This window comes from Rhipicephalus microplus, chromosome X (genome assembly GCF_043290135.1).
Source record: "Rhipicephalus microplus isolate Deutch F79 chromosome X, USDA_Rmic, whole genome shotgun sequence".
Lineage (NCBI taxonomy): Eukaryota > Metazoa > Arthropoda > Arachnida > Ixodida > Ixodidae > Rhipicephalus > Rhipicephalus microplus.
Genome location: NC_134710.1, coordinates 125,698,224 through 125,842,402, shown reverse-complemented (window position 1 = coordinate 125,842,402; position 144,179 = coordinate 125,698,224). Strand labels below are relative to the sequence as shown.

The window sequence follows — 144,179 nt, the reverse complement described above, 5'->3', positions numbered from 1 at the left end:
CTACCTTGTGTCTGCTCATGAGTTGTGCTTCCGCCTCTAAGCAACTTAGCTGAAAGGCGAAGCTGAAACTGCAGGCAACGTCCATATGTGTTCACTTTGACAATAGTGCTTTTAGGGTTTTCGATGCTATATTTCAACGAGGAAATACATTTATTTATTCGATATCATTTTTTCCTCAGGTACAGACATTCTAATGCCCTTGTATTTGTTCTTCGTCCACGCATGCAAACAGGGAGCAAACTGCTGATTACGTTACTTTTCGGAAGGGCCGCGTCTTGGTTAGAGAATTCCCGCCTCTCTACAATCATATCGAAGTTTATTTCTTGTCTCTTTGGCGTTTTTGAGAGTCACGAACGGAAATTCCTGATAAGTGCCGCGATCTATATATATATATATATATATATATATATATATATATATATATATATATATATATTGAATTGCTGCATAAGTGTCCAGGCAACACTCGTAAATACACACTCGCACACACAAGCACCCACGCCCGCAAATATTACACAAACATTTTCGACGCCATTGCTTATCGGCCATTTCGTTTTGCGAATTCTGATCCGTGGATTGATCGGTAGACTTCAACGTTCGCGCTTCCACCCGAGTAAGGTACGTGCACGTGACTGTACGAGTCGACGTGCGCGTCATCTTCGTATGGGCCATGCGTGTCATACAGATGCAAGTTCTCGGCACTGGAGGCTAGCTGGCTCTTGAGCTTTTTGAGCAGGCTGCAGTTCTTGAGCATCTTGATCTTGCGGAACTTGCGCTGTTTCTTGGACAGGTGCTCGATGACGTAAGTTGGCCGGATGACTTCTCTGATGACCTGCACCTGGCGGGCCGGCACGGGGAGAGGCGCGACTGCGGCAACCGGCTGCACGAGCGCAGTGGGCAACGGGGCAGCTGCGGGAAGCACGGCTGGTGCGGATGGTGGGGGTGGTGGTGGCGGCGGCGGAGGGGCCACTTGTACGAGTCTAGTGTGATGGTGCAAGATGTCTGACCTTGGGTGGCAGTTCTTCCGCCCTGGTCGGCTCCACGGCTTGGTGCACGAGCCGGGGCTGCAGCGGGACGGTGGTCACTGTTGGTTTCGGCTCCGGCACCACAAACAGTGGCTGCACGGCAGGTGGTGGAGGTGGAGGGGGTGGCGCGGCCACCGCTGGTAGGGCCGCGGGTGGCGGTGCATGCACTAACAGCGAACGCGGCGGCTGCGCTGCCACCAGGCCTGACACGAAGAAAGGATGGTGGTGGTGCGTGACCACGGCAGCCGGTGGAACTACTCTGGTGGGCACCAGCACTTGCTGCGGTGCCACCAAGCGCGGCTGAACCACCGGCTGCACCAGCACCGGTGAGGGTGGCGGCGGAGGTGGTGCTCTCGGCGCTGTTTGGATGACCACCGTCGAGTGGATGGGCGGGGGCAGGGGCCGCGGCTGCACCAGCACAGGCTGTACCAGAGGCCTCGGGGCCACCAAAGGCGCGGGCAGCACGAACGGCCTATGCGATATCGTGGTGTGCACGATTGCCGGCACAGCGTGCACCGTTGGCTGAAAATGATGCTTGAGGTCGAGTAGCTTGTGGCTGCTCGCCCTGGCCACCAGCAGGGCGACCACCAGGCACTCGATAACACCCTGCAAATATTATGGATGTGCGTGAGCGCGCTGAATGCCTGATTTGCCGGTGACAAGGTCCGAGGGAATCGCGAGGGCATTTAGGCGTGTCTCTTGTTTGGACGAATCTAAATTCCTGCTGCCCCATTCCATACAATCTACAAACGACTTTCTTTCTCTGCGCTTAACATAATTTTGGGTGACTGAACTAAAGGTTTGTTAAATCTTTTCCTTACGACCTCCCCGTCTCGAGGAGTTGCCGTAATGAGAGACCAGATGTGGCGAGGCATCACATCTTCCGTTGGTTCCACCTATTCGTGCCCACAGGTTTCATGAATACAAATTGCAAATCCTCTCCCCTAAGAGTCTTTCGCTAGAAGCAGCATCTACCCTTATCATTTCCCTTGAGCTATCTGCCTCCTCTTTTTCCTGTCTTAAGCCGCAAAGGTGTGTCCATATGTTCACATCGCTTTTCTCACTCTGCAGTTCCTCCTCATCTTCCGGCGTTCACATAATGTTAAAAACGTGAGATACCAAGTGCATTGCATTCGGAAAAAGGTCAAAACAGAAAGCTTTTTTGTATTTATCCTTTTTTTCTTGTTTACTGACATCTGTGATGAGAGTCGGGTGAAATCGCTTCACGTATTGTTACGTTGATCCAAATTTGGTGCAAGACCAATCTCCAAAAGCAGTGTAGTAGTGTAATGATTAGGGAAGATAATTTTTAAACTACAAAAAGGCATATGCGCTCGTTAAGTCTACGTGTTTCGTTTATCTTCAACAGTTGGACCAGCATATCCGCTGTGACTGAGAATGCATACTGAAACAGGGAGCTACGATTGAGTTCCTTAACGGCAAGCTTCTTTCTAAACTACTTTCGCTCTTAATTAGTGATGGTTATGTCCGAACTCTCACTTCTTCACTGATTTTTATGCATTTGACAATTGCTCCCAGTAAGGTTGGTAGATTTATTAGACCTGCATGTTGTAGGAAATATTCATGTAACAATTAAAATTACAAGTGTTGGCCAACGTGAACATTAAGACCGCCATATTTTGCTGTAGCATTCGCTTACTATGTTTCTTGCAATATATATATATATATATATATATATATATATATATATATATATATATATATATATATATATATATATATATATATATATATATATATAACGCCAGGGCCGTTTTTTTTTGCTTAGTAGCTAAGTCGTGGCTGAGCGCAGTATATTGAATTGAGGTTAAGAAGACAACGCTAACTTCTTCAACCCAAGCTTGATACAGTATCGTGGGTTGAAGAGGAATAAGGGCTGAAAGGCAGAGGAGGGAACAATGACCACTCTCAAGGGCCCACAATTGACAAGTGCCCACACTACCGCAGCTATGGTCGAATGAAAGAGCGCATGCCTCCTGTTCGGAGTGTACTGGGTTTGATTCGCTGGGTCAACCACCGGTTTTTTTTTTTTTGATGGAGGGAGGGGTGTCACGACCTGGCGCTCGGGGGTGCGGGTGCTCATCCAGGAGAAGGTGATTTTTCCTTTCGGCACTTTTTCATTACCCTTCCTTTTGCCCTATCGTGACATTTCGTCGTGCTTTCTTATAGGTTGCATAAAGAAGTGCCTTAACCTCATACCATCATCAATTGCTCGACCAAGAGTCAGGTCAGGGTACCCCTCTCCCCTTCTGAATACTGGTGGGGGCCCGGCGGCACCGCGAATCGGACCCTGCTCCTGCTTCATCAAAGGTGGATGCTGAACCACTTCTCCACCACACCAGTAAAGCATGGCTCACCTGCACCCCATGCTCACCATCCCTTTCCTTAAAGGGACACGAAAGTCAAATAACAGTTTACATCAAAGTGAAAGCTCAATGTATAATAGCAGCGGTGGCTGCATTTCCGATGGAGGCGGAAATGTTGTAGGCCCGTGTGCTCAGATTTGGGTGCACGTTAAAGAACCCCAGGTGGTCAAAATTTCCGGAGCCCTCCACTACGGCGTCTCTCATAATCATATGGGGGTTTTGGGACGTTAAACGCCACATATCAATCAATGTATGATAGCATTCAAAACGACAATGTTATCAACAACAGTGCCCAACTTACCGAGAAATTCAGGTAAATGCACAAGAATACAAGTGCCGCAGTAGGACATTTTCAAAATGGCCCTGATGACATCAGACGAACCGCCTACTATTAATCACTAGTAATTGATGTAACTGCACTAAATAAAGAACCTTCCGTACATTAAGAGACACGATAAAATGCTGGTTGTTCGTTTCTGTTTGATTCATGAAAAAAAAAAACCGCCGGACGTTACTATGGGATGACGAAAGTTATAGCGCGAGAACAAAACGACGGCACAGAGACAAGAAGGACACGAAAGACACTCTGTCTCTGTGTCGTCGTTTTGTTCTCGCGCTATAACTATCGTTATGCTATGCCAACTAGTCCAAGCTGCCACACTTCTAAGTTGCTATGGGGAATGGTGTGAGTGGTTCGAAAATTCTATTTTCGCGTGGTTACACTGCATAGGTGGTTCCGTCTAGCGGGGCGCAGTTGAAACAAAAGCGTCTGCAATCTCGAAGCCAATGGCGGGAAATTTATTAATGGCCCTTGTTGGTGCTATGGCTTCCGCTGCTTTCGGTCTGCTCCTATTGGTGCAGTAAAACCAGGCAACGTTGTGCATGGCAACAGTGACGTGAGACGGTCCCGTCGGTTCGCTTCTTGGAGCGGATAATTTGAAGTGCGCTAACCCAATTCGGAGCACTGAAACGTGATTCTATTTCGAAATAGGCCCTCCCTTGGCACAAAAGTAACACTACAAGGTTTCTGGAGCATCATTTCAACAATCAACGTGGACTTAATCGTTGACCTTAGTGTCCCTTTAACAGCGCCGCGTTCGCCTCCCTTCGTACGCTATGGCGCACCCACCTCCCATCTCTCCCCTTTTCCTGCGCGCGCTTCCGCTAACCCTCACTCTCTGATCATTTACCACAAATCCTACCGGCCCTACATGCCCCGCCCAACTCAGCACAGTTCTTCTCGTTCTAGATGCGTACCGCGTGCGGGCGTGACGACATCTTATTGCGCGTGGACTTCGTGCGGATCATCACAGCAACAGCGTGTCCATGCATGCTCTCGCAATAATAAGAACGACATCCCGTGCATACGGCGCGACAAGAACTCGTAGAGCACCGTAGTATTTAGTCTGATTTTACCTCGTGTACCTCGAAACGACTGCGCTAGTAATATAATGGTTATAACGCAATAATTCTCTGAGCACTGAATATTTCTGATATCGAAACAATGGCATGTGTCCTGAGTAACTGATCAACGTTGTTTATTACTCAATATTACATGTATGAATGACTGGCTAATCAGTGACCAGAAGTACACCTGCTACTCGCTGCCGTGGCTTTATCGTGGAAGAAAATAATGTTGTTGAGTCATTTGACCACAGTGAGCGACTCTGCTAATATTTCATGGCTAAACAATAAAATAACATTGTAGCACAATATTTCGAAGTAAAACGGTTCTTTTTCCTGGAAGCACATGGTATATTGAAAGTTCTGTCAATCACTCAACGCCACATAAAATTTTTTTCTGTACATTTAGCCATATTCATGCTAATCGAATGTAAGCTTTGATAACGGGAATGGCACTGTTTGTTGATTTTCTTTTTTTATTAGCGCCGAACACAAAGTTTTGGCCAAAAATCCTCTACGCAATGCTTCGTGCCTGTTTTATGTATTTATTTTTATCAGAATCATTGTTCACGAACTTAGCTGCAGATACCAATGTTCATTTCATGAGCAGTATGACAACTTTGATGGTGTTTGCCAGTTGTATTCGAGTTCTCTCACGTGCGCCATACAGCCATCGTAGGCTTGGGACATATTTTTTTCCTGAAACGTGCATTATCGGAGCCAGAATTAGTGGTACTTGTCAGCCGGCTCTCTCCCTGATTACCCTAATTTTTGCCTTTATAATAATAATAATAATAATAATAATAATAATAATAATAATAATAATAATAATAATAATAGGATCCTGAGCCCTAAAAATCATAGGGAAAATCATTGGAGCCACTGTTGAACTCTATTGAGGGCCCAGGATTCCTTAATTTTCAGTCCTGATACATCAAGAAATCTCACTGCTTTCGTTAATAAGTGTGCTCATGTACTGATTCATTCGTTTCGTATTAATCTGTTTTGCGGTAAGGGAACCCAAGCGCATCCAAAGGTGGTCTTTTCAGCCCAAACCGTGAACATTTGTTTCACCCGGAATATCGCAATATGCCATCCCCACCATGTCTTGTGCTTTGAAAAATAATGAAACATACAAGATACCACTTCAGTGGTCTATATAAAGATAAATATTCTACGTCAATTTGCCAGTTTCCACCAGTGCTTAGCATTACAATTACGTCGTTCCCATTATAAACATTCTCGACTGCTCGAAAAGTTTGTTCCAGGACACATACGGTACATTAGGCGGATTCAATTTTATTAACTCTCTTGCGAATATAACGAATCATTAATTACCTATACACAATCACGCTGAAGCTGGTAGGCACACAGCTGAAGTCAGTGACTGGTCCTACAAGCCTCATCACGATTTTAAGTTCGCACTCTTCACCGCGCTAAAGAGTGACAGATTGGGGGGAGGGGGGGGGAGAGAAAAACGAGCTCCTAAATTCCGTTCCTCGGCGGTTGGAAGCAGTTCAATCACGGGCTGTTGTTCTGAGCGAAAAAAGATAAAAGTACAGATTACACTAACGAGGGGCATAAACGCGTTAATTTCACTTTTTCATTATTTGCTCATGCTCACCTAAACGTTGCCAACATTCTATCAACTACTAATTTTCGTCAGCATAAAAAGAGCGAACTACGCACAAGCGGGTGCAGCGTGGTGAAGCCACGCTCCCGCTGCATGCGGCACCCACCTTGATCAGCATCCCTCAACCACCATGAAGCGCACACAAGCGACACTCTCCTAAGTGAGCGAGCTGCCTCGCCTTATGTAGACTGCGGCCTGGGCTGGGCGCAGCCTCAAAGTTTTTTCAGGGCAAATCGCTCGGCGGAAGAGATCGAAGTCACTCGCGCGATTGACCCATTCGCGACCTCGAAATTACCCCCCCCCCCCCCTCCCCAGAGACGTTTACCCACCATCTCTCTTTTTTCCTCTTTTAATCGTCGTTATTTTTCCATCTGTTATTTTCTTTCCCGCATCCTCGAGGCCGCGAATCGCGTGCGAGACCTTAGCGAAAGTAGCGGAGCATTCAAAACTGGCGTGGCGCGGGCGAAGGAGGACGAAGCGCTGTGTCGTCGAATACCGTGGCGCCAGCCGACTGTGTCGATGTCAATGACTCGCGGTGTGATGAAGGAGGATGCGTGCCTCTGACGGAGTATAACCCCCCACGACTCCGTCTTGCTGCGCTTTCAAGTGTCACGTTGTTCTCGCGTCGCGTTCGGAGCACCCGTTCGGAGTGACTTATACTCGCGGTAACCCGCACAGACAAGTGCGGAAAACGCCGAACCATCACTTGGCGCGGGAGAATGTCACCTTCCGCAAACTGCGTAACCGTCGGTTACCTCACGTAAACATGCACAGTCTCTCCTGTATATATGTATAACAGGCGAGAAGCGTACGAAAACGAAGTAAACGTGAGACGGGATGAACAGCGGTCTCCTGTCGGGCTGCTATCCTTCCTCTCCATGGCCTGTTGCTTGGCGCGGCCTTCACAAATGCCTACTGATTTCGGATTGTTATGGCCACCAAACCTGCATGCGATTGTCGTATCTGAGAAGAAACGATTTGCCATTTTCACTTTTAGTGTCCCCATTCCAGTGCGTCCAGAAAAGAGCTTTCTAGTGCGTTAGAGAGAAGTGAGAATAACCCTTTGTCGGAAGAAAAGGTCTCGAGACACTGGCTGAAATAATGCTCTGCGCACTAGGCGTTAAGAACGTTGTGGCGCTTTTTACGGACAAACAGTCTTGAAGACGAAAACTACGAAACTATAAGCATTGTCGTACTCTCGTTTTCTTTCTTTCCCCTTGCATTTTCTTTCTAGTTTACCCCAACGTTACTAGGTAATATAATCTAGTTGGTTTACCCGGCCTTTTCCACAGCGCAGGGTAGTTGGGTAGTTAGTCGGTCAAAGAACGAGGTCATTTTCCTGTCTTGTCATCTTTTTTTATATTCGCTCCTTCTCCTCCTCATAGACTTTATCTTGTGGAAGTGGCAAATCTTGTTTGCTTCTTTTTATTATTGTGGAAGCAATATTGAAGGCACAGCACAAACCATGTTGCGACTGGAGCTGTTCAGTTAACTCGCACTCATCAACACAATTGCGCGGACTCCAGTGGCATTACGTGAACGAAATTAGTAACAATGCTTGTGTTAGCTCTTCAAACTAATGCGCCCTCTCACTTTGTTTCGGTAACCTATACCGGTTAGCTTACATCGTATAAAGTGATTAAACGCATTTGGTTCTGGGTTTGAACTTCAAATCCGGAATCTAGACCAGCTTAATTGTAGGTTTGTTTTTGTTTTTTGCTTGGAAGTCCATGCATATTTCCTTTCTATGTTTGTGCTGAACACTCTAAAAAATAACAGAGTAAAATGTCTTTTCGTCTCACAACAATTATCATCATCCAGCTTGCCCGTGCTGCCTTTATTGAAAACTCGGCACTGGCCATTTTTCTATAAAGAATGCTATGTAACGCTGATAAGGTGCATGGTGATTCGGAACCGGAATGTGCCGGGCGCGCGGCGATAAATTAAGAAAAGGAACAGAATTTAGAGGACGATTATTGTTGTGGGACAAAAAGACGTGCTTTTTACTCGATGGAATGGAATGAAAAAATTTTATTTAATCTTAAAGTGAAATGCGTGGGAGATGGTTTAGATTTTTTTTTCTTTCATGCAGGTATCCATGAGCTGTACTATCGAGAGTAATATGAGCTCGATTGCGTGAGCGTGTAACAAATGGCCAGACACCCGAAATAACGCGATACGTGTATGGCGCTGCCGAAACAGAAGGGGGAAAGGAGGGCGTTCCTCCGCTGGCTGTTAGCACTCCCATTTAATTGTTGCTGTGAAACGGCAGCTGATCGCATGTCATTAGCCGCTAGCAATGATAACAGCAAAAAAAAAAAAGGTCACAGCTTCGCCGCGAAAGCGAAGCGTTGAACGCGGTAGCAACAAATCGGAAGGTCACACGCAGAATGGCAAGCAGATCGAAACGTGCCCCGGGTTTCTCACGCACAAATGACGCCCGAAACGTCCTCACAGGCGCAGATGAAAGCGAATAAGCGTCTCAGCTGTCAATTCACTGTGTCTGAAAAGCGTGCCCTGTTCGCAAACGAATGCTGCCCCCCCCCCCCCCCCCAACGCCAGCCAAGACGTATGATCCTCCTCACCAGGAGATAAGGGCGCGCGAGTGATTGTCCACTCTCATCCTCCTGCGGGACCAAGTACGCACGAGAGATGGGAGCCGCCACGTGCTCACTGCGCCATCTTCCTGATAATGCTGAAAACACGATAGTCCCCCCCTCCCTCATATTCCCGATAACAGCCGTGAGTGGTCGACATAAATAGCTCGCCGTTTGAATGTTCAAGGAGGTAACCTTTGGTGGTTCGATTCCTGAAGTGGGGTCCTTTTTTGGGTCATATTGCAGAGAACCTTGAAAAAAGAATTACCGTTATGTCCACACAGCATCCGTTTTCTTTCGGTTAAAAACGAGGCAGGCGCAACATAAGACCTAATCATGCTTCTGGGCCTGCAGAGTATATGGAAAACCCTATGGGCCCTTGAAAATGGGGATGTAGAAGTGTTATCTGTGCGCAAATAATTTTGCGAATCTGTGAGCCATTTTATTGAAGTGCTGAAGGGCGAAGACAATGTACCAGACTGGATTGTGCCCCTTGATCCATTCTTCAGAATGCCCAAATATTAATCAACAGTCAGCTAAGAGCTGATGGTACCTCAATGAATTCTGCGGGTGTATTTTGTCACGCATTTGTATTTTGACCAATACGTTTTTATGTGAAATGTGAACAGTGTTAGTATGCAAGGCAATGAAGGAAAAAGTATTGGTGGCTCAGTGGTTAACGCCTCGCATTCACGGCACGGAGGTTCCACGTTCGATTCCGCGCGCCCGAGTCTTTTTTTATTTTTTTCTCTCTTGCGTTTCCATGTACATAGATAGGTATACATATACGGTGAATGACATCGACGCCGACGCTAGCGGCGAAATTCAGCCGAGAGTGTCCATATAATTCCTATCACAGTAAAAATAAATGCCCCGAAAACAAAAGTAAAGCATGTGCATCAATGTTCAGCGAACACCACTTTGGGGCTCCCAACCTCGCCCAGGGGGCACAGCGCCACGCGCGTTTCGTGGCGCAGCGCCCCCTCGCTTTATGGCTAGGTGGCATGAACCACCACCTGATCTAAAGGGCACAGCCGGATACATGCATCCAACCTTCATTCGTAGTTCAGTTCAGACTGGCACGGTGGATGGACGTGTTTTTTGAGTGCTCCTGATCGACTGCGCAGATAAGCGGCTTTGCGTGTTTTGAGCTTGTTTTTATAATTAATAAGGCAGCAGTTTAAACCTTTGTAGCACTTATTACATCGCACGGCTTTTTCGGGGGTCAGTCACCAGGTTTTGTTTGTGTTTTGTTTGTTTGTTTTTTCTCTTGCCACCACGTGGGGAACGTGCGCGTACACCGAACACGCAAATTTTTGTAGTAGAGCTTACACTTTTTTTATTCGTAGGGGAGGGTTCGTCGTACGCCCTGTTTTGTAATTATCGAGGGGGACAATTCATAAGGACAATTGGTGTCAAAAAGACACGGTTAAAAAGACTGTAAAATGTTCAGAATGCGGAGTGGGTTTGAAAATGAACGCCACTACAAACGCGAATGGAGAGGAGTCTGACGCCGAGTGTAGGCAATGTGAGGTCGATGAAGAAATGAAGAAAATGACGGTTGCCCAGAGGGAAGTGCTGATGAGAACCACCGAGCTGGAGAGTGCGCTGGCGACAGAGCAAGAAAAAACGAGGGCTATGGGAGAAAGGCTGAGCTCCACCGAGGAGGCACTAGCGAAGGTGAACAAAGGAGCGGTCGATGGAGAGAACTGTAGGGCACCGGCAATCAGAACGGCGAAGAAAGAGCAAGCAAGTTCGGAAAAAAAACAGGTTCAGCTGGTTCAATGGTCACAAGAAACTTCAGCAAAGTAGTGGTGGGGTTCGGAGAGGACAAAGCAGCCGGCGTCACATGTGCAAGTAACCTCCAGGGGCAGGGCGCTCCAGCTGAAAAGTCACAGCACGTGAGTAACCACTGGGGACTAGAATTAAAATCGATGCGCCGAAGCAATGAAAGAGGGGGTCAGAGGTGACAAGAGGGTCGCAGTAAGGACGTTCCCAGGACGCAAGCTGGAAGCAGTCATGTGGCAAGCGAGCGCGAGCTCAAAACTACAGCTGATGGACGAAACTTCGTGATTATTGCAGGCGGCTTAAACGATGCCTTAAACGAAGATACGGCAAGACTAGTGACCACACTGGCGAAAGGGGCTGATGAAGTGCGCGCCATTTATTCTCAGGTACAGGTAGTGATATGCAGGATATTGGAGGCATCGATGCGTGACAGCAACCTGCAAAAAGCGGTTGTCAGCGCAAACCAAGAGATTTGGTGGATGAGTCTAGAGAAAGGCTTTGAGGTGGGGAATATAAACAGAGAGGTGCATAGGTGGGGTGGTTTTCAACGAGACAGAATTCACTTCGATGGGAGGTTAGGTCATGAGGTGGGTTGGTGACTTGCAGGACGCGCAGTAGCTTTTTTTTTTGGGGGGGGGGGGAGGCACGCAGCCCTTTCGGGGTGCAGTATAGCTAGCAACAAGAAAACAACCAGGGAGACTCTTTGACAAGTGGTATAGACAGATACAATGCTAAAGTGGCACCAATATCTAAGACACGTAGATTCCGGGGCGAAAATCGACGTAGCCACGAGGGCCGAGGCAATTCAGACGTAGGGTATATAACATGCAGGGTGGCAGGAATAGGCTGAAGTGGGAAGAGATAGAAAAACAGATAAGAGAGGAGAAGCCGATGGTATACGGTTCTGTAGAAACACATCTTAGCGACAGGGAACAGCCACCTAACAATCGGGACTACGCATGAGAATATTGTAATAGAACAGAAGGCAGCAGAAAGGGTGGTGGTATTGGGGCAATAATTCATAAAATTACAGACTGGCAAAGGGTCAAGCAGGAGCGCAAGGAACATTTATGGTTAAAAGGAAAAGTGGCAGGGCAAATGACGCTCCTGAGTTTTGTATACTTCTGGACAGGGGCAAAAGCCAGGGAGGAAAACCAACAAATGAAGTGCATAGAAAATGACATTGACGAACTAGGAGAAGAGTGTGAGGTAATTATATTAGAAGATATGAATGCACACATAGAAAATATAGATGGAAATACTGACCCAACCAGCAGAATGCTAAGGGTTATGGGTGAAAAGCATGATTAAATCATTTGCAACAGCACCGAGAAATGCAAAGGGCAGATAACATGGGAGGTGGGAAGGCTGGAGTCGACGATAGATTACGCAATAATGTCACAGAGGATGTATGATCGGCTAAGGGTGATGAACATAAATGAATATGGGTCCAGAAGCTTAGGTAGTGATCACAAACGTATCAAGCTGATTTTTGTAAAAGAAATGAAATTGGAAAGGTGGCATTGCGAACAACCACACGGTAATATTTATTCAGAATGGCAAATAGAAATAGCAAACAAAGAGTTTGAGAAAATAATCACCGAGGATACTAAAACAGAGGAGATGTACACAAATATAACTCGATTGTTTGAGTTAGAGCTCACTAAATTACGAGTCAAATCAACCGGAAAAGTCAGACACAAACCCAAAAGCTGGTAGAATGAGGAAGTTAGGAGAGCCATAGTAAGACGTCAGGAAGTCCCCAGGGAACACCGGTACGCTAAACAGAGAGGTGAACCGAAAGATGATGTCAAAAGAAAATGGGAAAACTTTTTGAGCTGCAGAAGGGAAGCGTCCGATTTGATCAGTGACAAGATTAGAAGAAAGGGGGCCCAATGGATGGCTCAAGTAAACAAAAAGGATAGAAAGGCAGCTGTGTGTTTCGGAACCAACTCAATTCTCTGAGTGATAAAACAAGCATGAAACAGAGATTTATAACCACAGTTCAAGGGGCCAGACTAGAAGGGCACTAGGCAATGGAATATATAAAAAGAATGATGGCAGACAAATTTAAACACCAAGAACACGCTGCATGCACCGTACCATATGAGGATGGACCAATTAGCTCAGTGGCTCCACAGAGACAACGAGAGTGGGAAAGGTCAGAGAAAAGGGCTAATCGCACATCAACAGGCCCTTATTGCATCCCAATCATGCTAATAAAGAAGCTAGGACCTAACTCTAAACAAACATTAAGAGAGGTAGCGAGCAAAGCCATAACATATGTTGAAGCTCACAATGGGTGGAAAGTAAGCAGGATGGGCATGACCTATAAAGGAAAGGGGGACAAAGCCGGTATAAACAACTACTCTACTATAACAGTGACATCAGTAGTTTACAGGCTGGTGATGCAGGTAGTAAAGAAAAGACTACAGACATGGGTGGAGAATGAGGGGGTGCTGGGAGAACTACAAAATGGGTTCCGTAAACGAAGGAGGTTGGAGGACAATCTGTTCTTATTGATGCAGTGTATTGAAATAGCGGAAAAGAACTAAGGCCTTTGTGGCTGGCATTTCTAAATATCAAGGGAGCTTACGATAGTGTAATTCAAAAAGACTTGTGGGGAATGCTGGACACACTAGATGTGGAAGATGGAATAACCAATCTTCTAAAGGATATCTATAAAAGTAACAAGGTAGTTATCAAATGAGAAGAACAGGTATCTGAACCTATAGAGATACAACGCGGGCTTCGACAGGCATGTCCCTTGTCACCTTTGTTATTTATGCTGTATCTCCAGGGACTAGAAGCTAAATTAGAGGGGAGCCGACTCGGCTTCAGCCTCTCTTTTGCCAAGCAAAAAAAACACATTGAACAGTCATTACCAGCATTGATGTATGCAGATATAGTATTGATAGCCGACAACAAGGAAGATCTACACGGATTGATAGACATCTGTGGTAATGAGGCCGATAGGTTTAATTTGAAGTTCAGCAGAGAAAATTCGGCCATCATGATTTGTAATGATAACAAAGGCAGTGAGCATAAGATACAGGAAGTCACGCTAGCAATAGTGAATAAATAGAGATACTTGGGCGTCTGGATAAATAACGGGGCTGATTATCTAAGGGAGCACGAAAAATGCGTAATGACTAAGGGCAGCAGGAATGCAGCTGTAATGAAAAATAGGGCACTGCGAAACTACAATATGTATGACGTTGTAAGAGGGATTTGAAAATGTGTCATGGTCCTGGGTTTGACGTTCAGCATTGCGGTCTTGTGCATGAAATCGGAAGTTCAAGTAAGATTGGAAGTTAAACTACGTGGCATAGGTAGACTTGCTTTGTGAGCACACGGGAATACCCCAGATCAGGGGGTAAAAGGTGACATGGGATGAACATCGTTTGAGTGCAGGGAAGCTATCAGCAAGATAGAATTTGAGGAGCGATTGTGAAAAATGAGAGAGAAGCGTTAGGCTAGGAAAGTTTTCAGCTACTTGTACATGAAGAATGTTGATACTAAATGGAAGAAAGGAACTCGAAAAGTGTCAAGCAAGTATTTAGACAACCGCAGAATACCAAGCCAAAAGGAAACATTGGTTAAGAAGAGGGTGAAGGGAACAGAGGGACATGTGGAAGATGGGAATGCTTACAAAATCATAACTTGAGACCTACCAAACTTTTAAGCAGGAAATGGCAAGGGAAAAGATCTACGATATTTTTCAGGGTAGTTTTGTGGTCTTCGAGATTAGAAAGGAAGTATTACGGAGCAAGACGTACCGAGAAAAATACGAAGGCACAGACACGGTATGTACTGCGTGTGGAGAGAACGGGGAAACGGCTGAACATTTGATATTGTTCTGTAAAGGGTTCCGCCCTATAGTCAAAGATAATGGCACCGAATTTTTTAAAGCATTGGGTTTTAGGGACAGTGAAGGCAAAATAGATTATAAATGGATAGAAATAACTAAGAGGTGGCTAACTGATTGGCGGCTACAATCGAGGCGTGAGTGAAATTTAATCCTTACACACAGTGATAGTACTTAACTTTGTGGCTAGGTGGCGTGAGCCACCACCCGATCTAAAGGGCACAGCCGGATCCGTCCGTCCGTCCGTCTGTCCATCCATCGTTCTGGTAAAAGCCGGTCACTTGGTACCCCGCTCCCGCCTTCAGCCTGCGCTATCTCAGCTCGTTCACTCGCTCCGCACGCTCTGTTATCTGGTCGCCCTGCACGTGCAGCGTCACCTGTGGCTTGCTCCGAAGGTTTAAAAAGATTATAAAAACGTTTTCAGGGTGTGAATCTTATCAGAACCTTAAGCGAATCATTAACAACTTTTGCGGGACCAAGAAACACGGATGTCTTTGAGCGAGGGCTATGTGTATGTCGGTGGTGAACAGCTGCCTTTCTATGGCATTAAAAGGTGCTGTTGGGACTCCGGGTCCTGCCGGTCTCGTTTTCGGTAGCTGGCCCCGTCGCAGGATCCATCGTCCAACAATTCAGCGAGAAGAAGCGCCCGAGCGAACGACAGAGATTTATTTACATGTGGAGAAGTGATCAACTGATCCAAAGAGAGAAGAGAGAGAGAGATACAAAACGTCTTCGGCATTTTATAGCGCCGCGTTGCCAACACTGGGCGCATTGTCCGCATCGTCAGCCAATACGGTGGCCCCGGCACCTCGGCCACGAGGGAGGGGGAAACACACCTCACAACACGTGGAGTGGCACAACCTAACACGATTTCCATATATGGTCACGGCGCCCTAAAAAATGCCCAAACATGGTCACGAACGCACAGCAGATTCCGGAATTCTCCCGGCGAGAGGGGGGAGCCTGAATGGGGAGGTGGGGGTCAACGACACAGTCGGTCAAGAACCGGTTCTCCCCACAACTCCTCTTGCTTGGTTCCCTAGGGCCGGTCGTAACAGTGCTCAGATTTCGGTGCACGTTAAAGAACCCCAGGTGGTAGAAATTTCCGGAGCCCTCCACTTGGACGTCTTTTATATACCTATGGTGGTTTTGGAACGTTAAAACCCACATACCAATCAATAAATCATTATGACATTAAAAGTGAAATGACGGCGTGAATTGTATATGTATATTACCGGTAAAACGCGCATTTTCTGCCACATCCGTGTCTGCTCGGAGCTGTCGGTAAACTACCACCACGCTTTCACGTACATTTGTATATAGCGCTCGGGTTTCTATTGCTTGAATGCCAAGTTTATCATGTGACTTTCAATTTATTAGGAGGTCAGTGTGAAGAGACTAAACTTACGTGTGCCCTCTTCAGTCCCTGGTACCATTTCAATGCACAGTGTTCAGTTTCATAATAGTTCCACTTTTGCTGAGGTTTTCATGGGATGTTAACAAGGTTGTATCGTAAGTTGAATGGCACCTTTGACTCTTTACAGCTCTTTTGAAAGTGTAATGAAGCACACAAAAAAGTATTTTATGTCCGCTTCGAGCATGAATGTTTTTTGCAGTGCATGTATCATTTTGGATAATATCCACGCTTTATAACGCAGCGTGTTCACTGACACGAATGTCGAATGTTGGTTATTTTAACAGCTATCTTGGTCGTCGTCATATCACACAATACACGCTAGAATCGAGCATGTTTTTACTTACGCCGAGATTTGCCTTTGATAAACACGTCCAATTTCGCGAAACCATCAAAATTTTTACACCTGTCTTGGTTCTTTTTCGAACTCGTTTCATAGCGGCAGCTGTATATCGCCCGCGGCTCGGGCGCATGCAAGAACATATTTTTCGTGCCAAAACCTTAATATCATTAGGAGGGTCGCCATAGTTTGAGACTCCACTGATTGATTCCGGCCACCTGAAGTTCATGTTTTTAACGTGCTCCTAAATCTATTTGAAGTGTATACGGTGTGACGACAACGGACAGAGCGTGGACACTCACCGATCGTCACTTTTGTACACACTGAGCGTCATACAAACGAATACCTGACATATGCAACACCAATACGCCCTGCCTATCATTCTTGCACCAAAATCTGAGCACACTGTTACTGCGTTTCGATCCTGTAGAAAGGCAGCTGGCGTATGCTGGAATCGAGCTCATGACTTCAAACCTAGCATTACAACACCTCATCATGCTAACTTACCGGTGCTTGCAAGACCTGTACGTATAAACGCTCAGCGCGAACCCGCAGCACAAATCTCTTTACACTGAGCGGCGACGAGAAGTCTACAGCCATCAGCTGAAGAAAGCACTTGCAGGGCTCACAATACGGTATTTTAAGTGTATTAAGCTAGCAAGCTCCACCGCTTTCGCTCTACCAATAGTTGTCTCGAAAAGCCAGAGCCCAATCACGAAATGCACAACAGTTGTCTATTTGCATTGCTGTTTTTTTTTTTCAGTTTACAAACACGCTTTTTTTTTGTTATGAGTACGGCTATCACGTTTCTTTCAGTTAATTAATAGTTTGTAGTACTGCGTGCGACAAAAAAGTTTTCAAAGTAATGAGAACACGGAGTATCGGTGAACTGCCATAATCCACTCTTGACGCCTTTGCTTCTCGCACTGCCTGAATAGGAAATGGTGAAATTGGCGGGCAGTTTTCAGGTCTTCGTCATGTTTAAAGTTTTGTAGCAGGTCACAATGCAGCAGTAGTGTATGCCTGCTTTCCAAAATTACGAAGGAGCGCTGCCCATGGCGTGCAAAATGTGAGATAAAGCGCTCCAAGCAACACGTTTTCCGTGCGCGCAATGGAAAAGCCAAGCAAGCGCGGCCCGTCTGAGCGACTGGAGCTTTACCCTCCCTCCGCTAGGGCGGTGAACGGCGCTTCGCAAACTTGAGCCTGTCTTCCCTTATTACGGCAGTACGTCACAGCTGATATCTTTGTAGCTGTATATCCTGATTGGTAGTGGCTGCACCATAGAGCTTCTTAATATACATTATATAGAGGGAGCTCTGGCGCTAGTGTCTACGGGAGCTGCAAGACACGGCGCTTCAGCGAGCATGAGAATAATGGGTAGTACACCTATTTGTCTAATTTTCGTACTTCTGGCCTGCTTCTGGCTCCGTGTGTATTCGTGTGGCTTGGAGCTGTTTTTTCACGAAAACATAAATTAGCATGTATTCACCGTTTGCACTTCACAACCTTATTCTTTTAGGCTTACTATTTCGAATCAAGTCACTAAGTTCAAAAAGGTTCATTCTTTCTTTCAAAACAAAAGCGTAACCAGCCATAAACGAAGCCGCAAGTACGATTTGCCACCCGCAAGTACAACGATTAGGCAAATGTGTGTACTACCCATCATTCTCATGGTCGCTGAACGATCGCAGCGCCAGAGTGCCCTCTAGTTAATTTTGGGAAACTCTATGGGCTACGCGCGTTGATGTGAGGTCATGCCCCGGCTAGCAGCCAGATACATGCTTCAAGCTGCATTTAGTAGCAACAATATCGAGGCGGTAGTGTCAACAGCAAGGGGAAGTGCGCCCCCTTGTCCACATTGTTTCTGAAAGCGGCCGCTGCGAATAAGCCGATGTATACGGTTAGAGGCTATTCGCCCCGCGCTCTCGTGTTCGAGCTCATATTACTCACGATAGTGCTTTATTCGCAAAGCGCGTGAAACTTACAATCAGGGGGTCTTATTCGTTGTCGACCGATATCGTGTTTCTTCCACTCTCCGTGTCATTTTTATGTTTCACCACATGCGAATGATCGCGGCGCTGGGTCACATGGCGCAATGCCGATGCTGTGACTTGAGTATACTGTAAGCCAGTATGGAGTTTCTAGAATAAATTAAATACGAATCACTTCTGATTGTGATGAGTACACAAATTTGCCATATTATTACTCGTGGTACAATGAAGCTGCCGAGTACTCTGTAAGCAGTTCGAAGTTTATTTATTTACTTATTTATTTATTTATTTATTTATTTATTTACTTATTTATTTATTTATTTATTTATTTACTTATTTATTTATCAGGTACCTGCATCGCCATTAGCAGGAATTACAGCAGGAATTTATATGAATCATAAGTGAATAGCCAGTTATATTAAGCACACAAAGCGCGATAACAGTCTTCATTGCATTTTATTTCTACAATATCTGACGGAAAAGCCTTCCATTCGCTCGTGGTCTTACAAAAGAACCTATAGCGAAAAGTGTCAAGTTTAAAAGGAAATTCGTGTGATTTCAAGGCATGGTCTTTTATATACGCGAAATATATGACGGCAGTTTTATGTATTTTTTCCTGTCTATGCCTGTTTTTGAATAATACGCGCTGTGAAAAAAATTGAGTCTCAGGGCCTTTTTAGTCATGTCAGTGAATAGCGCACTCACTTTCAATAATACCGAGGCTACTGTCGTAGATTCCCAAGACGAATTGGACAGCCCTATTCTGAATTAAGGTCTAGGCAGGTTGCCCCGTCGACAGGAGCGATGAATGTGCCTTTGATGGGGTAGAAAACTCAAGAGAAGTTCGTAGCTTGTCGAAAATAATTGGCGTAGAACTTTATGCCCACATTCTTCTCTGACAGGCAGGCACTTATTGTGAGACTGTCCAAGTCTCGTGATAGCGAGCGACAGGCGCAAGAGAGGCGGCATGGACGAAGTCGCCTCCTCAGACTGACGCCTCATGGGGTTGTTCGGATGAGGTTGGCTTGACCAGCGTACTATGAATGTGCAGTGTTTTTTATATTTCTATTTTTATTTTGTGATATTGACACTCATTCCTACTTAGGTCAATGTGCTACTTTTTTTTTCTCATTAACCTTCGCTATCTCTCTGTTTTGTAATGAATTTAACCAGTTTATATTCAACTATAGAAACAAAGACGGCAAATTTTCGCTCATTTTATAAATTTCACTCACCGCAAAGCGCTTCAAGGAAAACCGCCGATTGCAAATGGCTTGCTGTAGCTGTTTCAAGTGTGTTAGTTTGCGGCAAGAGACAAGCATTCGTATGCATATTAGAACGCGATGTTGTTCGCTTATATGAGTAGTCTCTTCAGACCAACAAGAAGTGGAAAATGGAAGCCTGCGATGAAAAATATCTGTAAATAGAGGGTGTGTGCGGGAGTTGACGTTTCGGCAGGTGGGTGTGTCTTCTTCAAGTCCGCTCATTCAAGTCCGCTTGACCAAACGGTGGCTCCATGGCGCACACCCTCTGTTTACGGGTTTTCCGATTCATAACGGAACAGTGCGAATATGACCGGTGCACTTTCGTTATGATTATCGCGCATGTTTGCTTCATATTTTAGCGTTGTGTTCTTGTTAATCTTATTTTCGTCATCTACTGCAGCCAGGCACGTCTGTTTCTCAGGCACTAATAAAGGCAACTCACATTCTGACACTACCGAAATGGTTTCTCTCACTCTCTCACTGTATACATGCGTGTGGTAATTAGGTCTGGAAAATCTAGGCCAACAACAAAAGCATCAACAGTAACAATAATAATATTAATGTTTATTTGCTGAGTTACTACAGGAGTTAATGGTGGAGCAAGATGATAATGAAAGCGACAATCCACTCAGGAGTAGCTACAGCTAGGCACTTAATGGAAATACAGTTCCGTGCAAATGTGCAATATTCTTGGTGTGCATTCAAACCAGCGTGAGAAAAATAAACACGGAGCATTACCATATGCTTCTGGATGAAGAAAAAAAAATGTATTCGTCTATATAGTATTTGCCTATACAAACATAAGTATACAGTCACATAAAAAAAATACACCTATATACATGATCATACATATAAATTAAGTCGTCCACCATGGTGGTAGCGGTGATAGTGCTCGGCTGCTAACTGAAGGTCGCGAATTCGATTCCCGGTCGCGGCGCTCGCATTTTGATGGAAACTAATTGGTAGGGGCCAGTGTACACTGTGCAATGTCAGTGCACGTTTAAAAACACCAGATGGTCAAATTTTCCGTAGCCCTCCCTTGAAGCGTCCCTCATATTCATATAGTTGTTTCGGGAGTTGAAACCCCAAATATAGTTATTGTAAATTCACTCATACTGTAAAGATAAAAATGGTAATGCTGTAGGAATATCTGAATGAGTAAGAGTCGTTATTCACATCTCCCGGAAAACAAATGTGCTTGTCGATTAGCTGATCTTGTAAGAATGGTAACTGGTAGTAGGAGCATAAGCTTTTCGTTGTTGGGGTGGGTAGCCAAGTCCAATGCGTTTTGTGACACCCTGGTAATGACGTTGAAATAAAGTTAACGAGGGAAGACTACATAGGCTGTAGTATGTTTGTTTTTAAACTCTAGTTTACACGTACGTAGTAGTTTGTAGTGGTGTAAGTTATATATGGTAAAAATGTCAAAATTAACGAAAAGGGTGCTTGTATGTCCGTAAGGTCATTCTCAAACTACCCTGAGTAGCCGTCTTTGTACGATAGGTATATATTGTAGATTTAACTTAGTGGTCGTGGTCCACGCAGAATGTACAGTGATATAGATAGGAAGAAAAGGAGAGTTGTATGGCGTAAATTTTACTTTTCTGGGCAGCTTTCTCTCGTTGACGTGTCCTCGTTAATGTGATTCTGCAGTGCGTAAGAGACGACGAGGAATAATTTGAAGAGTATATGATAGGCATTGTCATCCTTCTGCATATTATCTGAGAACTATATCCCAAATGATTCAGACGATGACAATATTCCAAGAGCACTTTATTGATATATTTTACAGAGACCATCACATAATTATTCCTTTCATGGAAAAGGATAGCTTTATACTTTCAGGTATTCGCACATTGACGAAAAACACGTTTGCACCAAGCCATTTCTTTTAGTTTTTCCATCATTTTCACTGGTATAGCGCACCACGACAAAGACACACACAAAGGAGAGATTCACACACACACTCCTTTGTGTGTGTCCTTTGTCGTGGTGCGCTATACCAGTGAAAATGATGAATCCCAACCAACTAGCCCGGCAACGTGCCTTAGCATAGTTTTTCCAGTAAGTTGTTTGCTTGAGTTCCTGCGATAATATAGGATCCTCATTTGAAAGAAATTTACTCGTGTCATACACATATATTTAGGAAACTAGTTTCCTAAAATTAACTAGAGGGGACTCTGGCGCTGCGATCGTTCAGCGACCATGGTAATGATGGGTAGTACACGGATAGTCTTCGTACTTTCAGGCGGCGAATCGCACTTGTGGCTTCGTTGATTGCTGTGTTTCGGTTTTGTTTTGAAGGAAGGAACGAACCTTTTTGAAATTTGTGACCTGATTTGAAAGGGTAAGCCTAAAAATTATGGTGGTGAAGCAGAACTGCTGAACATTTCCTGATTTTTGTTTCGTGACAAAAAAAGCCCCCATCCACGCGAACAGCGACGAAGCCTGCAGAAGTACGAAGATTAGACAAATGCGTGCACTACCCATCATTCCCGTGCTCTCTGAAGCGCCGTGAATTGCAGCTCCCATAGACAATATCACCAGAGTTCCCTCTAGTGTAAATTTAGGGAAATCCATGTTGTAAAACGGGTAACTTTATCAATTGTTACGATGCCAATAATGTAAATATTTAACAGTATGGTTCAAGAATATTTTCTTTGGGTACACCGCTGACAACTTGGTGTAAGGACGCTTTGCTGTGTGTTCACGCGAATAAATTCTTCAGAAGAAAGGTTACCCATTGCGACATTATGCTGTGCGTATAGTAATTGTGTTCGCAGCCAGGTGAATCACTGAAGTCTTCCTTAGCGAGCTTCAAGTTTCATATATATATATGTATATATATATATATATATAGTCTTCATGGAGCAACCTCCCCACACAATGATGTTTTGCATCATTCGTGCTGACGCCGAAGATGGTCACTTTTTGCGTTTGATGAGACATAAACAAAGGGTTTTTTTTTCATAGAGAAAAAAATTAAGGCAGCTTTGCAGTAGTACACGGTGCCCAGGAAGTGCGGGCTACCCCGAATATGCTACACACATGGAGCGTTTTGCCCCTAGCGGCGGCAACAGCGCACTGCAGCATACGACAGCCTGGCCTCCTAAAGTGCTCCACACTTGAAAAAGTGAACATCACCCTTCTGCTATTTGAGCCATTCTGAATTGCTCACAAGACTGCTGTGCGCGCGCGAGCGTCTTGCCGAACCAACGCAATACTCACGGAGCGTGCGATGCCATCAGGCGTGACAGGATAGACATGCTCCAATAGGCGAAGAGCGCATTCGAACGCGGACAGTGCGATGAAGAGAAACGCAGGAATGTCGTGCGCGGAAAGCCGGCCGTGCATGAAGATATTGATTCACGCTTCACACCAAGTTTTTGAGGAGGGAGAGAAGCATCGATGTCACTTGCGTTTTGGGCACGCTCTATGATGAAGCGAGTGGTGTAACCTCGCACGTTAAAGAACTCCAGGTGGTCAAAATTTCTGGAGTCCGCTACGACGTCTCTTATAATCATATGGGGGTTTTGAGACGGTAAACCCCACATATCAATCAGTGGTGTAACCTCGAATAAGGCGTTTTCTTTTTTTTTTCTTCTTCAAGTGCATAGAGATCCAGAGCAGTTCCCTTGCTATGTGCTAGCTCTATTGAAATAACAGCAGTATTCCCTTAGAATCATAATAAATAAATAAATAAATAAATAAATAAATAAATAAATAAATAAATAAATAAATAAATAAATAAATAAATAAATAAATATCACTGTACAGCCATACGCTTCAAAACAATGGGGGGCACTAAGATTGGTCTTAAGCAGGCTTGATACCCACGTTTTTCATGAAAGCCAATGTGAGCGAAGTGAAGGGGAATGAAAAAAAAAAGAAAATGGTTGATCCCTGCGTCATAGGAATCGGCATATGATAACACGATAGTGAACGGGGTCTTCAGAGGAGTATACTTGAATGTCTTTATAAATTGAGCTATATGAGAGCTTGCATAGTGTCTGCACATCTACACACCGACAAATAAAAGCAAAGATTATGACCAGATCTTTGCAGTAGCATAAATAGTTCACATACACCTGAACACAGCATATACGAAATACCGCGCAAATATATATCAGCAAGCATATAACACTGGCACTCGATATGGGCTCATTCAAAGTGTCGTCATTTGAAGAGAGCAAGGCCAACGCGTGCCCTAGTATACGAGAGTTGCAATGCAGGCGTCCTGGTGATGCATTTGAAAGAATGTAGCGGAAAAGAAAACACGAGAAGCGCTGCGTACTGTCCATATGTGCCTTCTCGTGTCCGTGTTTCGCTTCGCGCTGCATAAAATTCTTATAGAAAAGCCTACGCCTGTGCTCACGCATATACCACACTGTTAAAGTGCGCTAAAAATTAATTTGAAAACCGAATTGATTGAGATTGGTATAGCAATGACACCGAATAAAATACAAATACCAATAAAACACTATTCGAATAGTTTTTGAATAGTTGGGCCACCATTTTTAAGGCAGTCCTAGACTGGTAAGGCAATCAATGTCCAAGCATTCTAAGAATCTCAACACATTTCCTTTGAAACACATATTCACAAGTTTTAGCAAATGATCATTATGATTGGTTCTAACCCACAAAAAGACACCATCACAATTATTTACACTACGGCAAGCTCCGCATACAGCGTCAGTTATTGGCCACGAGACCAAGCAGAATCGCCACGTGGCGACAACTGGCCGAAACGACGAAGCGTGGATTGCTCCCGGCATAGTGTGCTAACTACGTCGTGTTTAGTTCGTCGTGCATGTTCACAAAGGGCGGTTTCTTCGGATATGTTGGCATAAGCTTAAAGGGGCCCTGCAACAATTTTTGAGCATGGTCAGAAAACACTGCCGATCGGTAGTATACAGAGGCTCCAGGGAACACGCGAGCCAAATGTTATAGCGCAGCACTTGGCCTGGAATTTACAAAAAAGTGATCAAAATCAGCTGAAAGTTGCTTTCTCTTTCCTCGACAAATGACTGAAGACGCTCGAAAATTACACGTAAAATGCCCATCTATCTGCCATTGGCTGATTTGAACATGGCGCGCTTGGTCCTTACAGAGATCGCAGACGGAGGCCGTCACTTGTCCGCGCGTGATCAGTGATCACACTAAAAAAAGCCGCGCATTCCAAGAAAAGAGAAGAAAAAAAAGTGCTGAAGGTCACGAAGCGCGTGTGACCTTTTTTGTTTGCCCCTTTCATCCCTCCCTGCTTAGCTTCCAGCGCTTTTGTCGGTACGAAAGAAGAGAGAGTGCGATTGCAACATGCGGAAAATCTTTGTAACTCCGCTCGTGCTGGACGGATTCTTAAAATTTTTGCGGCGTTGAATTTGTGAGGCAATAAGCTCTTCCACTGAGTTAATTCCAAAGTTGCCCAAAAAAGCGTTTCAGGGCCCTTTAAACCAGTTGTTAGTATGCCTGAAACGACGTATGAAAGCGTTTGGTTTGCTCGGCTGGCAATGCGGAGCGATGATCATCGATGTGCAAATTTCCAGAAAGTTGTGTATTGTCGTCGTACCCTCCATTTACCAGAATCATTTCAGTGTGAGGCCACTTTCTGCTTTAAACACATTTGAAATACACTCGGTATCGTCTCAAGCATGAAGGCTATTAAATGGTGAGTAAATGCAGCGTTTGAGCGACTTGGTTGTAAACACTAATAAGGCTGTGGGCCACGCACTTGCAACTTGTTGTCAGGTGTATGACTACGGCACTGTATATAGTTCATCGACTATGCCATGAGCTTTAGTTATGTTTATTTGGCCATGGTACTACGACCGAAGGACAATTCTATCAAGTAAAGTTTGACATCGTTTGGTGACCAAAGTCTTCGTAAAATGCAGTTCCCGAGTGCAATTTTTAACTGGGGGGGGGGGGGGATGTACGGAGCGACATTTACGCTGAAACACTCGTGAGCTTAGATTTAAAAATGCTTTGAAGAACCCAGACGTTCCAAATTAATTTAGACGACGTGCCTTATAGTATACTCTTGTATAATTTCACCGAATGTGTCATCTTTTTTTACACTGTCTTGAGCGTTTGTGTGGCATTTTTATTGACTGACGGAAGGCACCGGTCATTTTTCGATTGAAAAAAAAAAATATGTTCTTCCCATGAAATTAGCAGACATTTGTTTTTTCACTGTCATATGCTCGTAATCTTTCGATTAACGCCAAGCTCGTAATTGCTCGTAATATGCTCGTAATCTTTCGATTACGATGTAACGCCAAGTGCTGTCAGCCACGAAGCTTTCCTGGCTACATTTATCGACTGTCCCACATATTATGAGAAACAGAATGAGGCAAAAATAATACAGGTGCGTATTCGGTGCGAACAGTGGCACTGAACGCGTCACACTGACATGGGGGATATCTTTACTTCTCTTTCTATTATAGTATACAGATGAGCAAGTAGTTCAGCCGTGCAAGAAATTGCGTATAGTAAGCAGAAAATAAGTGAAATGCGTACAAACAACACAGCACAAGCGTGATTTAGTGCGAAAGCACGCAGCCAGCCAGCCAGGGCGAGCTTGACTCGCTAGTAATAGTAACGTTGTATGCGCTTCGGGCATCTATTCGGCAGAGAGGAGCGTAAATATTACCAGTAAACTGCAGTGAACACATTTCATTCACCGTCAATGAGCTCAAACCACACACAGCGAAGCGCCGCTGCCTGTATTTGTATACGCGCCGCCGACCACCTATCCACTCTTCCGTGGGGACGGTGCTGCCACCTAGAGCCCGTTCTCGTCGCGAATATATCTTCCGAAATAATTTACAACTAGTAGGTGTGGCTACAGATAGCAATGACAACAGCATTCAAGGTGTCGACCTTGACACCAAATCCGACACTGATACCGACGCCGACGCCAGAATTTCTGCAAAATGTGCTCTATATCGCGTTGAAATTACACTTTTTCTTATTTAGGCATCATCAAACAGAGGCTGTGTATTTTGCAGCTGTATGCGACGCAAAAGTACTCATATGCACATGTTTCGAAGCCCTTTGTGGTGCCTAGACATGCTATAGCTTTTCTCTGGCTGGCACTTGATACTATTTATATACACCACCGCTGTGGGCATTCAGTGCATGCTCCAAATTATTGTGAAATCTCTGCAAAGCAGGTAGCAAAGCATAAGCAAAGAATAATAAATCTCTTCAAGTTGCCACCTATGACTGGTTCCAAAGTTTTTTGTGATGTTTCCAAAAGAAGTTATTCCTTTTAAAGCGAAAGCTGTTATGAGATCAAGACTCGGGTCACGCGTTGCGCCGCATACTTGTCCGCCGCGGCTGCCACCACCACTGGTGTCCGTATCCACATCGCACAAAATTAGAAAAAAAAACTAGGACCAATGACACAGTGGGGCTTGAACACGAGTCCGCTGGGTGCCAGCTCAGTATTGTACCACTGATCCAGGCCAGAGCTTGGGACTTGTCGACATACTTGCCTTAGGCAGGCTTGATGTTGGGAAAGCAATCGCGTTAATGCAATTTATAAACCGTTTGAAAACAGCGAAAGAATAACCCGTACAAGCTAAAATATACGTACAAGCTTGAAAAGCTCTCGGATGCACTCTTGATAGGCAGAGCGGCACAAAATACCGCCACGACCGAAATGCCTGTCCTCGGTGATCTTTTGAAAGTAGGATGTGGCTTTCCGAAGCTCCATTTGGATTACCTTCAGATTCTTCATAGGTATCGCACCTCCATTGGTCGGTACCAAAGCCACGGGGACGTTGATAACCACACTGCATAGAAAAGAATAAATCGCCCAATCCTTGGCCGGTATAGAAGCTAGCCGAGGGGAAGGCCCTTGGCCAGATGAAGAAACCGACATCGAGATAGCCTGACTTGCTTGCACTCAGAAAATCAAACAGCACAAACCACAAACAACTGCCAAATAGCACTCAAAACCACAAACAAGCAAACGTTAAACTCAAGTGCCCCTCAAACGCAGCCATTCCAAATGTCTGCTTCTTCTAGGGACTTGTTGGCAAACTTGCCTTAGGCAGGCTTGATGTCGGAAACGTAATCGCGTTAATACGACCTATAAAGCGTTTTAAAACAGTAAAATTACAAGTATTCATCACATTATGCGAATAGTGTAATGATTGGGTCGTTCAATACTCCAACCCACTGCAAAAGCTTCTTTTTGTTCAGCTATTAACTGTGGCACATACACACTTCAGGCATAATTCATCATCGTCCTCAGCCACTGCATTTTTTTATGTGGGGTTTAACGTCCCAAAATCACTATATGATTATGAGAGACCCCGTAGTGGAGGGCTCCGGAAATTTAGACCACCTGGGGTTCTTTAACGTGCACCCAAATCTGAGCACACGGGCCTACAACATTTCCGCCTCCATCGGAAATGCAGCCGCTGCAGCCGGGATTCGAACCCGCGCCCTGCGGGTCAGCAGCCGAGTACCTTAGCCACTAGACCACCGCGGCGGGGCTCAGCCACTGCATTAACAATTGGCCCGAAATTCCTTGCAAGTGTTTAACAGATACCATGCTTCTCAGAAGAATGATGAAAAATAGCATAGTCAATGACGGCCTACTACCAAAAAAGTTTTATTATTAATGGCGTAGTGGGTATCAAGCAAGTGTGCTTGCCGCAGTTAGCCAATGAGTGCTTAGAAAAGCCGCTGTTCTAGCTTTCGCAGTGACTGTGCTACGCCTTCCACGCAGGTCTGGCCTTTTTTTTTTTTTTTTGTATCAGGCATGGTATGCATCGCGCTGAGGACCATAGGCGCGTGCAGTGTTTCAATTTAGAGGGTGAGGAGGGAAGCGAACGTTTGTCGCGGCGCCCCCTCTATAGTCGGTCAATGTATGGGCGAGACTTTGCTCCCTTCCTCTCAAGTGACTAGGAGAGGCGGCCGCTCCCTTGAAGCATGCACGTCTGCTCTCGAGAGCGCTAACATGGTCGGCATTGGTAGTGATCGAGAGTTCAGCTTGGATAGCGTGTGCGCTAGTTCCTTCGCTGACATGAGTTTCCCGTTAGCCAGAACTAGCCGATAGTAATGACATGACTCCATGGTGAATATAAGTGACGGGCCTTAATGTGGAAATCGTGACATGCATGACATATACTTCCTGACTACAACAGACCACGCGCTCATGGTGCACTCGTGATCATTCCGCTAGCTTCACATATACGATGTACCAAATTTGGTTTACGTGACGTGAATGGATGACGAAGGTATATGACTTGTGGAAACACGATAATCATGACGTGCGCGTCATGTAACATGACCACATGCCACGCTCATGATGCGCTTGCGGTCGTGTCGCTAGCTTCACATATACCAAATCTGGTATTTCGTGACGTGAATGGACGACTACATGTGTATTACACGCCCAAACATGATAATAATGATATGCATGTCATGTAAAACATGGCTACATGCTACGCTCATAGCGCGCTCGCGGCCGTTTCACTAGCTTCACATATACCAAATTTCGTATTACCGTGACGTGAATGGACGACGAACGCAAATGCGAGGCGCTGATTTGAAAATAATGTATCAACCTTCCTTATTTGTGCTTCGCATATCACCGATTCCCACTGCACGTGGGATCTACCAATTTTTTACGTTTGACATCAACAACCTGGAAGAAGGCGCCACAGAGGAGAAAGAAAAGCACAGAAATAACAAAACAAGCAAATTGCAGAAGTCACGGATGACATGTCAAGACGATATGTAACGCGCAGGACGCGAAAGCGGCTGGGAATAAGCGCAGCGCCACCTGTGTGCACTGCCGCAAATCGAGGAAGATATGTGCATGTCGTCGCATTTCCTTCGCATTTTTCTGTGTCGCGCTGCGTTGTATAGTATATTTGTTTCGTCACGCGCCTGCCGAAGTGCAGACACGCACACGTCTGTGTATGTGTGTGCACGTGTGTGTGTATGTATGTATGTATAAAGCGTGTGTATGTATTCGTGTGTGCGCGTGTGTATGCATGTGTGCGCTTGTACGTGCGTGTGTATGTATTCGTGTGTGTTCATGGGTGTGTATGCGTGTGTACGTGTGTATGCGTGTGTACGTGTGTGTGCGAGTGTGCGTATGCGTGAGTGTGCGCGCATGTGTGTATGCGTGTTTGGATGCGTGCACGTGTGCATGTGTGTGTGTTTAGACACACGAACTCGGAAAGAAAGGACGGCATTCAGGGGATTCAAGGTGCATGTGCTTCGCGTCCCATTCTATACTCGCACGACAAGCAAATATTTTGATACTATAGCAAAAAGTAACGAGTGGCACAATGCTACATCTTTTGCATATCACAGTCGCCGAGTAATCGTTGCACTCGCTAACTTTGTGCCCGCCGCTCACTCACTGACCAACATAATTTATTTTCAGTGAAATACTGATTTTAACCAACTTTTGTTCGTGCAGTTGCAGCACTTTGCACAAGGGCAACATATGCGCCTTCCTATAGCTATTATCTATAATACAGTTATAAGTACAAAGCTACGTTTGTAGGGCTCCTCCACATTTCATCTCAAGTTTACAGCATTTAATTATCAAAGTTAACATGACAAATTTCATGACACCTGCTCTCTCCTTATACAATGGGCCTTGCCCCGTTCATGCCTTTTCTGTGCATGCCTATACGAGTCGATATTGTTCCACTCGCATGCAATATCTGATTGTACAGACTTCAGTAATAATTCACGTGACCGCTTTCACGCATTTGATCGATTGAAAGAGCACTGATGCATGATGGCGCTTTTTCACGTACACGTACTCCATGCTTACGCTGAACAGTGGTGCCGGAATCGTTTCTGCTCATTTATCGAATGAGCTTCACTTCTTTCTGACTGATGACAGCTTGTGAAAAGTCTTCAAATAATTTACATGCATCGCCAGCACTGTCTATCTGAAAGATGCTTTAGAGGTGACTGCAACGGACTACCACGAGTAAATAAGACAGCAGCCGATTTGATGCAACACTGAGTAAATATTACAATAGCGCATCTTCGTGATACCGACCTTTATGTTAACTCCTTAAGACTTCAAGCATGTGTGAGTCAGGATTATGCCATAATCACTAATCGCAGCACGTTGCTGGGCAAGTTGATGATACATTCTTATTCAAAACATTATAGGCATTTACAGTATTTACAGCTCTCATTTTTTCATGTACTTCTCCATCTTGTCCTATAATCAAATATAGCCTTACAAGATTTTAAGTAACAAAGTCCCCAATCACATTTGAACAATTATGAAGTCATTAGCTTGCATTGAATGGATCACATCGGAGCCTGCTGACCCTTTAATTTGACACCAAACACATCTTATTTTTCCTTCTTGCCACCCTCCCCTATGTTTATTCCGGTGATTCACTTTTTCTATTCAGCCTGACCGAAGTCTCCGCATGCGGCACCGTGCACGCGTGTGCCTTCGTTAATGGAAACTTCACATGCTGTGGTCCTGAAGTCGGTCTTTCTTGATGGGGAGCTGGTGATAACACATAGACAAGGGATCTTTTTGTCCGATTCACTCTGTGGTAGTATATTATAGCCACGTGGCTTACCGCTGCCATGTGATAACATCCATTGGTACTGTGGGCTTAAAGGGTGTGTTCGCGCAAATGAAGATTAGGACATGTAAAGACCTAATATTTGGCGAGAAGAAAAAACAAACAAACAAAGAAGATGCATGTTAGTCATGCTGGGCAACTGACGTTTTTCGGTACGCCGATCCTATGTAAGGCTAAGCCTGAAATTCCACGTGTAAAGCGCGTCCAGCATGGTGCGGTGCAGCTGCTAACGCATATCGAAGCGATCGCCTGGCGTCTGAATCGTCTTGATTTTGAGACCGACCTAATGCGGTGGCAAGTCAGCGCTCATAGAAAGTGAGCCACATAGGCATGAACGCACCTAAGGCCGCAAATGAAGTGCAGTTATCTGCGCTCATGCGTCCTATGTATAAATAAACACCTATATATAATGCTTACTGATCTTGTACATCAATCGACAGAAAAGTCCAAACAAGTTTCTTTTGGCGTTCAAGTCTTCTCAACTGATTCAAGACAACTTTTTACTAACTACGCTTGCGAGAGGGCTGAGTGCAGCCATCATTTGTTCGCAAATCACACACTGACTGGTCTGGAGGAGCGCTGCCATGTGCGTTTCTCGCTGCTCACAGGTCGCTTCGTTAAATACAAAGTGCATTGCAAAATTCTTTCTGCCGCATGTAATATGCATAAATAACGGGCTCTATAGTCGCGTTAATTCAGTACTTGCTGAACCTTGAGATGTCGTTCCCGGACCCATGCAATCTTGGAACCCTTCTCGGGGTACTAAGACTGAGGGGAGGGGCTGGGTGTGCGAATGAATGGGGGGGGGGGGGGGTGTTCGACTGCACCACCCAGACATAAATATGTATTGACTTGTACTGATGGGCAAGCTGGTGAGCCATGACATGGCGAAGAAGCAGGGCACAGAAGGATACAAAACCGCTCACATAAAGGTCGCGAATACGAGCGCTGAACTGCAACTTTGTAGTATACAGCGCCTGTGTTTGCGTCCTTTATGTGTGCGTGTTTTTGTATCCTTCCGTACGCTGTTTCTTCAAAAGATATGTATGTAGCCGTTGCTGTGCTTCAGATTATCTTTATTTTTATTGCATTATTTTTTTGGTACATTGAAATGTGAGTTGTTCTCTATCACTGCGAGCTTCCCATTTAGAGACGCCAGTCACTCCGTTATTCGGCCATGTACATACTTTTTAAATTTTCACGCCCGGGAGGTAGAGGGGGGGGGGCATGTTACTCATGTTTAGGTAAAGTCCTGGCTAGAGCCTGTGTGCACTGAATATTCATTTGCTTAGACTGTTTTGTTTCTAAAATCGCTGTCCATAACCGATCCGTCACTGCTTGATCCGTCACTGCTTCTTTATTTCATGCAATGCCAGTGCAAACACGTGCTCTTCAACGGGAGACGTCGGTCTGTCTTATTTCAGAGTGGTCGTGATGTGACGCCACAGGAGGGTGCTTCTTGCATCACACGTGCCTCCAAGCGCTTTTTCACGTTTTTCACGCTTTTCCATATCATACGTTGTCGGATTTGTGCTTCTTCTTTGCGTCTATTTAAGCAAAGCCGCCGTCACCTCACAGAGCTAGTTACGCAGCGGCGTCACCGTGACACGTCCACATTGGTTGTACGCATACAGCGCCACGAACGGCTACACGCTATCTGAGAAGACTGTATCACTTACAGAGCCAGCGTGACCGCCATCATTGTGACAACGAGGAATGCAAGAACTGTACCACAGAACTGTACATAAATGAAACAAAAAATTCACTCGCGAAACGCTAGTTGGTCAGCAGTAAACATCGAACAATCCTTCGTCACAGAGGCCCACACCCAAGTTCACCTCGATGCTGTCGAAGATTAGATCGAGGACACGTACGAGTGGCCAGAAATATGGGAACTGAACATTGCCAATATCTCGTTGAGGCGATTGCATACACTGTAACAAATTTTACACCCTAAAAGGTGTAAAATTGGTGTACGCGTTGAAAGCACCAATAGAAACACCCTATTTACACTCCATTTTAAAATTTGAGATGTTCGTGAATAAAACACCCTAAAACACCCCATTTACACCCTTATATTTGGGGTGTTATGAACAAGGCTACAAATGATTGATTGATATGTGGGGTTTAACGTCCCAAAACCACCATATGATTATGAGAGACGCTGTAGTGGGGAGCTCCGGAAATTTCGACCACCTGGGGCTCTTTAACGTGCACCCAAATCTGAGCACAAGTGCCTACAATGCTACAAATGCACGTCATTTTCGGGCAGTTTTGCTTATACTGTTAGTGTTCATTATTTATCTTGATGCCAGCAAGCGTTTTAACTAGCTGCTTGCGGGTATGGTTATGAATCGAAGCAGAAAGTAATGTGACCGAAACGCAGTTTTCATCGATAAAGCACGCAAACTACTATAAGACGGAAGATTCAATAGGAGCGCGGCTTGTCCAATAGAGTAAGGGCCAATTCTCCTTTATCTGTTTCTTTCATCTGTGTCATTTGCGTGATTAGTCAACACTCACAAAGTGCACTGATTTGCCTGAACAAGGTAATGTTGCGCACATTGGTGTAGCCATCCATGGTACACTCCCCCCTCCCCCGTCCCCAATAAGATCGAAGCTTTTAAAGCTGTAGATAAAACGTCCGCCATCTGCAAAAAAAAAAAAAAAAAAAAAACAGCACAGTTGTTTGGCCATAACCACCACGTCAGCAGGCCATCAGGCCCTTAAAAACGAACATTGACGTCATATATTTTTAGCAGGCACGTTTTATTTATTACTGTAGCGTATGTTCCTATTCATGCGCCCTTAAAAGTGCCTCATGGAAATTAGGAAGAGGACACCAACCATAAAGAAAAATGCAGAATAAGGACATTTTGGTGACCTTGACGCAGCCTCGCTCACAATGATGGGAGACTTGTTGACTAAATTGCGAACAAAGCTCTCCTCAGGGGAGCCGAAACGGAATCTCCAGTTCTCTCTCTCTCTCTCTCTCTCTCTCTCTGTCTGTGTGTGTGTTTTTCGTGGATCCCCTTCTTTTAATTTATGTAGCTTCCCCAGCAGACGTGCTTCGATCAAATACTTGACTTTGTAGGTAGTGAAAAAACAATATTGATGAAATATTTTCAGCCGCGGTCTTGTTCCAAGGAGTGCGAGCTAAGTACAAATGTATTGTCGCAACGCGAAGACAGAAGTAGTATTTAACAGGTTGAGAAAGTAGCAGCAGGTCAGTAGTTTTATTTACTGCGCACCAGAGCGTTCCTCTTCTTTCTTGTTATTGCTTGCTTCATAAAAGCGTGCAGACGCGCGTATGCGCTGTCGTCTTCGTCTTCCTAGCAGTGCGCACGTGGCAATATGTTCTCATCGAATAGTGTGACGGCCGATGCATGCAATGTTGCAATGTCTTTACCGAAATGAAAGAGCTCATAAGATATCGTCTGCGTGACTCTGAATGTGCAGACCCTAAAGACCCATAGAGCTAAGCAAAAAGCATCAGCTTAGCTTTTTTACCAGTATTCACTACACTAGGTCGGTGAAGGTGTGTTAAATATTGCTCCTGAATAGTACAAATGCGCGTTATGACTAGTAGCTCGTGCTGGCCGCACTGCACCGTTATAACGTTGACAGCGATTCAGATTCACTGTTAAAGAACGAGTATAACGCTACAGACCACTGCCGCAAAAAAGAAAAAAAGAAGCAGCGCCCGTGCTATCAGGGGGGGGGGGGGAGTGTTTATGTTTGGAAGAAGAAAAAGAAAAGTGAGCCCTGCAACTGTCTGCATCCGCGTGCGACACCTCTGCAGTAGCTCACAAGGGATGGGGGTGAGGAGGTATTAAAAGGATGGGAATAAAAATGTAGAGAGAGAAAAATAGAGATAAGGTAAGCGAGAGAGCGATGACATATTGAGGGGATAGGAGAGATAGAAAAGATGTAAACACGGTCACAGGAGTCCGAGACCGGGGCACCACTTGCGAGAGCTCTTGTCGGCGTCAGGAGACGACGTAGGGCGAGCCCAGTCGGCCAGAGCTACGCTGACGTCGGAAATCGCGAGGGCACAACCGGTCGGCACGGAATCCAGCGAGCGAGTCCCACAACGAAGGAAGCAATCGTGCGTGGCATGTAGGTTGTAGGTGTCACGCAATCCAAGAAGGTTCCAGTTGGCAACAGTGGTGGAGCAGGTTGTGGACGAGATGCAGTGCTAGTGTCTCGCGCAGATTGTTGATGTGCAGACTTAATGGAAACCATGGAGATGACAGAGCTACTCAAGTGAAACTTCTGCAGGCTGGGCCTTCGCGGGACACTCAAGTCCTGGAATGGGGCTATAAATCAAATTTCTTTTAATTTACTTGGGATGTTTTTTTTGTTACATGCTCGCGAATAAAATGAATAGAATATACGACCCCTTTACGCATGGAGGAAGGAAAAACTTTAAAAACTTTACTGAACAAGCGAGGCGAAAGCTTCCCCATATCCGAGTTACCTGGATAGATTCTGTGAGAAAAGAAAAGCCTGTCTTGTGTTACAGAGGTAAAAAAAAAAGAGTACCATTCTAAACAATATATTACTTCTCGCCGCTTAAATAACCGTTAGAATGCAAACGTAATTTAATTGTCAAAACTGTTTCAAGGGCACAAATTACTGAATATTCAATGTGGCTGGACATGTAAACTCTTAAATATGCATTGGATAAGCCACGGAGGCTTATCTAAAATAGATAAACATTTGTTTCACTGCTCGACGGTTGCGTTCACAGTCCACATGCTCTATTCTTACGCTTCCCTGTGAGGCCCGCGTGACGGCTCTGTGCTCTCCCATAGTAGTGTACCAAGTACTCAAGATCGCTAATCTATTTTTCTAAAAACATGAGCCTTCCTTAGGTCGGCTCCCATATAGTTTAGTACCTGGTGCTCCCAATCGCTGTAACCCCCTTACTGAATACACAAATGAGAAGTCAAGAGCTTTGGATGGGTGCTCGCCCGCCTCGATGGAGCTCACGTCGTCCTCCCCGCGCTATCAGTAGAGGGCCGGAGCTAGCGTTAAACCGCATCTAGCCAGTCTGAGAGCGCACCGACGCCATGAAGTTTCGTCGCCTAGACAACCTTGGCTGACCGGGATTGCTGCGCGCGAGGGCGCAGAGCGCGGGAAAGGGACCGGCATCGTCTTACATGTCACTGCATGCGTGCGCTGGCGAAAACCCCTCCCGTGTGTGTGCGTGTGGGGCGCGTGGCTTCTCTATCGGTAGAGTTTATTAGTCGGTGTTTAGTTTGAAATGTGCTTGTGCTCTGTGCTCGACCTGTGTATTCTGTCAGTGCTGATTATTGCGAAGGTGCATCATCCTGAAGACTGGACCTGTGAATTCATATTGTGGAGCACTCGAAGTGAAATAGTGAGCACCACTCTCACGTTGTTCCGTTCAGCGCTTTGTTAACCACGTGAGCATGAGAATAATACCTTCAAACAATTTCGTTTTCAACTAGTTGATGACAAATCCCCATTTGTTTACTTAGCGAGCATATTTGTCCGAACTGTTTTACGGGGATGATGGCGAAGTGTGATTGTGGGCAAGTTTTTGTTTGTTTGTTTGTTTAGATGTTTAGATTGAGTGTGCGCCGCTGAGGTTCAGCGAAGAAATTGAACAGATCTTTGCGGTGCCCTTTGTTGGCACCCGTGTTTAACGGGGCCCGCTTCAATTTTAGTTTACTAATTATTACATATGTGGGCACGGCACCTGTTAGCTCTAAGCATCAACCGCATCTAAGACGCATATGCTTGGGCATGTTGGTAGTTAATTTGCTCTCTTTTTTTCTTATTGCACACAAAGACCGAGAACGGCAAACTATATAGGGCGTGGTGTCCATGTCGTTCTTGTCGGTCCTTTTTCATTTTGTGCGGTAACACTACAGTAATAACTCAGGTTGATGCTTCGGGTGACAACACAGCATATTGCTTAGCGTTAGGTGCGCCTCGCGAAGTTTGCCTACTTGCTAATACATCCAATTTCGTTAAATTCGTCTTAACCGGTATTTTAGTTCACCCGCAACGTAGCGTGACACTGCCGACAGCCGTGCCTGTGTAGCGGATCGAGCGCTGAAGCTGGACGTTTGTTTGAACAGACGTTTCGTCTGTGTGTGTGGTCGAATTGCCTACTTGAACGGGGCAAACGCTTGTTGAACATAACTGCTAACGTTCGAGCACATTTTATTCAGATAGTTTTCATCATGTGTAACTGTCAAAATATTCTTTTTATTCGGAGTTTTATTGCCATCACCTCGCTTTGGCGTTTAACTTCGCTAAGTACTCCAGATGTTAATGGTATTTTTGCTATGTGAAGCGTAATATTAGTTTTTTTGTTGCACAATAAACACTTTAATGTTATACATACTGCACGGTATCTAAGCATGTGTTGCATCCAAATTGTAAGATTGGGCAGCATATTTATCTGGGAACACAACACGCACAGCCACTGAACAGCCTACGCTGCATCGGGAAAGAGTCATGCTTTCTCAGCCTGCCAGAATGATTGAAACAAATGGCCCTAATTTAGCAGTATGCAATGCTCATTGAGTGAAACTAACAGGGTCACTTTATTCCAAATTTTCCAGCCAATTTTGCGGCTATGGCAAATGTGTTTGAAAATAATTGTGCTAAGTTAATGCACTGAAAACACTGAACTGCTTGAATCTTTCGGAAAAAAAAATGGTCACATGGTTGCCTTTTGCACTTCCCAGAATGTTGTTTGAGTGTTGTTTGTCAAAAAATATTTTACGAGTACCGCTGCTTTTTTCTATACCAAGTTTGGTACATGTTAAGTAAAGGGGCTTATGTAAGTTGTTTGAAACTCAGTAATATTAATACAATTTTTCGGCAACATATGTCAGCAAAAACTTAGCCGAAATATGTTATGTTTGCATTTTCTCATTGCGATACTGACTGCACTTTGTATGAATATCTGAGCGGTGACTACTTACTTCACAGAAAAAAAATATTTTGATGAAAACTTATTTTTAGACATCTTAAGCTGTTAACCTCTACGGTAAAAGATCACTCATTTCGCAGAACTGTAATTTTTGTCCATATTGAGATGCAATTTGCACCAGGTGGTGGTCCAATTAAAAATAGCCTTTTACCTAAATTTAAAGCAAATAAACAGTTCTTTGTATGTGACAAGTTTCATCATTACAATTTCTACTTCAAGGAATAAAATAATTTTTGAATTTTCCCATCAACGGCAATAGGGAACTTTGAGGCGTCGGCTGCCGTATGACCAACTTAAAAATGGGGAACTTGGAACTTCAAAAATCATTTAAGGGCAAAGCTCTTGAGGCCGTGGGTCGTTCTCTCTTCTGTAGTCGTACTAGTATTATGTAGCCACTTTATGAGTGGAACAATAGATAGCGTTAGTGGTTTTCACAGCATATACACGGACAAAATGATGATTCGTGGGGTGAATCGTTCGTCCGTACATTTGTGCTTTCGTCCGTTTGTCTGTGCATCCGTACGTCCAGGCTTCCATGTGTTGGTCTGTCCGTGATTCCGTCCGTCTTTCTGTGCGTCCATACTTGCGTCAGACTGTCTGTCGATCCGTTTGTGCGTCCGGACGGACGAACGCTACGCCCCACTCATCATCATTCACTCCGTGGATATGCTGTGATATTGCCCCGCCGCGCTGGTCTAGTGGCTAAGGTACTCGGCTGCTGACCCCGCAGGTCGTGGGATCGAATCCCGGCTGCGGCGGCTGCGTTTCCGATGTAGGCGGAAATGTTGTAAGCCCGTGTGCTCAGATTTGGGTGCACGTTAAAGAGCGCCAGGTGGTCGAAATTTCCGGAGCCGTCCACTACGGCGTCTCTCATAATCATATGGTGGTTTTAGGACGTTAATCCCCACATATCAATCAATCAATGCTGTGATATTTTTCTCAAAACATAAATTGCACTGAAAAAATTTGGCATATGAAAAGAACTGATTATTTGCTTTTGATTTAGGTACAAAGTCTATTTTATTTCAACCACCACATGGTGCAAGTTGCGCCTCATTATAGACAAAACAACTATTTTGCGAAATTCGTGACTTTTTCTCGTTAAGTTTGACAGCTTGAGTGGTTTAAAATATTTTTCCTCTAAATATACCTTATGCGAATTAAGTATTCACTCCTCAGATATTCAAAGTGCAGTATTGATATAGAAAAATGCAGATATAACACATTTCATCTAAATTATTTCAGGCATATGGGTTCAAAAATGGGTAATAATATTACTGAGCTTCAAACACTTTACGCAAGCCCTTCACTTAACTTGTAGACCAAATTCGGCACGGAAGAAGAAGAAGTCGATATGAAATAATTTTTTTCACAAACACCCAGACGAAATTCCGGGAAGTTCAGGAGGCAGCTACGTGACCAAAAAATTATGTCTGCGAAATATTCTAGCAGTTACTTTTTTAATGCAGTAAAATCAGTGTGATTTTTTTTCGAATACATTTGAGATGGTCGCTAAAACAGCTGGGACGTCTGACGTGGAATGACCCAATAGCCAATTCTTTCATTATATAATCGTGTCAATGTGAGCCAGTTCAAGAACACTAGTATCATTCGCACTTTAATACGTAAGTGAACAGTACTTAATTTTACAAGTTACCTACACTGAATACCTTCTCAATGCACATACCGTCATGTATGCTCAGTGGCATTGTGCTTTGTGCTTTTTTGCAATACAGATATAATATGTATATCTTGTGGCGCGTCGTAATGTATTTCTTTTAATAAACTAATCGAATGAGTACCATGGTAGATCTGCAGAAATACACATGCAGCTCTGTTGATGCATACTTAAGCATGTAACTTGATATTCACTTAGATTGGTCTATGCATGCAGCTAATAGAGCGTTATGAAGCTGGAGCAGCACCTTTTTATTTGCCTGTGCGAGCAAGCTGAAAGGATAAAGTAAGGTTCATATTGTTGCGGGTTCGCGGCTATGCAGCTATGCGGGCGGTGCGAAGAAGAAGACGACGACGTTTTTGGGCTGTTCGAAATACACAACGGCTGCCATCTTGACTGCTGGAGTACTTTTCTACTCTAAAGTAGTAAATACATTCGCAACATTTTGGTGGTGGCGCTGGGTACGACGCAAGACGGAACTTCGAAGCGGACGTGTTCTCGACTGCCCGACCATGGCAACAGAAACCAATTCTGCCGCTCCTGTTTCAGCCGCGACTCCGGCGCAGCCTGTACAGCCGGTCGTATTGACGCAACCGCGCGACCCTGGCAACTTCTGCGGCACCGACCATGTTGACGTTGACGACTGGATTCCGAAGTTCGAGCGGTTTGCAGCAGTGTACCGGTGGGACCCTACGATGATGCTCGCCAACGTTGGCTTCTATCTCTGCGGAACAGCTGGCGCGTGGTTCGAGGCTCATGAAGCGGACATAACCAGCTGGGATACTTGCAAACAGAAGCTTCGTGACCTGTTTGGTAAGGCCGTCGGACGCCAGCGGGCCGCTTCTAAAGAACTCTCTGGTCGGGCACAAACTACGACCGAATCATATGTCACCTACATCCTTGACGTTCTCGCCCTTTGCCATCGTGCCGACCCCAACATGTCCGAGGAAGACAAAGTAAGCCATTTACTTAAAGGCATTGCAGATGATGCTTTTAACATACTGGTTTCCAAAGACTGTTCCACCATTGATGACATCATCAAAGAGTGCCGCCGATTCGAAGAGCTGAAGAGTCGCCGGGTCGCCAAGAATTTCTTGCGACTTCCGAACACGGCCGCTACGTCATCTTGCGAGGACCTTCAGCCGCCATGCAGTCAACCACATAACAACGAAAGTGTGGTTCGCATCGTTCGTAGAGAAATCGAGGCCGCGTCTCCGTCTTTTCTGACCCGCCCATCTGATGATCGACCAACGATCTCGTTGATCCAACAGGTCGTGAGAGAGGAGCTGGCAAACGTTGGGCTGCAGCCTGTGTGTTCGTTGACGGAACCTCGGGTCAGTACCATAGCGCCTTCTCCTGCACCAGAAAGATTCCGCCGCTATCGTGATCCTGCTCAGTGGAGGACACAGGACGACAAGCCTATATGTTTTCATTGTCATGGTGTAGGACACATCTCCCGCTACTGTCGTTTCCGCACGTATCCACCTCGGTCGTTTCCTGGCTATCGACGTGACGACAACCACCGGCCCCTGCAGTACAGCGCTCGTGACGATGGACCGTACAATGGCACTCCTGCGACACCAGTCCGCCGGTCCAGCCGTTCGCCGTCCCCGCATGACCGTCGCTCCAGGTCACCTCAGCACCGCCGCTATTCGTCGCCCCACCCTAGTGGACGCCCTTCTTCGGAAAACTGAGCAATGCAGCTCCCGGAGGTGACGCTGCATTGGACTCCCGACCTGAAAACCCTCTGCTGACCTTGACTACGGACAAGAACCTGCTTGATGTAGAAGTGGATGGCCTTCCTGTTACTGCCCTTATTGACACCGGCGCACATATTTCAATTCTGAGCTCTGACCTCCGTGCACGATTAAACAAGGTCCTTACGCCGCCAGAGTCCCTATTTGTACGTGTCGCTAGTGGAGCGACCCCGGCTGTGCTCGGAATGTGCACCGCGCGTGTGAGATTCGCCGACCGCCAGACGTCCGTTCTATTCCATGTTCTCGCTCACTGTCCACATGACGTCATCCTTGGACTCGATTTTTTGTCCGACCACTCCGCTGTAATTGACTGCTCAGCCGGCGTCGTGCAACTTGACTTGCCTGCGGCCACCGAAGAGTCGAAGATGGTACAGAACAAGCTTTCGTGCGCTGAGTTTGTTCGCCTCCCACCCCAAGCCCTAACTTGTGTCACAGTTGAACCATATCCCAGTGTTCCGGATGGGGATTACGTGGTCTTTCCCTCTCCCGGTGTTTTATTGGCCCGCAACGTTTCCTCCCCGTACACCATATTAACTGTCACAGCGAACAAGACGTGCCTTCCTCTTCTGAACTTCGGACTCAGCCCTCAAATCCTACCACAAGGCATTGTTCTCGCCACTCTTTCACCGTCACACGAGTGCCAGATCTCATCAGTGTCACGTGAACTGGCCACAGTCGCCTCGCCGAACCCGCATAGCACCGACGCAGCCAAATCTACACGGCTCAACAATGTAACTAAGATGATTGCCTCAGACCTCTTGCCGTCTCAGGTCAAAGACCTCACTGATCTTCTCACGAGCTATTCGGACATATTTGACTTTGACGGTAGGCCCATAAGTCAAACATCGCAAGTCAAACATCGCATTAATACCGGTGATGCAGCTCCAATTCACAGGCGTCCCTATCGAGTGTCACCATCAGAACGCCAAGTTATCCAACAGGAGGTGAATAAGATGCTCACAAAAGGCATCATAGAGCCCTCATCGAGTCCGTGGGCGTCCCCTGTAGTCTTAGTTAAAAAGAAGGACAATACCTGGCGTTTCTGCGTGGACTATCGGCATTTAAACAAGGTCACCAAAAGGGATGTCTACCCGCTTCCTCGTATTGATGATGCCCTGGACTGCCTTCATGGCGCAACCTATTTTTCTTCGATAGACTTACGCTCCGGTTACTGGCAGATCGCCGTGGACGACCTCGACCGGGAGAAGACCGCCTTTGTAACGCCTGACGGTCTCTACCAATTCAAGGTAATGCCGTTTGGCTTGTGCAATGCGCCGGCAACGTTCGAGCGGATGATGGACACGCTTTTGCGCAGCTTTAAATGGTCTATCTGCCTGTGTTATCTGGACGACGTGATTGTGTTTGCCCCAACCTTTAAGTCTCACCTCGAGCGCCTTTCCTCAATTCTTTCAGTATTTCGAGAGGCTGGGCTCCAACTTAATTCCTCGAAATGCCATTTTGGGCATCGCCAAGTTACTATTCTAGGGCATCTCGTTGACTCCTCCGGCATCCGCCCCGATCCCGACAAAGTCCGAGCTGTCCTGGATTTTCCTGTACCGACTTGTGCCAAGGACGTTCGAAGTTTTGTGGGCCTATGCTCATATTTCCGACGATTTGTCAGAAACTTCGCAGAGGTCGCACGCCCCCTCACTGATCTTTTGAAGAAAGATGTACCATTTGAGTGGGGTCCTGATCAAGGCACGGCCTTTTCCCAGCTCATAACACTTCTGACCACGCCACCGATTCTCGCCCACTTCGACCCGTCTGCTCCAACCGAGGTCCGCACTGATGCTAGTGGCTACGGTATTGGCGCGGTTTTAGCCCAGCGTCAATCCGGTCACGATCGAGTTCTTGCGTATGCCAGCCGGCTCCTTTCTCCTGCCGAACGCAATTACTCTATTACGGAACGCGAGTGCCTGGCGCTTGTATGGGCAGTTGGTAAATTCCGCCCCTATTTATATGGCCGGCCTTTCACAGTTACCACTGACCATCACGCTCTATGCTGGCTTTCAGCCCTCAAAGATCCAACGGGGCGCCTTGCTCGTTGGGCTCTGCGCCTCCAGGAATTCACATACACAGTGGTTTACAAGTCTGGCCGTTTACACCAAGACGCCGACTGCCTCTCTCGGTACCCTGTTGACGCTCCAGATCTAGTAACCGACGACGCGTCCATCTGTATTTCCTCGCTCTCTGCTTTCGGCAACATGGGATGTGAGCAACGGCGTGACGCGTCCCTACGCGAGCTAATCGACCGCCTGAACACAGGCTGTACAGACAGTTCGCTTCGCATGTTCGTTGTCATAGACGGCATTTTATACCGCCGCAACATGCACCATGTGGGAAACGAACTACTACTCGTAATACCCACTCATTTGCACTCGACCGTACTTCAGCAACTACATGATGTACCAACGGCTGGCCACCTTGGTGTTGCCAGAACGTACGACCGTGTCCGCCGACGCTTTTTCTGGCCCGGCCTCTACCGTTCTGTACAACGTTATGTTAGGTCTTGTGAGTCGTGCCAACGCCGCAAAAGGCCAGCGGTACACCCCGCCGGGCTCCTTCAACCGATCGACGTACCTGCCGAGCCTTTCTATCGTGTCGGCCTCGACCTGCTGGGCCCTTTCCCTCTTTCTACCGACGGTAACAGGTGGGTCGCCGTCGCCATAGATTACTCGACCCGTTTCGCAATTACGAGACCTCTTCCAAGCAGCTGCGCTACAGATGTCGCCGACTTTTTGATTCAAGACGTCATCTTACATCATGGTGCTCCTCGTCAACTGGTCACCGATCGCGGTCGCTACTTTTTATCTAAGGTAATTGACGATCTACTTCGTTCTTGTGCAACCAAGCACAAGCTTACGACGGCCTACCATCCTCAAACAAACGGCCTCACAGAACGTCTGAATCGCACACTCACTGACATGCTCGCCATGTACGTGTCGACGGATCATCGTGACTGGGACATTGCGCTACCCTTTGTCACTTTCGCTTACAATAGCTCACGCCACGACACTGCTGGATATTCTCCCTTTTACCTTTTGTATGGAAGAGACCCGACATTGCCGTTCGACACGCTTGTACCCAACCCTACCGACCTGTCCACAGCATATGCTCGCCGCGCTATTAGCACCGCGGAGAAAGCCCGTCAGATTGCCCACCAGCGCCTTTCGGACTCGCAGCTCCGTCAGAAACGTAGCTATGACAGCCACCATCGGGACGTCCACTTTAGTCCAGGTGACCTCGTTCTTCTGTGGACTCCGTCGCGACATGTTGGTCTGGCTGAAAAGCTTCTACCCAAGTATTCCGGACCTTATCGTGTGCTACGGCAGGTAACTGATGTTACCTATGAAATAGCACCTCTAAACCCTTCGATACCTTCCACATCTTCCGACATCGTCCACGTCGCTCGCCTCAAGCCGTACATCTCGTCCAACACCTGCTAACAAGCGCCGGGTCGGCGCTTTTCGCCGCCGGAGGTCGATGTTGCGGGTTCGCGGCTATGCAGCTATGCGGGCGGTGCGAAGAAGAAGACGACGACGTTTTTGGGCTGTTCGAAATACACAACGGCTGCCATCTTGACTGCTGGAGTACTTTTCTACTCTAAAGTAGTAAATACATTCGCAACAATATCTACTGCACGAAAGGTATAATGATTCTGCCACAGCGCGCTTTTTACGGCGTTTATTGCTCAGCATACCTTCTCTAGCATTTCTCACTGCAGTGGAGCCCGATGCCACTGAATATGCTTGCTATGCACTCAATTTATACTTACACTTAAGAAAGCAGTTATGCAAGGTGCATACTGTATGTTGCACTCTTTGTGAAATTCCGGTCATTGTTCCTTGTGTATTTTAGATTTCCGGGATTGAATTTCTTGTACAGCTTGAACAGCTTCGCCCCACTTCTCTCGAAGGCACCAGTCATCTCAGCAGCTGAAGATGATTGTGCAAGCAGCAGTGACGAGCCTTGGTTTTGCAGTTAGAAGTACACCAACACTGACATTTCATTAATACTATCCCAATTACACTACTTTGTCGAATGTTCTCATTTTTTAAGGTTGAAATTTATACTGCGAGATATAATAGGTTGTAAATGTGACTCGAGAAACGCGCTTACTCTTTCTACGTGTTTTTTTTTCTATTGTATAGGTGTCAATCAATGCCATACCTCTCAGTCGTTTGCCCGACAAGCGCAAATGTTTTTGAAAGTTGTGGGGATTCATTCTATTGAAAACAATGAATTTCTAGTATAGAGAGAAAAAAACTTGGTCAAGTGAGATATTTCAAACTTTTGCAGAATGCCATCAGAGTACTGTTTGTCAGACTTGGAGTTTTCCTATAATAAAGGCAGATGTGAACATATGGGCTTAATTGTTTTTTGCTTCGGCGTTATGTTCGGTTGAACCTTACGCTACAGGTTACTGCTTGCACTACTGTGGTGTGGTGCGTATGTGTGTGTGTATGTGTAAGTGCCTGCCGCATCTTACTATGTCGTTTTTGGCCCAGTCTACCTACACATATATACACTGGTCTTATGCAGCTCATTCAAGACCACGGCACCTTATTTTATTAGCTGCATGCATGCAGGTATAAGTGCAGTGGGTGACACCAGCATCTTCCTTCTTCCCTGTCAACCCCAGAGAAGGTTCATATATGCTTCACCCTGAGAACAAATGAGGCTTGGGCCAGTTGGTGATGTATATTTGATAGGATGAAATGCTACATGAATGGCTCTCAGCACACAAGACTAGTCACCTGCTGTGTCTCTGCTTGTGTTGTCCCGTTAATTGCGCTTATATGGACAAGTATGCTTGTCCATATAACTGCCATCGTTTCAAGGGGGTTTTTAGAGACACCCTATTCACATGGGTCTAGCATCATCCAACACCCATAGTTTAGGGGTGTTCATAAACACCTATTAAAGTAGGGTGTAACGTTTCTTTACAACCTACGGTTTCAGGGTGTTTCTAAACACCCTATACACCCTAAAGATTGTTGCCCATGGGACAGAAATACACCCTTACGAGTAAACATTTTTGAGCGCACTTTAAAACTTTTTACATCCTTAAAGGTGTATTTTTTGTCCCATGGGCAACATCTTTTTAAGGTGTTTAAAAACACTAAAACGTAAGGTGCTTAAAACACTCCTTAGAATCAAGGGTGCAAGAAAGATTACACCCTACTTAATTAGGTGTTCGTGAACACGCCTAAGCTATGGGTGTTACAATAAATTGCACCCGTTCAGGCAAGGTGTAATACCCCAAGACACCTTTGAAAAGGTGGCTGTAAAAGGGGGAAGTACATATGCTACTTCCCAGCCAGCCTCCTTGGAGCACTACAGACTTCAACGTGATTCGATTGCTTCAGGTGCACCCTAAAAAAGTTCTCTTGTTAAGGACTTACTACAGAAATGTTTAATCTCTTGATAAAAATGGATTCATAAAAAGTTTCCAAAATTGCAGCCGTGCACGCACCAGTGTGGCTATGTATAGTAGACTTTCTCAGCGTTGCAATCCATCAGCTGTAGCCAATAAACGAGCAGTGATTCTCCGTGACAACTCGTGCGACACGCTAAGGACATAGGTGTGCTCAAATTTGAAGGATTATCCCTTTCCAAGCAAAAACACAATCACTAGTAATTGAATGAAATATGAGTATTTATTTGTTTAAAAGAAATTGTTACAAAATAAAAACTTGTCATAGAACTCAAGCTTGTCATAAAACTAACATTAAAGTTGAAACAATGGTCGATACACTGATCTTACTGACTAGTAAGGTTACATAAAATAAAAACAGTAAAGGATTCAAGTTGCTACAAATGCTGCAAAAAAGTCACAAAACACTGAGTCAAAACTTCCAAAGTAGAATGATCTGCGACAACATAATGAAATCCGCAGGAAAAAATGATTTGTAATAAAATGTCACAAGAAACTGGAGCAAAAAATTAAGTGAAACAAAGTGGCAGTATCACTACACTAATCTTTTTCTGTATATTAAAAAACAAATAACCACATATTACATGATGAAAGTATTACCTTTAGTATAAACTATGTTGTCATATTTACTACATGCATTAAAATTGACTTTTTAATAAAAGTAATATTTTCATTATGCAATTACAAATTTGATTTTTCAATATACAAAAAGGATTTTTCTAGTGATACTGGTGCTTCAGTTCAACTTGAGTTTCTTGTGATAGTCATTAAGGGTCATTATGTCCCTACATATTTTGTCCCTGTGAGCCAAGGCCTATTTCGTAGCCTTTTTGAAAATGTTGAGCAGCTTAATAACAGATGCTCTTGGCAAGATCAATCTTTGACCGAGTAGCAGCCACTCCATTGCCACCAGAACGTTGTATGCCTTCCGGGCATACTCTATATTAAGCAGCCAATGAGAAGACATCAAGGCAAGGACTCCTTATTCACCATTTGACACTGGGAACATAAGTTCTTTGCCTACATGAAGCGAGAGGCCTTTTGCGTAAGGTAGATCCGTCCCGTCGTAGAGTATACAGGGTGTTATCAGAACACTCTTCCCCTGCGTGATAAAAAAATAGCAAATAATTGTCTGGAAAGTACTACACAAACTTCAACGACATCAGTCTTTACATAACAGTTTCTGTACCATATCAAATCCAAATATAAATGCTCTTAACATGCCCAATAGATAATATAGTCTTAAGGAAGTATGATATATGGTGAACTTTCCAAAATTTCGAGTTTGCTGTTTTTACACTTTAAAAATGTTACATTAAAACTGACAAACTACTTTTTCTACCATATTCCCTAACTGAGATGCGCAAAACGTACATCTGCGCTATGTCGAGGTGTCTTCCTTTTGTACCTCAATCTTTCATGCACCTCAGTGAAGATGAATTACCAACTTGTCTAGCAGTTTGTGCTTCTCTAGATAACTAGGGAGAAATATTAATAACTAGCTTGTTTGAAACAAGTACAATTTCACCGAAGTATTCAGTTTTTTGTTTTTCGTGGCATGAGAGTTCGTGTACGGTGATATAAAGCATGATGAAATAGAGTTATGCACAGTGACCTGTCTTCCTCAAAGCTTTCAGCCTTGACGAAGGGTAGCCTTGAAAATGAAAAGTCCTCTTGTCAGAGCATTATCTGTAAAGACACTTCAGGTTTCAAGAAATTAGCTTTTTGAATATTGATCTTCCACTAAACTTCTACCTCATAATAATTACACACGAGAAAACAATCGCACAGTTTATGAGCATGAAAAGTGCAGAATGCAACATAATCACTGAGATAGAGCTGAAAAAAAAAGGTTCATTGACATAATGCTTGTCGGCAAAGCCGGAAATGTTGTAGGCCCGTGTGCTCAGATTTGGGTGCACGTTAAAGAACCCCAGGTGGTCTAAATTTCCGGAGCCCTCCACTACGGCGTCTCTCATAATCATATAGTGGTTTTGGGACGTTAAACCCCACATATCAATCAATCAATCAATTGTCGGCAAAGCTCCTTGCCCGTTTTCGATGTATGGGCACTGTCTTTAGCATAAGTCTATACAGCTTGCAACATTAACATAGGCATGCTACCCTGTTACCAAGGGATTGGGTCATTAGTCATTTCGTGAAAAAATGTTACACATGTCAAAGCACAGACATTCATTTTAACTTGCCGCACCATCAAATTTAAGAATGGTCATGTAAGATCTAGCAGTGAAGTATTTTTTACACACAAAAACGTGGAGAAGTTACTAATGAAATATAATTCAACTCTATGCAATTAGTTCAGTGGCATAAGATGAACACAGCATCTGTTCAAGTTATGTCTACTGTCAAAATTACATCCAATATTTGAAGGTTAGATTAGTTCATATGATTGTTCGGTTAGGTTTTTATGGTGCATAAGCAACCTATGCCATTATGCGAATTTGATCGTGCAAATTACTCAATTAGGTATGCACAACAGCTTCATATCCCTCCAATATTAAAACTGGCTTAATAATTTACTTACTTCTTGTACAAAGAGACAGTTCGTAGCTGCTGGGTTTCTCAGATTGTGCACCAAAATCTCAAGCGCTGCAACTGTCACAACATGTCTGAAAAAGAAGATTCAAGTGTGCCTGAAGAAGGCCAGTTTACAGTGACTATGAACAGAGGCGCTGCAACAAGACATGATGTGCAGACACATCATATTTACTTCCGTAATGAACACACTTTTTTTCACAAAAGCTAATGCAAAATGAGGGGGGGAGGGTTATTCCGCGGGAGAAAAAAAGCCACGGGAGTTATAACGGCGAAAATTTCGCATGCCAGCTTTGCTTGTTTTGGGTTTTTGTAGCCCAAAGCTCTTGTTCTCTCCCGTAACCAACGTGCACAGTCCAGCCGCCTGGTTCCTATGCTCCAGCGCATGCTCCACCAATCTTAAGTTTGAAACCAGCCATGTGGCTAGCGTACCGACTGAATGCGCCTTGTGCAGTAGGTGTCCCCGATTGATATGTGGGGTTTAACGTTCCAAAACCACCATATGATTATGAGAGACGCCGTAGTGGAGGGCTCCGGAAATTTCGACCACCTGGGGTTCTTTAACGTGCATCCAAATCTGAGCACACGGGCCTACAACATTTCCGCCTCCTTTGGAAATGCCGTCGCCGCAGCCGGGATTGGTAGTAGGTGTCCCCAACTAAGTTTATTACGCCAAACCGGATATCAAGAACACAGCGCCGGATGGCGGCACACAAATGTGGCGACACACAAATGTTTCGTGTGAAGCACCGATGGCGCGTTGGGAAGTTTGCATGGCCTCTTAGATGGCGGGGCATAGTGTGTTTTTTTGCCACACACCCACCATCTCGAAAGACATGAGTTTATTTTTCGCTTTGTTCTCTTGCCGCCATGCATGCGGGGCGCCATAAGCAAAGAGCTTTCTCCTGCATTCGACAGGTGATGCTCTGCTGCAAAAAAAAAACGCGACATTTAAATTTTGATTAATGTCGTCCATGTTCGCCCTGCTCACAACTGTTTAGCACGGCTGCGAAACTAGGCGTTGACTTTTATTGCTTCATTATTTTGCGATGTATTGGCTGAATTTAACATTTTTACGATCATCAGCAGCACTGACCCTCACACCAAAATAAAATAAAAACACAAATTTTTTTTACGTAAGGACCAAGGTGGATAGTGCATAATTTCATTATGTGATTGGGTTCATTACGTGAGTAAATACAGTAGGTCGTTTCCTCTAATACTGATACGAAATAAAAAGAACAGTAATGAACTAATTACGCACTTACTACCTTGGCCCTCCTTGGAGCTTTTGTTATCCTATGATTTGTTCATATATGATGACAAAATCTTTCTATGCTGAAAGGATTCACACTCCTGGGCTCTACAACACAGTGAAAGAGAATTTCGAACAAAAACAATGGATGACTGGAGTTAATTTTTACATCCCGTAATTGTGAGCCCTTCAGAATAGAAAGGTTTCACAAACTAAACTGAAGGAACTGAACTATCAAGATCGATAATATAAGCAGCTAAAATAGGCAAACAGATAAACAGATGTGCATGCACTAGGCTTCCATCTTTAACAGAGAGAATTGATATACCTGTAAGTGGAGAAGAGTCAGTTACCAGTCACTTGTGCATTAAAAAAAAAAAGATGTATATCTCAGCCCATGGCATTTTGGTGCAGCGTGTATGCATAACCTTTGTATAAATTTATTCTTTGGGTGTAATAAAGTATGTTGTTTGAAATTAGTACACATATCTTTCTTTGTTAATCCTTGTGCTGGTTTCGCACCAAATGTTAGTTACTTTCATATCCTATGAATAAAGTGCAAAGGGCACATGCCTTATGGGGAACACCATTTTACCATTTTTTTTGCCTTCTTGTTCCTTCGGAGCTTGTCATCCGATTTTCTTGTAGATGCCTTGTTTGGGCCAAACTTTTCTCTATTCTCCTTTAGGCGCTCATCTGCTGTCATATGCCTCCTTGCATTCTTGAATTTGTTTCTGAGTGCTATCTTCCATGAATCCTAGGGTAGAAAGCATAAAACTTTACTAGGTCTTAGGAATTATTGCTCTCTACCTACTAAGGCTAAGAGGACTGTCATCTTGTACACTTTTATGACTGCAGTATCCAAAATGTCACCAATATTAATTTAGCTTTGGTAAATTTTGTACGTCTTTAATTCCTACATTAACTACTTATGCCCAAAGCCCTATAATAGCAGTGGTGTTTAAAGACCCATATGTGCATGGCACAGGTAATACAAATAGAAACAAAAATCTAAGGTGATGAAATGGGAATATAATACTTGCCGAATACCAAAATAGTGTATACTGTACATTAACATGTAGTATTCTGTAAATCTTAAAAAGACTTACATATCCAGTTCCTATCACATCTGCCAGGTTTGGATACTTTTCCAGAAGCTGGAAGGCAACTCTGCTATAGAATTGTGGTGTTGGCACTCTGCAAAACAAAAAACATTTGTGGAGATGCTAAGACACAATGCAGTTAAGGAAACTTACAATGATCAAGAAGGCATCATGACAAGGTTTAAAGCAGGAAGATGAACAATAGCGTAATGTTAAAAAATCAGATCTCATGCATCGTGGAAATCGATGTAATGTAAAGCAGTGCGTGACATTATGCACACACCATCAGGAATGGAAAAAATTCACCGACAACGGTACTGCCAAATGAAAATTCTGAGTGCAGCTTGGTATTGAGTAAGGCCAGGTACGTTTGTAGTTTTGGCTTTCAACAAGGTACAGACTGTGGCGTAAATCAATTTTTACGAAGAAAAACGGCATCCACTTATCCATTATAAGCTTTTTTAGTGGATAACCAAAGTACCCACTACACGTCTGTATAGTACTGTGTGGCCTTTGTTTATGCTGCATGTGGCTGATAAAAAATTATAGCTGAGCACTGCATGGCCGAGTGTGTTTGCACTGGTCAGTGTGAAAACACACTCATTGGGCAAATATCACTGTGTGATGACTGGCTACTATATTACTCTTCTGTAATGCTATGTATTACATATGGCAATGCGATTTCTTGCCCAACATGGCTCGTGTAGAAGGTCTTTTTGTAAATGGATTTCAGATCATTTGCAGTACCACATGCTGACAATAATACACTACTTATTCACGAATATTTTTGCCAAGTGATTACGAACTTTGTTGCATACTTTAAAATTAGAGACCCAGTACCAGAGTGTCCTCTACTTTCTTTAGTGCAGATGGCTTTAACTGGAGACAGTCAGTACAAGTACATACACCACCACTTTCCGGGAGGGCAACATGCAGTGTACATTAAATTTAAAAGCCGAGCCAAGACACATGACATGCAAGATTTGATTGCTACTGCACCACAGCACCCAACGCAGTTCCTCATTCACCGCGTTACTAAGGGCTGTACATACAACACTGGTGAAGTCACTGTGGAGGTCCTGAAAAGCATATCACATGCAAAAGTCACCGTTACAACAGTTCTGCCTAGGATCACCAAGAAACACCAATCCCTAACTACACAATCGCACACATTGCTAGCTCATGCAGATGGATCACGTAAGGTTGACGAATTCGTTTTGAACATTGAACAGGGCCACAAAAACATTGATGTCATCCACCACGCCGATATTCACCAGGACTCTGGCATCTTGCTAGCTTGGGACAGACTACACCCTAACTTTTCAGGCGTCACAGCAATTTGTAGAAATATCAAGCACAGAATCAGAAATGACTTCAGACCTACACCGCCCCTAAGACAACATAATGAACTGTGTCATTAGCCGCAACTACATACTTCAAATACTACAAGTATTAGCTTGAACACGTGGTCCATCATAGCTAAGACAGAAGAAGCATCAACCAAGATGGTGAATTTGATAATAACAGCAGTAACAAAACTCTCACAATAAGCAGAGACAACAATTCCACGCAGTTTCTCAACAAAGACACATGTAACAAAGGCATGCGAACGCTAGCAAACAAAGCACTACGGAAACACGCATTGAGTCGGACCTTCCCCCACCAACATTTTTATAAGACACTTAGAATCGAAACTGCTGAAATCATTTTCTGTAAGCCTTCTACCTATCTCCACTACATAGACAACATATTTATTCTGTGGGAACATGGCATAAGTGCACTAAACGTATTTTTTGCTAAGTTTACCAACCACCATTCTCCAAATGAAATTAACTTCCTAGACAAGACAGTATCTATTGAAGCAGCACAATTAATAATGACGCTTTAAAGAAAACCGACAGCCAACAACCTTGATTACACTAGTCATCATCCACGACACTGCAAAGAAGAGATTATAGTCAGACAAGCGAGGCGTGTGACAAGGATCTGTAGCAACGACTGTGAATACATCCACCACTTAAGTAACTGAAAGAAAACATTAGTTTAAATTGCCCATAAGACACCCTAAACAAAGTCTACAACGAAGCATGTAAGCCATGTAGAAGAACAACACTAGTTCAAAAAAACCCCATAGCACAAACCAACCAGCCGCCAGCATTTATAACCAAGTACTCAAGTGCACTTTAAAACATAAATAGTATCTTTTGCAAGCATTATCCAATACTGGCGAGTAACGAGCACCTTAGAAAAGCGTTTCCTTAAGTATAAAAGGTCATGAACCCACAACAGGAATTTTAAAAACATGTTAGTGCATGCAAAACTAAAACTCTCATTCTAAAGAACACCCTGCTCCCGTCCAAGATGCAAGACTTGCCTTCAGGATGACATGATAATTGAAAGCACCAAAAGCAATTATGTCTATTATATAAAATCTAGTTTTACCTGCACTAGTGAAAACATTGTCTACATAATGAGATAACAATATTGTCATAAACAGTATATATTGGTAAAACTGGGCAGCTTTGCTAATATTAGATTAAACAGTCGTCACAGAGAGAGAGCAAAAAAGTTACCCAAAGCAGTGGCACTGCAATTTAGTGTAGCAGGACACAACTTCGGCAATCTCAAACTCTACATATTTCAGTGAAACTTTCGGTGCACAAGAGACAGAAATTATGCAGTCGTTCCTTATCCACAAGTTAAATAAACCCCAGCCAGTAGGTATAAACGTCTTTAACAGGGCTCTGGAATCTATTCGGCATGGTACGTAAAGAAAACCACTGCGAGTTAAGCTTTCCATCTAAGAATTTCAAACCTGCCATTGTTAACATCAGACGACCGGGACTCGGCGACATGTGTATATCCTAACCTCCCCGCAGATTCCTTTTTTTTAATTATGATTAACAAAATAACTGTTCTTTTTCACTCGTACTATTCGTCACGACAATCTACCCTCCCCTGCTTTCTCACACCAACATACTCAATTATGCCCCTTTCTCTCCTTTGCTAAGATGGAGGAGAGGGTAGGAAGTATACACACACTAGAGCTGAAGAAATCAGTTCTGTTCTAGCCTTGAGGAGGACAACTCTGTTAGTCAAAACTTCCGCTCGACACAACCCCTGTTAGTGGACTTTTTATCACAAGTTTTCATCTTCCCCTTCCAAAAGTTTTTCAAAAAACTAGAGGCACTTAATATGCATATAAAGGAATTATAATGACTACATAAGCCATACTGCTTGTTACCTCTGTCTGCTATGCTTACACTCTGTATCACTACTGTATGATGTGCAAAAGAAAGTAATAAAGAAAAATATCATGGCTTCGAGGCATAGTAGGGGATCTGGCACCGGCATGGCTGTCAGTCACTCACGGCTCGTCTTTCTTCAGGTTGCGCAGATGCTGGCAATTTTCCTTGGTTCTGGAGCAACAACGTGTCCTATCTTCGATGACGGCACAAACCCGGATATCTGCCCGGCTTTTCAACTGCTGTCGGATTGCTCCTCACCGCTGGATGTGCTAGCGCTGTCGGCACCGTCCGGCTACCGTTACTTCGTCTGGCAACCCGGGACACTACAAGACGGCGCAGGGCTACTTAAGCGACTACTGCAACCACCCACTTTGGGATCTGGCACCGGCATGGCTGTCAGTCACTCACGGCTCGTCTTTCTTCAGGTTGGTTATTCTTATCGCCTTGTTAACGGAAAGCCGTTTAAAAAATTGGTGCCAGATCCCAACTCACTGTCGACTACGATTGTTCAAAATGTTTTCCTGCTGGGTGCAAAATTTTTGTCATGCATGCGTGTTGCTCGAATGTTGCTGCTTCTGTCTGGGGATGTAGAACAAAACCCGGGCCCTCTGACATCCCAACAAGAAAAAGAAATGTTTGATGTCATCATGACACTACCGTCAATGCAACAGCAACAGACTGAAATTCTTTCGGAAATTCGTTCCATTCGAGCCGACCAACAAGCACTCGAACAAAAGCTATCGCAACTGGCAGAAAAGGTCAAGCTCGTGGAAGATAACGTGTCCCCTTTACGGGATGACGTAACGCAACTACTCGCTCAAAATGAAGATCTTGCTGATACCTGCGCCAAATTACGGGACTCGTATGAGGACCTAGATGGCAGATCTAGAAGAAACAATTTGATAGTTTATGGCCTTCCAGATACTGTAAATGAAACGTGGGCTCAGTCAGAGGCTCGAGTGATTGCCTTTTGCTCCGAAAAACTGAACGTGGCAATCAGCACTGCTGCCATTGAAAGAGCTCACAGGCTAGGACGCTACACAGCGGTAAAGGCAAGGCCCATAATTCTGAGGTTTTTGTCATTTAAAGACAAAGAACGTGTGCTTGCTGTTGCCTCAAAGCTGAAAGGAACTGAGTTCGCGTTGAGTGAGGACTATTCCAGTAAAGTTCGACAGGCAAGAAAGAAACTGATTCAGTTCGCCAAAGACCGTAAAGCAGAATACAAGTTGCATTTTAATAAAATGAAAATAGGCAACCAAACCTTCGTATATAATGCTGAAACCGACACCGTGACCAGGGATACTCGATAGCCACTAACGAATGCAGCTTACCGTAAAAAGAAGCCATCCGGCAAACACGATCTCGTATGTATTGTAGTAAATTGCAGAAGCCTCAAAAATAAAACTATAGAGTTCAGTTCCTTGATAGAATCAACAAATCCGCACTTAGTCATTGGTACGGAATCATGGCTCGACAACACAATTAGCGACAGCGAAATGTTTCCGTCTGGCTATACCGTATATAGGAAAGACCGTAATTGCCATGGTGGTGGTGTATTCGTTCTCATTCAAGATAGCATAGCTAGCAATTCTATAAGCATCGAAGCCGACTCATGCGAAACTGTCTGGTGTAAAATTTTGCTACAAAACGGTTCTTCTGTTGCCATTGGCTCATTTTATAGGCCGCCCGGTATAAAAACTGCCCATCCTCTCTTTCAGTTGAGCAACGTTTTATTAAGTTTGCAAACAACGCACGTAATTCTCGGAGGCGATTTCAACTTCCCGGATGTAGAATGGAAGTCCTTTAAACCCGTGTTAAACACAACGTCTTTCCTGTATACTACCTTTAGGGAGATGATTAATGCCCACTCATTATTTCAATTTGTCGAAACGCCAACAAGAATTGGTGGGGACAGTGCAAACATTCTTGATTTATTTTTGTGCAGTGAACCGGCTCTTGTATCCTCTGTTGTCACAGTCCCTGGTATCAGCGACCATGAAGTTGTTGTCACTAAAATGTCTTGTAGTGCTAAAAACCGCCGCGCTCAGGCACCCCGCAAAGTGTTCTCATATGAAAAAGGTGACTACCCATCACTGTCGCGTGAACTGGATGCATTTTTTCCTGAGTTCCAATCGCATAGTTCATCGTTAGACATGAATGCGCAGTGGAATTTCTTCAAAACAAAGATAATGTCCTTGACCCAAACTTTCATTCCTTCGTGTATCATTTCGGCCAGGCGACGCAATGATAAACCATGGCTCAGTAGGGAACTCCGATCAAAGATAAATAGAAGAATCGATTGTATCGAAAGTATTGCCAAGTGCCTGATCCTGCGTTGCTTTCAAAAATGAAAGAGATAGGCAAAGTGGTGACAAAAGCTATGCGCAGAGCACAAGAAATGTACCTTTGTGATCTAGGCGAGAAACTTAAAACCAACCCCAAGGAAGTGTGGAAATACGTGAAAAATAAAAGTAATTCTAGACCCACTATTCCTGACATCATGGACGGGATAAATTACGAATCTAACACGGAAGCCAAAGCTCAGGGTTTCAATACATACTTTCAGTCTGTGTTCTCGCATCCAGTTAACACATGTAGTCTATGCCAGAATGATGGCTCGCTCCCGCAAATGAACGACATAGAAATTGCCGAACGCGGTGTCGTGCTCTTGTTGGAAAAAATAAATGTTCACTCTGCTCCTGGTCCTGACTGCATATCCAACTTCGTCTTGAAAAACTGCGCAGTGTCTATCGCCCCTTTTTTAACTCTCATGTACAAAACGTCGCTTGAACAATGCGTTTTACCGGCTGATTGGAAAAATGCCAACGTAACCCCAGTATATAAAAGCGGAGATAAAACAAAAAAGTGTAACTACAGGCCCATTTCTCTGACAAGCGTATGCTGCAAGACACTCGAACATATCATTTACACAAACTTAATGAATCATCTTCAAAGTAATAACTTCTTTTCCCCATTGCAACACGGTTTCAGGGCGGGTTTCTCGTGCGATACACAACTGGTCGAGTTCACGCACGACATTGCAGCTTCTATTAACTCAGGCCTTCAGGTTGACTGTATATTTCTGGATTTCCAGAAGCCATTCGATTCCGTGTCACATGTGTTGTTGTTGCAAAAGCTTCATTGTCTAGGCATACCTAATGCCCTTCTCATGTGGATTGAGGCGTATCTTTCAGAAAGACAGCAGTGCGTGATTCTTGACGGTGTGTGCTCATCAAGCGTCGGTGTATCGTCAGGAGTGCCACAAGGGTCAGTTTTGGGGCCCCTGCTTTTTCTTATTTTTATAAATGATATCTCCGACAATCTCTCTAGCCGTGTTCGATTGTATGCTGACGATTGCTGCATTTACAGTAACATTACCTCTGAAGCGGACACCGTTCAATTGCAGAATGACTTGAACTCCATAGTTTCTTGGTGTGATTCATGGAGAATGACACTAAATCTGTCGAAGTGTAAATTGGTGAGGTTTACGAACAAAAAACAGCCTCGGATTTCAAATTACGTCATGGCCGGGGCTACCTTGCCGGTTGAAACAGAATATAAATATCTAGGGGTCATTTTTTCTGCCAACCTATCTTGGAACGCTCATATTAATTACTTAACATTAAAGGCTAGTCGAGTGCTAAATTTTTTGAGGCGCAATTTCAGACAGGCACCAACTAAGTTGAAAGAAACACTATACATATCCAATGTGCGTCCCATATTAGAATATGCCTGCAGTGCCTGGGACCCCTCAACAAAATCAAATATAGAAGCCCTGGAGCGTGTACAGGCACGCGCAGCACGCTTTGTGGCAAGCAATTATAACTTTACCATAAGATCAGCTGACATTCGTTCAGGATTGCAATGGCCTCTGTTAGCTGACCGGCGAAAGTACCTACGACTGTCCCTATTTTACAGCATAATCATGAACAAAACAGGCATCGACAAGGATCAGTATATAAAGCCACCTACCTATGTGTCACCCCGTACTGACCATTCTTTAAAACTGCGTGAATACACTTCCAGGATCAACGCATTCAAATACGCTTTTTTTCCAAGAACCACGCATGAGTGGAACGGCTTGCCAGAGGAAATTGTCTCTGCGCCTCCCTTATCTTTTGTTAAAAATTTGCACAATTTTTTGTTGAACTAATCATTACTGTATTTCTGATACGTTCCGTACTAATTATTTTTTTTGTTTTTATTGCCCTATGTTACCAATAGCACTCTTCTCTTTCAACGTTTTGCTTTGTATTTGCAATTTGATGCCTTATTTATGACAGTGTTGTTTCACTTTGTTATGACTATGTTCTTTCAAACGATACAGCCTTTTATCCGCAACCATCTTTTTCGGTATATCGACTGTACTGTATTCTTTTGCTTGTTCTCCCCCCTACAATAATGCCCGTAAGGGCGATGTAGGTACATGTATAAATAAATAAAATAAATACTTGAATGGCAAGCAGAGGGCATGGGTCACATTTCCTTTCAATAATTTTTTTCTAATTTTATTTTTTTTCACTGTTTCGCTTCCACCACCAATGGCGACACCGCTTAACGCAGGAATAGGTGCATAGGAGCTGCGCTCTAAAAAAAAACAGCGCTAAACAGGAGACGAAGGAAGGTGCAGTAGATGCTTGCAATGGATATGCACCAGCTTAAACAAATGTCAAAAGTGACATTAGGGAAAGTCTGAGTAAAAGCGACGGGATGAAAAAACTAGGATAAAAATTGCCTTACATTGTGAACTTCAGCATTTCTACAAACAGGACATCCACAATTTTTCGCTGCAAAGATGACGTGATAGGTTCTCCACAGGTAATGATGTTATGCACAGCTCCAAAGCTTGGTAGAACAAATGAGGAGCCGTGATCATCCGCACAAGAGGACCTATATAGTGATAACATGGTTGCTTGCAGTTAAGATAAGTTATGGCAATGTTACGTCATAAATTGCTGCTGGAAAATGTCCCTCCAATAACCTCAACCACAAATGAAGCACCCGTTTTTTAGCATAAATAATAGTTTATGTTGCAGAGGGGCGAGTCAATGGTAGTAGCCTACTGAAGCAAACATAAGGTGGCAAGGAGCCACGGGCATCACCAGGGTTTTGTTTTGAGAGGGTGCAATCCTGGGGGTACACTGCCACTGGGGAAAGGGTGGTCATATGGGTGTTTTGAACGGGGGGGCGTAACTGGCACAGCTTGAGTGGGGGAGGGTACCATTGCACCTTTCTGCCAAAGCCCATGTAAAAGGCAAGAAAAAAATACAATTCCTGGAGCAGAAATGCCAAGGGCTCAAGATAAGCTTAAAAGAAACAATAGGGAGTGAAGGTCAGCAGGGAGTCCCCAGCTGTCCCCAAAGAAAGGAATAAAGACATAAGTGGATTGGGTCCTTTTGTGTTCCCCCACCCCTTAGCTGGAGTTTGAAGGAGAACAAAAGAAAACACAAGAGCTTAGGGCCCATGTGCTGTGGTCTGTAGGGGCGAACACAAGGGAAGTGAAAAAAAAAGCAAAAGCGACAACGAGCACAAAAACTGCCAGTGCACTAGACCATGTTAGCAATGGCAGTACTCCCGTCGAATGGGTCACAAGCATGGTCATCATCTTCACACAATGGCCAATCAATGGCAGTCGGGAACATTACATGGAATGTGTTCTATGCATTAAATTCACGAACATATGGTACTTGGAGGCATATATTTCATCAAATCGAGCCAAACAAATGCTTTTTCTAGTCGTTTCATGCACATTGTAATCCTACTGCTTTCAATGTTTTCAAGCAACACATTGAAATGTTTATGATAAAGCTGATCGGCGTTCGTGGGTGTGTCGACTTTCTTCTTGTGTCCATGTTTGCATGCCCGTTTCTAGCACGTTTTCCTAGAAGGAATATTTCAATCTGCTTGGCACATTAACACATTTGCAGGGAGGGGATTCTGATAAGCAGAATTTGTCATAAGACAAACAAACGACCGCAATCTCTTGTAGTTCGTCTTAAAGAAAGTCTACTGTATAATGTATGTCCTGCTGTAGGGATAAATTTTGTTTTGTTATCACTATACACTCACCGTAGTGACTAGATGAGCGAGTTCATACCCCCCCCCCCCCATTACGGCTGTCTGAACCTCTTGAAATTTGAAGTCACACATAAAAACAGACGAAATAATGTACTATAAGTGTGGTTCGATGTCATGTACAGATGCAAGTAATAAATTAGCCATAAAACAAAAAATCTTCAACCCATTCATCTCACATTTTAAAAAGGGCAAATGCAACAAATAAATTTGATCATTCACACTTTCAAACGATGATTCACACTTTCTAGGTACTCCGAAAGTACACAGAAAATAGGTATTTGAAAAGCGATTCTCTTACAGTTCAGTAAGGTCAAAAAAGCTGCTCTTCTCAGGCACCTATAACACGTGGAAGCACATTATATGGGATGCACAATATTTTACAGTAGGTGGTGTAGGGTACACGAAAAAAAAATGTAGCTGTCATTTATCGTCAGCAAAGTGAAAACTTCGATTACCTGCTCTTCAGGATACTGAATTTCGCATGTGGATGCTGATGAACCATCCAAAGGTGTGAGACTAGAAGGTAGCAGTTTGATCTTTGCCATGTGTGGTATATCGTCACCAGGACCAAGGTCGATGTACTCATTGAAGTTCACGTCCATGACCTATGTGATAACATTTGCTAACAATTTGCTTCCCGCTTTGTCAACAAGTGTGTCAGCACACACGCTGTTTAGTACAAATGCACTTTGGCAAAATCATCAGAATATATATAAAAAAGAAACACCACATAGTGTCAGGGAGTGAACACTTGAAACTTTCGAATAACCAAACGGTGCTCCATTCAACGTTTTCATGCTGTTGCGACGCGCGCCTCCGACGACGTTACGAAGGGCGCCTCGAATCTCTCCGCTGCAACCACTGTTTCGAAAGACGGCGACGCCAACATGGTCCCAAAGGCGCCACTGCTTCGAACTCCACCGGAAAGGTCACCTGCCGTTTGGGAGCGTAGGTTTCTCAGCTCGCGACTGCTTCTGCGCACAACTGATAGACGAGCGGACGAGACGACGGTGAGTTTAAACAAGGTTTATGTACAGCATATATACAGAGGCGTTACAAATTCGGCACTGGGGCCGACAGACTCTCGAAGAGCCGAGCTCTCCTCTCTAACACATAGGTCTGCTCTAAAGTGGTCTGCCGTAAAAAGGGGTCTGTTGACAAAAAGGGGTCTTTCTCGACGCGCCGCAGGGCTTCTTTTATATGCCCCGGGTCCAACCCAAACGTCCAACCCGAAGCGCCGCTGGTCGCGAGGTCCGAATCCTCGAATGAGGTCGCCGCTGGGCCGCGTCCTTCTTTCTCCTCAAATCTGAAGAGGCTGCGCTGCAGGTGGCTGCACCCAAGGACGAGTGACATCGCAAGGCATTGCGTCAGACCCGCCAGACAGGAAGGCGCCAGTTGTTTACTCGACGGGCTCGCTTGCGGAGATGACTCACTGCACGTGCACGCCAGAAAGGCGCCGTTGAGTTGTTGATCCAGGCATAACAGCACCCCCGCCGCCAGACAATGCGCCGAAGAGCTGCTTCCACGTGGCTCGGATGACAGGCGCGCTCGTTCGCCAGGTCCCTCCAGGTTCGCCTCCAGGGCCATGGGGAGAATGCAGCTCCAGACTCCGTTCAGGGAACACATCCCATTCTTGAGAACGGATCTCAGCTCCACTGGCTTGTCGCCACAACTTGTTGACCAGCTTCGCTCGTCTCTAAAGATCCTTGGTTTCAGCACTTGTCGATGGTTCTGCAACTTGTCAAGAACGGATCGGCAACAGACAACACACGACACAAGCAAGTGCCCACGGTCACCCGACAGAACACCGGACAAAGTATAGTACAACATATACCTAGCTATGTGTCTATCGTAAATTCGTTCGCTCTACATCAAGAGGCACATGTGGGACACAAGACTCTTAAATGAGAACTCATTTTTTTACACGTACAACATCGTAACGAATTAGAATACAACATAAACTTGGCTCCTTGAGCTCACTCTGGACGAGAGCGCTCAGCTAATGTCATGATGAGGTCAAAATTTTGCCCCGAATAGCCAGCGAGAAACCGAAAGGTTGAGGGGGTACTAGCTACAACGCACTGCTCAATGCGCCTGCATTAGCGTTTAGCTTTCCCTTTTTTTTCGAACGTCAAAGTTGCGCTGTCGGAGTATCACGCTCCCTCTCAGTAACCAGCCACTTTCAGGCGACGATACCTATGCGGTACCAAGAGCGGCTCATACTTGCGACGTTGCAGAGGGGAACAACGATACGGCTTGCTAGGGATTGGCTCCTCACAAGTTACCTTGACATCGTGTTCGATCACCCTCGTGTTACCGGGGCGGTCCGAAAACACGTATCCAAACTCGGAAACAATCCTTTTCAGGTCCTCCTCCTGGACTTCACTTAACCTAGGCTCTAGGTTCAACTGCTCCAAGATTACCTCCAATCCCCTTTCGATTACATCACTAGAACTCAAAATTTCGTCTCCCTCTTCCTCTGAAGCATTCAATAGCAGATTTACGACTGCTTTAAAGTTACTGTGGTAAATTTTGTTCGGCCGCCTTCCTAATTTCACTTCATAATTCGTGTCGGAAAGCTTAGATATTACTTTGGCGGGCCCTTCCCAATGAATCTCAAGCTTGTTCCTTTTGAACGGCTGCAGCAGCATTACCTGACTTCCTACTTCAAAAGCACGCTTCTTCGCCGATTTGTCGTAGTACTCCTTCGACAACATTTGTGAAGCTTTCCTGTGACTTTCCTCTAGCGCTTTAATCAAGAGGTCCTCACGCTGCTCTTGAATGAGCGTTTCTCGATCAACCCTCGACAGCTCCCTCCAACTTTCCGCTACAGGCGACAGCGTTGCAGCCCTCTCGCTCTGATTCAATGGCGCCATGTCGTCTCCCCTTGCTACGGAAACCGCGCTGGTCGCTTCGGCGACGGGCCGCTAGCGTGACTGCTCACATGACTCATGCGGAAAATTTCCTCTCTGAGGTTCCGTCGACCCGCCGACAAGGTCACTTGAGAGTTCACCGCATTGAACAAGATCAAGCTTCTGCGAAAGCTTCCGCCCTTGCGATCGCGTGAGGGCCATGTACGCTAACTTAGGGAAGAACGATTTACCCTGTTCTTTGAGAAGCTGCTCTGAGTTGTTAGAGAAAAGATAAGGAAAAAGTTTGGGAAGCGCGGCAGGCACAGCCGCTTCGGTGCGAAGCTTACCGAACGGGCCTTCAATGACAACCGTGGCGATTGGTAAACAAGCACTCTGCTCCTCGGCGACTTGCCTGATCCACGCGCATTCTCCTGTAAAGTCATTCGGAGACACCAATGAAGGATGAACAACATCCATGGTTGCCGCTGAGTCATGAAGTACTCGACACTTTTTCCCATTCAGACTAATTTCTTGGATATACGGCTCCAACAACCGCATGTTCTTTTCCGATTCTCGGATTGTTGCAAAAGCAAACTTTTGGTTACAGTTTATCGCGATGTGCCCTTCCTTTTTGCAGTTGTAGCAGATTAGCGGCTTCCGTTTGTTTTCCGATTCTCGGATAGTCGCAAACTTTTGCTTACAGTTTATCGCGATGTGCCCTTTCTTTTTGCAGTTGTAGCAGATTAGCGGCTTCCGTGATTCAAACGCCCGTGTGGTATCAGTGCGTTGTTTAGGAACCTCACTCGATTTCTCCGAATCCGTTTGCCCTCCCCCCACAGTGTCCTTCGTAAGAGACGGGTCCTTCTTGAAATTACGGTGCGGAGCGGGTTTCCGTTGATCAGGTTTCCTTGAAAAGCCCCCTTTCTTTTCATCCTTTTCAACGCGCACTGCCCTGCTATGCAACTTTCGGAGAGTATAATACTCCTCAGCTAGCTCTGCTGCCTTGTTTAGCTGTACTTCACCAAGTTTGTCCTGCAGCCAAAGTTTGACATCCTCCTCGATGCAGCGGTAGAATTGCTCCAATGCAACGCATTCCACCACTTTATCGCGGTCGTCATAAACACCTTCGCCCTTGAGCCATTCAATTAAATCGGCTTTAAGACGAAACGCGAAGTCAACGTGTGACTCTTTCCCCTTTTTAGCATACCGGAACCTTTGCCTGAAAGCCTCGGGTGACAACTTATAACGTCTCAAGAGCACTTCCTTAACCTGGTCATAGCTCTCAAACGCTTCCCTCGACAAGCAAGTTATCGCGTCGGACACTTCGCCGCGAAGAAGAGCTAACAGGTTCTGCGCCCGAAGAGACTGCTCCAAAGCGTTTCGCTCACACACGTGTTCAAACTTGACGAGATACTTCGCCATGTCTTCGCCTACTACGAACGGTGGCAGTTGGTCCCGAATTCTAAAACCACTGACCTGAATCGTCGGAGAAGCTACGCTAGGCGCCTGCGAACACTGTAGGATTGCCAATTCTATTCGTTTCAACTCGAGGCGCTCCTGTCTTTCGGCCTCCTCGCGCTCGCGACGCTCGCGCCTTTCAGCTTCTTCCCGTTCGCGAGCTTCTCGCCTTTCAGCTTCTTTGCGAGCTTCTCGCCTTTCAGCTTCTTCACGTTCGCGAGCTTCTCGCCTTTCAGCTTCTTCACGTTCGCGAGCTTCTCGCCTTTCAGCTTCTTCACTTTCGCGAGCTGCTCGCCTTTCAGCCTGTTCGCGGCGTGCTTTGATATCCACCCAAGCCTCATCGACTTCCTCAGCCGAAACTCCATCTCTCATGATCTCAAGGATCGCTTGCTTTCGTTTCGCACGGCCCAAAGTAATGCCGAGTTCCTCGCAAATTTCGATGAGTTCCTTCACTTTAAGGTTCTCCATCGTTCACACTAGCCTCTTGCTGTTTGCCCCTGTTAACAATTTACTTGCCGTACCCACTATAAGTCAACTAGCAAGACGCGCAAGCAATTTTTCACACTCCCGTGTTTACCCCCTCCGCATTAACTTTGGTTTCAAAGCACTTCAACTTTGCTTGAAACGATCAAAGCTCACTTCAATGCTTCACACAGCCCTTCTCTAAACTACTACAACCTGAGCTAGAGTAGTCTGGTTAACTGAGTGGAAAACATCAGGCACTCACCGCATCGATGTCGCTGACGCCGGCCGATCCCACAGCTGCCAACCACTGTTGCGACGCGCGCCTCCGACGACGTTACGAAGGGCGCCTCGAATCTCTCCGCTGCAACCACTGTTTCGAAAGACGGCGACGCCAACACGGTCCCGAAGGCGCCACTGCTTCGAACTCCGCCGGAAAGCTCGCGACTGCTTCTGCGCAAAGCTGATAGACGAGCGGACGAGACGACGGTGAGTTTAAACAAGGTTTATGTACAGCATATATACAGAGGCGTTACAAATTCGGCACTGGGGCCGACAGACTCTCGAAGAGCCGTGCTCTCCTCTCTAACACATAGGTCTGCTCTAAAATAGGTCTGCTGTAAACAGGGGTCTCTTGACAAAAAGGGGTGTCTCTCGACGCGCCGCAGGGCTTCTTTTATATAACCCGGGTCCAACCCAAACGTCCAACCCGAAGCGGCGCTGGTCGCGAGGTCCGAATCCTCCAATGAGGTCGCCGCTGGGCCGCGTCCTTCTTTCTCCTCAAATCTGGAGAGGCTGCGCTGCAGGTGGCTGCACCCAAGGACGAGTGACGTCGCAAGGCATTGCGTCAGACCCGCAAGACAGGAAGGCGCCAGTTGTTTACTCGACGGGCTCGCTTGCGGAGATGACTCACTGCACGTGCACGCCAGAAAGGCGCCGTTGAGTTGTTGATCGCGTCAGGCGGGCGACGCGGGCTGGCCTTGACACAGATTGCGTTTTTCAGAGGCACGGACGACGTTCACTGTCGATTCGCAGACACAACGATGCTCTATACGTTTCATGACCCCCCCCCCCCCGGAGCGCACGGAAGGACACTGTATGGTTGTGTGCCTGCCAGAAACATAACGAGTAATAATCCTTCGTCTCAACGACAAAGAGACAGAGTTAGCGTTTTTCCGAGTCTCCAAAACCGGAAAGTGAACCACGGCGGCATCGTTTGTGTAATTTAGCACCGCACAGAAACAGGTGTAATCGCGTCATGGCAGAGCAATCAACGATAAAGTAACAAGCGGTCACCCTTTCGAAAAGAATAGATAAGATACACTCGGCTTGAGAAGAGACAGCCGCCAGAAAGAACTAATCCTAAAGCACCGCGCGCGCCCTCGAAAGCACAGGCAGCATCCGGCGTGCCACCGCCGAAAAAAAAATCGAAGAAAAAAAAAACATCAGCGCATGAAAAAAAATCTACGTGCTTCCGTAGTGTACATTCCAAGAAAGAAAAATGATGTGAAAAGGTGCGTGTTTTGAACATACAAGCAATGACGTACTCGCGCTCCACTGACGTAAAATACAAGCAAAACACAACGGCCTGACTTTCTTCGAAGCGCGATTTGAAGCAAGTTCGTTGCGGCAATTGAATGCTAGCGACGTTTATTTAGCAACACCATCACATAGTTTATCGCGCTAAAATGCCACACAGCAATGCCAAGGGGTTCAACTTTCACATAAACATTTTCGGTTCGATTCAGAGTGTCTTTGAAACAATAAGTAGAGCGGCGCAGTTAGCGGGTCTGTCGCAGAAGTACAACACAACTAAAAAAAATGCGCGATGCACGTGCCTTGATTTTGGCAAACACTTGTTCAATTCACTTCTCTACTGCCAAAACTTATGAGCAATAAACTACCGGCTGCCTTTCTTCAAAGCGCGAATTCAACTAACGTATGTTGCGGCGTGGTTGCGGCAATCGGAAACTATGGCGTTTGCTAGCGACGTTTGCTTGGCGACACCATCCCCTAGTTTATCGCTGAAATTCCGCATAGCAACGCCAAAGAGTGCAGTTTTCACACAAAAACTTTACGGTTCACTCAGGAACTGAACACGACAACATTCACGTACCTGAAATCTAGACGTAGACAGCGCGACGAGGTTTCCCAAGAGAGGGCACACCGCAATGGCTTGTTTAAGGTCCTCAAATGTGCCATTGCTCAGAGTGTACGGCCTCTTCATGTGAAGGTGAGGCACGTCGACCAGACATTTCACCCCGTGTGACATTCTTATCACCACTTGAAGGCAAATACCACGGTGGCAACAGGTAACCCGCGCAATTATCGAAAGCGTGTGCCACACGTGTATCCAACGAACATCTGCGCGGTGCAATCGGCGAAGGGTAGCTTCGGCAACGCGAATCTCTGCACATGCGCAGTTCGTACTCATGGCCCTGAGACCCCAGTGTATGGAGAGAGTCGGGTGAATCGGTGAGGCAGTGACGCACAGCGTGCTGATTACGCCGGAGAATTTCAAGGCGCCTCTGACGGCTGCACTGAGAGTTTATTCTCACGTGGTGCGTTTGCGAACTGAAGCGCCGACGAATTGTCAAGTTTGTTTACGTGATACCTATAGAGCTCGTTCTGTAGAGTATCTGGCATCGGTGGCGTATACCATCATTGGTAGAGAACGAAAAATGGCGTGAAAAATGACCGTCACTTCGCCCATACGTACCCTCCCGGAAGCTCACTGCATGCAGACGCATGGATCGCGTGACCAGCTCTCCACGCCTCCATGTACATAGAGTTTAGCGTGCGTTGCGCGAGCTGGCGCAACATAATGCGGTTAAAGACAGATAGCTGAAAATAGTAAAAAAAAACAGCTCACACTGCAAGGCACTTTACCTGCAAGCGGGATGGTCAAGGGGAAGCATACACTCGGTAAATTTCGAAAAGTTCTAAGAGTCTTTTTTTAAGTGCTTTGAAAACAATGAGCAAAAGGCACCGCAAGCGCTCATTTGTGGCTTCCGCCTTCGTATAGGCGGTAACATAGCCAGCGAATGGCATGCTGATAGCTCTGCCTGCACCACAGTGCATCGCGCATGCTTAACACATTCACACCGTTTTACTAGGTGCTGCATTGATTAGTGTTTTAGTATCATAATAATAAGTGGTATACACGTTTTATGAGTGTGAATATTAAAGTGGACCTTGTCTAATATTTAAATGCAGTGAGAGTCCACCAAGGGAGAATACCGCCGGACAGTGCGAATGCGAAGCCGCAACCATTTAATGCGTCTCTCGAATCGTGCAGCAGAGAACGCGAAGTGGCGGCCAGTGCGGGCCCCACGGTCCCAGTGCCGACCAAAGATCACTATCTACACCGTTCACACCGGCGCAGCATGAAGAAAGGCTCCTCTCCTACAGTTGACCTCGGGGAAACTGAGGAAAGTGCCGCAATATTTCGAAGCCAGCCTAGGCATGGGGGTGGTCGAACCTTGGCTCCGGCGAAAGACGCATTGCGACTATGCCTAGGCGAAATCCTCAACGGCTCCGGTCCTTGGTTTAAAGTTCTGATCATGCACCAAGGGCTCCAGCGAGTGCCCAAGCGTTACCCCGGACCACAACAGCCACTAAGGAAAGTAAATTCGGACTTCATTGTTCTTCACGCTCAGATAAATTACATTGTGATTTGTACTCTTAATTAGTGATGCCGAGTTCTAATATGTCATTAGAGATGTACCGTTGACAATACCCTTTGTGTGTATTCATGTTCATGTTTGCTCTAAAACTAATTAGTTTTAGTGAAATGTATTTGTGTGCATACCTCTGGTTTCTTTAACTTTACTGACTACGGTAACAGCAAGCGTTTGCGACTTATGTAAGAAAATGTTATGTTGTAGTACTGGGACTTTTGCTTCTAAAAAATGCAAAAAAAAATTTTCTAATGTCGTACTTTCAAATTTTTGTCTGAACTTGTATAATAGCCAGTTTTTAAAAAACCAAACTGGGTCTTTTTTGACTTGATTTTCAATATATTGTGTTTTTAGAGGCATGCCCTTGAGTGAACATATTAGGTTGGCGTTATACATTATCGTGCTCAGTAACACTTGACAAACTTGCTAACACAATTAACCTAATGTGCGGCAATGCCATGGCGAGGTAGGAATATTGTGACTGTCATATATATATATATATATATATATATATATATATATATATATATATATATATATGAATGATTCAGTAATTCAGTAAAATTGCCAATTCTAGGTATGCCAAAAATTATAAGACCAACAAACAGGTGCAATAGTCTTTTGGTAGAATATTATTGAAGTTCCATTCCAATCTTTATCCTGCCATTTTCGGGCCATTCGCAAAAAGGGGTTGTTCCTCGGTGAGAGGCCTTTTTTTTTTTTCGTAGGCACTTCTTCATTAGTGAGATTATGAGTAATGTTGTCCTGAGGATTAGGATAACAAGGTATGTTTTTCTCGCGAAATTTAAGTTGGTCACTAAACATGCACCGACACTATTTCACCCTGCTGGTAATTTGTATGAGCCGGAAATTTCGATTATGTGTGTTGTGAAGGTATGAAGGTCGACGTTAGTGGCATATATTTTGAAAAAGGGATGGGTGGGATGGGATAGTAGGGCCAGATAGATATCGTGTGAAAGTCAACCCTTCTGTGGAGAAAGGTGTATAAAAAATTCGAGACTAAAATTTTGAACTGTGTCCACGCATGGCATCTGTTTGCCGTGCAGATAAAAACAAACTGTTCATAATTAATGTTTTCCTATTCTTTATTCTTTATTACAGTGGCAATTCATGATGTACAGAATCCAGAGACCTCTGCTGAAATTCGGAAATTTTTTCTATCTAATTTATAATCCGGCAGGGCTCGCTCTATGAATGCCTGAAGACTTTATCAGCGTCTCAGAAGCTTGATACGTGAACGGCCAGCTGCGTTGTCGCAGCATCATAGGAAGTTGTGAGTGCCTTTGAGATAGTTTTGTTATATTAGAAAACGATTCCAGCGATTTGAAATATTTGAGTAGGTGAAATTATAAATCAATTATGAGTTTTTCTGACGAACAATTTCAAAATATTGACTTGTACAACACCCATTTAGGTGCAAACACAATGGTATTTAATTTGTAGTAGGTTAATGTGGATGAAAATCACAGGAATTTTTTACTTTACATAATGTTTCTTCCTCATTATCTCTCACCTTTGTTTATATTAAGTGTAAAATAAGGCTAACTTAAGTACTTGTGTTCATCAACTCTAGCTTTTTTTTTCATCCTGCACGTCAACACATAACACCATTTTTCAGACTCGCTTACACCCAGTCATCTTGGACTGATAACGTTGTAGTTTTGTATCTGTATCAAATAAACGAACACTGCAAGGGTTAACTGGCATGAATTGAAACGCTTGGGCCTGTACATTCAACGTTTTGTGACCAAGATTATTTCATACTATGACAAAAAAAAAAACTCGCAAAGCAATGGCTTATCAGTTTAACATAGCGGCGCTCATGGATCGAATATAAGACCATATATAGCTGATGTAAACATGCACAGACTCTTACGCTTCAGAATACAAGTTATCCACCCATGTGCTTCCTTAATAACATGTTCCTCTGTGCAACAACAGAACAACCGATCTCCTTCAGCCTAATTGGAAAGTAGAGCTCTCGCTTGCTTCTCCGTGCTATCTTTTCACTATAGTATCACTTATTATGCCAATATTAAACGAAATTGGTTATGCAAGACTGGGGTAGGTTTATAGGTAAATCTGAATACAATGATAAAGTTGTGAATATGCTATTTATACTACGGAACGTTTTCGCGCCTTTAGATTAAACTCTGAAGCTAAACATCATGATTGCTTCGGCATTCTTTGGCACAATTTATTCATGTTTAGTCCATATCTTTTGAGTATGTGTTGCTTTTATTTGTTGTAAGACATAAGTATTTTATGAAATTCACTTTAGCAAACAAGTATCAGGGCCCTGTACATATACATGAGGATTTCTCCCAGAGTTCAAAATGTATTGTTTAAAATCAATGACAGCTGTTCAAAACCAACTTATCTAAAATTTTTCACATTTCAGGATAAAACCTGCAAAGGAAGCAAACCTTCCTTTTGATTTTGAACTCATTTTTTTTCATGCAGGATATTGCATCAGCTGTAAACAGCACTATCAATCAGGGAAGTATGCCTGGAATTCGTTGTTTTCTCGGTCCAAAATTCACCTGCCCTGCATTTTCGTTGAGGTCGCTCTTCCGGAATTTTCATACAATTCATGGACATGAACATAACTGAGTGTGTGGCTTGCGTGGGTGCATGAAAACGTTCAGACTTTTTACATCGTACAAGAAGCATGTGTACAGAAGACATGGAGACATGGTGAAACAAAACCTGGCTCCGTGTGAGAATATGTCTTTATGTACTGAAGACACGAGCAGAAACGCTGCAGAAGTTGATTCAGGTAATATGGACACCACTGAAGAAAGCCAAGAAGACGAGTCCTTAATGGCTAGTGCTCCGAACTACGTAAATCAGCTTGCAAAGTTGCTCTTAAAGTTCAAAGAGGCACGACGGCTTCCAGAGTCAACACTGCACGAAATTGCCAATGTTGTCGCATCTTTTTTGTAAAGGCTATTCAAGAACACGATCGGCTCCACTCTAACATAGAATTGGCTAATATAGTTGATGACGTGCTGCAAATACGTGAATTAAACCAGCTGCTGACTGCTTCAGGCCGTTCTAATTATTGGAGAATGCACTTTCCAATCGTTGCGCCAAAGACAATTGTTCTAGGTAGAGCCCTTAATGGAAAAGCTAATACAATGGAGTATGTACCTTTGTAAGAAGTGTTCAAGTGTGTCCTTGAGAATGTCACTCTTTCAGGAGACTTCAGCACCCCATTGAAAGTGGATAACTACTTTTGTTCAGTGTTTGATGGGAGTGCATTTAGCGAACACAAATACTTTGCAGGGGACATCAACAAGATTTGTCTGCAACTGTATAGTGACAAATTTGAAGTGTGCAACCCTCTAGGTAGCAAACGAGGCACTCATAAACTTACAGCAATTTACTTCTCAGCACTGAATTTGAGTGCTAAACTCCGCTCTGCTCTAACAGGAATTAATTTGGTTGTTTTAGTAAAGAACAAACTTGTTAGCACATACGGGTTACCGAGGATCCTGGCACCTTTGCTTGAAGATGTGAAAATGTCGAAAACTCAGGGTATAGTTGTGAAAGTAAAAGTGCTGAAAGGTTCCATATTTGTACTGCGCACTGAAATTAACTATAAGTTCTTAGAAAGTGACTATTTTAAGGTCACCTGCAGGCCACCATCACCACTTGACCATGCTTAGTGCTGGATTGGCTACGACATCGCTGTATAGAGTTCGAAGCTCCGGTGCCCTTCAATGTGATGGCTTTGATCCAACCCAACACTTCCCACCAGATATAATGCATGACTTACATGAAGGCATCATACCATTTGCAATGAAGCATATCATTGGTAATGTAATTTCAAAAGGTTTCTTTTCACTTCAGTTCCTAAACAGATGCATTTCCACGTGAGGCTATGATCCAAGTGATGTGCGAAATAGACCAGAAGCTATTTTTAACACCTTTCTTCAATTAAAGACACCACTCAAAGGATCAGCTACATAGTCATTTTGTTTGTTTCGCCACTTGTCTCTTTTTGTTGGAGAGTGTGTACCATCAGAAGATCAAGTCTGGCAACTTTACTTGCTCCTCCGTGATATCATGGATATCACCATGTGCCGAAAGCTTCCGGTCTGTTATGTGGGATACCTGCAGCGAAAAATTCATTTTTTCTTGCTAGATTTCACCTAATTGTTTCCTTCTGTATCATTGCCATGCAAAATGCACTACTTAATCTACTACCCTTCACTTATTCAAAGGCACGACCCTTTAATTGGGCTTTGGGCAACGCGCTTCGAAACGAAGCACCGATATTTTAAGGACATTTTTCATAAGATCCACAATTTCAAAAACATTTCCCATAGCCTAGCTATGCGACACCAATATCTTCAGTGTTTTTCTTTCACTTATGATGAGAATAAAGACATTTCTGTGAGTGCTCGCTGCTGCCAGGTGCTTTATGAACATCTATCTGACACTGCCAAAGAGTATGCCATTCAGAACAATCTGAGCAGCACTCGTATATTTTCAGCGAAAGCTGTAAGAATGAATGGCAGGACACCCAGAGCATGGTGTGTTATTGTCAATGATGTCCGTGATCATTCCCATCCACAGTTTTTACAGCTAAGGGAAATACTTTTTGTGAACAGGATTTTTGTGATTGTGGGAAGGATCCTTGAGGCTATTTCCTTTGATAATCGTTTTCACATGTATATTGTCGATGCCACTGAACAGCACATGATTCTAAGGTCCTTACAAGAATCTACTGCTGAACCTGTGTACCTGAGCGAACACAAAGGGAGAACAGTTATAAATGCACGTTGTGGTATATACTGAGTTTTGCCCCAAGCGCGGCCAGTGTACTTATGTTTTTTTTGGAAACAAACCTGTTCTGCTTGTGTAGCAGTATGCATTTCTGCATGTGTATGATGTAAAGGCTCAGATTTTCATTTAACGTAATAATTCATGTGCACCTAACTTAAGAGCATAGACTTAATGCACGATAATTTTGGTTTTTTTCATTATTGAAGTAGTGGTCAACAGTGTAGGGCTGTTACTTTATGCACTTGCCCTTTTTTGTTTCCCATCTAGAGTTCATTAAAGGATGTGAGGTACATTTTACAAGCACCTCTCCCCTGGTTAAGAGAGACTTACGAGATAGTTTGTTGATAAATAAGCACTTTCATCAATATGAACACTAGCGAAAAAGTATAGGAATATGCGTTGATTGTGTGACAACACACACATATCTTCAGAAAGGCATATATAGGCTGAATACTTTTATTTGTCGCCGAATGTTCCGAAGTGCCATGGACATGCAAGTCAAGATGCTTCCATTTTTTGCAGTTTTCATTGACATTTCTACAACAAAGAGAGTATAGCTAATGTACAAAGCTGATGTATGACCTAATACACATTAGATTTTTGTCAATGTCGCTATGATCAAATCTGTTCAATAATGCTGTTTGTCTTGTGTTTAATCTTTTTTTTTGTTCGTTGGTCATATGATCCAGAAAACGACATGTTTGCAGTCATTAAAGATGCATGCATGTATTTGATTATGCCACCCTCATTTGTATTTTTTCACATTGCGTACCCACTGCAGCATAGCAGTGAGGGAATTTGTACATGTGCATTTTTTTCTTTTGACATTAAAATTGATGTTCACCCAACTCAAGAGCATGCATAATCTGCCCGAAATCATCATATATTTGCTTATTGGTTCCTTTACACCCTTCTGTTATGGGTGTAAATGGGGTGTTTTGTTTACAAACACTTTATTGTTAAAAATAGTAGCGTAAAAGGGTGTTTACAGGGGTGTTTCTTATGAATACACACGTTTTACACCTTTTAGGGTGTATATTTTTAGAGTGCAGGTGTAACCTTAAAAGACGAGCAGAGAGCAGAGTGGAGTAGGGAACAGAAGGGGGTTAAGGATATCATAGTTGAAATCAAGAAGAGGAATGGGACATGGGCCGGTCATGTAGCGCGTAGACAAAATAACCACTGGTCATTAAGGGTAACTAACTGTATTCCCAGAGAAGGCAAGCGGGTTAGGGGGGAGACAGAAAGTTAGGTGGGCAGATGAGATTAATAAGCTTGCGGCTATAAATTGGTAGCAGCAAGCACAGCACAGGGTTAATTAGCGGAACCTGGGAAAGGCCTTTGTCCTGCAGTGGAAGTAGTCAGGCTGATGATAATGACGATGATTATGATCATGATGATGAAAGAACCACAGGTGATGTAAATTTCTGGAGCACTAGCTCTACTATGGTGTCGTTTAATCATACTGTGGTTTTCTTTCGGAAGTAAAACCCCGAGAATCGTTAGAAAGTATAGCACACGTCATGCAGCGCTCGCGCGTGGTTTGCGTGGTATATTTGGGTTTTCTTTTCCATGGCCTATATACGACAGCTTACGACTACAGTCTTTGACACCGACAAGTCTACATGTCACGGCTTACCCGCCGTCGTCGTTCAGGGTATAGTGGGCGATTCTTCCGGAGGAGCACCGAGAACGGTCTCGTCAGGGCTCATGCTCGTGACGACCACGACTGGGCAACCTGAAGAAACAACTCGGCTTATCAGGCACACAGCCGCAATGCGGGTAGTCGGTAGCAGTGCGCTCCCCGAAGAGCGAGTGATCTCAGAAAAGAGCGCAGATACATGGCACAGAGCGCCACTGCTGGTGTGCCGTGGGGCCAGAGATTGCATATACGGCGCATACAAGTACGCCGTTGACTGACGCACCTTCAAGGGCCACAGATCGTATATCTCCAAGTTTTTTGCGTACGACACCACCACCGCTTTATCTGAGTCGTAACAATCTTCGCTTAGAAAAAAAAGTCGATACTGACCCGTCATCTGGGCTGGTGCTAAGCGGAGCTCAGACGCCACCATCGCTGCTTTTAGGAGGAAATGCCTTCTTGTTCTAACTTCTGCGTGCAGCCGCGTGTCCTAAACATACCACGTGCACCTCGAGTGTTCGTCCTCTTCTCTGCCAACAATTGCTTCACTCGAAGAAGTTGGTCTGGCCGCAAGGGTGAAGCAATGAATGCGATCGTAAGAAATCGGAGCGATACACTAAGTAGTAAGTATACACGATACACGAAGCAACTAACTCATTTAGCCTTCGACCTGGCGAAACTCGGGAATGACATTATGTGAATATATACATAAAACCAACTTTCCGTTTCAGTACGCACAAATTGGTTAGAGATCGAAGCTGAGGTTGACTATTGTTGCCGGACCTTTAGCTCTTAAAATTCAGCCAGTAAGAGGGCGTTAAAATGGGTAGTTCGTTTAGTGGGCACCTAAATATATTATTATTATTATTATTATTATTATTATTATTATTATTATTATTATTATTATTATTATTATTATTATTATTATTATTATTATTATTATTATTATTATTATTATTATTATTATTATTATTATTATTATTATTATTCATTTATTGCATATACTGCCATCTTGCGCAGCAATATGCTGCACAAGTAAGCACATACACAAAAAATGCAATATGAACAAAAGATTATAGATTGAAAGTCCAAAAAAGAAAAAAGATGACTGCATCAGGAAAGCGCAGTTCACGAGAGAACGAAGTTTGGCTATTGTTCCACAAACTCATCACAGGGGGCCGCCGAGACCATTTCAAATCTGAATACAGGCCAAGCTGGCAGACTGGCCTGCAATTGTTGCGGCCCCTTGGGCGCCAGCCTAGCCCCCGTCAAGCTTGGTTTCCCCCATTTCCCCTCCCCTTTCTGGCTAGTAAAGTTTATTCCTCCTCCTCTTAGTAAAACGAAAACTACCACCCGTTCATTGGGTAAGAAAACTCAGCCTGTTCAACTAGCGAATTGACCTTCCTGCTATCGCTTACTCTGAGCGCTCAGGGAGAGAGAGAATAAAGCATTTCTTGCTAACGAGTGGATGAAGTCCGCAAGACTCTTGCCACCGTCCGGGCTCGGTCGACTAGGGCTTGTTGCTGCACTGGGTCAGTGGTGGACAGGGTCAACTCCCAATCGACTGTTATCTATCATTTTAAGCGATAGCGTTGAAGAGCTCGTTTCGCAGGAATTCCAGCAACAGCGTTGTTTTTTGAGCGAAAAATCATCCTATCTATGCGTGACTGAAAAATCAACAACGATGAAATTAAAATAAATTACTGATAAGAAATCCTGGAGCAGAGTGGGTACCAAACCAGGGTTGTTTGGGCACAAGTGGTGATCGAACACGGGTCATTTGCGTGACAAGCAGATGATCTACCACACGTCCACGCCTCTGCTCATGGAAACAGTGAAAAGAACTTCCTCTGCTTGAAAATGCAGTGAAAGTAGATTTCATGCTTCAAAAACACATGCGTCCTGCATGCATTCTTCACGCTGCAACATGAAATACTGCATTAATAATGCGCGGTTAAAGCGTCCATTGCCAACGGGCATCAGAATATGTGATTATCATAATGGCTCAGTGGTTGAAATCCGGTACCTCACTTTTCTGTACAATATTGCAATGGTGCCAAAAATGTCGTAGCGAATGCATTATCTCGGCTGCCAGTGCAGCTTCCACCAGCACAGGCGCCGGAGGAAGTGATAATCTTTAGTTGCTGCATGCTTAATTAAGGACGAGTTACAGGCAGCCACTGCTAATGATGGTACCTCTCAGCACCTTATTCAATACATTGCTGAGGGTTGGCTTCCAAAGAAGCATTTGACTTCCGTAGTTGTACCTTAATTTGCAGTAAAAGACGAACTGTCATACGCCGATGGGCTCATTTTCCGCGGGGGACGTGTTACAGTTCTAGAAACTTGCAGGGGGCAATTAATTCAGTTAGCCTAAGAGAATCATCTAGGCATACTTCGTACAAAGCAGCTGCTTCGTGACAGGTTTTGGTGGTCGTGCCTTGACAAACAAGTGGAAAGTGTGGTTCGGAACTGTTACATCTGTCAGGCTGCCGACAAATCGGCGAAACCTGTCTTTGCACCCCTATAACCACTTTGTTTTCCTGACAAACCGTGGGAGAAGTTGGGCATGGGCATTATTGGTCCTTTCTTCAAATGTTCCCTCAGATTGTCGCTTTGCAGTCACTTTGATTGACTATAAATCCAGATGGCCTGTGGTTTGTTTCGTTCGAGATGTTGCCTCTGATGCAATCATCACCTTCTTGACTGCCGTCTTCTGCCGTGAAGAATTTCCGGCATGCTTAGTAACAGACAACGGTCCCCAGTTTAAGTCTCGTCAGTTTGGAACTTTCCTTTCCGAACAAGCCATTCAACACCTCTGTTCTTCAAACTACTATCCTCAAGCGAATGGGCAGGTTGAGCGGTTCAACAGAGTCCTGCAAGAGTACATTCAGCTAGCCCAACTAGAACAACGTCGTCTAAAAAAGGCAATTACGGAGTATTTGGGTACTTACCGTTTTTCTGTTCGGGCAACTACGCGATCGTCTCCCGTGATGTTGCTTCGTAAGCGTCAACCTCGCAGAGTGGTTGACATAACTGATCTGTCGTTGCATTCTACTTTGCAGTCATTTTCGAACAATACCCTTAGGACGCGAGTTTTAATAAGAAGGAGTACATGAAGAACTATGTGGATTAGAAGCGAGGAGACAAACCTACAGTCATTCAGGTTGGCCGAAGAGTCAAAGTACGTGCTCCAGGGAAAAAAACACAAGTATAGAGGTCCGTTTACCGTTATGTCGGCAGTGGGATCTCATGCATTTAGGCTTGGTGATGATTCGGTTTGGAATGCTTCTAAACTTGTAATCGTCCATTCCGAACGGGAACCACCTTTACGCTTACACTCTTTAATAACTTTGCAGAACTAGTCGCAATTAATACTCTGCCTCGGTTATGATTGGTTTCTATTCTTATAAGCATCACCATCTTTCACTGGGGGAAATGGTATTCAGGCACCAGTTTCAAATCCGGCTGTGGTGCCCGGCTAGCATCAAGTTTTACCGTGCACTGAGCACGCTTCAGAGTCCTCGGACTCTTCTCAGGCTCCGTATCAATACTTGACTGATGAGCCCAGTTCCCATGTCAGTATCCTTCCTAACACTAATGGACATGCTTCCGAACCTTCAACATGGGAGCTTGAGGTTCCCATGTTTCGCGTCAGGGTTCTCCGTCCCCAGCTATGGCTGAGGGTCGCTTAAGCGAGTCGTCGGACTCCTCAACGCTCTCAGCTGTGCCTGCGCAGCGCGTAAGCGAGCTCGTCCTCACATACCGAACTTGCTGCTCCGCAAGGGAACACTTCAGAGAGCAATGGGCTTCGGCGTTCTAAGCGTTCGCGTAAGAAACCTTCCAGGTTCAAGCACTTCGTGTCCTAAATTCTTTTTTTCTCGTATGTTGGAATCTGTACCATACCTAAGCATTGTTGTGTGTATACTGTGCATTTATTTATTCCATAAAGGTATAAGGGATACACTGTTATGCTGTGATTTTTTGTTGTATGTTGTCCTTATAAGTGCTTTCAGCCATGGTGCGCTGTGTACATAGCTATTTTTTTTTCTTTCTCTTGCCGCTTCTCTCTTCTTCAGTTGGTTACTTTATGACAAGAGGAGGAGGGCTCAGCCCCCCTCCTCACTTTGAGCAGTGGTGATTATCGGCTGCCCAGAGAGAAACGAACTGAGATAAAATTGCCATTCAGTGCAGCTGTCACGTAACTATATATAATGGCATAAGTCTTTTCTTAAGTATTTTCATGTGACACTAGGCTTGCTGGCATTTTGGACTGTATACATTTGTTATTTGACATGGGCTCTCAGGTTGATGCGTTGTTTTCATATTTTCTACAGCTCTTGATAGGGTTTCTCCCAACATAATTTATTAACACAGCAAAACATTCCTCTGTATGTGCTCACTTGGGTTAAAAACTTCCTTTTGTGCAGACCTTCATTTACATCTGTTAATAATGAAAACTTTTCTTCTGCTTATGTGACATTTGCTGCATTCCAAGGAAGTGTGCTTATTGGAGGCGTGTAGCCAGAAGGATGCCCCAGGAGTTTGTCTACCCCCCCCCCCCCCACCCCCCCGATTTCGCATGTTGCAGGTTGTCCTACTGAGTATAAGTAACGAAAAAGTCATTTTTTATGGCCATATACATGTGCCCCCCCTCCAAAAAACATTCCTGGCTACGGGGCTGTCTCTTTATGAGCTCGTTATTTCTGCTTGCTCGTTCTTCGTCATTTGTACCTTGGATTGTCTAGATGTGTATGAAATACGGAGTGTTTAAAGAAATGTGTCCTATTTTCAGGAAAAATTACAGAAATGAGGTACCTGCGTGCTAGTTCTGGCATTGCCTTTCTTGTTACAAAAGGAATCTTCAGATAGGCACAAACATTAATTGCATCAGTAATTATATCAATTAAGAAAATTACCTTTTTTACCAGTCGTAGTAGCTGGTCGAGTCAAATGGACAAATTCAAGTCTTTTCTACGAAAAGTCTATAGCCACTTTGAAATTTTGGAATAGCAGCCACTGATAATCACCGTGGATTTATGCAATCTGCCTAATTAGGCTGTCGAAATGAAAACCGATGAACCAGACAGCATATCTACCATTCATTTCGACAATGCCCTTAATGACGACACTGTTTCTCTAGCCATTATCAACCATCAATTTAGACACTTTGCTTTGTGCCCGCTTATCGACGCTCACTTAATCTTTTCCTCCAATGCAAGAAAAACAGTGTCGCCATGGAGGGCATTGTCGAAGTGAATGGTAGTTGCACTGTTTGGTGCGTCGGTTTTGGTTTCGCCAGCTAAATTGAGCAGAAAGCATCGCTCTGCAGTGATTACAAGCGGCCGCTTTTCCTAAATTTTAAACTAACGTGGGACTATTTGTAGAAAGAGCTTCCATTCGCCCATTTACCCCACCGGCTATACCCACTGGGGAAATAAATAATTGTGTTAGTTTCTCTAATTACTGCCGTAGTTATGTTTGTACCTATCTGATGATGCCTTCTGCCACCGACGCATAAAAGACGCAAATGCCTCTTTTCTCTAATTTTTAAAAAATATATATATCGCATTTTTTGAATAATCTGTTGATGATATCTCTAATGAGTCACTCCATGCCGAATTATTCAACATTTTCTCGACGAACACAAATATGGCTGATAAATCTTCCATATATTTCTCGAAGTGCGAAACTCGTCCTGGTCATTTATTTTTTGTTGCTAAGAATTTTCCTCCCTATTTATGAGAACCTATTGTTTGGCGCCAAGTAAGGTAAAAAGGTGATTGATTGATTTATTGATTTGTGGAGTTTAACGTCCCAAAACTACCATATGATTACGAGGGATGCCGTGGTGGAGGGCTCTGGAAATTTCGACCACCTGGGGTTCTTTAACGTGCACCCAAATCTCAGCACACGGGCCTACAACATTTCCGCCTCCATCGGAAATGCAGCCGCCACAGCCGGGATTTGATCCCGCGACCTGCGGGAAGCAGCCCAGTACCTTAGCCACCACACCACCGCGGCGGGGCCTAAGATAAAAGGTGTCAAACAACAAATTTTTCCAAAAGACGTTTTTGTAATGCACTCAATAAATACATTTCTGGCAAGGTAATGAAGTTGTATAACTTTAATATAATGACTTAATTATGCATATCAATTCTTTGAGGTGTTTTCACACGTGCAATATTGAATGAAGTTGCCACATTTGGTATTTTTTTTTCGGGAACATGGTAAGTTCCCAGGACACAAAAGAAATATTTGCTGGTTGCCTGTCAACATGCTACAAATTAAAAATAATTTAGGCACGGATGTTATAACAGATGCCCTGAAAAAAATTGTCACTTTGTTTGGAAAAACCTCGGTATTCAGCATCAAAAACTTGCCTTGGTGGTGGGTCTATTAATATATACAAAATTTCATTTTTAAGCTCTAAGGACAAGCTAAATATAGGTGGAATAACGAGAGGGTATTATTTTAAAATTCGAAAAATAATTTTTTTGAAATATGTATCTGCACCAGCTTTTCGCCTATGTAACTCAAGCGACACGACAAACTCGCAAGGGCAATCTTCAGCAGAATCCCACTGACCTGGAATACAGAAAGCAAATTTGGCGCTCTCTACAGAGTAATTAAAATGGGAATAGGGTTATCATCTGCAGTTCATTGCCAACGGAGGGATGCTACAAGGAATGGGTTCAATGTGGTGACTTACAGGTGAGCCATGCAGCCTTATGGATATAAAGTCAGACATCCTGCTTTCCTGGGGAGTTCTGCAAATGCAGTAGGTGTCTTTTATACACTTAATAAAAATTGTCAGTCATAGTCAGTACATATGTCTTATAGCATGGTAGTAGCATTGATGCAGTATACTAATAAAAGGTATCAAAACAACCCTTTATTATTTTTCTGGCTTTCAGGGGAGCACCCTGCTCTCTAAGACCCAAAGCCTGTCATGTGAATACAGAAGCGAAAACACTTTAAATTAAGAACTGGTAGCCAAGCCGATCATCTTGTTTATGTTGTCCGTAAGGGTTAATTGTTTACTGTATACTTTTTAACGGCTTGATGGCTCATGTGGGAGCCACCACGAGTGGCGTAGCCAGGAAGGCAGGAGGAGCTGCTTAACTCTCACCCCCCCCCCCCCCCCCCCAGCAGAGTCCAGGTATTTTTTATGCTAAAGCCGTGGATTGCCCTTCTACTGTTACCGGTTCGTGACCGCCTAGTTTATCGATGACTCAGCAGAAGGCGCTAGTGTGAGTGACAGACAGACGGACTCACGGTTACCGATAAAACCCTCTGAAGCTTCGCCCCACACATCATCATTCACTTCGTAGATATGATCTGGTTTTCTTAGTTCAGCATGTGCATACCTACACGCACATATACAAACACACAAGAATGTGCATAAAGTATAACCGAAGTCGCCTTCCCCTCACACACCACTCGCACGCGAAAAAAAAATTTTTTTGCTACGCTACTGGTCTCCACACTCTAGCGACATTCATTATAGCGCACCTCTTTTGGCATTGGAATGCAGATGATAGCCCCATTCTAATTTCAATTTCTTCGCATCAAGCTTGCTGTGTATACCTCAGGTCTGTGCAAGTCTGTTGGAGATTGACCTTGCGAGTGCTTCATGCCGCTTGAGTTAAGTAGGGGTGAAGCCTGTGGAGATACATAATTTCAAAAAAAAGATACTTCTCGAGATTAAAAAATAACACTCTTTAATAACTTCACCTATGTTGAGGTAGTACATAGAGGTTCAAAATAAAATGTGCATTTTTTGTCCGACCACCAAGGCAAGGTTTCTGATGCTCAATACCAAGCTTTTCCCAAAAAAGTGAAATTTAAAATTTTTTAGTCTATCTGCTAAACTTCAGTGCGTAAATTATTTTCAATTCGTACTATGTCAAAAAGGTCACCAGCACACATTTTATTTGTGTCCTTGGAATTGGCTATGTTACCAGAAAAAAATCCCAAAACCAGGCAACTATATTCAATATTGCTCGTGGGAAAAGCTCTCGAAGAATTGATATACACAAGTAAGTCATTATTATTACTTAGATCACTTTATTACCTTGAATAAAATGCCATCTACTGAGTGCATTTTACAACGACTTTTGAAAAGAATTGTTGTTTGACGACTTTTAGCTCAGTCGGCGCCATAATACAGACTCTCATAACTAGGGAGCATAGTTTTTGGCAATGGGAATAAATGACCAGGACACGAGCTTCGAACTTCGAGAAACGTGAAAATTTTTTCCGCCATATTCGTGATGGTAAAAAAAATGCTGGGTGATTTTGCATGGACAATCCTAATTGTTGTATTGTTTATTACATTGAATTACTCCTTTGCTCCTTTTGTCTGAACTACTATTGTTAGCCATTTTTTGGTGGGTTTATGAAGTTGTTTGTGCTTTCAGCCGTTTCATTCTGTATGGTATGTATTATTATTTATTATGTATGATCATTTACTTTTGTGCTGCAAGCCAGTGCCTCTAACAAGGCCTATTAGGAGTCTTGAAATGAAAAAAGTAATTGTGCTCGCACTGTTTTTTTTTTTGCTCTCTACTCGGTTGGTGTAGTTGTGCTGACAAAATGTTTTTCCCTCTTTTTCAAGAAAGAAGTCTGCACAATACTGACACAATAGAAAAACATAACAAGTGCTTTGGGTATCTGGAAGTTAAGATATTCCTTCTTCGTATTTCAAATTCCACATACTAAGCCGCCGAAATAAAATAAATTTTTTGACAATTTTCGTTCACACAATTTGTAGCATGTCTGTGTTGTATTTCGTTTCATGACCTTGTGAAAATAAAATTCGATTTTAGTAAATAGGATACTTGTCCTTGTTAGTTTTCAAACATTTGAATTCACGTCGTAAATTTTTTAGCATGTGCAGGTGCAGTCAAAAGTTCCCAAGTGACGTGGTTTTGGGACGTTAAACCCCATATATCAAAATTTTCAGGTGACGCTGCCACAGGATTAGTTGGAATAGTTGTCTGGGAAATTTTGAATGACCTTATACTGCAGAAGAAAGATCTGCTGATTACGTATGCCTCTTCTTGAACCTAATGGAAACACGTTTGTTATTTACAGACATGTAGCAATAGTATTATGAATAATGTGTGAGAAATGGCCCTACAGAGCAGGTGTTGTTCCGTAGCAGCCGTTACTTTATTTCTACATTGCGGAGATCTCCGTGAAAGGTGAACGGGCTGTACGTTCTATGTGTCCTACGTGATCTCAGGTGTACTATTTTCTTTTCAGAGAAGTAGTTGGCAGCATGTTACCTACGCCTTTTTACGTAATCAAGGGAAAATACTTTTTGCAGTGTATAACTCGTCGTGCGAAGTGGTCGGAACGGTAAAGGACTTCGGCTGGCTGGAAGTCGCCGCTAACGCTCCCCTTCGGTGTCGCACCTCTATCCTCGGCCGTCCGCCTTTGACTACATTCAAAAGCGCGGACGACCCAAGCACGTCAGATGCCGTCAGTTTGCAGCACCCATTTAAATATGTACCCCTGCTGACGCCTGTTGTCTGACTACCTTATTTCAAGGCCGCAGCCACCGCCAGATGATGGAGCATCTGCGTCTCTTTTCCTATACAGTTGGGGTGAGGGGAGGGACAATTTGTGTGGAGTCGCCAGTGCTGTGTCCCTTCTCTATCCGTTCTAACCAGATGCACTCTAAAACATTCCAAGAAGAAAATTGTTATTTAAATAAATTATGAATTATTAACAATCAATAATAGTAGTGATGAAACAAATAAAGTACGTTCTAATATAATAATAAAAGGAATGCAACTTGAAGCTTCAATACGCCGTTCTAATTGCGTAATGTTTGAAATACCAGCTCGATACGTAAGGACAAGCGCTTACTACCAACTGAAGGTTTAATCGGAAAGCTTTGAAATATCAACTGACAGATGAAACATTTCATAAGCACATGCTAACACCAAACCGCAAACCAACAGAACGAAATTGACAAATTATCTATGTATATAAGCCCCACCTTATACCAACGCCCACGTTTCTTTACAGCGATTGCTTAACTCCTATAGCACCTGCGACTGTCTAAAAACGCCAGCTCTTTATCGGACAGAGCTATTGACGGTTTGTTCACGCAAGTCAAGTATTTACGTGCTATGTTTGCCGCTTCAATTGTAATCCTTGTGCGCTCATCTTTGCGTTTCGTAACGACCACGACTGGGCGGGCGACCCAGCTGAACTTCACAGACACATCTACTGATAAGTTAGGCCAGAAAGCCTTCGTTGTCGCTGCGAACGTTCCACGCATGCTCGCGCAATCTGTCGTTTAGGCATTTTCCAGTTTTTTCAATATAACGTTCAACGTCCATGTGCAACGTTCACAACGCCTGCAGTTGCTCGCCGAGCAACGTGCACGCTGAGCAACGTAGAAATTTTTCAGATGTCTTAGGCGTTAAGGAATCGTTCTAAGCCGAAGGGGGGGTTGGCGAGGTGGGACAATTATATACCGAGATATTTTATTGATTTTGTTAAGTTGGGTTGTGATTTGGTCTTATCGTGTGTGCTTATGAAATGTTTCATCTGTCAGTAGATATTTCACAGCCTTCGGATTAAACTTTCAGTTGGTAGTATGCGCTTTTCACTGTATTTTTGTCCTTGTCCAAGTATCGCACTCGTATTTTAAACCATCATGAATCACTAACTCGCCCAAACAACCATTTTAACAAGTTCTGATTGCAACGGAGAGACATGTAAGAGGAAAAAAAACGTTTGATCACGAAGCGCTCCCTCCTGAGGAGGCCCTGAGCATGCTTTGAGAGCTTCCGGCTTGATGCAGCGCGTTTTAGTCGGCAGAGCGATCCCAGGTATGTTCGAAGCTGTTGCAGCTGATTGGTCCTCCGGAGACCCGCTTGCCCGCATGCCCTTCCAGTCATATACCGGAATTGCTCGTTGCCGTGGTGCGCATGCCACAGGGCTGCACGCTCCATGTTTAGTCTCGCTCAAGCCTGATTGATATGTGGGGTGTAACGTCCCAAAACCACCATATGATTATGAGAGATGCCGTAGGGGAGGGCTGTGGAGATTTCGACCACCTGAAGTTTTTAACGTTTACCCAAATCTGAGCACACGGGCCTACAGTATTTTTGCCTCCATCGCAAATGCGGCTGCAGAAGCTGAAATTCGATCCCGGACCTGCGGGTCAGCAACCGAGCACTTTAGCCACTAGACCACCGCGGCGGGGCAGTCTCGCTCAAGCCTACGCTGTTCAATGCAGAACGCGTATAGGGCTGTCACTCGCGCTCCCGCCCGGGTAGGATGTCGCGAAGTACGAACAAGGATCAGCAATTCAGCCCATAAGATCAGCAATCTTTGTTGAAATACTTCCACACCGTCATTGAGCGCTGGGCACCAGGCCACCTTAGAATTCGTTCTACGCCACCGACGACGGGAGCGATAGGCCATCTGTCATCAATCAAAACAATGCGGCTGCCATCAAGTTTCAGCCAAGATTGCGGCAGCCTTTTTTCGTTTGTCAGCACCATAATCTCCGCCGGGAGTGGTCCTTAGGAAACTTGAAGCTCACAGCTTGCTGATGGGAAATTAGAGCTCGTCACCGTGTTGTCGTCGAGCGGTGGTAAGCTGTCGAGTTGTGCCTGGGACATCTTCGCTCGCTGTTGTCCTCAAGCTGCGACCTAGACCGCTTATGTATCAATGTTATTTGATGTTTTTGTTTATTTTTGGCTCAATCGTTTTGTTTACCTGCAAGATTATGACTGGATTTAATGAATATTAGTGACGAATTTCCGTTTCCTTTTGCATTTGTGAACACAGCATCAGAAGCTGACGGCATTCTTTGGTATATTGCGTTGATCTGTGTATCACTGCCGCAGCAAAGCGGGGAAAGTGGGGCTATGGTGGATTTAACCCCACAGCTCAGACAACTCTTAATTTATTTTTAGTACGCCCTGATACAAACGCTCGCACGGACATGCATCAATTATGGTTTCCTCCCCCCCCCCAAAAAAAAAATCTGGCTATGTCCCAGTATGTATACATTGAAATATTGTTAAGACACTCATCTGAAACTTTCTACGATGTATGCCACCCTATAGGATATAGCATTGTTATTCCTGCGCTTCGCTGTGTCCTCACTTTTCTCGAAGTATAAAAAATATTTTAAATATTTTATCGAAACCGCATGGAGAGTTGGGAAATATAAGGTACTAGTGTAGTATCTTTCCTATGTAAAAAAAACAACTAAACCATTTCCCGCTAAAAGGAACCATGGGTGGTTGCGAAGCAGCAAGGATATGGTTCCCTTGCGCGGGATATTCTGTAACCTATTGATAGGAGGAATGAGAATGTACTGTAAAAGTATAAGAGAGCAGAGCAAGACGTTTTGCACGTTGTGGTACCACGCCTGCACGAATCCTTCCTGACGAGACTTTGTTTGATGCGCATGTCATCAGGACGTGCACATCATTTTGGGGGCCGCGTCATCAAGACGTTTTTAGGGAGACATTGACTGAGTTCCTGGACTTCAATGGGCACGTTCACGACTCTGCCGCTGATCCCGTATGCCCCGTTGCCGTCCGTGAGGCGTCTAATGCTCACATTGACTGAGTTCCTGGACTTGAATGGGCACGTTCACAACTCTGCCGCTGATCCCGTATTCCCCGTTGCCGTCCGTGAGGCGTCTAATGCTCATGTATGCCAAATGCTGCGCGATGAGCCGTTCTGCTACCGGACTCAGCTCGGGCAGATGTGCGAGTTTTACCAGGTAGCGCTGCCCGTTGATCACGCTATTCACAGGCACCTTGTCCGACGTTAACGCCTCCTTGTAGGTTGAGAACACCAACCACCGCGTCCCGCTGTTGTTCATTCTGGATGCTGCCGACGTTGGTCAGGTTGTCATCGAACCAAAGCCAGTCACACCAACTGCTCTTCTGGCCGAAGCTCCGGTTGAGGGAATCTTGCTCTATCCGCGCGTGGGCGCCATCGGTCTCGGGTTGCAGCAGTTGCTTCAAGCGTTTCGTTGCCTTCGCCGCCGACGCACGTTGCCTCGTCGCTTCGAGATCCGCTATTCAACGTTTGCTTTTGGATTCGGCTTCGCGTTGCCTAGCCGACTCGTGATCCTTGAGAAGAGTGGAGGAGCTTGCGCAGTGGGGGTTTCGACGCCATGGTAGGGATGAAAAAGAACCCGCCTTGAGCTGCTTCGCACCTAAAAACAAAAAAGCCCGCCAGGTCCGCGAGGTAGCTCCACCGCGGTGGTCTAGTGGCTAAGGTACTCGGCTGCTGACCCGCAGGTCGCGGGTTCAAATCTTGGCTGTGGTGGCTGCATTCCTGATGGAGGCAGAAATGTTGTAGGCCCGTCTGCTCAGATTTGGGTGCACGTTAAAGAACCCCAGGTGGCCGAAATTTCCGGAGCCCTCCACTACGGCGTCTCTCATAATCATATGTTGGTTTTGGGACGTTAAACCCCACATATCAATTTATCAGGTACGCGAGGTACGCACTTGAACAGCAACAATTAAAGCTGTAAAATCTGCCTTTGTGTATCCTTCTTAAAAAATCTTGGGGTGACTATACAGGTACGCTTGCATGCTACCCACCACAACATAAATCATTATGATTTTTGTAAAATGGGAAAGCACCTACAAGGCCATTCTTCTATCTTCGGTGAAGCGATGTACCCACTGCACGACTATAAGTCAAATGTGCACTTTGTTGAGGTGGTGGCTAATGGCATTGAAGAACTGTGGCACAGTTTTTGAAATGTGAAGTATTTCTTCGCGTACTGCAAGCACTTTAGGCGTCTGTCTACGCATCGAAAGATCTATCTGGCCGCCTACGTCTGGGTGCTGATCACCCTATTAGCCTTGGGTGAACCATAATTAGTATGTGAAGGTAAGATGGATGCTGACAAATACGACTCGCCGTTTAGGACACGAATATTGTCACAATCCTGTCGCGTACGTCATCAAACAGCGTGCGCTAGACTGTGGCACATACCCGCGGGCTGGTATGTGCCATTGGTGATTGAGCCTTCTCTTCCAGGGAACGACAAGAAAATGCATGCGTAATTTTAATGCAGGGGCGTTAAAAAAAGCGGACAATGACTGCGTTGACCAGACGAATGTAAAGAAAGATTGTCCCGGTCCCAGCAGCAATCAAACCCAAGCACTTTGCGTGGAAACCATGTATTCAACCACAGAGCCACGCTAGGTGTCGATACTGCTTTTCACGTAGGCCGTAAGGTTCCTGTAGCGTCAATTTATGATGCAGTGTTGGCTATTAATTTTTATAAAATATGAGCCCCTACGGTGCAGCCGTCACATCGGGTTAATTCAACTATACACGAGCGCAATATACTGAAAGTGATTGGTAGTTTATGTCAACCCAAAACGCCGTGAATCAACCTTGGTAAATTGAATTCGAGTGCCTTAAAAAAAATATTGCATCTCAACGAAATCAATGACTACGAGTAGGCTATAGACCCTAAGGTGCATAATATCTAAGTTGAAGTCACTGACAAGTATATAGGACGGACAGATAGACGGACGGGCGCTCTAACAGACCGACAGGTGGATGTATGCACCAATGCACGGGCGGATACAGTTATGGACGGAAAGATGGATGGCTGGGCGCATGGACGCGTGGTTTGACCGGCAGATGCATGGATACGGACAGACGGATGGCGCGAGTCATCATGTATTGCGCTTTCGTATGGTTGATTACACATAAAGTTGATCGTATTACATATGTGTTCGTTCTTTTCTCTGCAGGAGTTCAGTTTCGGTGTGGTTTTTGTGAGACGTGATAGACGGCAACTAGGTCTGCCCTAAGGAGCTTCGCCTTTAATTAAAAAGTGGCATCTGCAGCGTTGACCTAATCAACGCGTAGATTAATAATCTTATTCTTAGCAGGCATTGAACCTCAGCATTCTGCAAGGTAATCAAGTATTCTACCACAGAGCCACGCCAGGTCTCCAAACTGTTTTTTCAGTAGACAATAATGTTCGTGAAATGTGAGTAGTGGGGCCGCTGCTGGGGTTATCAAATTTCACAAACAGTAGATACGGTGTCATGTAGGACATTACACCAGCATGTGCCTATTGTGCATGCCAGGATGTGCATGCACATGACGCCAGCATGTGCCATTGGCGTCACGTGCTACGTGACGCCAATGTGCAAAGGAGTGTCTCAAACTTGCCCTAATGACAACAGGTGGCGCTGACTGACCCTCCTAGGTGTAAATGCTCATATATACCATACAAAGCGGGCGGTGGGATAGCCGCCGTAGTATCTCAGTTTGTACAGAACCGGACGCGTCATTCAATCGTTGCAGGTTCGGTCCATACCAACGGCTAGCTATCTTTTTGTCCAGGTTTCTTTCTTCACATATAAATTACAACTATATACTTCCAATATTGCAATAATATCCCCTATAATTTCCTCAGCATCATTGTATGTTAGGTTTTATCATATAAAGAAGAATCCATTTACAGAATATTATAAAAAATTGTTATTTCTTCTAACAAAAACACTTCTTAAAAAGCCTCCCCAAGCTCTTTGCTAACACACAGATAGCCAAGATACAGAAAGTCTATCGATCAATATAACTGCAGGTGAGATGGAAACAGTTATACTCCTTTTTCACGACGGAAAATCTCATTGCCCAAATGAAATAACGAAATTATTCTAGAAAGCTTTTAAGGCCGAGGAGTAACAAGGGTAATCCACTTTCATTCAAGAAATCGTACACTGTAATGATCCCCAAAAGTAAGGACCCTGTAAACCATAAATGTCTGGCTATAGGCTGATAACATCAGCTATATAGGCTTATAGGCTTATAAAAGCAGTATAATGCAGGCTAGCGAAAATTACTTCCTAGTTAGTAAGACAATATTGCTGACTAGAGTGGTTAGTTTAATACTAAATTGTTAGTAGCCCGGGCTAATAGAGGTTTACGCCTATTTTGTTAAGTGTTCGTGTGCGCTACCTTATCAAAATGATTGTATTACAAAAGTATAGGGTGAAAAAAACAAATTGACATGACCCTTGTAAGTTAATCGCTTCTATCTACGTGATTAACTATATTGTGGTAAATGCGCATCACGGCCACATATTTAGAGACAACTGACCACAAGATGACATGAACAAATCAGATTCGCATATGATCAAACATATGTGAATCGCATATGCTCATATGGACTCATATGAAGATATGACATGCCCATAAGAGTTCTCATATTCACATGAATATATACTCATATGAGTATGAGAACTCAAATGAACTGAAGACGAGATGACGCATGCAAACGCATGCCCAAGCAAGTTTTCAAGACTTAGACATAGCAAAATTCTACTGTAGGAGCACCTTCAAGGCTATATATACCCCTGCTTTAGTACCGCGCAATGCGCACCTATTAGTAGTTTCAGAATTTATAAGATAATTGTTGTTTTCTGCGCATCACCATGTCCCCTTTTATTTCCTCATGTGCCTGCCATCACGTAGCACGAAACTTCTATTTCAAGGTAGTCAATAAAATTAGAGCTTGCCTAAATTTTTTTTACCATGTAACTTTTACGGCAAAATGTACTGCGGCATCTACAAAATATCTAGCAACCTAAGTGGCTCAGTAGTTTCTTAGTTCCAAACACTAAGAAAAGTTCCCTGGTCAGTAACGGTTAAACTTACAAGCTGTACTAGCTGGTGGCTGACAAAAGTATGCCGCGAAAGTAGTGAAATACCCCGCAAACTAGTAAACACGCGTTTACTATTGATTATTCACTTGTTTGTGAAAGTTTATGTACCATGGCTGGCCCACAATAATCTTGTGGAATAAAAAGACAGTCAATTGTTACGAACAATCATGTAACACGAAGCACGTTGGAGGGCTGTGACGCTGACTTCAGAAGAGTTGCAATGATGCAAATTGATCCAGTGAAAGCTTTTGATCTAGTTTGTCATAGTACATTGTTTGAATTGTTTGGCGTTTGCTCTGTGGTACTACACTGTGTCCAGGTGGCTTACGACAATTGTTCCACAAAGTTGGAGTTGAACTGCCGATTGAATGGAAAAGTTAATGCAGTTCATCTGTAAAATATGACTCCCAACTTTTGCCTCTATTATTTCCTTTGTCCCTAGAACTTCTCTTTGTAGCCATACAAAAACCTTAAGTATTCACAGTTTAAATTTATGAGTGCGTGACGTAAAGATATGAACATAGGCGGATGATGTTGCCATATTTTTAGCAATGAGGTGAGCGTACCCGCTAGCATGAATGTTGCGCAATGATTTCATGATTCTACTGGTAGTATTGTTAACCTAGACCAGAATGCCGGCCTGTAGCATGGCAATGGGGAAACGTTCCCAGTGGTGTACGAATGAATTATAAGGTCAAACTAGCCTAATACGTACCTCGGTGTACCGCAAGACAAATATCGAAAACACTATTATCTGGGGGCCACAAAAATCGGAGAAATATTTGTTCTGGCACAGAAGTGGGGAGGTCATGATAGGCCCGTCTTCGCTCGCGAGACAGTATACAACGTCTTTTTGGTATCGTTGTTACTTTCCTTGATGCAAGAACTGTCAGGCTCTAGGAACAGTATTCAGAGCATTCACAAGCTCCTGGATGTTTTCGTGTGACAGTCCCAGTACGTACTAAAAGGGAGAACAGCCTTTTTTTAGGCCTAAAAAGATTTTTATTAGCCTCTCCTATTTTTTGAGGCATGTTCTGTCAAGGTTTCACTGTCTGAAAAATCAGCGTGACTGAATTCAATGACATTCCTTCAAATAGGGCTGAAATCTGTTTTGCTAACCTAATTGCTGCCTCAAATAATGAACCCCGTCATGGCTTAGACAGCTTTCTGCGAGAAATTGTTTTGGCTTTTCTATTCCTTTGTGCCAGTTTTAGTTCGGAGTATCTGTCCACTGTCCTTCCTAGGCGTTTGACAACACATTTGATTGAAAGTGTTTTTTCTGTTCCTCTGTATCTTTTTATGTAGAGTGGAGGCCAAGGAGAAGATGATTTCAAGAGAGTGAAAAAATTAAAAGGATCGTAGCAGCCAGAAATAAAATCTTTTTTAAGTTGCACACGGATACACTGCAGGTTAAAACATGGCTAAAACATAAAGGTGAACTTTATCGTGAAGATCCACTTGCTTACTGCGTCGAAAACCATAGTTGGTAGAGCATGCCTTGATCAATTGATGGGACACATCTTTATATTGGAATGTTCTACGGATATTATTTAAGGGTTTCCCTTTCACATCACGTGGCATTCTGTTCTTAGCAGCAGCACCAGTGTTCCTAAAACACGATATGTTCTTTTTCTTGGCTTTCACAGCATATGGTAAAGCTTCACGGCAGTTGCATATTTTGATTTGATTGATTGATATGTAAGGTTTTAAGTCTCGTAACCACCATATGAATATGAGAGACGCCATAGCGGAGAGTTCTGGAAATTTTGACCACCTGAGGTTCTTTAACGTAATCCCAAATCCAAGCACATGGGCCTACAGTATTTTCGCCTCCACCGAAAATGCAGCCGCAGCCGGGATTTGACTCCATAACCTGCGGGTCAGCCGCCGAGTACCTTAGCCACTAGACCACCGCATCGGAGGAATATTTTTACTGAGATGCTCGACCAGTGCGTATTTATTTCATTGAACAAATGTGCAACATCCAATATGTTTTCGTAAGACATGCCTACGATGATGAACTGCTAATCGTTATAGTTGACCAGTGTCATCACAAACTATTTTAAGAATGTGTGGTGGGCGGCTAACATCGACATCGGATTGCAACCCCCGTTTTGCACACCCGTGCGGACGCCCTTGGTTTGGATGCCTTATGCAAGATCACACAGAAAAAAAGAGAGAAATTCAAGAAAGAAGAAACAAGAATAAACATTCATTTCATGAAAAGACATAGCTGTGCAAGTCCGGCTTCTACCCTATGCGGGAGGTCTCCGCATTTTAGAAACCCTCTGGCCTTCACTGCTTCCTTGGCCCGGGCGGCGAGACGTTGTTGTTGGTCCAGGTCTTTCAAGGTTATCTTGACCCAGATGTTTCGAGAAGGAGTTCGTTTGTTTCATTGCCGGCGTCACAGGTATGCAGCGATGGCAATATGTCGGTACGTATATTGCAAGGGCACTCCAGGAGGTGCACCAAAGAGCAAATGCGCGGCGAATTAGGCACATGTATTCGTGTAATGTCGGGTACAGTTGGCGCATTAGTGTACAGTGTGTGCAAGTGTTCCTTTCAAGGCTTCTCAATGTGTTGTAGCCCTCTTTGTTTAGTTTCAAATGCGGTGATGGGCACTCTCTCCGCGCCTCCCTGCGGTGTTGCTGAATAACAGAGTGGGATATGTGTTTGCACTCATCCTCCACGAAAGATATCCTGCCGTGTGGAGAGTTGATGAAAATAAAAGGGCACAATTTACTGCCTCCTGTAGTGGGGGCACAGCTCAGCGCCTTTAGGAGTTGGGAAGGAGGCAGTAAACTTGATCGATAGAAAGAAAGAAGATAACCAAGAAAGTATGAGTAGAAGACAGGAGAATATTTTGTTAGTACAGGCCGGTGGGAGGAAACCAATGCATTCGACAATTGAGTGTCCAGGTCTGCACGAAGGGCAAATACGAGAAAGGTTCGCAGGGCTTGTAGCCTGGGCCTTGAGAGAAAGAGGAAATCTACCACATTTGTCACAGCGAGACCGAGTAGGAAGTAGCGGCGCACCATCTCGCGTCTCGCGTCGTTCACCTGTCAGATCAGGGAAGGCGACAATGATGCGCTCGAGCTAAACGATAGATTCAATGCGTTGTTTTGGCTAGTGTGTGTGTGTGTGTGTGTGTGTGTGTGTGTGTGTGTGTGTGTGTGTGTGTGTGTGTGTGTGTATGTGCGTGTGTGTGGGGGGGATACAATGACATTTCTCGTTTAAAATATTTTAAAATCATATCAAATTAACATCGAATATTTGAGGCGATGAAATAATATTTGTAAATACTAATATAAAGAACATTTATTCAAACTTCAGTACGCCATACAGATTGCGACTGAGGTATTTGAGAAACGAAGATGACGTTCTCTCTCGAAGCGCTGGCCACGCTTTGGCGTCGTCCATTCTTTTGTGCACGAGACATTATGCAGCGCGTACGTATCACTAGCATTATTCCAGCCATGTTCAACGCCGCCACAGTTTGTGTCTCTAGATCCCCGCTTGCCCACTGGTCGTTGTGTTCAAACAAGGCTTTCTCGCTGCCGTGGTCCGGACACCACTCTGATGCAGGCCTCGTCTTCAGTCTCACTCAAGCCTTCAATGTTCCAGGCAGAACGCGTTGGATTGTCGGCCACGTTCACACCCGAGTTTGTTGCCATAAGGTTCGAAGAACCATCAGTAATTCAGGCGATGACATCAGTGACTTTGTTGCAAGGTTTTCACTTCATTATCGAGGGCTGCACTATGGGCAGCCTTGGGATTGCAGCATCTCAATGCAACCGACGGCGGACACGACCCAGCGCGCCTGGCCCGAATACCATAAAACGAAGGTCTCCAAGTCTGCGGCAGGTTTACGGTGGCAACACTGCTGTGTCGGCACCATTAAGAGCTTCGCCAGGATGGGTGCTTATGGGCCTTGGCCCTCTGCGCCATTTCATGATGGCAATGTGGCGCCTATCACCGTGTGGTCGTCAGCCTGTGGTATGATGTTCGCTGGTGCCCCGGTCATCGTCGCCTGCGGTTGTTCTGTAGCTGCGTACGTCGAGGACAGCTTACCTGCCGATTCAATTTCATGTTCGTGTTTGATTATATTTCAAATTTGTTGTTTTAGTGTAACCATATCAATGCTTATAATAAATATTCATGACGAATCTTCGCTCGTTTTCTTTTTGCGAACATTGCATCAGAAGCTTTTCGCATTCTTCAGTACCATGTTGACCTGTGAATCACACCCGCCACGAGGGGGGGAAGGGAAAATTTGGTGAATGAAACTCCCGGCCACCGAAAAATTCAATTTTGCTTGTATACGCTTACATGCAAGTGACCACACAAACATGCATCAAGTAAAATTAATCCTCCCACCCTCTACCCCACAAAAAAAAAAAATTCCGGCAATGCCCTTGCTTCGTATGTTGGACTACTCGAACACTGCTCTGAAACTGTCATCCGCATAGGATAATGCTGTTATGCTTTTGCTTCGCCGTTTTCAATTTCCGTTGGGTTAGAGAACCTGAAGTATTTTTCTTTATCATCGCTAATTATTCAGAGGCGAGCCCGCTGCATGGCTCGTAAAGAAAGAAGTGCTGTGACGAGTTCCGTGCAGAGCGTACTGAGGCTGTCAGTACCCGTCTCCAGGCCAGCCAAGCCGCAGCAGCGTGACCTGGTAATACTGACAAAAGGCTCAACGGCAGGCAACCGAGGCCACACGAAGATGCGCGAGTGGGCCGATGAGAACGCTCCAAGAGATGGTGACACCCTACTGTTTGAGGACCTGGCAGATCAAGACAGTAAGCCTCCTGCGTGCATGAATAGCGGGATGCCAGCCGGTCGGCAAGTTTTCAGCGAATTCAAGAAGTCTGAAGAAGTGTACGGTGGCTTCAGCTGTACCGAAGGGCCCATTGGTCACCTCGACCCCGTAGGTCTGCCGGTGCGGCCAATGTATCACAAGGCGTGTGTGAACGGGGGCACCACAGATTTGCAAAATGATGAAATCCACGCGGCGAATATTTCGATGCAGCAAAAGATAATGAATTTGAAACAGGAGCTAGACGCAGAGCGACATCGGTGCGCGCAGCTGGTGAAGAAAGAACAACGCGAATGGGAAGAGGTGGAGGCGCTCAAGCGAGAGGTGCTGAAAATTCGTATGGAGCTGCAGCTGTTGCGCCGCCAGGTGAACAACAGGAGTAGCAGTAGCGACCACGCTGCGGAGACTAACGAGATGGTAATTTTGGAACGGAGCACTCTGGTTGCTGAGCACTCCACCCTGAAACAGCCTGTTTCAAACAGCCACGTTGAAGATGTAGCCAGTGGGCAAGCTCACGAAGTGGACATGCCACCTGACACACCGAGTGCTGACCAGGTGAGCGGAGCTGCTTGTGCCGAAAGCACCCAGAGTGGTGGAAGCTTGCGCACAGTTGATGCTGTCGTAGTGGGTGTTCCAGCAGCTCCATTTGAGGTGTTCTCTGAGCCCACCGACAAAGGAGTGCTTGCCTGTGGTGCACCTCTGCCACCAAACGATGATGCTCCTGAAGAGGTGGACAACGATCGAAACGGGCTGCCAGCGGATTGTATCCCACCAGAGATTTCCACGCGGGCGAAGTATCTTGACTTCACCTTTGCCCCGTCGAAAAGTTTCACCTTACAGTTCACATCGACACCCTGTGCAACTTACCGCACAGTGCCCAAGGTGGGTGAATATTTCACGTTGAATGATTTGACTGCCCTTGTGCAGGATGTTGCCATCAGCGATCCGTCTGCCTCTTCTACTGCACAGCTCCCATCAGTGGAGCCCCTTGCAAAGCCACCTGAACCAGATGAGCAACTAGCACCAACCAGCCCCTCACCGTGTGCTGCATGAAGCCTATAGATGCAGAGTGTGTGTCAGTCGTTGCCTGTTGCGGTCAGCGAAGTAATATCGGCTGTTGCTGAAGCGAGAAAGGAAGTGCGTAGCAGGTTGAACTTTATTTCGCCCTTCTACGTAACGCGGCTTTTTGTCGGTGATATGTGTTTGCCTGTTCTTCGTGCTTATTAACGCGATTTTAGCGAATAAATTTGATTAAAATCGATGTGCTGTTTTAAAATCAAGAGTGGTGGAACTATCGGCAACGATTGACTTTTAACTTCTTCGTATGCGCACATGCCAATTATTTCGTCTTAATTAAATGTATTCGATCAAAGAAGTGATAACATTCTCTAAATCGTTAGGCAATAGTGAATCATGAATATTCAATTAATATTTTTAACTTCATTCGCACATGTTTCCAAGTTCGTGGAGCACTACGCTCCGACGTTTCGTTGCTTAAAACGTCTTACCTTTGCGCATGATATTAACTCATGAATTATCACGAATTGTTAAATGCGGAATTTCAGGTTTTGCACACATCGACCTTTATCGAAGAGTGGGGGACCCTTAAGCCGCCTTTAAGAGTTTGGCGCGGCAGCATAACCATGTCCTTAGGGCGTTTTTGAAACACTTAGTGCATGAAATCTTTTCGAACTTGCTATGTAAACGGTCCGCGTGGCCTTAAGGAAATATGCGCATTAACGTACGAACATTTTGTAGTGGGTGACTGGCATTAAACAATGAAGTCATTAGGATAATCACATGTTCTCAGGCCCAATGGCAATGTGCACTTGTATCATGTATTGTTACTTAAATATTAACAGCGTTAAAAAGCTGGTTTCGCGGAAATTCCGGCATCGGCATAGGTGTCTTTGGTTGAGCGAAAAGATATCATCTTATGCGTGACCGTAAATTCGAGGGCATTGAAAGTTTTCGAACATTATTAGAGAATTAAAAAAAAACCGGTGCTGAAGTAGGGACCGAAGCAGGGCCATTTGTGTTCAAGTGAGGTTCGAACCCGGGTCGTTTGCTTGGCAAGTTGGTGTTTTACCACACAGCCATGCCACTGCTTTCAAATTGATCGAGAAGAACTTCCTCTGCTCGGAAATTCAAAGAAAGTAGCTATCATGCTTAACAAACATACGTGCCTTGTATACTCTTCTCCATGCAACATGAAATATTTCAGTAATAATGCGTAGTTAAACCGTACATTGCCATGGGGCGTCAGAAGAACATGGGATTATCATAATGACTTCGTAGATTAAAGCCAGTCACCCACTACAAAAGCACACATACTACTGCACCATCCCGACCACGTGATAGGTGCATAGTCAGTTCGCAAAGATTTCACACAATAAGTGTTTGAAGTACGCACTACGAACAAGATATCGCTATCGCGTTCATATCCTAAAGTGAAAGATTTAAGTCGCCTAAATTTTTGTGCTATAAGTTGGAGCATGTATACAGGACGCATCTGTTTGTCGTAAAGCATGAAAGATACTTTCACTCCATTTCCAAGTGAAGGAAGGAAAACGGTGTTAGAAGTATTTTCTTAGCCGCCCATAATGAACACGTGGGAATTTCAACACCTGTATCATCGTTGGTATAGTACAGTATATCACACGCGTGCAATTGAAGTCGCAGTCACTAGGCTGCGGTGTGAAACTCCTCATCTCAATTTTTATTTACACAGAGCTGGTCTGGCTGCTTCCCCTAATTGTCGGTTTTGAGGAGCCTCTGAGACAACAGACGATTAACGGATATATTGTAAAGAATACGCCACATGCAAAAATTACATTAGATGCTGTCTTTCGTCTAGTGAGATTGTAGTTAAACACTGCAAATGTACTTTCTTTCGAGGCTTTAATTCTAAGATTCAGTGACGGGAAAGTTGCCGATGCCTTGCAGGAGTTTATTAAAGCTTCTAAAGACTGAGGCTGCAGAACATTTTATTCCTCCTAAATTATATATCGCCAAATCGTTTTTTTATTTATTTATTGTTGCTGGAATCATCTGCTTCATTTTCTATATCCGTTATGTCTAATTGTTAATTTCTCATATTTTTCCCATGACCCTTCTCATTGCTTTAAAAGTTGTGAGCTAACAAATCAACGGTATTCCGCTAGAACTACCCAGTTCTAGGCCATTTCTCCAGCGTGAGTCTGAACCACTGATTCTAGGCTCTTCCTCGTCAATCTTGGCGATACCCACTCAGGGGGATAGGCCATGAAACGGATGGTACCTTGCTTAGAAAACTAAATAATTTGTTGAGAAAACAGGTTGAAAATGAATTGTTTAGTCCTTACAGATAATGAAAGCGAAGCTCACAAAATTAAAAAAAAATTTAGAGCATGAAAATCAGCATAGCCAAAAATAAATTTCCGCAAATTTATTAGACTTCAGTAAAAGTTATATACAGCATGGAAAAGGTCAGTAATTTGCTTAGCAACTTCGAGCATATAGGTAATAGGTGCTGGCAGCGGCTACTACCTCTCTCGATTTGTAACTCATTTATTGCTCCTTGTTTACCTGCTAACACTAGGCTGTCGTTACTGCTCAGTGTATATGGTAAGTTACTAATATTAATCACATCAAACTGTCCCTTTTTAGCTGAAGCGCAGAGGAAGAAAATGTCTGCTGCATGACGGAAATTAGGAAACCACAACAAGTAAGCCTGCCTTTCCCGCGCGGTTATTGCGTTCGACAGCCGACACGCAGGTCGCAGGATCGAACACCGGCCGCGGCCGCCGCATTTTCGATGGAGGCGAAAATGCGTGAGGCCCACGTATACTTGGGTTTAGGTGCACAAAATTTCCCGAGCCCTTCACTACGGCATTTTTGATACTACATCGTTGTTTTGGGACGTTACACATGAGAATTATTAATAATATTTCCATTACCGCGAATACGGAGGCGTAAAAAATGATGAAACAGAGCAACCAAGTCGTAAACGTGCCCATTGAAGTCCAGGAACTCGATCAATGCCTCCCCAGAAACGTGCTGATGACGCGGCCACCAAAATGATGCGCAGGTCCTGATGACGTGTGCATCAAAAAAGGACTTGTCAGAAAGGCTTCGTGCAGGCGTGGTACCCCCACGTGCAAGACGTCTTGCTCTGGTCTTTTATACATTTTCAGTGCATTCTCATTCCTCCTATCAATAGGTTACAGAATATCTCACTCAAGGGAACCATCTCCCCGCTGCTTCGCATCCACCCATGGTTCTCTTTAGCATGAGATGGTTTAGTTATTTTTTTTTGCATAGGAAAGAAATAGTACACTAGTACCTTATATTTCCCAACTCTCCATGCGGTTTTGATAAAATATTTAAAATAGTTTTTATACTTCGAGAAAAGTGAAGACACAGCGAAGCGCAGGAATAACAATGCTATATCCTATAGGGTGGCATACGGCGGGAGAAAGTTTCAGATCAGTGTCTCAAGAAAATTCTAATATATACATACTGGGACATAGGCGAAATATTTTGAGGAGGTGGGGTGGTGGAGGAAACCATAATTGATGTATGTACGTGCGAGCGTTTATATGAGCGCGTACACAAGCAAAATGCAGAATTGACGGCGCTGAATCCACCATACACTCTAAGAAGTAGTGTTGAATAAAACAGGTCACTGACCAATGTCAAACAAAACAAGACGTTTCGGGACCCGTACGGGTCCCTTGTTCACAATGGAATGACGGCTGAGCAACAGGTTCTTATGTAACGTTGAGCGCATGACGCAAAGTCCGGGAGTACACGTGGTTTAGTGTGCCAGATGATCTATTGATTGTGTTACTTGTCGTCTGAATGATTAGTGATTCGAGGTTCAGTCTGGTTGTAAAATTCTTCTCCGTGGCCAAGATGCGTGCGTTGTCCCAGCTTATCTCGTGGCCCGTCTTCTCGGCATGCTCTGCGAGTGCATTTGTCACTGTGTGGCACACTAAACCACGTGTACTCCCGGACTTTGCGTCATGCGCTCAACGTTACATACGAACCTGTTGCTCAGCCGTCATTCCATTGTGAACAAGGGACCCATACGGGTCCCGAAACGTCTTGTTTTGTTTGACATTGGTCAGTGACCTGTTTTATTCAACAATGCCTTTACCTGACCAGACGGCATTCAGTCGAACTCTCGACTACTCTAAGAAGTAAAGAAGGAAAAGCGGTATCGAGGTTACTACTTTAGAGGAGCAACTAACTTGCCACACTCATTGCACCATTTTGGGAGTAACTGCGAAGGAGTAAACACGCTCTCTTGGTTACTCATCAAAGAAGCAATAGTTAGCAAAAGAAAAATCAAGTTTTCGGTTGGCATCAACGGCCTTTCGAAGTGCGTGCTGGCACTTCATTAGATGTACAATCGATATGCAAGCACCACATTCAGAAATAAATGTCGGAAAATTTGCAGCAAACATATGAGATTCGAGCTCACGGTCACGCAGACAGCATGCGTACGCACTGAACACTACACCACAACAAGCTACGGTACAATCTGAAAGAAAACGGGCTTGTGTGTAGCATCGATGGGTCGTTTCCACACGGCGAGAACATGCCTGCAATTAATCCAAAAAACTGGCGCTTCACTCTACAAGGAGGAAAGTGCCTCCCCTTGCCGTGAGGAGCAGGTAAGTAGGTGAACCATCGTTGATGGACATGAGAGCTTGACTGAGTGCAAAGTCGGCAATGTTCCTACCGTGGGTGTTCATTGAGGCAGAACCTCACTTGGGATGGTGTGCATTAAAATCCCCAACTAATACATATGGTGCAGGGCAAGCTTGGCGCACAGACAAGAGATGGCAACAGTCCACGTGGCTTCTAGGAGGGATATATCCACCTATGACATATAATGAACGTCCCTTGTCCTTTAGAGATAGGCAAATATAGTTATTAGAAGCATGAGGAGACACGGCATGCCTTATGTAAGTTAAATCTCGACGTACGCATATAACTACTTTGCTCGCATTTCGATCATCGCGTGACCACAAAGTGACGTATCCAGAAATCGGAAACGACGACATCATATTCGGCTCACATATAACAACGAACGAAAATTTGTATTTAAACATCCTTTGTCTAAAGTCAGACAATCAGCTTTGCGAACCTCTTGCTTTCCACTGCATTATAGCAGAGGTGCGCACACTTTCATCGAAGAAATTCGCCATATTTTTTATGGAAGGGCCAGCAGTAGCGGTTCCAGCACGTTCAGAATCTGCACTGCGTTCTTCGCACCTGGCGTCTGTAGCTAGTTGAGAATCGCACGAATAGACTTTAGTGGATGCTTCCGCATGGTCTAAGTCATCTCAGTGTCTTGCTTATCATTTTCCGCCCTCTTTGAATTTGCAGCCCATGATGTCTTTTTTATTGCTCCGGACGGTAGTGAAGGCCACCCAGTATCCGGAGCATCGGCGAGCAACACCCATGTTGTACGCACCACGTCCCAGGGATGCAGAAAGTGGGCCAGCGCACGCGAAGGGAACGTCGCATACAATTTATTTCACAGAAGGTAATGTCTCCTGCACTAAAACTTGGATAAAAGTATGTATTTTTCTCCATGCGATAATTGTTGTCAAACATCAAGCGTGAAGGTGACCGCGGATACAAATAATCGTGTGGCTGGCGGAGCACAGTGAGCGACGATGAAAGAACAATGTCTGCGAATGGTCTCGTCGCTGTAAGTATACACATATCTACATCACTCTGTAATACACCGTGAGCAGTGGACATCTACCTATTGTTCATTTGTGACTATAAAATAGCGACGACGAAAATTCTACACGAGCCGCAGGTTCCGATCACCGGTGGTCGTTTAGCCGTACTCCTCGTAAACATAGCGACGCCGTCGGCAAGCCAACACGGTGGCATCGGCGGGACGCCTGTCTTTTTCACCAGCTTTCCTGCATGCCGCTGCTATGTTTGTGTTTGTGGACTTGTGTACCAGCGCTGCGAACACTGGTTCGGCTGACATGATCGAGATCGAACGCTAGGTGATTGTTCGTATTCTCTGACTGGAGGGATGTTGAAAGTTAGATGAATCGATGTTAAAAGCTTGGTGTGCTTCAGTGCTACGAATTGGCACACGTAAGCTTTCACGTTATTGTGTCAATGTTTATTGTTTTTTTTAGGCCGAGCAAACGTCACCTACCGGCACTACACGGGAGGTCAAAATGCTGTGCTATATATAACCGGTAGTTCGTTCCGTGTAGTGTATAGCACATGTGGTTAGTGTTTGCCGGGTGTTTTTCATTCAAATATTATTGCGTGTGTATGTCTATGTATAGGTGTTTGATTACAGATATACTGCGTTCTTCAGCACTGAATAAATTGGGACAAACATAAAATATACTACAAATGTGCCTGGTCATCATTCTTTTTCATTCGTCCAGACGGTTCAAATGTTAGTCCCACTGGAGCATTCTACGAGGACCAACATTTGAAGCAAGTGTATTAAGTGCTAGGGGATAACAGTTGAACCCCTGCAGTTCTTCCTGAAGTTAGTTCATTAGTTAAATTTATATGGCAGCGCATTTAGTCCCCTAAAGGATGAAGGGCACACCCCACTTTAGTCCTTTTCGGCTTAAAGTGTAGCAAAAGAAACGCAGAGGCTCCATAATTTGGCGGTCGCTGCGGTCTTAGAATAAGGTACCCAGACAACAGGCCTCCGACAGGACTACATGTTCAAAACAGGTGTTTCAAAGTGATCGCATCTGACGTGCCTGGGTCATCAAAGCTTTTTGGTTGCAGTCAAAGGCGGAGGGCCGAGTATAGGGGCGCGACACCGAAGGAGGGCGTTAGCCGCGGCTTTCAGCCAGCCGAAGTTCATTGCCGTTTCAACCACTTACAGCAAAAGCTGTTATGAGATCAGAACACGCATCATGCGTGGCTCCGTAGCTGCCCGCCGCAGACCGCCACCACCACCAGTGCCACGTAACCAGAATCGAACGAAAAAAAAAAACTCGGTAAATAAAAAAAAAACACTTATGAAGTTGGGGTCCACTGCGTGACTGCCCAGTACTTTATCACTGAGCCACGCCAGTGCTTGGAACTCGTTTTTAAACTGGCCTTATTAGGTAGGCTTGATATCGGGAAAGGAATCACGTTAATATGAGTAATAAAGCGTTTCAGACTATCAAAGGAACGGCCAGGTGTCATACAATGCGAATTGCGTAACGGGTGGGTTGTCGAATGCTCCAACCCAGTAGAAAACTTGTTCTTGGTTACCTATTCACTGTGGGGTATACCCATTTGCGGCATATTTCTTCATCGTCGTCAAACACTGCCTAAAAAAATTGCACCAAATTTTCAACAAGTGTACAGCTTATACCGTGCTTCTCAGAAGAATGAAGGATAAAAGCATAGTAAATGCCGTCTTACTACCAAGAAATTATGATTATTAATGTCGTAGTGGGTACCCGGCAAGGTTGCTTGCAGCATTCCCTAAGGAGTGATCAGAAATGGTTCTGAACGGTCATTCTTCAAGCAGCTTTTCCTGTGACTGCGCTGCACCTTTCGCGCAGGCCTGGCATTTTTTCCGAGGCCGGCTGTCCACGAACTACGCGGCATTACATGCGGAAATAATCCCCCCGACACCCCTTAACTACACCATCGCTTGCCCACCTCCCCGCCACCGCAACGAAACACTGCTTTGCCCCTCTCACGAAAATACCCTGGCGATGCCAATGTGCCCAAAATCCTTATCGAGTATACTCTGAGGATAGTGTCTTCTCTGCTCGTGCGTAAATTGTTATCGTTCTTAGTAAACGGCTTTTATCCTTTCGACGTGGCTCCGCTTATGGTAGGCCTGTAGGGTAGCCACTTCGACATTTAGGAAGAGCACTAGACCCCTGCGAGCGACATATATTCCTTGGTTTCTTCAATGCCTTGTAACACGATTTCGACATGTCCGGCGCTCACACTAGAACAATATGTGGTAACAATGCTCGAAAGCTTCCAAGGCTTTCACGGAATGCGCAGCATAGTCGCAGTAAAAAATCCAAGGGTGGTCTTTTGGAATATTCTTTGAACAACCTTGGGAAAAAACTACACTTGCATGAAAACGGCTAGACTATAAACTATCATAATTTTAGCGTAGTAGAGAAACGTGCACTATTGAAGATGGTGATGATGACGTGCACTATTGAAGATGATCATGATGACCTAAATGTATGGCTCATACCAACCATTCGAACAGTATTCGTCGTTTCTCGTAGAAGCGTGGTACCCGCTACACGCCTCTAAGGCGTTAGATAGACTATGTTGATGCTGTGGTTGACTACAGTGAAGAAATATGTGCGAGTTTTTTGCAATGAGCGGAAAGAATGAAATTACCTCAAGTTACGCAATTGATATTATGTGCCATGTTGTCACTTCTCTATTATGAAACGCTATATTACGCCTCTTAGGGTGATTCCTTAACCAACATCAAGACTGCACACAATCAGTGTTGGATAGCACGATACATTTATAAACTTGATACTGATACACTGCCATCGAAATTATGGTTTCAAAGAAAAGGTGTTTTTGATTCTTTAGTTTCTTGTCATCTCTGCAATGTACCGGACACGCTGGAACACAGTTTTATTTGCTGCAAGAATATGTTTAGTGATATCTTCTAATAAGCCTACAAAAAGGATTCACATACTATAGTTTACCTTCTCCCAGCCTCCCACGATGAAGCGCCCTTACGTATGCTTTTTTTTCCCCTTAAGGTATGGCACAGTCTGTGGAGTACGTGCATCCAAGACCATAACGCAGACCAACCATGTGCTTCAAGTATTAGGTTATGCATACAGCTCTCCATCTGAGGAAATTGATGAAGAACTTAACATCACACCAGACTTAAACCCCTTCTTGATGAGATCCTTATCAGCTTCCTGGTGCGACAGGTTTTAAAGAAGTTTTCCCGTTTTTCTGCACTTGCACAGTGTATGATTTATGTAAGCTTTTGAATGACTGTCCAGTGCTTGCGCGATTATGGTCGTTAAGTGAATGCTCGTCTAAAGTGTTTCGCCACGTGCAGTGTCCCCATGCTATCACTCACAATAAGCAAAATATTAGAAATAAAGGTATTGAGGATGAAACAGGGTTCAAACCTGGGCTCTCTTCTTGGCAGTCCAGTATTGTAGTACATGCAGAGAACCTAGAAAAATTAACATCTTCCCAAAAGGAATCCTGATGGGATGCGAAGAAGCAGCGTAGCGCATGGACGCCATGGCGTTTTTGACTCGAATCTAGTGGTTGGCACGACTTTACCATTCGCGAACGCGATCAGCTCTGCTAACCCTCGCAACGCCGTTGGCTACAGGGTTACGCCGAATCACTTGGGTAGTTGTTTCACTGGACAAAAAAGATGCGCTTTCCGCCTTCCTCTCCATTGTGGATAATGAGCCGAAAGAGTGTCCACTCGATGTGTGCTCGAACGTTGGGAGTGGTGGAGAGGGTGAAGTGAGAGAGAGGTGTTACGCAGCAAGCGCGTGGCAGACGAGGGAGAGAGTGATATCACCACACACGGCGAGGGAAGGCGTGACCTACTTGGCACCAGCCCAAAACCTGCGGCGAGGGAAGCGCGCTGTGGCCCGTTGGCACAGACACATGGATGGACAGCGTTATACAGGCCAGACAAAGGGCTGCTTCGCATCTAAAAGGAATTACCGTTACGTCTACATAGCACCCGTTTCTTTATGTTAAAAGCGAGGCCAGTGTACCTTATGATCTAATAATGCTCTTGGGATTGCGCACTAGTTGGCAAATCTTAAATGACTTTGGAAATGGGCATGTAGCAGTGCAGTCTGTGCGAGAATATTTTCGCGAATCTGTGTCTCATTTTGTTGAAGTACTGTAGGAGAAAGAGGATGTACCAGAGCGGACTGTGTGAGTCAAACTATTCTTCCGAAGGCCAAAGTATTGATCAACAGTCAGCTCAGAGCTGATGGTTCTTCATTGCACTTTGTGGGTGTGCTACTATCCTGCATTGCACTTTGTGTGCTACTTTTCTTTATTGTTCTTCATTGCACTTTGTGGGTGTGCTACTATTCGAGCATGTCAACAGTCTTGATATGCAAGGCGATAAAAAAACACAGAGCCACGCCGGTGTTCGAATCTACAGTGTAAAAAGATCCTATGAAGGTGTTATGCCGAGAAGGAACCACTTTAACATATTCAGTATAGCGTGGTATAAGAAAAGAAATAAACAACAAGGCATGACCATGATGTGAAATCTATGAACAGGCATCACAGAATATATAATGCGCAACAGCTGGGCTATTCCACACTGCCAACCAAATACAAAGGACTCAGCCGAACTCTATCATGTGCACCCTGATCAGCCACCATATAAAAAGCGTGCACAAAACGCTTTACAAATGCGCACTAGGTACCTTGCTCCTCCGCATAATGAAGAATGATGGCGTAGTGGATGCTTCCCTACTTGACAAAAATAATTCGTGGCGTAGTGGGTACCTTACAAGCGTACTGTATTAGTAGCCCCGAGAGAATCAGCAAGCTCCTAGAAACGCTGCTCTTCCAGCTTTCGATGTGGTTATAGTGCGCTTTTCGTGAAGGACTGGCATTTTTATGTGAAGCAGATTTTTTATTAGCCTCTGTACACTCTAAAGCAAAATTACCTGAAAAAGGAGTAACAGAGCCCAATAAACGCGTGCGATGAACGGATTGACCATTGAGGAGCAACTACAGGGGGAAGCGTGTGGTGCGAAACCACTTACTCTCCACTAGAGATGAACCGCCCAGGCATTGCAGGCAGCGCGAAAAGCGTTGCCAAGGTGACCAGCCCTTCTTCTCTACAGAACACATGTCCTTCTCCTCCTCTGCTGGCTCAGTCTTTCTCCGTAATTTGCTGGTGGTGGTTGCGTAGCGTCGCACTCGGGGTGCTCGACCACGGCCGCCTGGATTCGACGATCTAAGAATTACGACGTGGTGCTTGTGTGTACGCTTGGATGAGCGTGGGATGCTGCTTTTGCGTTTCGCTGCACCTAATAAGTCTGGAGCAAGCCTCGACAGGTCACCACGCCTCGCTGTATATCTCTGGCTTCAAGATAGTCACGACCAACACACGACAGCAACAGTTGTGAAGGCCAATATGGCGGGCGACAAGAACAGGCCTATCGGATATATACTTCAGTCCGACTCAGGGCAGAAAACAGCGCTGGATTCTAAGGCAAGTAGGTTATCATTCTTTATTCTACTCTACTTGTCACGTGTGCGATACCGATCGCGCTGGCCGGCAACAGGCTCGGTTGTGTTGTATATCGCACGCACAAAATGCATCGCGAAGGTCAGCTTCGGCGTCTTCAGTTCGTCAGAGCTTCGCTACTGCCTGGAAATTGGCCACCATTGCCGTCGGCCTCCCGTACGCTCGCTCATCGAGTGCATGCCTGTCTTCGCCGCCACGATGAGCTCCGTGGTGACGATATTGGGCTGAGACCTCGTGGCTGTCTTGGGAGTCGTCGAAAACACGTTGTGGGTTCTCGTAAAGAGCTTGGTTGTAGTATGTCACGCGCTGTAAGTGCACCAGCACGGGCTAGCGGAGCTTTCGCTAGCGTCACTGAAACTCACTGAAAATTGGTCACCATTACAGTTGGCTTTCCTGTCAGTCGGTCGCAAGCAGCTCGGCGCAATCCGTTGGCCGCGGCGGTGGACTCGCGTTTGCGCGCTGCACTCGCTCGAGCTTGTGGGAAAGGGCCGCATTACCGTCGATTTCTTAGGCGTTAGCTCCAAACCAGCTCGGCGCTGTTCGTGGTGGCGGCCAAGCGTACGATCGCTCTCCTGTTCGAAGTTCGCTGGCAGCAGGCACTCCGCATGCAGTGCCGTGTTTGGTCTCGCGTTCGCTTGCTCGAGCTGAACGACGTAGCTCGCTTACGACTCGTCGACTTGTTAGCGGCACGGTGGTTCGCGGAGTTGTGACTGCGGCCGCCGCTCCTAAACTGTTGCTCTACGGGGATCGAAATAGTCTTTGACGATGTGTGAAATCACGGTGAAATGATTAGCATGTTATATCTCACATATGTTTTCATTTCACCTTGCACGTATTTCTCATATGCATTTGTATTCATCCTCTGTCACGTGTGACTCGCAATTTTACACACTTATTGTGCAGCCGTGGGCACACACCGTGCTGAAGACTGTGCGCTGGCATCTGCGATGCCCGTCATCCATCTCTTTCTTCAAAGCAGCTTAAGAAGGACTGACCTTAAGAAGGACTGACCGGACCAACCATTCACGTTGCGTTCAGGCCATCAATAGTCATCTTTGGTCCGACACCACTGTCCAAGCCAGCGCCAGTGTCGAAGCCCAATGACGTCCAAACTCTCACCATGTTTTCGTGGACGTTGGAGGACCTCTTCCAGACTACAGGCATGGTGTCAGTCACACCGGGACGTCACTATTACAATTAGTTGAGCATTATTTATGTAGTGGTGAATGATATCAGTGTCATACCCTCGTAATTTTATGTTTCTTTAGAATGTAATAAACAAATTATGCTCGAAAATTTTTTTTGTGTGTTACCATGCTTTTGCCATACTTTGCAATGAAACATATCCGACACGTACAGGTATGATTATCGAAAATCATCTGCCACTTTAGGTTGTAGTACAAGAGATATAAGGAGTCAACAAGTTCTCGCTCAGGTAACCTGTACGTCAAAAGCTGTTATAAACAGTAGCTTTGCGGTGCGTGTTGAAATAAACAGAAGAACACATCATGAAGTTTGTTGACACCTAATACTGCGAGCACTTGTCTTATACAATGAACTCCTGAAGTTGCATTTTCTACCGTGGTCATTGAATATGTCTGCTATATATATTCTGCGCAGTAAACTCATGAGTGTCTCGGCTTCTCGGCGTCACGGGTCTTCACGACGTGCTATATACTCAGAGTTCGTCAAGAACCAGTTTGTCCCGCAGAATACCGATGAACCCCACTACTTGCGACAGATCCACCAAAAATGACGAAAACAACAGGTATCCCAACAAATAGCTGATCATTTTATATCATCTGAAAAATCCCACTCCACGACTGATCCACCGTGAATAAAGCAAACAAAAGTTACCCCACCAAATAACTGATCATTTTAGTGCATCTGAAGCACCCCTCTTCACAATGCTGGAGAGAATTGAAACCGGGCATGTATGGACGAAGAAGACGAACCTTATGCTAAGCTGACGCCCGATGCAGTCTATAGACGGCGTTATAGTTAAACCGGAAACGCCCTTCCCTACATGCCCGGTTTCAGGCTTGACACCAGCAAGAGCCTGATCAATTAAATCTCTCTCGAAACACTGGATTCTTTGCGCCTACATTGGTTTCACGTTAGTGGAGCTAAGACACTGTTGCCTACATGCTTCGCTTTCGCCTGTTTTTACTACACCCTGATGCTGTATTGATAAATTTCTGCAAGCGGTTTGACACGGTTTTTTAACTTCGGATCATTAACAGACCACCATTTATGCGTTATAGATCTTGACTTATGAAACAAAATTTTTATGCGATCTTTTGTAATATCAAGCACGCGTAACGCTACACGTCAGTTTTCAGGCACCCCTGTTTTTAAAAGCGTGCCATTTACTTACTATGTTGGACGCGCTCAGACGATCAGTGATAATGAATGGCGGAGCTGTCAAAACACATAATATGGCCGCGCTGATAGATGTATGTATGTATGTATGTATGTATGTATGTATGTATGTATGTATGTATGTATGTATGTATGTATGTATGTATGTATGTATGTATGTATGTATGTATGTATGTATGTATGTATGTATGGATGGATGGATGGATGGATGGATGTATGGATGGATGGATGGATGGATGGATGGATGGATGGATGGACGGACGGACGGACGGATGGACGGATGGACGGACGGATGGACAAATATATGGATGTATGAATGAATGGATGGATGGAGTCATAAATGGGCGGACGGATGGACAAATATATGGATGTATGAATGAATGTAAGTATATCATTGGTTCTTTCTGAACATGCTTTAGCACGTTGAGGACCGCTGCCACGTTGGAACTGAAAGATCATGTATTTCTCTCTGATGCGTAGGCAGTCCGTTTGACTGACCTTAACTGTTGTCCTCTGCTGTCCAAACAAAACTCGGCGTGCCTACGCCACTGAGATAGATAGATAGATAGATTGAAAATGTTTGCCGTATGCAAAGAATTGCTAAATCAGGGAGACAGAGGATAGTCAGAATCGATCACTTGGTGCAATCCACACAGGACACAAAGGACCAATACAAGGCTTTTTGACACTAGCGATTACCCCGATTCAAAAAGAATGCTGTAACACTCGTCCACTCATTGGGAACAGCCCCCATCTGTAGTGTTTCTCGGCTCCGAAATTGTTTTTACACGTGCACTCATCAAAACTCTAGCTTTTGATTAGCTCCCCTATACAAACAGAACAATCTCTGGAATGAAAAAGGAATCGAATGGAAAGGAAAATATTTTTGTCCTGCAGTCAAGGAGAAGAAGCCGAGCTCACGCAGAACACGGCGGCCCGACGTTGTGCTTCTGAGTCTGGTCGATCACTGGTTGCTCAGTCCAAGCGACCTCTTCTAGCGTGTTGTGTACGACTATCTCGAGGAGTTTTGTAGCGTTAGCTACACTCGCCTCGGTGAGCCAATTTCGCGTGGCACTGGTCTGCGCATGCTCAATGATACTCCACCGCCGCCGCGCGCGGCTCGCCGCCAGTGTGCGCGCAATTCGATGCGCTGCGATCAGTGGTGTCACGCACCGGAGCCGGCACCTCCCTGGCACTCGGCCGTGGCCGCGCGCCACTCGCCGCCGCCGGTGAGCGCTTTCCAGAGGAGTGCCTTCATAGCCTTGGTAGACATATGGACGCCGAGGCACGCGCCTTCCCTGTGCAGTTTCAGTCTGACACTGCGCTGGAGCCGCTTGATAGCGCCTCTGACGGGCGTTTGCCACTGTGGTACAGCCAAGAAGAAGGAGAGTGCAAATGGTGCTCAACGGTGCAGTAGAGCGGAGAAGCTTAACTCAACGGATCCCGAAGCAGTTGCCCGGCAAAATAAATATATATGTGCCACATATTACGTATACCGTGTGTGTGTCATTGGAACAGCTGCAAGCATGATATCTGGAAAGCTAAGAATAATCAGCTGAACCTTTCCTAACGCTACGTATATCCTGGCATAGCTGAGCTAAGCCACTGCCATTTTTCGCTGCGGAGTGGTGATAGCGAGACCGATGGTTCAATTGAAGCGCTTTAGAAGAAGGGCGTTGAGGAGATCGCGCTCAACACGTGGCCATTTGTATATAGCGGTGACTTAATAAAAGTGGTATAATAATCGGTTTTTAGGATTTTTAATTCCATGCAGCGCACATACTGATTCGATGACACTAGTAAGAAGCCCTGTAAGTCAGATTTTCTTCATTTTACAAATTAAAGGCTGCGAATTTGTTTAAAAATGAAAAAAGAAGTGTCAGTGTATCACGCACTTCTGCCTTCTTTCTCTGTCACCTAATCGCGAGACATCGAGCCGGTGGGAGTGCCAACTGCGTTTGCAAGAGCTGACGTTTCTTTCTGCCTGGTTCTCCGTGTCACGGTAGGCAAACCTTTCACACCTCGTTCGTCGGGGCTGTGTTTGGACAGCATCGCAGCGAGGACATGTGCAAAGACGAACTTTCTACCCCCGTGCTTCCCTTCGGGACATCGGACCTACCCTGCTGCTGCCGCAGACAGTGGTACTCATGCCATGGCTTATCGTGTGGCTTCCACACTCGCACGCTACAGCCTAGCATCTACATCATACAGTTGTCGCTTGACGCAAGTGGACCTACATTGGCGTATGTGTTTGCGAAGTACCCGTTTTCGAAGATGCCTCCAGTGCCTTCGACCAACCTGATGTTCAACATGCCGATTCTCCAATATGGGTTAAAAGACCGAAGCATGGGCAAGAAGGAAGAGCAAGAACTCCCGGATATCGAGTCCAAGGCCGTCTTCCCACCAGCCTTTCATGGAGACCGGACCAACCATTCACGTTGCGTCAAGGCCGTCAATAGTCATCTTTGGTCCGACACCACTGTCCAAGCCAGCGCCAGAGTCACAGCTCAATGACGTCCAAACTCTCACGTGGTTTTTGTGCACTATGGAGGACCTGTTTCAGACTACAGGCATGGTGTCAGTCATACCGGGACGTCACTATATCAATTAGTTGAGCATTACTTATGTAATGATGAATGTTATCATTGTCATATCCGCGTGTTTTTATATTTAGTTTGACTGTAATAAACAAATTATGCTTGAAACTTTTGTTTTTGAGTTACCCTGCTTTTGCCATACTTCGCAATGAGACATATCCGACATATACAGGTATGATTATCGAAAATCATCTGCCCCTTTAGGCTGTAATATAACAGATATAGGGAGTCAACAAGTTCCCGCTCAGGTAACCTGTACGCCAAAAGCTGTTATAAACAGCAAGCTTTGTGGTGCGTGTGAAAATAAACAGAACACATCACGAAGTTTGTTGACACCAAGTACTGCAAGCACTTGTCTAATGCGATGAACTCCTGAAGTTGTATTCTCTGCCGTAGTCATTCAGTATGTCTGCTTTATATATGCTGGTGAGTAAACTCATGGGGGTCTCGGCTTCTCGGCGTCACGGGTCTTTACGGTGTGCCATATAGTCAGAGTTCGTCATGAACGAGTTTGTCCCGCAGAGAACGGTTGAACCCCACTACTCGCGACAGATCAACCAAAAATGACTAAAACAACAGGTACCCCAACAAATCGCTGATCATTTTATGTCATCTCAAAAACCCCACTTCACGACTGATCTACCAAAAATTAAGAAACAACAGTTACCCCACCAAATAACTGTTCATTTTATTGCATCTTAAACACGCCTCTCCACAAAGCTGGAGAAAACTGAAACCAGGCATGTATGGAAGAAGAAGACGAACCTTAGGCTAAGCTGCAGCCCGATGCAGTCTTTACACGGCGTTATAGTTTACCGAAAATGCCCTTCCCTACATGCCCGGTTCCAGGCTTGACACCAGCAAATGCCTGATCAAATAAATCTCTCTCGAAACACTGGATGCTTCGCGCCTACATTGGTTTCACGTTAGTGGAGCTAAGACACTGTTGCCTACATGCTTCGCTTTCGCCTGTTTTTTCTACACCCTGATGCTGTATTGAGAATTTTCTGCAAGTGGTTTGAGATGGTTTATTAACTTCAGATCAATAACAGACCATCATTTAAGCGTTATGGATCATGACTTATGAAATAAAACTCTTTTTAAGCGATCTTTTGTAATATCAAGCACGCGTAACGCTACACGTCAGTTTTCAGGCACTCCTGTTTTCAAAAGCGTGCCATTTACTTACTACGTTGGACGCACTCAGACGCACAGTCATAATAAAAACGGTGGAGCTGTTTAAACAAATATTATGGCCACACTGATGCATGGTTGCATGGAATAATAGATAGATGGATGGATGGATGGATGGATGGATGGATGGATTTTATTGGTTCTTTCTGAACGCACTTTAGCACGTTGAGGGCCGCTGCCACGCCGGAACAGAAAGATGATGCATTTCTCTCTGATGCGTCAGCAGTTCGTTTTAATGCCCATAAGTATTGTCCTCTGCTGACCAAACGAAACTCGGCACGCATATGCCACTGATATATATATATATATATATATATATACATATATATATATATATATATATATATATATATATATAAGGGAAATGAGTGTATACCTAAGGGCTCGTTTTTTCCGTGTTTTAACACAGTACTAATAAAATCTAACAGACAGTAATGCCAAGGAATGTACAGGGGAAGTTATTAGAACCAATGAAGTGTAAATAAGAAGAAAGAAGAAAGAAAAGTGGATGAAAAAATAACCAGCCGTGAGCAGGAAACGAACCTACGACCTTCGAATAACGCGTTCGATGCTCTAACCACTGAGCTATCACAGCGGCCTTCCCTCCATCCACTTTTTTTGGGGGGGGTTTATATGTGAATGTAGAAGTAGGAGTGACAGTCAGCGCCATCTATAAGCCGAGCGACGAGTGTGAAAACACTCTTATTCGCATGTTTGGCGTCACGTAGCACGTGAACTTGTTATGAGTGGGCAGCTGATTAATTGTCCCTCTTATACAACCTAAACACACCAAGTCTGCCAGCACGAGACCCTCGTTCAATGAAATAAGGGAAAAAAGTGTATACATAAGGGCTCGTTTTTTCCTTGTTTTAACACAATAATAATGAGATCTAACAGACAGTAATGCCAAGGAATGTACAGGGGAAGTTATTAGAACCAATGGAATGTAAATAAGAAGAAAGAAGAAAGAAAAGTGGATGAAAAAAATAACCGGCCGTGAGCAGGAAACGAACCTACGACCTTCGAATAACGCGTTCGATGCTCTAACCACTGAGCTATCACAGCGGCCTTCCCTCCATCCACTTTTTTTTGGGGGGGGGGGGGGAGGCGGTTTATATGTGAATGTAGAAGTAGGAGTGACAGTCAGCGCCATCTATAAGCCGAGCGACGAGTGTGAAAACACTCTTATTCGCATGTTTGGCGTCACGTAGCACGTGAACTTATTATGAGCGGGCAGCTGATGAATTGTTCCTCTTATACAACCTAAACACACCAAGTCTGCCAGTACGAGACCCTCGTTCAATGAAATAAGGGAAAGAAGTGTATACCTAAGGGCTCGTTTTTTCCGTGTTTTAACACAATATTAATGAGATCTAACAGACAGTAATGCCAAGGAATGTACAGGGGAAGTTATTAGAACCAATGGAATGTAAATAAGAAGAAAGAAGAAAGAAAAGTGCATGAAACAATAACCAGCTGCATATATATATATATATATATATATATATAAACATATATATACATATATATATATATATATATATATATATATATATATATATATATTTATATATATATAGATAGATAGATAGATAGATAGTCTGAAAGTGTTTGCCATACGCAAAGAAATGCTAAATTAGGGAGACAGATGATAGTCAGAATCGATCGCTTTGTGCAATCTACACAAAAAAGAAAAGACCAAAACAAGGTTTTGTGACACTAGCGATTACCTCGATTCAAAAAGAATGCTGTAACACTCTTCCAGTCATTGGTAACAGACCCTATCTGTAGTGTTTCTCGGCTCCGAAATTGTTTTTGACACATGCACACATCAAAACTCCAGCCTTTGATCAGTTCCTCTATACAAACAGAACATTCTCTGGAATGAAAATGGAGTCAAATGGAAGGGAAATTATTTTTCTCCTGCAGTCGAGGAGAAGAAGGCGAGCTCGCGCAGAACGTGGCGGCCCGCATTTGTGGTTCTGAGTCTGGTCGATCACTCGTTCCTCAGTCCCAGCGACCTATTCTAGCGTGCTGTGTACACCAATCTCGAGGAGTTTTTGCTTCGGAGTGGTAATAGCAAGGCCAAGGGCTCATTTGACGCCATTTAGAACAAGGGCATTGAGGTGATCGCGCTCAACACGTGGCCATTTGTATATAGCGGTGACCTAATAAAAGTGGTATAATAATCGGTTTTTAGGATTTCTAATTCCATGCAGCGCACATACTGATCCGATGACACTAGTAAGAAGCCCTGTAAGTCAGATTTTTTTCATTTTACAAATTAAAGGCTGCGAATTGGTTTAAAATGAAAAAGAAGTGTCAATGTATCACGCACTTCCGTCTTCTTTGTCTGTCACGTAATCGCGAGGTATCGAGCTGGTGGGAGTGCCGAATCCGTTTGCAAGAGCTGACGTTTCTTTGTGCCTGGTTTTCCGTTTTACGGTAGGCAAACCTTTCACACCTCGTTCGTCGGCACTGTGTTTGGAAAGCATCGCAGCGAGGACATGTGGAAAGACGAACTGTGTACCCCCGTGCTTCCGATCGGGACATCGGACCTACCCTGCTGCGGCCGCAGACAATAGTTATTGTGGGGTAAATAGAAGAAAAAACATAAATGAACATACCCCGACCCGTACCACAAGTATAACGGGTTTGTATCCAATAAAAATAAATAAATGAATGGGGCAGAGGCCAAAAAAGAATTTAAAAAAAGAAAAAAAAGTAAAAAAGAGTAAAAAAAAAGAGAAAGGAGAGGACTACTCCCAGCGAACCACCACCGAGGGAACGGACAGTGGTACTCATGCCATGGCTTATCGTGTGGCTTCCACACTCGCACGCTACAGCCTAGCATTCACATCATACAGTTGTCGCTTGACGCAAGTGGACGAACACCGGCGTATGTGTTTGCGAAGTACTGGTTTTCGAAGATGCTTCCGATGACTTCGACCAACCTGAGGTTCAACATGCCGATTTTCCAATATGGGTTAAAAGACCGAAGCATGGGCAAGAAGGAAGAGCGAGAACTCCCGGATAATGAGTCCAAGGCAGTCTTCCCACCAGCCTTTCATGGTGCGAGATGTGAATTGATTGATATGTCGGGTTTAACGTCCCAAAACCACCATATGATTATGAGAGACGCCGTAGTGGAGGGCTCCGGAAATTTCGACCACCTGGGGTTGTTTAACGTGCACCCAAATCTGAGCACATGGGCCTACAACATTTCCGCCTCCATCGGAACTGCAGCTGCCGCAGCCGGGATTCGATCCCGCGACCTGCGGGTCAGCAGCCGAGTACCTTAGGCACAAGACCACCGCGGCAGGGCTGCGAGATGTGAAGGTAAAGTTATTTGTGTGTCATATTTTAACGCTTGTTTTTATATTAACGTGCACGTACTTGTCATATTCGTGCATACTCATCTTCTGTGACGTGTGCCTAACTATTTTTTACTATATTATTGTACATGCAGCCTTGGGAACACAACAGGCAGAAGGCTGCGTGTGCTGGCGTCTGCAATGCCTGTCGTCGATCGATTCCGTCGGAGGAGCTCCCCAAGGAGTGAACAAGATTTGGCAACGAGACTGTACTTGTACACTTCACCATGAATTCACTTAAAAGAATGGGGTAACTTCATGTGTATTGAGGAGGATGCCAAGCTTTGGCTGCAGGACAAACTTGGAGAAGTACAGCTGAACAAGCAGAGTTAGCTGAGGAGTATTATACTCGCCGAAAGTTGCATAGCAGGGCAGTGCGCGTTGAAAAGGATGAAAGGAAAGAGGGCTCTTCAAAGAAACCTGATCAACGTAAACCCGCTCCACACCGTAATTTCAAGATGGACCCGTCTCTTACGAAGGACGCTGTAGGGGAAGGGCAAACGGAAGCGGAGAAATCGAGTGCGGTTCCTAAACAATGCACTGATAGCACACGGGCGTTTGAATCATGGAAGCCGCTAATCTTCTATAACTGCAAAAAGGAAGGGCACATCGCAATAAACTGTAAGCAAATGTTTGCTTTCTCAACAATCCGAGAATCGGAAAAGAACATGCGGTTGTTAGAGCCGTATCTCCAAGAAATTAGTGCGAATGGGAAAACGTGTCGAGCACTTTGAGACTCAGCCGCAACCGTGGACGTTGTCCATCCTTCATTGGTGTCTTCGGATGAATTTACAGGAGAATTCGCGTGGATCAGGCAAGTCGCCGAGGAGCAGAGTGCTTGCTCAACAATCGCTACTGTTGTTATTGAAGGCCCGTTCGGTAAGCTTGGCACCGAAGCGGCTGTGTCTGCTGCGCTTTCCAATCGTTTTCCTTATCTTTCCTCTAACAACTCAGAGCAGCTTCACAAAGAGCAGGGTAAATCATTCTTTGCCAACTTAGCGTACATGGCCCTCACGCGATCACAAGCGCGGAAGTTTTCGCAGGAGCGTGATCTTGTTCAATGTAATGAAGCAACAAGTGACCTTGGCGGTGAGTCGGCGGAACCTCAGAGAGGAAATTCTCCGTATGAGTCATGTGAGCAGTCACTCGAGTGGCCCGTCGCCGAAGTGACTGGTGCGGTTTCCGTAGCAGGAAGAGACGACATTTCGCCATTGAGTCAGAGCGAAAGGGGTGCAACGCTCTCGCCTGTAGCGGAAAGTGTGAGTGAGCTGTCGAGGATTGATCGAGAAACGCTCATTCGAGAGCAGCGTGAGGATCTCTCAATAAAAGCGCTAATGGAAAGTGTGAACTTAGAAAAAAAGAAAAAGAATGTTTCTTTTTTTGAGAAAGCAGGGCTTCTGTATCGGAGCTATACAAATGCGCAAGGTCGCAAGTATTAGCAGCTCTTGGTGCCACAAAAGTATCGTCGCCAACTGTTGGAACTGGCGCATGAAAACGCGTGGGCCAGGCATCTCGGCATAAAAAGAACCAAGGCTAGAGTTTCCCTTGAGTTTTATTGGCCGAAATGCTGGAAGGATATCGAAGACTTTGTACGCTCATGCGACACTTGTCAGAGAGTGGGGAAATCCACAGACAAGTGGAAGGCATCCATGAAGCTTGCGCCAATTATCACAGAACCTTTTCGGCGCCTAGTAATTGAAATCGTCGGACCATTGCCAGAGTCAAGGCAAGGTTGTCGGTACATCCGGATGGCTCTCTGTGTAGCCACAAAATTTCCGGAAGCGATACCACTTAAGGAGCTCAATTACCCTCATGTCGTGGATGCCCTGCTATCTATGTTTGCACGCGTAGGATTTCCTTCTGAAATCTAATGCGACAATGGCAGTGTCTTCACCAGCTGCCTTACCTCTACCTTTATGGATAAATGTGAAATAAAAGTAGTGCACAGCTCGATCCATCACACGCAATCTAATTCGGTAGAGCGTATGCATTCCGTTCTGAAATGTATACTGAGAGCTCTTTGCTACGAGCATGAATGCGACTGGGAAGCGTGTATTTCTCCCGCTATGTTCGCTTTGAGATCAGCTCCTCATGAGAGCACTGCTTTTAGCCCAGCAGAGCTTGTGTATGGCAGGAGTTTGAGAACACCATTGCGAATGCTACACGAGTCCTGGGAGGGATTCGATGAGGACCCTAATATAGTTGCGTATGTTCTAGACCTCTTTCAGAGGTTTAGAAAAACGAAAGATCTAGTGGAAAGCCACATGAAGGCTGCACCATGTTGTCGAAGGAGTACTACGACAAATCGGCAAAGAAGCGCGCTTTTGAAGTAGGTAGTCAGGTAATGCTGCTGCGGCCGTCCAAAAAGAACAAGCGTGAGGTTCATTGGGAAGGTCCCACGAAAGTATTATCGAAGCTTTCTGATACCAATTCTGCAGTGAAATAGAATGGCGGCCGAACAAGATTTACCACAGTAACTTGATGAAACTATACGTTCAACGTCAAGCGGTCGTAAATCTGCTGTTGAATGGTTCAGAGGAAGAGTGAGTAGAAATTATGAGTTCTAGTGATGTAATCGAAAGGGAATCGGAAGTAATCCAGGATAAGTTGAACCTAAAGCCTAGGTTAAGTGAAGTCCAGCTAAAACAGACCCCAGGCGAAAAGCCCGTTCTCATGGCACCCGATTTCTCTAAGAGATTTGTGATTCAATGCGACGCGAGTGATCGCGCCATCGGAGCTATTTTGTGCCAGAAAGACAGTGCTGGTAACGAAAGGCCAGTTTTGTGTTTAAGTCGAAAACTCATCGGCAGGGAAGAGGCATACAGTACCTCTGAAAACAAATGTGCTTGCCTCGTGTGGGCCGTTCAAAAGCTAGCTTGTTATGTCTCCGGTTCACGGTTTGTGGTCGAAACAGACGACTGTGCTCTAACCTGGTTAAATAACATGTCCTCTAAAAGTAGCTGGTTACTGAGGTGGAGCATGATACTCCAACAGCACAACTTTGACGTTCGCTACAAAAAAGAAAAGCTAAACGCTAATGCAGACGCATTGAGCCGTGCGTCTTAGTTGGTACCTTCTTCACGTCTCGAGTCCTCGCTGGCGATTAAAGGCAAAATTTTGTCCTCATCACGGCCTTAGCTGAGCGCTTTCGTCCAGAGTGAGCTCAAATTGCCCACTCTATGTTGCCTTCTATTTCATTACGTTGTTGTACGTGTAAAAAAAAATTGAGCTCTCACTTTGAGAGTATTGTGTCCCACATGTGCCTCTTGATGTAGAGGGAACGAAATTCCGATATACACGTAGCTAGGTATATGTTGTACTATACTTTGTCTGGTGTTCTGTCGGGTGACCGAGGGCACTTCTTTGTGTCGTGTGTTGTCTGTTGTCAAACTATTCTTGACAAGTTGTAGAACAATCGACACTTGCTAAGACCAAAAATTGTGAGAATAGACGAGTGAGCTAGCCGACAAGTTGTGGCGATGCGCCAATGGAGCTGGGATCCGTCCTCAATAATGGGATGTGTTCCCGGAACGGCGTCTGGAGCTACATTCTCCCCATGGCCCTGGAGGCAAACCTGGAGGGACCTGGCGAACGAGCGCGCCTCACGTCCGAGCCACGTGGAAGCAGCTCGTCTTTTTGACACATTGTCTGGCGGCGGGGGTGCTGTTATGCCTGCGAGTCCACACCGAACATCCATGCCTCTGAAAAAGGCAATCTGTCAAGGCCAGCACGCGAGCCCGCCGTTCTGTCGCGCAACGCGCAGCGAGCCTTTCAGCCCACGAGCCCGTCGAAGCAATCGGCGCCTTCCTGTCTGGCGAGTCTTACGCAATGCGTGGCGACGTCACTCCTCCTTGGCTGCAACCACGCGCAGCGGCTCCGAATTTGATGAGAATGACGCGGCCAAGCGGTGAGCCCCATTGGAGGATTCTGACCTCACGGCCAGCGGCGCTTCTTGTTGGACATTTGGTTACTCTAAGAATCCACCTGGTGCCTATAAAAAAGCCCTGCGGTGCGTCGCGAGCAGTAGACCTATGTGTCAGAGAAGACGTTTCGGCTCTTCGAGTCGCTAAGCTGTCGGCCCCAGTGCCAAATTTGTAACGCCTCTGTATCTCTGCTCTACGTAAACCTTGTTTAACTCACCGTCGTCTCGTCAGCTCGTCTATCAGCTCTGCGCAGAAGCAGTCGCGAGGTGAGAAACCTACGCTATCAAACGGTTGGTGACTGTGTCAGCGGAGATCGGAGCAGTGGCGCCTTTGGGACCGTGTTGGCGTCGCCGTCTTTCGTAACAAGGCGTCGGGGTAACGCTATTGGAAGCGTTCATCAAAAAAATGAATACTGAGCAGTTCCTAATTTTTCGCTAAGTGCACTTCAGGAACCTAAAGCTAACAACTTCATTATGCTGTACAACGCGATTAGTTTCATTTGACTGGCTGGATTTTTTTTTCCCGAGACACTTTTGTGTATTGATAGAAAATGTGTGGCATGATTTTCGAAAAGCTAATACTAGTGCAACGATAAGTTATTTGTTAATTGCAGTCGAGTGTCATGTATTAGGTACAACCTGTCTTTCTGTTAGCAATTTTGAAAGGTTATGCTTGGTAGATTTTTTTTCTGAAGAGCTTTCTCAAATTGGTAGTGCAGAAAAGCAGAACTACAGGGTTAAAAGAATCACCCGTCGGTAAATCGATGAGAAAGTGGACGTTGATCATAGTAATACCGCAGCGAAAGTCTGCAGATGTAATGTACATTAATTCGATGAAGGATCAGAAATTTATTAACTGGAATAAATAATTATTGTTAAACTAATCATTCAATTTAAATTTATGGGGGGAGGCACTCAATTGAAGCACATATGTAGTACAAAGTAGATAGTCTTTCAATGTGAGCAGTTACGATAAGGTGGTAGATAACAATATCACATCATTGGTTTGTACTGTATATTGTTTTCATTAATGAGGAGTTTGGGTTCATTACAATAAAAAAATTATATGCTCTATATGCGTTGAGTGATGTCATACGAAAAGTGTCCGAGATGGCATACAAATTTCAAGGTATGAAATTCAGAAATGTCTGACACATCAGATGACTTACTCTCGAACATATTATACTGTAGCGTGGTAACGCATCTTCAAAACAACTCCTTTTTTTAAAGATCAGCACGGCTTTCGCTCCGGTTTTCCCTGTGAATCCCAAATTTTTTAATTTACGATGGACCTCCACTTAAAGCTCGACTCTTCATTTTAAACCGATGTCATCTTCCTCAATTTTTCTAAGGTGTTCGATCACGTTCCTCATCAAAGACTTATGCTTAAACTTTCCTCCCTTAATCTAGACCCGCTTTACTGTAATGAATATAAGCCTTCCTCACTAATCGATCCTTATACACAGTCATCGGAGGTCACTGTTCCTCGACCACAAATGTTAATATCTGGCGTACCTCAAGGTTCCGTCCTTGGTCCTCTCCTCTTTGTAATTTTTTTCAATAATGACCTTCCCTGAAGTGTTACATCTTCGATACGTCTCTTTGCCTAGGATTGTGTTGTTTACCGCCGTATATGTGATGGCTCCGATCAACTTGCCCTCCAAAGTTATTTAAATGTAATTGAATATTGGTGTTCTTTGTGGATGGTGCAAATTAATATTTTTAAGTGTAAATCTATGCAAGTTTCCCGTAAGCGTTCAAACCTAAATTTTACTTATTCCCTGCAGTCTAACCATCTCGCTCTAGCAGAATCGTATCGATACCTGGGTGTTCTCATCAACACCAAAGTAACATGGGGTAACCATATCGCACAGCTTACTGCCGATGCATCCAAAGCATTAGGTTTCATCAGAAGATGCCTGTCCTGCTCACCGGCCTCAGTTCGTAAACTCGCCTACGAAACGTACGCCCGTAGTAAACTCGAGTATGCTTCTCCAATTTCGAATCCACAACAATCTTATTTAATAGACACCCTTGAAGTCATTCAAAATCGCGTGGCTCGTTTTATAACCTCCGAATACAATTTCCGCACAAGTGTTACTACTATAAAATCATCACTGTCTGTCACCTCTCTGGATCTTAGACAAAAAATAGCACGCATTTGTTTATTTCACAAACTTTCCCAAAGTAATAGTGCGAGTATTCTGAAGAGAGCACAGAGGGCTCGCACTTCTTTCATCTTTCTGCCCTTTGTTTTGAACATGTCTGTCTGTCTGTCTGTCTGTCTGTCTGTCTGTCTGTCTGTCCGTCCGTCCGTCCGTCCGTCTGTCTGTCCGTCCGTCCGTCCGTCCATCCATTCATCCGGCTCTCTGTCTGTCTGTCTGTCTGTCTGTCTGTCTGTCTGTCTGTCTGTCTGTCTGTCTGTCTGTCTGTCTGTCTGTCTGTCTGTCTGTCTGTCTGTCTGTCTCAGCACACAACCTTTTTGTTTAGCGATCGCCAAACGTTACAATTATAGACAGCTCCTTCATTTTTGATTGACCGGAGGTGAGGGTTTCCAACCATGGGGTAATTACCTTACTTGTAGGGTATTTTCAGAATTTTCGGGCAGAGTGACGTAGGGACTTGGTAATGCGAGTTTCCTATCAGGCTTAGGGAAATTTCCTGGTTTCGTTCGTCATCGATCGACACAGCATCAACACACCAGGCGGATACGTTTCAAGTTTCCCAGTATCTGAAAGACCAATGCCCTGTATGTGCCCCGATAGATAAAAAAAAAAGACGAGGTTTGGTGAACTGAAGTGGCCACCCTCACACCTTCTCAAAGAGACGTCCTTTACGCTGATGTATTATTAAAGATGATAATTAAACTTTCTTGGGATATTTGAGCGCAGAAATTTGGTCTTTTTTTCTCTTTGTCTGTTGTTTGCATGCAGTGGTGTCAACCTTAGTCAACAATTTACCCCTTGATTAACCATCTCAAGTACCTTAGACTACAAGAAAAATCTCAAATTGTCTTTTTAATGTCATTTGTCAGAATAATTGACTCCTAAATAAGTATTAAGATGATGCCCTCTGTGTCAAAGTCTTTTGAATCTTGTTAAAAGTAAAAAAAACCATATACCCCCCCCCCTCCACCCCTTTCGAGGTCTTTTTTTCCACATGTTTTATCAAGTTGCATATAAGTGCTTCCAGATGGCACCAGTTGGCCTTGAGACTCAAGTTGACAGAGAATATCAAGCTCACTTTGCACACGTGCTGAAGACGTAGACTTGATCATTCGGGTGAACTCCAAGTCTGCAGCGCCCTTCTTGTACTTGCAACTTCCGAGGTGGTGGTCCATTCTTATTTTTCACATTTGCGCTCACAGTTCCAATATTTTCAGCATATGTATGTCGGCGCCCTTTTACATGGGGGATAGCTAGGCCTTTCTTTTGTACTTTCGATCACCTCTTCGTTTGGCCAAATATTTTTGTCACTTTTTCGCTCTCATGTGAAACGGCAGAACAGAAAGGCTGAAAACACCCGAATAAGTCCTTTGTTCATCCCGCCGTTCCCGCAATATTGAACGTGTACAAACTTAACCGAAGCTTCAGTCCTATACTTCCGCTCTGCTCCTCTGTAAGCCTCCTGGTTACGTTGATTCACACGACGATATTGCTAGGTGAAGACACGCAGCGAGCGTAAACTTCACGTGTTTGTGTGCACTACAGGGCAACATTTACCTTTCTTTCACAGAATAGAAATCACTCAAGATCTTCATCGTATGCACGTGTATGCGTAACTCTTGCACGATGACATAGTTTTGTTTGCTACCGTGTTAAGAATATAGTTATCTCGCGTTTTTTTTTTTCATTTGACTCGGCCCATCAAAACACCAAGACTGTCCTAAATATAACGGACATGAAAAGCGAAAGTTATCGCTTTTTACCGCTTTTTTGAGCTGGAGGAGCACGATCACTAATGAGCCCATTTAATTAAGCCACGTAATGTAGCTTTTTCAGCGCCAACAAAAATATCAGAGTTCAACATTAAGACGCCAATCCCCTGACAGACGTAGAAAACTACTAGGTCCAAGGACAAATGCTCGAAATAGTGATCATGTGTAGCATGGCGGTAGATACCCGGTGAAAGTTAAAATCCTTTGCTCAACGCCCAGACAAATTTATCTATATTTTAGAACATTGTCAATCAAAGAGCAAGAAAGTGACACTAAAGTCGCTCTGCGTGTGTCTACTCAAGCTTTCGTTTCCAGACATCCCTGCCAGGTGAGTGCCCATTTCTCAAGCAGAGCCTGCAGACAGACAACTCTGTTGTTCGACAACATTCGCAGAGAAGCAAAAAAAAAAAACGGTGCCACTTTTAAATGCCAAGCACTTCTTAGCCAACTTCGGCGACTTTGAGCGTATCTATCTATCTTGCCGTCTACGTTAGGGTGCTCTCGTGGTAACCCCATTAACATGGCGTGAACCAAAATTAGCATTAGAGGGAAAAGTAGTTTCACGAATATGACGCGCTGGTCAAGACATTGATAATGTCAATATCTCGTCGCCTACGTCGTCAAACACTTCCCGCCAGACAATGCAACATACCCACGGCGGGTATGTGCCGCTGGTATGCGGGTATGTTCCACGGGTGATTGACACTTAGTATCTACCCAGAAATGAAGAGAACACATATCGGCAGTTTTAACGCATGAACGTTAGGCAATACCCGACATCGGTAGCATCGACCTGACGGATGCAAAGAATAAATGTCAGTGCTAAGAAACGCCTAATATAGGCAGTGGTGACCCCCCGACGAATGTAAATAACACATTTCATGGTCTCAGCAGGAATCAAACCCTAGCATTCTGCATGGCAGTCAAGCATTCTACTATTGATCTACGCCACATCTCGGAACTTCTGTTCAAAAAGTCGCTAATTTTCATGAAACGTCAATACTGGTTGCAGTGCTGCCTACCCAACTTTATAAACATTACGTACGTAATTTTTTGATACAGCCGTCACGTGGTGTGAACGTCAATTGTGCTTACGTGCCATGCGCTGAAGTTGATTTATGTAGCAGTGTCCAGGGCCAGAATCTTCGCGAGCCTCAGCGCTTCATGTCAGCTTTTGTTGTCGCTAATACGCATGTTCCAGTTGACATCGTTGCGCAAGGCCAAACAACTGGTTATATAAACATCTGCAACTCTTCAACATATGCCTGTGCGTGGAACATTTGGACATATTTTAGCGTCAGTTCATGACGTTCGCTCAACAAAAAAATTGCAACAAGGTCACCTTTCATCTGCACGCTTCGCACAACGTTGATTCCCACGTACGTGAGATCTGCCAAAATTTTTGGCATGGATTTCTTAAAGCACGCAGTAGTATTTAATTGAACTAAAGATTCCATGCTAACAGTAAATTCATAGCAGGCGTAGATATGTTCTTATCTACTTGTTGAAAATTGTGGTATAATCATTGTGTCAATCTGCCCAGCTTGCGAGGGTATTTGAGGCGTTTCTACGGAGAGGCTTAAAGGGGAGCAACTTTTCGGTGCAACTGCCTTCAACAGTTTTCTTGTACAAAGTTCTCATGGGATCGAAGTAATAGAGCCACGTTTCTGGGACGGCATTCAGCTCTCCCATAATAAAGCACCTAGTGCTTGAAATCGTGAACCATTAGTTCTAAACAAAAAAAAAAGCGGGGACAGCTTATTTCACACCCATTGTAGGGTATACTGGGTACTCTAAGTCGTCGAACATTCTTTTAAACTCAATAAGGCACCCGTGGTGACTGCTTGTTTTAATGAAGCCGGCGAGCGCGATGTCGAATGGCCACGGTAGGTAGTATACGGACATCAGTGTTCTGTTATGAGTGGCTGTGCCTCAACAGTAGTCAGCGTTCCCTAGTAATGACGCAGTAGCGTCCAAGTCAGCTAGCTTACTTAAATTAAATATGACTGGTATTCATGCCATTAGGCACTTGTATTGGAGCGTCGCTATAGTTAAGCGTGCACGCACAGATGTAGCGTCATGAAGAAGGACAGCAAACTGCGTAATATTGCGTTTCTGCTGAGTGCGTTTTCCGACGTGCGGTAAGCTTGGCTGCAAAACGACGGTGAACCAAGGGATCTATCTTCACCCTCCGCTCAATGGACTGCGTAAGAAGAGTGGTATATGTGATGTACATACGTTCCGCTCATGGTTCCGCTGCTTCTATGGTGGTTCTTCAAACACGACCTACAGTTCCTTGCACACGTCCGCATGAAACTTATCAAGTTATTAGCATTCGCATGTCTGACGAAGCGTATCGTAAACGGTTCACTGAAGGGGCTTATTACCACGCTACATAGTATTCTTGTTTCACAGCAATTCCGGCAACGGCGTGGGCGTCCGCGTCGTTCGTTGGTGGCGAAAAATCAGCGTTGCCTCTGGCCTAAAAATTGAGAGCGTTTGATACAAAATAAATAAAAATCTTCGGGTCGACTTAACGTACAACCCTTTCCTTCTGCGTGGCAAGCGGGTGTTCTACCGCACGGTCACGCCACTTCTTGGAACTGCTTTAAAAAAAAAACACACAGCATATCCGTGGAATGTGTGATGAAGTGCGGCAAAGCGCCCATCAATACGTCCATGCGTCCGTCCATGCGTCCGTGCGTCTGTCCATCCGTACGTGTGCCCGTCCGTTCGTTTATGTCTGCTTGTCTGTCCGTTGGTGCGTTCATTCGTGCGTCTGTCCGTCCGTGTCTCTGTCTGTCTGTCTGTCTGTCTGTCCGTGTGTCTGTCTGTCTGTCGGTCTGTCCGCATGCTTGTTTTTCTGTCCGTCTGTTCGTGCGTCTGTCTGTCTGTCTGTCTATCTGTCTGTATGTCCGTATGCTTGTCTGTCTGTCCGTCCGTTTGTGCGTCCGCCGTCCGTCTGTCCGTCCGTCCGTCCGTCCGCCCGTCTGTCTGTCTGTCTGTCTGTCTGTCTGTCTGTCCTTCTATTGTCTGTCTGCCCATCCATGCGTCCGTCCGTCCATCAAGTGAACACTTCAAGTACCCCCATCTTGCTTCTGTTTGTTATATATTCATCATATACAAGTACCGCCATCAGCGGAGAATCCAAGAAATAAACGATAGTATGCACCACATTTCTTCTGCAAGCGTTTTGTGAAAACCGAGAGCATGATAACGACGCCGTGATATCCTTTCCGTAACTTGTGGACAGAGGGCTGGTATGTGGTACCGGTATGGGGGTATGAGCCACAGGTTACACACAACGACAAGGGGGGACGCACGGGCCATGCCATAAAAAGCTTGCCCTAAAAAGCTTGCCCCATGTCCCAAAAATTAACTCTCAAGACCACGCATATACACGCACCAGAGCTCCAGCGAAAACGGGAACACCCTACCTCGGTTCCACAGCCCGTTGTAGATTGGAGAACTATACAAGTACACATGCAAGGTAGCCCCGCCGCGGTGGTCTAGTGGCTAAGGTACTCGGCTGCTGACCCGCAGGTCGCGGTTTTGAATCCCGGCTGCGGTGGCTGCATTTCCGATGGAGGCGGAAATGTTGTAGGCCCGTGTGCTCAGATTTGGGTGCAGGTTGAAGAACCCCAGGTGGTCAAAATTTCCGAAGCCTTCCACTACGGCGTCTCTCATAATCAAATGGTGGCTTTGGGACGTTAAACCCCACAAATCAATCAATGCGCTCTCATGCGGTAGCCGGGCACGCGACGCAGTACTGGTTGGTTTTGCTGGGGAGCCTGGCGCTTGAGAGGGCCGGAGAGAAACACTCCACGCGCCAGCCGTCTCGGAGGCCATGTCAAAGCGACGCTAGTACTTGGAGAGCCCACTAGATGCTTCTGCGGTGGAGCGCTCACTCCACTCCGGCACGTGCTCTTACTGCGACGTCGACGTCGGCGTCCGCACTCACATGCGCAATTCTCCTTCTTTACGTTCACTCCCGCGTCTCTCTCTTCTAGGCATTCCGCCCAGCGGCGTTTAGCAACCCCATTGCGCGTGCACGTAGCCTCCCCTTTCCTCTCTTACGTTCCATCCTCTCAGGCTCGCCTTGCCACACCGACGCAGGGAGCGCCTGCTAACCTACGGTCGCTTTCCTCTCTGGTTTAGGCATTCCTTCACGCGGCGTTTACACCCCCATTGTGCATGCGTACCTCTCCCCCCCCCTCCCCTTTGCTCACCCTCTGTCGCCTCACAAATCCGACGCAGGGAGCGTCTGCTAGCGAATACCTTGATCGAAATAACCAACTGTTCGCGTGTTACAGCCATTAACTTACCGTGCCGTATATATAGGCACTGGACTTTGACCTCCAAGGTAGTGCCGGTGGGAGGCTCCTCACGTGCGTTATTCAACACAAGAAATTCGCATCGTCCGCATTAACGAAAAACGGACTTCGTGTCTCTGTGCACAATCAGAAAATTCTGTCTCTCATTACCCATTAGCAGCGATTGACATGTTCCAGTGGAAAATACCGTTCCATCACGGCGCGCTTTGCACCTCCCCAGGTTTCTGTCCTGCGCAACACCGCGACGAGCGCCAGCGTCGAAGCCACCGCCAGTGCAAGCGCTAGCGTCCGCTGCTTCGCATCTATGCATGCTTCCCTTGGGCGGGACATGGTATAATTTTTCTTTTTTTTTCTTTTTCATTGCAACCACCGTATGTGAACACGCCTTATTGCAGACATGTTCACCTTTCTCGTAGTACCCGGATGTAATTGGAGGGAAGACAGCCTCATTCGATATGATAGAATTCTAGTCGGAAAGCATAATCCCCTAGAATCCTACATCAACAAAAATATATGCTGGAGACACAGAGGAAAGACAATGATATAGATTACCGTAACCGCCCTTGAATTGAGCCCAAATGTGGAGCCAGCGCAAACTACAAGCCCGCACATACGCACCGCTACTTCACTACACCACACAGACTCCTACCTGCCCTCCAACACATGCCCGCTGTGTGTGGGTGAGGTTAGGAGGGGGGTCAAGGTGATTAATCTTTTGTACTGCTAATACATTCGATTGAAACATACTCCATCGTCTGTCTACCTGTATCTCAGCAAGTATTTATGCGTCTGTACGCTATAGCTACAAGTACGAAATACCTCCTTTCAAGGGTACTAAATATAAATACCTCCTCTTTAGGGGACTAGCATTGTCGTCGAACGCGTTCGTCATGGGGAGATCCGTTGATGTCAGATACACAAAAATGTGTAATAATGCACTAAAATGAATCATAATTGTGACAGAACAATATAAGAAACCTACAAACACAAATTCTGTATACTAGTCAGCGACTTCAAAGTAGACATTATGGATTTTAGGGCGTACAGCTTCACACTCTCGTCTTCATTCGATTCATGAAAATGAGCTGATTTAAAACAGAAGCGTCAAAGAGTTAGTTTCACAAAAATTCCGACGTCCGTAGCTTTGGCGTAAGCGTCGTTGAAGTGAGTATCATCTTGTGTGTGACTTAAACGCCGCTATCAAATGAAATAAATAAGAAATGTTTCCAGGTTCGAGTAAGGCTCAAAGCCGGGGGATTTCCGTGGAAAGCAGGTGTTATACCACCCAGCCACGCGACTTCTTTGAAATACGTTGTAAAGAAGTTCCTCTGCTTGGATATGCAGTGAAAACAGCGTTCGTGCTTTACAAACACACGCGTCTTGTATGCAGGCTTCACAATGCAACATGTAATAACACTGTAATATCGCGTAGTACAAACGTACATTGTCATCGGGCGTCAGAATGTGTGCATATCATAACGACTTCGTGGTTTAAGGCCAGCCACTCATTACAAAAGGCATACAAGTTACTGCACGTATTCTCTTGAAGAACACACAAATTGGGCGTGCATCTAGCTTGAAAAGAATTCGCGTGCACAATTGCTCACCGTTTAAAAGCATGCTACCCATTACACAGAATGCAGCCATGTGCGAAAGCTTTACTCACACAAGCCACTTTCAACTTTTTCAGTTACAATTTAGTGAGTGATCCGCAATTTAACCTTTTCGTGTAAATTAATTCAATAAAAGGTATGCACTGAGTGGTTGAAGAATACTCCCTATAGGGGCAGGATACCGCTATCGAATTCAACTCTTAAACGTGAAGCTCAAGTGACCTCCAACAGTTTTTAAACTCTGAAGCGCCTACCTGTTAATAAATGTCAAATGCTTGCTTCCTGACTACATGCTTACACCTTCGGTAATTACACAGAGCTGCCTTTTTTTTTGTTCCTGCTATCCAGAATATGTAATGAGCTTTCTGATTTTGCTCTGTTGCTTAATTCTTTACACGGCTGGTCACATACTTGCAGGTGAAACTCCTTACGAGATCAAATAGCTGGGCTAGTTTGTGGGAATTCATGTCAAACATACTCGTCTCCTCTACTTGTTCCTGGCTTGTGTCGTCATTACCTTGCGCCACTTGCTGAAACTTTTTGCTGTTTTGCTCCTCTGTGAGCCAATGGTCTTTCTATAAAAATGCGCGAACCATTTTTCTTCGCTTCTACTTTCTTTCATATTCGTTATTCTCTCTTTGAACCTAACTTAGCCCTGAAGTTCGATCACCTCAAAACCTGCCCAGTTCACGTCATTCTTCGACGTCTGATCTGTAAAGTTCTAGTGAGCGCATAATGCGAGGTGATTCTAAACACGTACTCTGTAGGTTCTCGTCTAACTGCGTGCCAGCACTAAATTCATCCTAGAGTTCTCTAAATACCGTTATCTTCTATTGACGTTTTGGTCCTTTATTGGTTTAGTAACAGGAGATATAGGTTTACAGGTATATATATAGGTACAAGTTTAGTAATAGGATATATACTTATGTGAAAGTGTACTACTCACTTTTTAATCCAGCAGCCGTGGTACTACTAAGTTCTGCGGCAGACGAAGGACGCGTCTGGGCTTGCTTCTTCTTTTTCTCCGTTTTTTTAAAGCTTTTCGCACGTGTTTTGGCACACGGGGAGGGAGGGGGGGGGGCGTTGATTGGTTTTGACGCCGTTCTCCGTGGGCCTCCGAACCTCGACCAGGGTGCGCTGCACCGCACGCGTATCGCCACCTTTCAAGCAAAAGCCGGCCGCTCGGTACCCCGCTCCCGCCTTGTGCCTGCGCTATATCATCAAGATCACACGCTCTGCACGAACTCTTATCTGGTCGTCCTCCACGTCCAGCATCACCTGTCACTTGCTCCGAAGGTTTAAAGAGATTACAGAATCTTATTCCAAGCGAGAGTGACTCATTGACATAATTTGCGGGACCAAGCAATTGAAACACGATGTTTTTGAGCGAGTGCTATGTGAATGTCGATGGTGAACAGCTGCCTTTTATGACATTAAAACGTGCTCAGATTTCAGTGCACGATAAAGAACCCCAGGAGGTCGAAATATTCGGAGCCCTCCACTTCGGCGTCTTTTATATGCTAATGGTGGTTTTGGGACGTTAAACCCCACATATCAATCAATCATTATGACAATAAAAGTGAGGTGACTGCGCGAATTCTATATGTATGTAATCGGTAAAACGTGCATTTGCTGTGACATTCATGTCATCTCGGAGCTGTCGGTAAACTAACACCACGCTTTCACATACATTTGTATATAGCGTTCAGGTTTGTATTGCTTGAATGCCAAGTTTATCAGGTGGCGTTCAATTTACTAGAAGGTCAGTAAAAGAGACTAAACTTACGTCTGCCCTGTTAAGTCCCCGGTGCCATTTCAATGCGCAGTGCTCAGTTTCATAAGAATTTCACTTTTGCCGAGGTTTCCATCGGATGTTAACAAGGTTGTATCGTACATTCAATGACACCTTGATTTTTTTTTGCAGCTCCTTTGAAAGTGTAAAGATGCGCACAAACAAAGAGCATTTTATGTCCACCTCTACCACGCATGTTTTCTGCTGTGCATGTTTCATTTCGTATTAATATCCACGCCTGATCACGCAGCGTGTTTCTTGATTCGAATGTCGAAAACTGACATCTCGCTTGGCATTCGTCATAATATGCAACACGCTCAAAGAATTAAGCATATTTTTAGTTACGCCGAGATTTTCCCCTGATAACCAATTCTATTACCGGGAAACCATCAAAAATTTTATTGTGGCCGTGGTTCTTTTCTCAACTCATTTCCATAGCGGCAGCTGTATATAGCCCACATCTCGGGCGCATGCAAGGACGTAATATTTTACGTGCCACAACCATCATATAATTACGAGGCACGCCGTGGCTTGAGAGATTGATTCCGCCCACCTGAGGGTCTCTTTTTTTACGTGCATCTAAATCTATTTGAAAGGCATACGGCGCGACGACAACAGACAGAGGGTGCACACACACCGAGCGTCACTTCTGTATACACTGAGCGTCATACCACCATACGCTTGAAATATTCAGCGCCCATAAGCCCTGTCTATTATTCCTGCACCAAAATCTGAGCGCTGTTCCGAAGCGCACCTCCGACGACGTTACGAAGGGCGCCACGAAATCTCACCGCTGCAACCACTGTTTCGAAAGACGGCGACGCCAACACGGTCCCGAAGGCGCCACTGCTTCGAACTCCGCCGGGAAGGTCACCAGCCGTTTGGTAGCGTAGGTTTCTCAGCTCGCGACTGCTTCTGCGCAGAGCTGATAGACGAGCGGACGAGACGACGGTGAGTTAAACAAGGTTTATGTACAGCATATACACAGAGGCGTTACGAATTCGGCACTGGGGCCGACAGAGACGCGAAGAGCTTCTCTCTAACACATAGCTCTACTCTCAAATGGGTCAACTGCTAACACATAGCTCAACTCTCTAATCACATAGCTCTCTTGTCTGACACACAGCTCAACTTTCTATCACATAGCACTCTTCTCTGACACACATGTCTGCTCTCCAACAGGTCTGCTAACACATAGCTCAACTCTGACACACAGCTCAACTGCGACACACATGTCTGCTCTCACATAGGACTGCTGCTCGCGACGCGCCGCAGGGCTTCTTTTATATGCACCGGGTGCAACCCGAATGTCCAACCAGAAACGACGCTGGTCGTGAGGTTAGAATCCTCCAATGGTGTCGCCGCTGGGCCGCGTCATTCTTTCTTATCGAATATGGAGAGGCTGCGCTGCAGGTGGCTGCACCCAAGGACGAGTGACGTCGCCAGGCATTGCGTAACACCCCCAGACAGGAAGACGCCGGTTGTTTACTCGACGGGCTCGCGGGCTGAGGTGACTCACTGCACGTGCGCGCCAGAAAGGCACCGTCACGTGATGACGCCGTTGAGTTGTTGATCGCATCAGGCGGGCTCGCGTGCTGGCCTTGACACAGATTTCCTTTTTTCGAGGCATGGACGTTCACTGCGGATTCACAGGCATAACAGCACCCCCGCCGCCAGACAATGCGCCGGAAAGACGAGCTGCTTCCACGTGGCTCGGATGTCAGGCGCGCTCGTTCGCCAGGTCCCTCCAGGTTTGCCTCCAGGGCCATAGGGAGAATGCAGCTCCAGACTTTGTTCCGGGAACACATCCCATTCTTGAGGACGGATCCCAGCTCCACTGGCTTGTCGCCACAACTTGTCGGCCAGCTTCGCTCGTCTCTGACGATCCTTGGTTTCAGCACTTGTCGATGGTTCTGCAACTTGTCAAGAACGGATCGACAACAGACAACAAACGACACAAGCAAGTGCCCTCGGTCACCCGACAGAACACCAGACAAAGTATAGTACAACATATACCTAGCTACGTGTCTATCGGAATTTCGTTCCCACTATATCAAGAGGCACATGTGGGACACACGACTCTTAAAATGACAACTCAAATTTTTACACGTACAATAACGTAACGAAATAGAATACAACATAAAGTTGGCTCCTTGAGCTCACTCTGGACGAGAGCGCTCAGCTCAGGTCGTGATGAGGTCAAAATTTTGCCCCGAATCGCCAGCGAGAAACCGAAAGGTGGAAAAGGTACTAACTAAACGCACGGCTCAATGCGTCTGCATTAGCGTTTAGCTTTCCTTTTTATTTTAGCGAACGTCAAAGTTGTGCTGTTGGAGCATCATGCTCCATCTCAGTAACCGGCCACTTTTAGGCGACGATACCTATGCGGTACCAAGAGCGGCTCATACTTGCGACGTTGCAGAGGGGAACAGCGATACGGCTTGCTAGGGATTGGCTCCTCACAAGTTAGCTTGACATCGTGTTCGATCACCGTCGTGTTTCCGGGACGGTCCGAACACACGTCTCCACTCTTGGAAACAATCTTTCTCGGGTCCTCCTTTTGGACTTCACTTAACCTAGGCTCTAGGTTACACTGCTCCAAGATTACCTCCGATTCCCTTTCGATTACCTCACTAGAACTAAAAATTTCTGCTCCCTCTTCCTCTGAAACATTCAAAAGCAGATTTACGACTGCTTTCATGTTACTGTGGTAAACTTTGTTCGGCCACCTTCCTAATTTCACTTCATAATTCGTATCAGAAAGCTAGGATATTACTTTGGCGGGCCCTTCCCAATGAATCTCAAGCTTGTGCCTTTTGGACTGCCGCAGCAGCATTACCTGACTTCCTACTTCAAAAGCACGCTTCTTCACCGATTTGTCGTTGTACTCCTTCGACAACACTTGTGCAGCTTTCATGTGGCTTTCCACTAGCGCTTCAATCGAGAGGTCCTTACGCTGCTCTTGAATGAGCGTCTCTCCATCAACCCTCGACAGCTCGCTCCGACTTTCCGCTACAGGCGAGAGCGTTGCATCCCTCTCGCTCTGACTCAATGGCGCCATGTCGTCTCCCCCTGCCACGGAAACCGCACCGGTCGCTTCGGCGACGGGCCGCTGAAGTGACCGCTGAAACGACGCACACGGAGAGTTTTGTGTTTGAGGTTCCGTCGACTCGCCGCCAAGATCACACAGATCTGCTGCTTTTGAACTTGTTTCACCACACAGAACAAGATCAAGCTCCTGCGAAAGCTTCCGCGCTTGCGATCGCGTGAGGGCCATGTCCTCGCCTACTACGAACAGTGGCCCTTGGTCCCGAATTCTTTAACCGCTGACCTGAACTGTTGGAGAAGCTACGCTAGGCGCCTGCGAACACTGTAGTATTGCCAATTCTATTCGTTTCAACTCGAGGTGCTCCTGTCTCTCGGCCTCCTCGCGCTCGCGACGTTCGCGCCTTTCAGCTTCTTCATGTTCGCGAGATTCTCGCCTTTCAGCCTCCTCGCGGCGTGTTTTGATATCCACCCAGACCTCATCGACTTCCTCAGCCGACACTCCTTCATCCTTCATGATCTCAAGGATCGCCTGCTTTCGTTTCGCACGACCCAAAGTAATGCCGAGTTCCTCACAAACTTCGATGAGTTCCTTCACTTTAAGGTTCTCCATCGTTCACACTAGCCTCTTGCTGTTTGCCCCTGTTAAGAATTTACTTGCCGTACCCACTGTAAGTCAACTAGCAAGACGCGCAAGCAATTTTAGGGGCGAAGCTCCTTAGGGCGTGGGCTGTGCGTCCCCTGTAGCCTGTATGTAGCCACCTCTAGTTTAGTTCTTGCAGTGTTCACTAGATGGCGGTACCGTCCCCTGTATGTAGCCACCTCTAGTTTAGTTCTTGCAGTGTTCACTAGATGGCGGTACCGTCTCCTGTATGTAGCCACCTCTCGTTTAGTTCTTGTAGTGTTTACTAGATGGTGGTACTTGTAGCTGATGATGAAAAGATGCAAGATGTAATAAACTAGAAAGCGGTACTTGTAGTTGATAAAAGACGCGAGATCTTATACAAGAACCGCTCTCCCTTCATTTCACAGACCATAAAGCCGTCATAATGAAGGGACATCGCAAGCCATCCATCGTCTAAGAACAAATAAAAGTTGATTTGTGTATATACACACACAGCGTTTCTCACGTCTTTACATGATGATCGACTGGGCGAATTACACGGAAGATTCACAGTTTACCAATGAATCCCTCCGGAGCTTCGCCCATTCATCATCATTCACCCCGTGAATATGCCGTAATTTTTTTCACACTCCCGTGTTTACACCCTCCGCATTAGCTTTGGTTTCAAAGCACTTCGACTTTGCTTGAAACGATCAAAGCTCACTTCAATGCTTCACACAGCTCTTCTCTAAACTACTACAACCTGAGCTAGAGTAGTCTGGTAAACTGGGGGGAAAACATCAGGCACTCACCGCATCGATGTCGCTGACGCCGGCCGATCCCGCAGCTGCCAACCACTGTTACGAAGCGCACCTCCGACGAAGTTACGAAAGGCGCCACGAAATCTCACCGCTGCAACCACTGTTTCGAAAGACGGCGACGCCAACACGGTCCCGAAGGCGCCACTGCTTCGAACTCCGCCGGGAAGGTCACCAGCCGTTTGGTAGCGTAGGTTTCTGAGATCGCGACTGCTTCTGCGCAAAGCTGATACACGAGCAGACGAGACGATGTTGAGTTAAACAAGGTTTATATACAGCATATATACAGAGGCGTTACAAATTCGGCACTGGGGCCGACAGAGACGCGAAGAGCTTCTCTCTAACACATAGCTCTACTCTCAAATTGGTCAACTGCTAACACATAGCTCAACTCTCTAATCATATAGCTCTCTTATCTGACACACAGCCCAACTTTCTATCACATAGCTCTCTTCTCTGACACACATGTCTGCTCTCCAACAGGTCTGCTAACACATAGCTCAACTCTGACACACAGCTCAACGGCGACACACATGTCTGCTCTCACATAGGACTGCTGCTCGCGACGCGCCGCAGGGCTTCTTTTATATGCACCGGGTGCAACCCGAATGTCCAACCAGAAACGACGCTGGTCGTGAGGTTAGAATCCTCCAATGGTGTCGCCGCTGGGCCGCGGCATTCTTTCTTATCGAATATGGAGAGGCTGCGCTGCAGGTGGCTGCACCCATGGATGAGTGACGTCGCCAGGCATTGCGTCACCCCCCCCCCCCCGACAGGAAGACGCCGGTTGTTTACTCGACGGGCTCGCGGGCTGAGGTAACTCACTGCGTGTGCGCGCCAGAAAGGCGCCGTCGCGTGATGACGCCGTTGAGTTGTTGATCACGTCAGGCGGGCTCGCGTGCTGGCCTTGACACAGATTTCCTTTTTCCGAGGCATGGACGTTCGCTGAGGACTCGCAGGCATAACAGCGCCCTGTTAATGCGTATCACTCCCGTGGAAATGCAGCTGGCGTATGCGGGAATTGAACTCACGACTTCGGTCCTAGCATCACCACCGCCACGGTGGTCAAGTGGCTAAGGTACTTGGCTGCTGACCCATAGGTCGCGGGATCGAATCTTGGCTGCGGTGGCTGCATTTCCGATGGAAGCGGAAAGGTTGTAGGCCCGTGTGCTCAGATTTGGGTGCATGGTAAAGAACCCCAGGTGGTCGAAATTTCCGGAGCCCTCCACTACGGCGTCTCTCATAAACATACGGTGGTTTTGGGACGTTAAACCCGACAAATCAATCCTATTATCAGAACACCTCATCATGCTAACTTATCGGTGGGTGTTGCTTGTAAGGCCTGTACGTATAAACGTCAGAGCGAATCCGCAACACAAATCTGTTTACACTGAGCGGCGTTGAGAAGTTTAGAGCCATCAGCAGAATGAAACGCTTGCAGGGCTCACAGTGCGGTATTTTAAGTGAATTAACGCTAGCAAGCTCAACCACTTTCGATCTAGTGGTCGTGTCGGGAAGCCAGAATCCTACCGCAAAATATACAGTGGTTGTCTACTTGCTGTAGTTTCAGTCCACAAACAGGGTTTCTTTTATTATGAGTCCGGCCACCGCGTTTTCTTCAGGTCAATATTAATTTGTAGTACTGTACACGACAAAAAATTTCAAAGTAACGAGACCACAGTGTAACGGTGAACTGTCATGATACACTCTTGACGCCTTTGCATCTCGCGCTGCCTGCATTGGAAACGGTAGAACTTGACGGGTAGTTTCCAAGCCTTCGTCATATTTAAACTGTTATAGCAGCTCACAATGCAGCAGTAGTGCGTGCCTGCTTTCTGGACTGACGAAGAAGCGCTGCCCATAGCATGCGAAATGCGAGATAAGCACTTCAAGGAACACGTTTGCCGTGCGCGAATCAGGAAAAACCAGCAAGCGTGGCTCGTAAGAGAGACCGGAGCTTTGCCCTCTTTCCGCTAGGGCGGTGAATTGCGCTGCGCAAACTTGAGCCTGTCCTCCCTATGGAGCAAGGACGATTAAAAAAAATGCTGGAGTGGAAGCTCCTGCAATGCCTTGCCAGCAGAAGTGTAGCCAGCTTTTGCCACTGCCAAGACGGTGGAAACATGCTCTTTTCTGATAGTGCCCTATTAAAGATGAAGTGGCTTTGATATGTTAATGTAAATGCTACGTTAGTTTGATATTAAAAGATAGTTGTTTCCGAGGAAATAACACACAGAAACGAGTATGGGTGACTGAACTTCCCAAGAACTTTGCCTTCATCAAGAGGCTCACAAAGGAAAACTAGTAACACTAAGACGAACTCGGAGCACAGTGTGGCCCAAAATTTTCCACATTACATTCGTTGGGTGTGCGAGGGTATGCTCCGTTCTTAATTCCTTCACAGTGATACTTAATCATGCCCTTAGTAAGATGGCCGCCGCAGCCGCCATCTTTCCAGAGGCACGGCTTCATGCCTAGGCAAAGATTTTCACTCCAGCAATTTCTTTAAAATGTTCCTTGTAATGGAGACGAGCAGCGCATGTGCTGTTTTTTTTGTTACGAACATATCAAAACGTTTATTTGAAAAAGAAATAAGAAAAAAAAGGTACGGGGAGCATGTGGGTGTGGGGCCCCTATTCCAGGGCTCCACTGGTTTTGTGGCCCGCTGCGCTTGGTCGGGGAGCGCTCGTTGCAACCCCAGATCCTCGCTGGCGAGCAATGTCTTTCACTGTGCCCTTCCAGAAATTTAGCTGGCTATTTGCAGCGAGTTAATTTCGGTTGGCCTATTCTGACAATCCCACGTTATGTGGGCGAGAGTGGGTCTGCCTCCGGACCACGGAAACTACCACTGTTCATCGCAGGGTGAATGGCATGCTTCAACGAAATATTTGGATATGTGTTTGTTTGTATACGGTGCCAGTCATAATATTCCCGCCTGGTTAGAGCTGTCTGTGTTACACTGTACTTTCGTCGCTCAAGCCGTTGGTTTTCAAGGATATCTCGCGGTAAAAAGGGGCTGTCATCGTAGTGGTAGGCCGCTCGGTTGGTTAAAGCACGAGCTGCGCCATCAGCTCTCTGATTGCCATCAACTCCTGCGTGACCCAGGCACAAAATGATAGCATGGTCCTGCGTTAGGTCTGGTCCTAGTAGGCTAAAGGTGTTGTGTGGTAGTTTTCCCGTGAGAAATACTCTAAGCAACCATGGAATCGGTGAGAAAAAGGGATGATCGTCCCAGAATATCCTTAGCTTTAATAGCATGTGCGATAGCTAAAGCTTCAGCGTTATTCGAAGACGCGGCTCGCGCCACGGCTCGAGCCAGAAGGCCTTGACCCGGGGCCGCTCCTACGACTGCGAGAGTGAACTTGTTCGTGCCACATAGGGCGACATCGGTGTACACCGTGTCCGAATTGTTCCCGAAACACCGCTGTAACTTGCGAGCTTGTGCACTCCTACGACCTTTGTGATATCGTGGGCTCTTGTTTTTTTAGGATAGGGGATACTAGAATCTTTTCACGTAGCTGTTTAGCCATGGACTTCAGTTCCTCTTCCGCCTACTGAGGACGAGCTGGGTAACCTATACGGCATAGCGATTTTCTCCCAGTAGTGGTTACGGAAAACCTTTCCCGTTGAGAAATGAGCACCGCTCCGCGTAACTCCTCATAATGATTGTGTATATCGAGGGCTTCGAGATGATCTGTGGACGTTCCAAGTGGTGAGCCGAGAGCCCCCTTGGCTTACCACTTGTAAGATGTTCGGATTACGCATCTAGGGTCTTTAAGTCGGTTTTATTGATCTCCTGGAAAGGACTATATATTAGCCGACTGAGGACAGAAGCCTGAACTAGCCGGAGCATCTCAGCTTCCTTGAAACCTTTTCGGTGATGGGTGACTCTATAAATCATACGGGAGATCTGCTTCACCATTGTTTTGAGAGTTTTGATTGTCTGAAGCAGATCTCCTGTATCTGCTTCACCATTGTTTTGATTGTCTGAAGCAGATCTCCCGTATCTGCTTCACCATTGTTTTGAGAGTTTTGATTGTCTGGTGGAGGAAGACGAAGTGATTCGTTTACGGAACACACCTTGCTCGTCTTTGTGCTTTTCTGGGTTTTCGCCGCAGTTGTGTGGTTTATCACCCCATATATCGTGGTGATGGATGTTCAACCTCATGGGGCACCGTCCGAGTACGGTTAGACCGCGGGGACTCCTTCGAGGAAGCGAGGAAACGCGTCTAGTGAGAGAGAGGACACTGAGCTATACTCCGCATCAAGCGACGATTTCTCGGACGACGGCTTCCATGATTGATTGATATGTGGGGTTTAACGTCCCAAAACCACTATATGATTATGAGAGACGCCGTAGTGGAGGGCTCCGGAAATTTAGACCACCTGGGGTTCTTTAACGTGCACCCAAATCTGAGCACACGGGCCTACAACATTTCCGCCTCCATCGGAAATGCAGCCGCCGCAGCCGGGATTCGAACCCACGCCCTGCGGGTCAGCAGCCGAGTAC

The 144,179-nt window shown here is 45.1% G+C and overlaps 2 protein-coding genes, 1 long non-coding RNA gene and 1 pseudogene across 4 annotated transcripts; 2 read left to right on the top strand and 2 right to left on the bottom strand.

Moving 5' to 3' along the window:
* Positions 1-131: 131 nt before the first annotated feature.
* Positions 132-6,656, bottom strand: LOC119176821 (uncharacterized). The gene is made up of 2 exons (XM_075877607.1): positions 6,556-6,656; positions 132-1,631 (listed from the first exon to the last, which is right to left on the bottom strand). The coding sequence occupies exons 1-2, from the start codon at positions 6,565-6,567 to the stop codon at positions 981-983; spliced, it is 663 nt and encodes a 220-aa protein (XP_075733722.1). The 5' UTR covers positions 6,568-6,656; the 3' UTR covers positions 132-980.
* Positions 6,657-47,358: 40,702 nt separating this feature from the next.
* On the bottom strand, positions 47,359-55,201 carry LOC142775737 (uncharacterized). The gene is made up of 2 exons (XR_012886960.1): positions 52,075-55,201; positions 47,359-51,722 (listed from the first exon to the last, which is right to left on the bottom strand). It is a non-coding gene; the product is annotated as an uncharacterized LOC142775737 (long non-coding RNA).
* Positions 55,202-55,616: 415 nt separating this feature from the next.
* On the top strand, positions 55,617-117,696 carry LOC142775735 (uncharacterized). Of its 2 annotated transcripts, none has more exons than XR_012886959.1 (2): positions 55,617-55,741; positions 104,198-117,696. XR_012886959.1 is itself a non-coding variant. In XM_075877606.1 (2 exons), the coding sequence occupies exon 2, from the start codon at positions 97,577-97,579 to the stop codon at positions 98,870-98,872; it is 1,296 nt and encodes a 431-aa protein (XP_075733721.1). In that variant the 5' UTR covers positions 55,632-55,741; positions 83,018-97,576; the 3' UTR covers positions 98,873-104,191. The 2 variants fall into 2 exon arrangements, 1 of the variants encoding a protein (XP_075733721.1); XM_075877606.1 differs by lacking the exon at positions 104,198-117,696 and adding an exon at positions 83,018-104,191 and having other exon boundaries at positions 55,632-55,741.
* LOC142775736 (uncharacterized) lies at positions 72,502-73,749 on the top strand (annotated as a pseudogene).
* Positions 117,697-144,179: the final 26,483 nt, after the last annotated feature.

What these genes read in the sequence shown, in the direction of transcription:
- LOC142775735 (XM_075877606.1), top strand. Translation starts at nt 97,577, where the DNA reads ATGGCTCGTAAAGAAAGAAGTGCTGTGACGAGTTCCGTGCAGAGCGTA.